Genomic DNA, 144,179 nt, shown 5'->3' on the forward strand with positions numbered 1-144,179 from the left:
ACTTTAGACGCATAAATGAGCGAAGCTATATTTAAAGATTGTCAATGGCTAAAGCAGCTAACAACCTACAATATGTTCCCTTTCAACAGATTCACCGTTTGTTTGCCCAATATTATTTAAGTTCTAAAGAATGACAAATTTATCTGATAGTTCATTTATTTAGTTAAGAATAAGAATAAGAATTGATAAAAGGTTATTAGACATGTGTATCTGACATTTCGTTTAAACGGTCAAGAGCTTCTTTCTTCTTTGCCCAAGATCCGTGTCTGTTAATTGACATCAATCGGTCTAGCGAAAATGGTGGATCCAGAAGCAGGCCTTCAAATGTCTTAACTCTTGATAGGCCTACGTAGGACAAACTTAATCCATATTCTGAAGATCCAATTTCCACAACAGCTTGGTCCACAGTTATACCTTGTGCTTTATGCACATCATTATATAGCAAAACTGTTACTTCCATTGATAAACTGTTACATTCCAACTTTAACCTAGGATGAAAGTAAACATTCAAATGTAAACAAAACAGTTACAAACAATTAACATATGTTTATCTTATTTAAATGAAACGAGATAAACCCATATGTCATAAACCCAATATAATTTTTCTTTCAACTTACATTAAAATAACAAGCGAAATTGCGTGACCCGTAAAATAAAATCCAGAAGGAAATTTGCAAATTTTTTTACCAAAACATTGTGCTCAGTGTACTTTAGCTGTTGGCCAAATTTCAAATCAATTGGTCAAGCCATTACATTCTGATGCTCTTACAAAGAAGTTAAAAAGTGAAGGAAAGTGAGCTTGGCTCAATTAGTGTGTTAAATGACGCTTGTTAAATGATCCCTCTATATGTTTCCAAGCATCTAAGCTATAAATCGCATTGAAATTGATATAAAATCGATTAAAACTAAATTTTCCAATCAGGTAAATCACAAAATCCTTTTACATCGGATTCAAATGTTAAAACACTTAGTGGGATCTGTTTCGCATCAGAAGTCACCGCAAATCAGAGCAAGGCGGCTGAGTTGATCGAACGACCGCAAGAGTGACAGAGTCTTATCACTCTGATCACTTATCACTGAAGGGACGCCTGATCGATTCTTTGAGTCACTCACAGAAGGGATGAGTTGATCCTATCAAAGAACTGCCTAATGAACTGATTCACCGCTTTGTTCACTACACATCCTGCTTCTGTGAGTTAATTGGCCCCTATTAAATGAGTATAAGGCCAACCCATCGGTTTAACTTGTTTTTTTAGAACATTTAAAACAAATAATACGTAATATTTGTTTGGATGTATATTATAGCTTTTAGGGGACGGATTTCTCAAAACCAAGGAAAGGTTCCTTTTGGCCAATTGATTTCGGTAACTCGATGTTTTCCAATACGGTTATTTTTGTCAGAAATTAGGGTATAATGTTCACTAGCAGTGTACCCGTCCTTCGTACGGGATTGGCGTTTGTATATGATTATTGCAGTTATACTCGTGCTTTGCGTTTGCAATAAGAGAGGACGCGGTTTAAGAACATTTGGTTCTTTTAATTTACGGTATGCTATAGTATAGCACATCTGCCATAGCCATAATGTTCTACCACTGTACCTAAACAATAAAAAAGGAAAATTCTCATTTTCCAAAGGTTATTGCTAGTTGGTTCAAATGAGATATTGTCATAAATGGAAAAAATAATCGTGCTGTTCTCTGTTGGTAAACTTATAACTTTTTAATGCTATTTAATATTATAGAACCAACTTGTGAAAGAGCTGACAAAAATATTTTATTCCTTTTAAATATAAGAATACTTATAAGGTTAACACGGAAAACTCCAGAGCCACTGGGGCGGAGCCCGATAGGATTTTTGAGATATGAATAGGGAACGTTCAAGCTATCATCACAGCAAATTTCAGCCCAGTATTTCCCGTTTACTTGTTACAAACATCCATCCATACATCTAAACTTTTCACTTATAATATTAGTATGATTATTGTTGCAATAATTTGTATAGTTTATGTTGCTATAAACAAACACCTATTTAAAGATAATATTTGCAAGCCACTTGGTTTATTTTCAATAAAGTGGTTAAAACGTTCAGAATTTCATAAGGATCTTAAAAAATGAAACAACAATTAAGATTTTAAGTTTTAAGGGACAATACAATTTGTTACGCAAGAACGTGAAAATAAATTATTTGGGCTACGGTAAAAAGAACAGGTTTGATTTCCTAAATGTCTATAGCTTGGTTAACACAAGTTTTCCCTTGTAGCAATTTTAATCAAAAAAAGTTCCTCTCAAGTTCACATCTGGACCACAACTAATTCACCTTATGCCATTGAATTTTCATTTGTTCCTAGACAAAGTGTTACATTTTTCTTCTCGACCTTGTTATTTATTTCTTTCAAAAGCAATATCTGTAAGAAACCTAATGATAGGACCGTGTGCGCGCGTGCGTGTGCGATATCACGACATCACCGACCAATGAGAAGACGTGAGACCGACTCAATGAAGCAGAGAGGAAAAGAGCGGAGTGTAAGGGGGGCGGGGGAGATCGCCCATGAAATTATGACAGGAGGCGGCGGCGGTCGGGGGCAGGGGGCGGGGGGCGACCACGATGGTTAACAGAGACCAGACCAGTCCGTATCCCGCTACCGTCGAGAGAGGCTGTGATCGTGCGTGTGTGAGCCACATGTCGTACACGCGGCAACAAGTGTCAACCGAACACGTGGCTTAACATTCAGATACTTTGGTGGTTTTAGAACTCTTTTTGTGGTTTTGAAGCGTCAGGAACACTCGCGATGTCAACAGTGTCGCGGAAGTGCTAGGGGTGGAAGGACAAGGTTCGGATGCCCGAGGGTGGGCGAGTGGATCAATGCATCTGCCGGGGATCATGACTTCCGACCCATCTGGAGGCCACGGGTACCAAGGGGGCAAGAAACGGGTGGGTCGCCGAGGAGATGCCCAGGGGGAGGCGTGCGCGGGAGACGAACTGTGGTGGACTGAGAGAGTGTTGTGCGAGATACAAGCGGAGCACCCCGGAGAGCTGGTGAGGACGGGGAGTCCGTACTTCATGTGCTCGGCTCTACCCTCCCACTGGCGGTCCAACAAGACGCTGCCCGTGGCCTTCAAGGTGGTGGCTCTAGGAGACGTGGTGGACGGCACGCTGGTGACGGTCCGCGCCGGGAACGACGAGAACTACTGCGCCGAGCTGAGGAACTGCACCGCCGTCATGAAGGGACAAGTCGCCAAATTCAACGATCTCAGATTTGTTGGGAGAAGTGGAAGAGGTAAGAAGATAGAACTAAAATGTATCAAACAAATAATTGCTAAAAATGGGCTTCTAATCACTCTTGGTCATCTTTGGAGTAACAAAACCTTAATTGTCATTTGATCCGTGAAGAGTTCGATTTCACATGACACATTTAAATACTAACAATGATCTTTCCTTAGAGCTAATAGTATACAATTCTATAGTATGCGAGTCACAATTTAAATTGCAAGAAAAATCACATTTATAAACTATTTTTAAGCTTTAAAAATGTACTTTTCTACCATAGCGAGGAAATATCCCTGAGATGATTCGTAATACAGTGTTATCATAACTCCGGAGTATTGTGCCGGAGTATTGTGTATAAAATAGCCCGTTGTTTTATCATAGTCCAGGCAAAGAAGACAAAACATTACCAAATAGAGGAAAATATTCATGTATAAGCCAAATTTGGTACAGGAGTAAGGGAAGGGTCCCTAAACAACATACGAAAAGTACCCACCGGTGGCCTCCACCGCCCCGGAGCTAAGGGGGCTAGGGGGCTCTAAAGGTCCATTTTTAGGTTTATCTAAATAACTCGAAAACCATAAACTTTTTGTATACAATAATAAACTATTAAATCAAAGAAGATTACATTTTCTAAAAGAAAAGTACATGATGTAACTATTTCGGTTCAACAATTTACAAGATACAATAAAATAATAAATATCTTATTCAAATACTCCTCTTATAAGAAATACATGTAAATTTGTATGAAAAATAAATTCTAAACGTAGCATAGCCTATCCAACCAAGGATATAACCGTTATTCTTTAACTTGACAACATTTCCTGCAATTTGACACTATAGTCATAAAAATTGGTCCAAAATTAAGACTTTAGTGAGCTTACAAAAACCGTATTATTTAATATTTTCTTGAATTACAACTTTTTTGGGCACTCGCCCTTTTTCCGATTCAAAACTTGTAATAAATAAGTAGCCTAATACCAATTAGCAACGCCTACAAATTCTTAGACTTGTACGAACTTCTTGATAGTAGGCATTTTTGTTAAATGTACAATTAACTCGCGATTGTTACGGTTTAGCTAATTAACCGTAATTACCTAACTGACTTGTACGAACTTCTTGATAGTAGGCATTTTTGTTAAATGTACAATTAACTCGCGATTGTTACGGTTTAGCTAATTAACCGTAATTACCTAACTGACTTACAGTATTCAGGTGGTTATGTATACTTTATAGACTAATAGACTTTTTAATTGGGTTAGTTGAAAGACTACATCTTACTTGAGTAATCTGTTCCATAAAGTTAAATTCTATTTTTGGCGGCATTAGTTTTTTAAGACAATCTTTAAAACGGTTAGAGCGTCAATCGGACGACAGCGGCAGATATAGACACTGTTTATCGTAGGGATGAGCTAACATTGTGTAAAAAAAAGCGAAAAAACGCAAAAACAGAAGGCTCATAATAATCCACTGGTAAAAGTCTAATTCTATTTATAAAGATTATGTTTGGTTTTAAAATGCAAATTATTTGTATACAGAAACAACAAACACCTTTAGGTGAAACAATTCAACTGCAACAACGAGGGAACTTTGCGGGGCTCAACTCCCAGATTTTTTTGGGTAAAGTAATTATTGTCAAGGAGCACATTGATAATTCTGTACTTTGCGTATCAATTCCCCAATCCATTAACTTTATTTCAAAAACAAATTCTCGTTATTATTTTATAGCAGTAACACAAATAACAGAAGAATTGTATTCATGTATCGTTATTACTGGTACTTCCTAAAAAAAAAAGATATTTTAATATACTTATCAATCTTTAAAAACATAAAAATGTGTTGTCTGGCTACAAAATTATAACTAGAACACAAAAATTACAGGCATTCTTTTCTACTATATTACCAGTTAAAAACTGACTTTAAATGTTACTGACCACACTTTAACATAAGTTCTGGTTTGAAATTAAACTTTATTTACAAAACCCTGTTCTAAAACTGAAACTCCCATATCTAACTTATGTACAATAGATATCGTGCTCTTAATGCAGCGTTCATTATAATGTTATTTATCAATCAATTAACTAAAATTTATTTGTTGTACATTTATAATTAGTGTTACTTAAAAGAAATATATATAAAATGTAAATTCATTTTTGAAAATATTGATTGCTATTGTATTAATTTATTACGAGAGTTTGTCCCGTGGTCGAAAACTCGACCAAAAATATCTAGTGGTCAGACTTCAAGATTTTCACCCCTTGCTGTGTAAATAAAACATGTGATTTTAATTTCTTCCATTTATTTAGATTTTCTGTTTATATTTCATTGTTATTTCGTCACCGGCATGACAACCCATAAGGACCATGTTATTTTATTTTTATTTTAAATTCATTTTTTGCACAGTTTTTATTAGCCTATTTTAATTAATAAAGGGATTCTTCACACCTACAGGAAAATATGTTTCCAACAGTATGCGTAGATTTTCCCTAGGATGCACAGGAGCTGAGAAAAAAGGTTTTAAAGAAACATGATTGCCTATTAATATATAGATATTATTGTAAGATGTTATTTTTGTCAATGTCACTTTTCTTTAGCATTAAACACATTTTTACTTTATTTACGCGGTTTCGCTTAGCTTTAAATTTAGTTCTTGTTTAAGTTTCATAGTTAATGAATAACTATTATTTCAGTATTTACAATGGGCTTAATACTACGGTATATTGATCTTTCTACATAAAAAACTAACATAATCATAAACAATTCTCTCCAAAAGAAAATAAGCATTTAATAAAAAATTACTACTTTTTAATGCAATAAGAATTCAGAATACATTAAAACTTACTAATTCCGTAAAAAGGATTTACAAAACTATGCAAATAATTAGTAAGAATACTATAAATAAGCATTTTTGTATTGCAAACAATCCCTAAAAATTCCCTTATTGCCTTTTAACTTTAAAATACACTACTGAACAAAAGGGTTTTTGAAGAATTTCAAGGCAAAATTGCAATACAACATTTTAGAGTTTGATTAGTGTTTGTGGTAGATCTAGACAGCAAAAAATAATCTACGGCCTTCAAATGAAAACAACTGAGTAGTTTGCATTATTGAATAACAATGTATTTATGAGGGCAATAAAACTGTATAAAACTAAAACTATATAATGTTGACGAATATTCCATCTTACCAGAAATCATTGAGAATTCCGCCATATTCCCTTGCAACTACTGTAACAAAGTTAAAGCCACCTTTGAATTACTGTTTAGAGACGTGTTACCTATAAAAACACCAGATTACACTTATCCATATTTAAAAAATCTTATTTTTATATTTTTATAGATATTTAAACCCTATTGCTTCGTGCATTCCATCCCTAACATTCATATTTACCTTATACTGAAATTCGTTAATCTTAGTTTTATTTCGATTAAAATAATACTACTTACTTAGTGCACGATTTAAATTTTAATCCCAAATGAATTAATCATCTATATGAATTTTTATGGGTCTATACAAACTTCTCATTTAAAAATGTGATCAACATACCTTGCATTAATAAATGTATATTTACCCTCCGAAGTGTGCAATTCCAACCTAAGCGGAGTTAATCTAGTGTATTTTTATAAGATGTAATATTCGGCTAGCTGATGATTACATCATAGTTAACGAATAACATGGATAGAATGAATGAATCAATTAATAATATCAGTACATAGAAACCACAATATTGAAACAACCCATTGACTAAACAGATTCCAAAACAGGCTCGGATTTATTAATTTACTTTTATGGTGGTGGCAACACTAGTTTTTACTGATTTTTTTTACAAGAATTAACATGTGTTAACACACACGGGGCGGCGCGGCGGCGGCGGTTGACGTATCGTTGTGATAGTGTGAGTGTGATAAGAATATTTCTCTAGGGAACCTTTTGTTGTCCTTGGGTTATGATAAAGCCTCAAGGTCACTGAGCTACCTCGAAACATCTTTTCTAATAATTACGTAGACTATTTTGACAAGTTTGTAAGTTCAATTTTATGACAATAATACTCTAATTTTAAGGCAACCTGACAGTTTTAGAAAGAAAACAAATTATTAAAACTATTACTATTGCAATAGTGATTATTTTGCTCTTCTTCCTGTTTTCCAGTATTTATTTCTAAATAGGTATTAATGTTTTTATTAAATTTTAATGTGAAAAAAAATTTTCTACGAGAAAAATCTGGGAAAAGTTAACAGTTGTTACTAATTAAAGAACTGACATAAGAGAACACTACTCCAATGACTAGGTTAAAAAAAAACACGTGCTAGTATAGTAAGAAGTGTAAAAAAATAGAATAAAGGTCTAAAATTCAAAACCTGTCAATTATTAATTTACCACAATGTTTATTTCAGGTGTAAATAATTAATTATTTACAAATCCGGTTATTTAGGCTGGGTGACATGGCTTAAAATTAAACTGTGTATCGTTACAAACAGATTTTATTGTAAACTTTATTCGTATTAAAGAAAAGGTAGTTTTTCTATTGAGGTAAATTATTAAGGAGAAATAAATAACGTTTATAAAAATAATAAAGACAAATATATAATTTTAATATTCGATTACCATGGTATCGATAAAAGCCGGATACTTCTTCAAAATTGTAACAAATCGAGAAAAACATAAAATTATATGAGTTTTGCACGTAAAAAGATTTTAAAATAGTGCGAAGGTACTTTCGAATACTTACGAATAGGTACTTTCTGTAGCAAATCTCTAACGAGGACTACATAATTAATTAAATATAGAACATACAATAAATATAATAAATTAGTAAAATTAATAAATTTATCCCCAATACGAGGGAAAAATTTTCACAAATAATATGTTGTTATTTGTAAGTCTAGGCCAACCAAAAGATTTCGACACTAGAGTGCCCATATTTTATTGCTTCTTTTTCATATAGTACATATGAACTCGTATAACATACAGTAATAAGCACAATATAAACTAGACAAGATTTAAGCAGGTGATCGAACGAGTGTGTAGTGATTGTATTTAGAACTAGCGATGAGAACTGAACTAGTGATCGCAACATTTCGGCGCAAACCCACTGTTCTGCGACGGTTCCGCCACAAGGAGAACTTGACTTACCCGAAATTCGTCGACTTCACTCAAGGTCTCAATGGATCACTAAACTGTCAGTCACGCTTCGAATATAGTTATTTCTGTTTCCAAATCTAACAAATTGTACTATAATGGTTATAGTAAAATATAAAACAAGAAGAATCGTTTACAAGCGTTCAAAACCTGAACAGTTAGAGTTAGCACACCTGAAGATGATGCCAATTCGGAGTTGAGACCATAGGTGCTAAAAAAGAATTGCCCCATTCTGAACTTTTGGAAAAGTTAGAATAAACTCTTGAACAATTTCCTAATGTTACTAATAGGGGTTTAACGTGTAGTTTACTATTAGGTATAGCCTACCTCAAATTAAGCCACTTTTCTTACATATTCATTAACAAATCGGAAGAATATTTACAAAACTGTTTCATTCGGCTAGGTTCTTATAGCCCAGGCAAATTAGGGCAAAAGAGAGCTATTGGGGGAAAGCTAGAAATCGTTTTAATCTGCTCCGGGGATCCTAAAAAAGTAAAAAATGAGTCTGAGACGGATTCTGAAGTGAGCTAAGTGTATGGAAGGCAAAAAACTAGGCCGATTTTGGCCATTTTTAATTTTGTCGCTCATAAAAAAAAAAAAAAAAACAGTGCATCCCACAAAAACGTGTTTGTGTACTTTTTCTAAAGAACATTACATTCCGTTAAAATCATTAAAATCGGTTCCGTCGTTCTGCTACAACAGTTCGTCAAAGTTAATTAATTTTAAAATTCTCCTTGTCATCCTATTCTTGATGATTACAGCGTGTTCCACCAAATAGCAGTGTATGTTGATACACTGTGTTTGAGTTATAAACAAAACAAAAAAAAAATAGCAAAATCGTGCTAATTTTTTCCCCTTCCATACACTTTGCTCACTTCAGAATCTGTCGCAAACTCATTTTTTTACTTATTTAGGATCTCTAGAGCAGATAACGATTTCTAGCTTTTCCCCAATTTTTAGGAGCTATAAGTCTAATTTGCCTGGACTATTAATGATGTAAAATATTTCATTTTCAAATTTCCATTGGTTTTAAACTTTGTCTAGGGATAACTGGGACGAGATTAAGCTTAAGTTTAAGTTTTGAACGTGTCATATTTTTTACTTTCCTCTCAAATATGTTTAACTTTGACATTTTGATAATCACTTTTGGTCTTAGCAATATCGTGGATCGATGTTAGATTACGCGAGTATCAAGATAAATAATCGGGAAAATTCGTAAATATCGTATAATACATAACATTCACCCCTACAAATCTTTGAAGAGTTCGTACTATATCCTATACCGTTATCAGATGTTTTCTGAATAGATCCTATAATATCATACGCACATTTACGTAATGGACGTTAGACAAAATTGTCTTCGTAAATCTTGCCTAGTTAAAGTAATGCATCATATTTATCATATATTTTCAAACTGTTTAACCACATTGAATGCAGTCAATAAATTAAAAAAATAATTTATGAATAAAAAACGTTTTTAAAACATAACGTTTTTAAACGCACTAACAAGTAGAGAATAATTTATAAATATGTGGAGAGTATAAAATACTTGTAAGATTTAAAACGAAAAACGTGGGGTGCATGCAATAGATAATTTACTATTACCTTCACCTATTGAACTAATGTATTATTATCAATTGCATGCACCCCACGTTTTTCGTTTTAATTTTTACAAGTATTTATACTCTCCACATATTTATAAATTATTCTCTACTTTTTAGTGCGTTTAAAAACGTTATGTTTTAAAAACGTTTTTTTATTCATAAATTATTTTCTACTTTTTAGTTTTGAATGTGTGTGGATGTTAAATCTATTTCCAGCATCTATTTCAGATTAAGACAGAGGCATGTGGGAAATCTAAGGTTTATTTGAGTTTCTTTTCATAATTATGTATTAGATTGAATGTATGGCCTACCTACTAACTATAAAATTATCAATCTATTAATTTCATTGTTTACATTATAGAATACAAAATAAATAACAATTGACATTATTAACGAAACCCTTTATATCTGCAATCAGATTGTTTATCTTTATTTTGAAATGTTTGTTTGTATATATAATCTCTTTGGAGCATAACCTGTACCTCTTAACCTTTGCTCTTCGAACTGTAAAATTTAAGTATTTACAGCTGACTTAAATTAATTGATATACAGTATTTACATTCTTTCAAAATGTAAACAAGGAAAAATGGAAGCCGATGGGGCGTAGCCCAAGGGAAACATTAAAATTAAATTATATAATATTGAATTGTCATCCATTTGTGAGCTATGTTTCAAATTTCAAGTCTCTAGCTCATCGGGAACTTCGTTTAAAATTGACATCAAAATTTGTAGGAAAGCGAGCTAATGAAATCAAGCCCATGGGGCATTGCCCCAGAGAAATATGAAAATTAAATGATATAATATTGCATTGTCATCCATTTGTGAGCTTTGTTTCAAATTTCAAGTCTCTAGCTCATCGGGAAGTATCAAAATTTGCAAGAAATCGAGTTAATAAAAACAAGCCCATGGGGCGTAGCCCTAGAGAAATATGAAAATTAAATGATATAATATTGTATTGTCTTCCATTTGTGAACTATATTTCAAGTTTCAAGTCTCTAGCTCATCAGAAAGTTAGTATAAAATTGATTGCAAAATTTGTACCGGACAAGAAAGCGAGCTAATAAAAACGTTTTAATAATAATAAATCTATTCAACATGGTATTTTTTCAAATCCCTCGTCAAATGTTGCAACAAATTTATCCAAGGAAGCTCATTATTTTGTTTTGCATAGCTTGCTAGGATTTCCTATCACGTGTTTATAAGAGAAACCTGAATGAGGTAACCTGATACCTAGGGAGGGTATCAGTCGTCAGTGGGCCGGACAACCGGACAACCGAGGCAACAGGGCAACCGAGGACGAGACAACAAGACAACTGATATCTGGACGAGGAGACGAGGCAATGGTGTTCACACTGTCTCTGTGTTGTGAACCAGTGTAACTTTACAAGTGAACATTTGGGCACAAAATCGAGACAACTACAAACAATAAAGGATGGGATGGAATGGAATGAAGACGATTAAAATTAAATGAAAAGTAACGCATTGAATTGGACGAATATGGAATTAGGCTGTACGGTTATATGAGGAAGACAGACCTGATCAGTTTAAACACAATGAATCAGTGTTTTCCATTTCTTCCAAGAATGATCTGAGTAATTGAAACCATAACATACTTTGGTGGTTTTACATAACCATCCTTGTCTTCTGTATGGTTTGTATGGATATTATAATCTTCCTTAAAATTAGCATGTCCCTTTTGTTTCTATTCCACGTGGATTTCGGCACCAATGGTATAAATTAATGTAAATGGAATCCAATAAAACGTAATTTAACAAAACGGGATGGAACACTTTTGAGAGGTTGGTAGCTTCTTTAGCCACTTATTTGAATGTTCATGTGCTACTCTGGCCTATGTGACGAAGTGAAATGATTAAGCCAATATATCCATAACAAACTGAATTGGTATTATTGAAGATAACGAAGAGTTAATTCAAATCCACAACACATTGCAGCCTTGGATACGAAATCTGTCGCTCAACTGAGCCACCGACTCCCTAATTGGAAGTTTTATGGAACCTCCAAACAGGCATAGCCTTGGAGGCCCTATATTTTCTCTTTTCTATATAAAATCAGTAATTTGCTTTTAATTGGTTTTTTGTATAAATTAATTGTCTTTATAAAACCTAGTATAAGCTAATCAAAGTTTGTATTGATTTTGTAACTGATTGTATATATTGTGAATTCTTTGTCAAAAAGAGAAAATAAATTCATTATTTCATTTCATTTCATATTTCAAGTAGGTAAACGAAATGAACAAATACCAATCAGGAAACTAGACAGTTGGATAATCGAAAATTAAGGGAGATGAAATAGTCAGTTTTGTAGCCGAACCCATATATCTACTTTGTATAGAAAAACGGACAAACGTAATTCTTAGAAATAAATACAACCAATTAGGTCAATGTATTCCTAATTCATCCATAGACAGCTTAGCAAGGCTATACGCTTGAGGCAATCTCAACTATCAGAGTCAGAGGAACCCATTTCCAAACCTTTTTTTCTCCCACAAATAAACCTAAGAGACATTTTGTAGGTCATTTTTTACCCTGTTACTCATTCCCACACGTGTCGCAGTCGCGTGGCACCGATGAGGCAACGCAAGCTGCGGACCAGTTTTTGATTCTTCCGGAAGCTTGGAGTTTCGTATTCGGTTTTTGCCAGTGAGTCAGTGAGTCAGTGCGGAAGTTTGACGGTCACATCTGGGAGACACTCGTAGTGATACAAGACAATTACTCTGGCGCCGAGGAGATTCTGCGACCGTTACATGGCGGAGTCTGGCTGTGCGGATCATGGGGCTGTCATGGGGTTTATATAGGTATTCACTGAAGTGGCATTGAGTTTGGCAGTACGTAGTGTGTGCAGTTCTAAAAAGAATAAGTGGTGGACATTTTTTTACTAATAAAAAATATGTAATGTAAGTTAGCAAAGCTACTATAGTGTATTTATGACAGTCAAATTTCACAACAAAGAATCAAGAATTGAAAAATATATGAGATGTTGGAACTCAATTTATCTTTACATACGAAATTCGATAACATATTTACATACAGTATGAATGGTGGTAGGTTATGGTGCTACAAAATATGATATTACATATTGCAACTAATTCGACCAAAAATATATTGCATTTCAATTTCATCTATCGACTACAAGGACGAAATAAAATAGTGTCTCGCTCGTTTTCCTATTTACACAGTAGCCTGCACAAGCTATCAACTGATTTAAAACGTTTAATAACTGACCGTAACAACCTTTAAATTTAAATTTAAGTGATAAACGTTTGTCCACAGTTGTAAACCAACAACACAAATATGACAACAATTAACCATAAACAACAACTAAGCGTAACGGTTTTAAAATCACAACAATGAATACTATTATCTTTGTATTACGTATTAGTATTATCTTTGTTTTTAAAAGATAGATTCCTTAAAAAAAAAAAAAAAAAAAAAAAACAGTTAACAGTTTAAAGCAGCTTTATAGTGATTCTTACAGCAATGTTTGGGTTTTGGAATTGGCAAGTTAAATTAATTGCGCAATATATATGCACTTTTAAAAAAATAATTAAAATGAGAAACAAATTTAATATAAAAAATTGTCAACAGAAGATATTTTTAAATTTAGGAATCGCTATTTAGAACAGGATTGTTGCTTTCCATACGAGAAATGCGAGTTGGATACTGTAGTACCAAAATTAGGTTGTACTGCTTGAAAATATACATTTCTTTATTAAAACACTCCGCTAATCATAATCATTTTTATCAACCCATCTTAACACTTAGTCACCAACGTGTTAACTTACGCATCAGACACTTGTTGGCCTTGACATCAACAATGACTCACAAGCCACACAGCTGACAGCTGTTGTGATGTCTGCCAGACACAGGTAAACTAGACACGGATCTTGGGACTCTCATAAATAAACAATTTTAGCAAAAAATCTAGTATGGCTTGTGTTCATTTCTGTCTAGCTTCGACTATTGTGATCAGCAAAGATCCCATTGACATTGTCAAAGTTGTAGATGAAAACGAACATAGTCAAATTGATTGCGGTAATGTAGATTACCAAATCTTCTGAATAAGAAATGTTTTAGCCACGACAAAATTTTAATTGCTGGTCAATTAGCATATTTTATCAATGGTCAATTATCATAGTACTACCATTGACTACTGGATACTGAAGATATTGTATTGATAGTCAAAGGTACTACATTGAAAAGAGGGAGTAATATTTTTTTGATCTGGAGATTATTGCAGCTGACTTATAATAATTTCTGAGTGTACAACTGGTTATAGTTCTATAAAAATATGTATGGTTATAGCTATATTCATTGGTCCTAACAATACTCCGAGGGGAAACCCGAGCTTCTTTAACTTTCTTTTTATTAATATTCTACTCCTGGAACGGTTGTAATTTTCACCGACAAAAGAACGTGATCAAAATTTCAATGGTGATGGAAGCCCCGATGATTACTCACCTTGACTACATTGCTAATATTTACGTTGAGTATTTAATTGTATAAGCTTTAGTGAAATAAGTTTTTTATCACTCCGTGCCGAAAGTACTTTCTTCGATAACATCTGTTATCAAAGAAAGTAGTCTTTTCCCAAGCTCTAATTTAAAGCGAGGGAAAAACGATCAGCAGATTTTCCCTCTCGATTAGTTCTCTATTTACCCACTACGCGTGCATGTTTTGTTACGGTTTATTTTAATGATCAAAATCAGCTGTTTTCATTGTTGCACAATCTAAATGAATACAGAAACAAGCATTAGTTTGTTTTCCTGTGTTTTAGCATAGTGCGTGTTTGAAATTGCTCAAAATGTGACTAAAATGCCTGATGATTTGACGGAAACAGCTTCAGAAATAATTTATTATCAACCATCATAGAAACTACGGGAAAGAGATGAAGAGGAATAAGAACGTTTACAAACTGGTGCAAATAATTACAAACTGTTAAGTCAATTATAGGTGACGAAGAGGTTATTAATATATTAATCTAAAAAATCTATAATCGTTAAAATGGTCCTCGGCTTCACCTCGTACGTGAAAATAGCTCTCGCACCGGAAAATTCCACTTTTGGTCCTAGTAATGTAATATTCTATTCCATTACAGAAACATACCGTTATAGAGACCTATTTTTTCCATTTGTAGTTAGATTGATAAACAGATTATCCATTGCGTAGCTAAAAAACATTGCTGATCTCCGGGTTTTGATCCTTGACCTCCTGGAAGTTCTGCGCTTCAACCTAAGTAGGCCCTACCTAAGTCCCATATACCCAAGTTTTAAACAATTTTTAGGCGTGATTTTGACACACACAGTCATCTCATAGTTGAAGACTCTTGGTATCATAAAATAGTTTAAATTTGTATCCACTCATTTTTCGATGGATTCTTCATTACTTGCACTTTTAGGAAGTAAAAACTCAGTCGTGCACATGACTCTAATGCCACAATCGAGTGGTAACATGACTCTGTCGCTATGTAGCCCGACATCAGTGCAGCTCGGCTACATGTGCATTCTGCAATCACAACATTCTGATGGTGGCGTGATTTGGGCAATTTCCGCCTTCACACGCACGGCGACCAACTCTGCTCGCGACATAAAAACCTAAACCAAACCTCTCCACTGCCTAACTATACCAATTAGAAATATCGTTAAAGTTATAGTTTTTTCTGTGTTCGTCTTCAGTTCAACTTAAAATATTCAGTTATACAGGGAAAACTGTTTATTTCATACTCCGCAGAACTGGTCATTTTTTAGGTAGGATGAAAAATTTCAGCTAAAGTCGAAAAACATCTGCTGTAAATCTTTTTCATTTTTAAACTGGTGTTAAAGAATAAAATAGTTCTGATTAACGAATATAGCGTACTTTTATATCATAATCTAAATTATTTATGTTTATCATTGTGTGCCATGTTTTATTTCAAAACAAAATACCCCTCGGTCGTTTTTAGGCTAATTAAATGTATAGATATTTCTGCAATTTGAATTTATTATTTCGTTCTGTAACGTCATTAGAGAAATAATTTCCCCATTCTGTAATTTCCACGCAAGAAACACAGACCAAAAAATAGTTGCGTACACCAGTAACATCGGTTTGATCATGAACGATAGACGCAAATTTGGGAGCTGATTTATAAGGATAAACAAAATACAGCACTTTATTTTTGTAAAATATGATGCTTAAAGAATGGTGCAGTAAGTAAAAAATATATGGTGAACCACACGAGCCGAAAGGATTTTTTCTTCTCTCGCACATTTTCCAACTTTAAATTCGTTTCTGTTGCTTTGCTTGTGTCGATAAGAGTCACTTGGTGTTGAGATAGTTTAGTGTTGACATTTACTTACATTTGATTTGTTAATCTCCTGTTGACATTGGTTTTATTAGGAATCGGATGAGAATTGTGTGGATTTGATTTTGTGGTTTGTGTTTTGATTCATCTAGTTGTGTGCATTTTAATGCGTTTTAATAGAGTTTAATTTTCTTTATAAACCAAGTAAACTAATTCTAATGCAACCTTGTTTGTGTGTTTCGCATACTTTAAACTGTCGCATTACATTATTATGTGGTTTAGTTAGAATAATTACAGTATTATTTGAACATGATAGTTCATTCTTTTTAATATAGGTATTTCTAAACATGTATAAGTGCATTTATGTGCCAATACTCTTGGGAATGTCGTTTAAGAATTCATTTGGCATTTTACATCACAATAAAAATAATGCCTTAAATAAAATATAAACTTAAAACAACTTTATTCGTCGAAAAATAACTTTTAGGTCAACCTTTATGAGTGTTGTGTGAAGGTTTTACTGACATATTTGACGGTTTTTTTTCAGCGTTCTATTGATTCTATTTAAGTACAATTAAGTGAAAGGCTACATACTGGTATAAGATTAAATACTTCTTGATCGATTAATTTCCATCTTATGTTTGCAAATAAGTTTGCTTATTGATTTGAATTACTGTATATTGATCACTTTAAACCCATCTCATAAAAACAAAATCAAGCATTGTGCTACAACACATACCCCTTTGCGTATATGAGGTGATTATATTTTATTTCGTTTAATTCCACTTCTAGGATATTCGAATGGGTAATATAAAAGCAATTTTGCATTGTCCGTTAGTAAATGTAATTTTATGTTTAAATTTTAACTCATAATGACCCAAGAAATCCATCAATATCCTCTAATTGCAAAATTGTGAATGTCTTCAAATTTTAAACTGAAATTTTATATATTTCCTTATTTGAGTTTAATGTTTCAATTTAGAGGCCTGGTAAAGGGAAATTTGTAATTCACACAGCTGTTGCCCACATCAAACTAATAAGAAAATAATATACAAGAGATCGAAAACAAGTGTAATGCTACATTTAAAAACATCCCAATATTTGCACTAAACTGTCCACATCCATATTGACCCTATATGAATGACGAACAAAAACTCACAATCGATCACGTGATAGTTCATCCCCTAACACAGCATCCTCCGGGGTGCATCCGCCGGGGGGGAGAGGGAGGGAGGAGATGCATCCATGCATATTTCACCCCGCGACCGCAGGCCGCCGTAGTTTCGGTATATTTTGCAATCGTTCGCGACCACGAAATATTTATGTGCTCCGGGTGAGCAGATTGCATTTGTCCTATTTATCAGTTCAGATCGCCATCGAATCTCGCTGCGGCGTTTGTATTATGGAACACCCTGCATATCCACAACTAGAGTAGTGGGCAGAGGCCGACCGCGGGGCGAAATTAGTTTCGGCTTAGGTATTTAGTCATTGAACTAGGTCGAATTTGGCTTTTGAATGTCGTTTGAAAAACTTTTAGTGCAGCTGAAATCTTTGAAACTATTTTCCTTTTATTATCTAAGCTACGCCAGTCGCATTCTTGTGAGGAAGAATCACAAACACGTTTAAGCGAAATCAGTCCAAAGCCCTTCGATTTTTGGAAATATTCCGGGGAGTAGAACTAGTACCCATCACACAAACGTCTTAGCAAATTTAGCAAACGCTTTTTAGCATATTTTAATAGGTGGTGCTAAATAATGTAGACTTTGAATTTGAGTTTGATATGTGCAAGGACTGATTTCGCCCACATTACAAGCTCAAGATCTGAGTAAAACAAAATCATTTATTTCTTAATTAAAGGAAAGTTTCTTTACAGTTTCAAGCGTCGAAGAATTCTTAGATTCCATTAACTTTGAATCAACTAAATTTTAAAATATTAGGTACCGGTATATTAGGATACACGTGATATTAGGATATTAGGAAGATATTAGGATTCACAGTATTTCAAATTTCAATCCAATTATAAAACTTATAAATGATAAAACATTGGCTTAGAAGTATCTTTCCGTTAGAAGGAAGGTAGTACTCTTTTGGCAGGAGACTTGTCATTACAATTTCGGAACGCCAAATATTCCTTGTTTTCCCTCGCTATTTAGCTAACTAATGGTTAAAAGATAATGCATCACAATAACTGTTAAAATATAAATTTGAGTTTTTCACTTATATTCCACAATGCCAACGAATCCTTAAATAGCAAATCCGTGGACTTGATTATTAACGTACATTTGTTATTTTCGAGGTCCATATTTGCATCACCGTAAAAAAATATATAAAGTCTTAAAATTTAAAAAGTTGTAAATATGACTAGTTATGAGTTTGTTGAAGGCTTATATCACCACAGCCCTTCTCCAGTTACACCCTCGACTCCCCCTTGTGACAAGATCGCTCCAAAACCAGTCCACTTCCTCTTACAAACTGGATGGTCAAGATCAAAACACTGCCCAATACTTTGTCTTTCCTTCCATCCTAGGTCACGTTATTCCTTTAGAATTATTAATAGTTCGCTTTACAAAATAAATTTAGATTTTTCTTCATAAAAAACGCCGAAACTCCTACACGCAGATTAACAAAAACTTACTGCAATTTCGTAAATATATAATTTCGTAGGTATACCCAAAATTAAAACTTAAATTTTATACAAATTATAGAATTAGATTATTGATTACAATTATCACTATGCGTACCTAGGTGCGTATTTCAACCCACATATGAGTGAAGGATGAGTGTAGAATGTTGTGAGATGATCTGTGTAGCTTTGTTACTGCCGATCAGTCGATTCACATCAGGATTCCCTGATAAATTATAAAATCTTGTGCTTTGTGATAATTATTTTAACTGCACTTTATATTTTGCGGTAAAGTTACACATTCAATGAAATGTTTGTAGGATTACCTAGTCATGGATAAGGTTGTCTTAGAAATATTTAACTACTTTAACTTATTTTCACGATATATGTATAAATGTGAGTGTCGAGGTGAGTTAGTTTTAAGATTCTTGGGTAGTTTATGGATATTTTCGTGTTTGTTTTTCCGGGTATTGAACATTTTTGTTTCGTTTCAGGGAAGAGCTTCAGCATCACGATCACAATATCCTGCAACCCTCCTCAAGTCGCCACCTACAACAAGGCCATCAAGGTCACCGTGGACGGACCCCGGGAACCTAGGTCCAAGACCAGTGAGTAACTTAGACATGCAAGTTTATAAGTACGGGTTCTCTGGATGCTGAGCCAACAACTGATTTTATAGTTAAATTACATAAAAGTTAGGGAAAGCAAATAGTCGACGAAGTTCATGACCATTTTACTCAAATTTCATTCTATTGTGTCACTCGCGGCTATTAGAACAGAAACGGTATCGATCATAAATATAATAAAATTGTATCACTGACTTGAAAGTAAACATGTTTGTATTTATATTTATATCAAACTGTCAAAAAAACTGGCAAGCCATTTTTTATTAGTATATACTTGGGCTAGTGACGTCATTTAAGATACATACAGTTTCTGTTCTAATATCTACACATCCGTTACACTAATGGTTACAAAGTCTATGGGACGAATACAAGTAATAAAAGTAGGTCAATTTCATGATCATAAGTGACCATAACATGTCACAAATGTTTTGATAAAATAAATACTCTAACATAAAAACCCATAGTTATTGACGACCCTTTTGAATTTACGTTTCCAAAACAATCATGTAAAATTTTCAAATCCAGTTTAGATTTTTATTTGGCAATACTTTGTTAGTTACTTGACCAAATGTAATAAGCAGAAGGACCCGAAACTACTTAACCTCGGCATCCGTCTGACCGCGCTACTAGGACCTACTACTACTGGAAGTAGTTCGTGTGAACATGATCCCTTCTCTCCGACCAAATTACGTCTTCAATTTAGTGAAAGGTGTTCAACTGAGATGCCGCTTATTGAGACCAAATTGTCCCATTGGCGACAGCTTTCTTCCACTCTTATGTAAATTTACTCGGAGGATTCAGAAATTGCGGAGAAATCCCACAGTAAGTCCTGTTTCTGTCGAAGCTATACGTGGAATGAAAAGTCATATTCAATAGGAAAAGTTGGGGTTAATGGCCCTTTCTCATAGTTAACATAATATGTATTAATAATTAACATATAACAATTTAACATATAATATATTTTTAAACATATAATAATTTACGGTAACTTACTGTTGTCCACTGGTCATTGTCCAGGCATAAATTACATAAAATTATATCAACCCGAGTTCTAGCCAGCCGAAGTAGTACGTTTTTAATGCAGATCTTTAACTAAAAACAGTAAAGAAATATTAAGCCTAAAAGGATATACATACGTATATGTTACAGTAGTGATGTTATTTGGACAGTAATTTATAGTATTTGTATCATTATGATTTATGTATACTGTAAGGTGTATAAGGGATTTGGTATAAGGATGTCAAGTCTTGAAAGTATAAAATGCACTAGTCAAAAAGTTTACAAGAAGATATTTAGGGATTCTTTTCTTTCAATCATCTTAATAACATATATTATTTTGCTATGTAGTTTTATGATGCCTTGCAGTAGTTAATCAGCTTACTGACAATTTCTGAATTATTTTTACAAAAAAAGTGTTACAATGTCTGGGTTAGGTAAAAACTGACCTTTTTATTGTAAATAATAATTTACATTAATTTTCTGATTAATCCAATGAAAACCTAAAGTTTTAATTGTTTTCTGAGTTATTGGCTGTCATAGAATGATTTACCTACTTACTTTTATACTGTACTTTACAATTAAACCACGGGAACCATAATTCGTAATTTGAATAAATTCCGATAGTCTGCACCTCTTTTAAACCATCTGGGTTGGAAAAAGCTACAACTAACTGTACTTAACCTAGAATATTGTATGATGTCTCCAAAGAAAAAATCATTACAATCGCGAGGAAATTTCAATAGCTTCTCCTATAACAATAAACACACACACACACATCAACAAATCACATTTATATACTTAAAACTAATTTCTTGAAATCAAATTGTAGTGAATACAAATTCGCCAAACCAATATTTTTTTCTTTTTTTCCTAGGACGCTAGGCACGAGCCCGGAATTGTTTTTAACATTACTTCAGGCTAGACCTAGGGGTTGCGGCATTATCACTTAGATAAAATCCATTGGTGATATGGTGGGATTTGAACCCGGGACCTCTGGAACCGAAGTCCCGCGCTCTAACCATTATACCAGCTCGCTCCCTCCGCCAAAACCAATATTAGCATATTTTGTAGCCAATAGTAATAACCCTACTAACCATGCATAACATGATTTCTTTCATACTATAACTATAACTATAATTTAGGGCAGTCAAAACTAATAGCAGTATTTGAGTGACAAAAAGGCGGGTAGCACGCCTAAACACGCTATTACCCCAGTTGTGGGGTGAGTGCGTGTGGATACAATAGCGCCACGTTGGGCGGTTGTACAAATTGGTATTCTAATTTAATAATGAGCCTAAACAGGCACATTAGGGATAACATGCGAGCTTGTCCGACATATGTAGCCCACCTTGCTTCCGCCGCGAAACGAATATGATCGGTTGTCAAAGTCTCGACCACACTGTGAGCGATTATCGATACTATTCAGCGATATCGATAATATGTTAAGTAAATCCATAATAGCCAGTACTATCGATACTATTTAGTGCTGTTCTATAATATTTGGTAATATCGATTAGTGTTAGTTCATACTATTCAGCATTATTAAACCCTATTCCCTATTCAGACATTTCTATACTATTTAACGATAATCGATAATATCAAGCGATATCAATCTATTTAGCAATATCATTAATATTTGGCTATATTGGTTAACAAAAAACGGTTGCATATGCATTTTGGTTTGGTTCAAACAGGTTTTCAGGTTTTTTCAAAAGTTTGGGAAACTTTGGGAGTACCTTAGGAAGGTTCTAGCTAATTTCTCGTTTGATATCGAATTGAAGATATGTTTATCTGGATAAGTTGTCAAGATAGTTTCCTTATACAGTTTATAGGATGTGTGTGTAAAATTAGTACACTTTGAATTATATTTTACAATTAAACTAGCCGTTATGAGTCTAATTATTTGTAAATTGTACCCAAATAAACTAGACAAATGTATTCGAATATTTCATAACGTACACTCAAATTAACTGTTATTTACAAATGATATATGTAGGCCTAATATATAAGTTTTTGCCATCGAAATAATTATTTGCGTAACTAATGGGCGAAGTGGTACTTTGCTGCACACGATAGAAATGTTTACACACGGACCTTAGGCGAGTGTGGAATGTTTCTCGAGTGCAGCAAAGACAGTTTACACTCGTGTTACACGTTATATTTTTCCTACATTTACTATAAATCATATAAATAATTAGTCTTTCAAACACTGTACAACACATTTTTTTAGGTTAGCTTAAAATGGTTAAATCCAAACATTGAACGAAATGGGAAACACTGTACCAGCTGATCGTAGTCGTAGTATCTTTAAGTGTTGCCAACTTATTTTCAAGCGTACACGGATTACGTGCATCATAAAAGCACGCTGTTTTGTGTTGATTGTTTGAAATATTGGTGTGCGCCAAAGTAAGGCATTCTGTACTATAATTTGTGCAAGGAAGCCCACTTTGTCGGGTGACTGTAGGAAAAATATTGTTATTCCACATTACTATAACTTTCAACAGTGGACTTGGTTACAAACCTGTATACTACCTGTACTTACTGAAAGGGCCACATTTCGCATGGTAAACATTTAATATATAAATACGTTTATGGTTAAGTATACAGTTAGTAAATAACCAACAACCCGTTGCCGGAATTACCATTATATATGGTAATTACCACTAAACCACCTACACCACTGACCACCTGATTTACTCGTAGAAAAGTTACATAATTACCATCCTATTCTTCTCAATGGCATCGCACTGTGCTGTTTAGAGTGCATTAGGTTTGTAATAGGTAGTATAACCTAATACTGACTGTTATACCACATTAGATTGCACAAGGCAGAGTATATGCGAGGGATTAGTCTAATTATTGTATTCAAATGTACTTTTAGTGTATTTAATTTTTGCACTTTTTAAAATGCAGCTTCTATGTTGGGTTTGATTCATTTTGTGTTACATTTTAGTTGAGAATGAATTTCATTAACATACCTTTCGATAAAAATAGTGAAACATTGTTTTTGTATCTAAACTACCCATTCCATGCATACATGAACCATATGACAAATAATATTTTTACGCAAAATAGTTACTGTATCCTTTACATTACGTATGAGGATTATTAAGTAAGGAGTAAATTTATTTAATTTGATCAATATCCTTTTATAGCATCATCTCATTAAATAAACCATTTGTTCTCTTTGTTTGGATAATGTTAGTAGTGTGATAGAAATCTGCACTATAAAATTATCTTAATTAATCCTATGGTTTGTCGTGGAGTAAATACCATAAGTATGAACTTCCTCATCACCTGAAAAAATCCCTATTAATGTTTTATGGATATGTGGACTACCAGCTTAAGGTGGCCTTTGGAGAATGTGTTATCACAATGTTAAAATCCATTATTTAACCGAGAGATGAAAAATATCCTTTGGAATCTTATGCGGTCGTTTTGTTGGAACAGACATCCCACTCTAATCTAGAACGACGAATCGAAAGGTTTACTCGTCACCTATATAACCTATATATTAATAGGCAAGCATGTTTCTTTAAAACCTTTTTTTCTCAGCTCGTGTGCATCGCAGGGATTATGTACGCATACTGATCGATATATATTTGCCTGCAGATATGCAAAATCCCTTTAATAATTAAAATAGACAAAAATAAGCGCAAATGAATTTAAAACTTTAAAAAGTTACCTGGGCCTTATGGATTGCCGTTGGTGACAAAATAACAACGATATATGAACAGAAACTCAAAACAAATGGAAGAAATACCAATCACATGTTTTATTTGCAGCGGGGGGTGAGAATAGAGAAGTCTGTACTTTACAAATTTTTTTAGAGTTTTTCAACCACGGAGTGACCTCTAGTTACTGTTATTCATTAAACAAATCTTAACCAGAAAGATCAAATACTTTTGATTTCCTAAAAAGATTGACCTAAATCATAATGTGGGCTAAAATTTACCAGGTTGTTATAACTTAGCTAATTACCTTGGTGATTGGCGAGACTTGAACTGTGTCCTCTAGGACGGAATTACTTCGGTGTAACCAATAAACGTGCTGTGACTCTTTAGACAAATTTTTCTATTGATTAGTTTATTTTTCTATTTCATGAAATTATTCCGTCGACTTATGCGTCGACTAAATTATATTTTTGATATGCACAAGGAACTGCGTTTTATCCGAAATAATATTTTACTAATCAATAAATTAACACTATTATTTAATTATATTTTTATTTAATTGCATTTTTCCTTCCCAACAAATACCCATAACAGGGAGTACGTATCATTAACCGCCTTACAGTCTCTCATATTTACATCAAATGAGTTTGGCCAAATTAACAAGGGTGGGTCTGTTAGGGTCGTTCGTTTTCAAATCCGATTGTTCATGTCGTATTTAAGCCCTCTCAGATTAATGGACCGCCCTTTGGGCTCAACTAAACAGATTTTTGGACAAGCCATTAATATAGAAGGGAGCGAATAAACTCCACGGAAACTCCAGCTGATGATGTTTGTGTGATGAACAACACTGGGATATGTGAGTTATGGGTTAATGATTGGGGCTAGTAATATAGTTGCCGTATTGATGAGTATTATTTGCAAAGAAACACAATCCCGAGTCGAAATAAGTGTAAGCGTTTTTACATCATACTACACAGAAACAGGTAATTTTCCATCCGTGTTGATAGGCTGGAAAGTGTCCTTTACCGTGCCTAAACACGGAAAAGTAAATATATGTACTGTTACCGTGCATTTATTCAGCTGATGAAATAAACAGCTATCTACAACGGCCTATTTTATTTTCTGTCCCATAAAAACATTATAATTTATGTTATGACCTAAATAAATTGTGCTATGCGTGTAAAATGCACTTAGTATTCTGTGTACTTTAATGTAAAGTATCGTACGTTACTCACCCGGTAAGCTTTAACATACTCGCACGGTAAAACACCACTTACCTGGGTAGTAATGTAATATACTATTCCTTAGAATCTATCATTTTCATTAAGTATTATAATTAAAATATTGTTCTTATAATTATGATATTTTTTTCGAAGAAGAATATACATATTCATATTTACAATTACTAAAACTTTTAGGTGTAAAGTAATTTATGTTGTGTTAAAATATTATCTCACCATGATCGTATCCTTTAATGAAAGATTGTTAAATATTTATTTATCATGATGTACGTCCCAAAAATAAATGACAACATGTTTTAGATTTGCTTATAAATACAGTACATAGATTGGTTATAAAGTATTCTGTTGATATAAGGACCATCTAAAAAAAATTTTGTAGTGAAACAATTATACCAATGATAACAATGACAGTGAAACTTTATGCCAACACTTATCCAGAGAAAATTAGCATCACTAATGTTTTCATCCTTTCCTTCTCGTTAAAACATACGTTAAATGCACTTCGCATCTCAGATGAGTAATTTGCGTCTTCTCATAATATTACAGTTAAAATGTCCACAATAATGTAATGGCGACTGTCGGCAACGTTTTCTTCTAATGAGAAGAGGAAGAAGTCACGAGTTTCATTAAAATCAGCGATCCGCTCTAAGTGGACATTACCCGACATAAAATACACTCTTGTGGAGAAAGCAGCAACTCTGCAGCATAATCTGCAGCAACTCTGCAGCATAATCTAGCTATCCTGGACCGGGAAGTGCAGTAGTATCTATATTAATAAACAAGCTTGTTCCTTTAAAACCTTTCTTCTCAGCTCACGTAAATCACAGAGAAAATCTACGCATAGAAACATATTTTCCTGTAAATGTGCAGGTTCCCTTTATAAATTAAAATAGGCTCAAAAATAAGCACAAAAATGAATTCAAAATTTTTTGAAACTTACCGTGGACCTTATGGGTTGCCATTTTGGTGACAAAATAACAACAAAATATCAAAACAAATTAAAAATTCCAATCACATATTTTATTTAGAGCGTAGGGTTAAAATAGAGAAGTCTGTACACATTACATATTTTGGGTCGGGTTTTCGACCACTGGAGGACCTCTAGTTTTTAATTATTCTGTCCATAGCCTGTATTGATTTTGAGAATTGTTCCTTTGAATATATGCTGACATTTTACATCAGGTTAAATCATTTTTATTCACACAAGTCATAACTTTATTCCGCCCTCAGCCCTATTTTCTTTGTTTCTGTCCGTGTATTCTTCTAAAAAACGTAGACAGCAACCGTTTCTGTTTTATTAAAAGTATTAAACTATATGAATTAAATTACGTACAATTTCTAAATATTGCTCCATGTTCAGGATAAATAATATGCAATACCCCTTAGAAGGGGTAGCGATGATTAAGAAAAAATGTTGAATGGTATAGATTCACTCAATTGTTTCATTTACAAATTATTTGTCTTTTATGAATCATAAGTTCTTCCATAGACAAAAAGAAATAAATATAGACTGTCAACCGTTCTGTGGTTACCATAGTTACCATAGATTCTGACGTACACCGCTGGGAGCTCCGTTTAGTTACGTAACGCACACGCCGTAACAACATTGTGCTCCCAGCGGTGTGCGCCAGAATCTATGGTAACCACAGCATGGCTGACGATCTATATTTAATTCTTTTGTCTACTCTTCCTACTCAAAATCCATATGGTGATTTTTAGGAATCTTAACAAAATAACCTGTTTGTCTTCAGTTAATGCAAATTCAGTAGATAGATGCGCGACGACTAATCTAAGGTAGGTTTTTAAATTTTAATGAGACATAATAAGCCTGCAAGCTATAAATAAATACTTAACAACACCGAAATACTCATTGCATAAAAACTGAACTAATTGGTACACAGTTGGTTTATAATATTTCATATTTATAGTTTCAATTCGCGGTTAAGCTTCCTGAATGATTTACGATATTAATTCATTAATTTTGATACGAATTTATTTGACATGTTTTTTACATCACCAAAGTAAAGTACCAACTATTATTATTTTAAAAACTAAATCATGAAAACTGTTATGATTTAAATACCCCCGCCGCAGCAAACCTACCGTCTAAGCGAATTTCCTTTTGGCTGAATTGATTTTCAATTGATCTATTTAAATAATATTAGGTTTAACGAGTACCAAGGTTTGCTGCTACAAGGAAACTAATAAAGTGTGTTTTTAGCAAAATATTGATAGCTTACTATAAAATAAATAAATTTGCCAAGTTTGATCAAAATATATCCATAAACAAGCAAACTACAACATTTTACAATATTCTCCATAAGAATAACATGGGAATTTTAAATTTACCATTTTTTTAGTTTTCTCCGTAACCAATAACCGTACAAAAACACTTTGATATACTGAATTGTTTGTTTTTTAAGCTCTTTAAGAAGGTTTAGAGAAAAATTGGGAAATTTTGTGTTTTGAGGGTCAAAAGTGAGAAAAACCAATTTTCACCCCATAAAACCCTGTTCCCATGGTCCGATCATGCTGGATCGCGAACTCATTCAAGTTTATCCCGCCTTACACCTTCAAACCAAATTTCATCAAAATCGGATAAAAATTACTCAAGTTATCGTGTTCACGGACACACACATATATATATATATATATATATATATATATATATACATATATATAAATTTGAACGAATGGTGTTTTTGACCTCTGGGGACATCAAAATGAAAAAGTAAATCGGTCCCAGGCCTAAGTCTTACCATGAGACCTACGGTAATAGCTACTTCCCTATAGGGAAATTCGCTAAAATTATATAATACTTTTCTGTGATTTGTATTAGTCACAGTTTGTGCTAATTCGGAAAATATGTCGGTATTAATTTACAATGAGAGATGAATTATTTAATATTTGACTATGGAATTAAATTATTAAACATACAGTAGAACCTCTTTAATCCGAACTAATTGGGACCGGGGGTAGTTCGGATTATTGAATAGTTTGGATTACAGAACATATTGTTGTTTTTACATAACAATAGCTAAAACCTGGCTAAAATTGATGGTTCGGGAAAAGTGAAAAAATTCGTTATAAAGTAAAATACAGTGTTTATTTAATACAGTAGTAAACATAGTGAATAAACTGTACTGAAAATTAAATACAGCATACAACAAAGAACTACTGTAGTCTGTATAGAGTACAGCAATGAGGTGTTCGGATTAGTGGATGTTCGGATTACGGGGGTTCGGATTAAAGAGGTTCTACTGTACTTCATAAATTTTTTTAGTAATGGCTTAGGCAGGTACATTTACACTTAAATACTTTCCATTTCACAAACATATTAATGATATAATAAACTAAAATTAATAAACTATATCTAATAAATAGCTTTAAACAAGCCTCTTGAAATCTTTAACTTCTGTCTCCAGTTAAACAAGCTATCGATATTTTGTACTGTATTCTCAAATTAATGTGTTTTGAGGTTTTCCCTCTATACAATGCACTACAATACCTTAAATTATTATGTGAAGGAGGCGTCTGAACGGAATCATTCATACAACCTTTTTATGTAAATATGTCCTAGTCCGTACCTTGAATGCATGCTTACCTGAACAAAAACTAATTTTTTGCATTATTTATTTGTTTTTTTGGGTTTTCCCTAGAAACACGTAAAAAAATAAAGCATTACCGTTTCAACCGCTACAACCACTTTTTAAATTTGTTACTAATCTAAGAATGAAAAATTTTGAGATTTGCATTTTACATAAAAAAAAAACGATTGACTGCATAAAGCAAATGTATATAACTTTCTAGAAAATTCGAAAATTACGTAGTTTTCTGGCCAGGGGCGCAGAACGCTAGAAAATGGCAAGTTTCTTGTATGGCGGAGGACGACACTCGCACGACTCCTTTCTGTACAGTAATTGTTTCCGTGATACAGAGGCTGTGCTACACGACGTTGTGTTATCCTGAGGAAAATAAGATTTGCAACTCCACAGCTAGTAGAAGTGCCTGCGTAGAAAGCGGAACAAAGTAACGCTCGTTTTGTTTGTTTTTGGAAATGTTCATTATTTTCTCAAAATTGAAAATTAATTTTCTGATAAATTGGTTTATAATTTTCCCATACTCTCAAAATATGTTAACGTTTTTGAGAGAAAATAATTTTTAAACAATTGATGACGTAGTTGATTAGGGTTGAACTAAATTTTTTGAGAAATCAAATTTTTACGTCTTAACAAGTTTTTTTTTAAAGAAATTGGAAAATAAGGGTCCATCATTTACCCCTTCAACTCCCTCTATTCCTAGTCTATACAATACACTTTCACTGTGTTTATTATTACAAGGATAAAATCGTAGAGTGAATTTGGATAGTTAAGATAAACATTTAGTATTAATTTTACGCTGTTGAAATTACAATGTGCAAAAAGACAAAAAAAATTCTTTATCAGTCACAAACTATAAAAATGTTGTTTCTGTTGGATGATAATTTTTTTGTTTCACATTAACTTATTCTCCACTCTAATTCGAGTCGTACCCTTTATTTGGTTATCAGATTGTGTGACTGGTTTAGCGGTTATCCGTTAACCGCACAGCTTTTATACTGGGGCCTATGGTTCAAGCCCAGCTCATCAACAACGAAATTACAACGCATTATTGTATTTAAAAACTCCCATCAAAAAATCCATAAAAATTTTAAATTTTCAAAAACACAAAAAACTGTTGTTTTCCAGACATACTTTTATCTTAATGAGTAATTCACCCTTATCTTAAAATAGAATTTACAATATTGTAATTTTTTCTAACCGTAAGACGTCTTAAATATGAGTAATCTCTACAAATTAATCAGCCCGTCTTCAGTAGTTATTGCATATTCAGTATTCCAATTAGTCCCCACCTTGGTCGGAGACGTACAAAGGCAATGAATAGCTTATGTCCACTGTTTGTCCACTAATGGACAGACACACCACTAGTGGACGTCGTAGTGGACACCACGCAATATCTGGAGGAGACTGCCTTATCATTGAACATTATTGATGCCCAATTGAGACTCACCACTGACCGGCTCTAGCTCCTAGCTTGGGCAGAAATTAGACATTAGACACGGTTGTGTTGTTTATCGACGTTTCATCGTGGTGTTTTCTTTATTTGTAAGGACTGTTTGAGAAATTTGTGGTTAATACATTACATATGACGTCAAGAAAATGTTGCCTTAATGTTCACAACATTGAATCTTCAATAACGAGCTTTTGACTAGTAACATCAGTTTAATAAACTGCCTCTATGATTGATTGGCATAACTATGGATTTAAAAAATCTATATTTAGATAGATGAATGTGCATTTTTATTTATATATATTTTTATAAATAATTTTAACATGTTACGTTAAATTTTGACGGGCGAGGACATTTTATAATCCTTATAGGCCACAACTGCTGTAATGTAGTATGATGCTTAATAATTTGGAAAATATTTAGTTACAATTGAAAATTGTTTTGTTTGAGTAACACGTCACTATTTCATTTGTAACTTATTTCTTCGATTTATTCGGTAATGTTAAACAATTGTCATCATGACTGCAAAGTTTAAGTTTCAACTTTTTGATTCTTACATCTTAACTTTTTTTATTAATTAAAAAAGCAAATATTTAGGTACAATTTTTACAAATTATAATTTACCACTATAGAAAAAAAAGACAAAACTATTAGTAAAAACACATCCTACAGTTTAATGACATTATATTTCCACTTTTTATGACTTAGAAATGCTATACTGCAGAACAAATATAACAAAAACAATGATTGGTAAATTTATATTCACAATATGTATGATGTTTATAAGCAGACCGATTTACTTTTTAAATGTACGAGTATAGATTAGATTTACCTTTCAAACATAAAATTCAAAGTGAAATGATCCTTTTACATGGGAAAAAGTATATACAGTATGTACATTCGTGTAGTTGCGAAAAAGATAAAATAGGTTTCGAACATTGCTAGACTATGAAATGTAAACAAAAATAAACTAACTATGTAATTTATTTCCTTCAGTTCCATTAGAATTGGTTGCACTTATTTGATGGTTTGTGTTGTCTAAAATTGTACACAACTAAATAACATGGTTTTTCACATCAAACTTCTCAACTATCTTCGTGTCCACTTTTGTTTAATTGTGTCAGTTTAACTATGGGTAGTTTACAATTAATAATTATTTTATGGCATGGCTTGTAAACAATTTCAATGGTGGTCTTCTAGTAAAGTTTCATTTGCATGTTCTAGATCTGGGTCAGCGGCCATACCTAGAAGCCTCCCCCTTCGGCAGCCACCTGCGTGAGCTGACCGAGTACCGCCAGAGGGTGAAGAGCGAAGTTGTCTCCAACAACAACAACAATAACAACAACAACAACACAGGCTACAAGGTGGAGCCGGGCCACACGACGGCAATACCTGGTGAGTGGTGATTTTTGTAACCATTGTAATTGATGTGTAAAACTAATTGTAGTCTATAGCATGAAACCTTTGGCTATCATTAGTAGCAGACATCACATCATAGTTCCATGTTAAATTATACTCTAGCTCATACTAGGAGGACATCGTGACGTCACCTTATATTTATTCGTCAATTCACACAGCTCAATTATGATCCACATTCTGCTCAAAGGTTTTCGCGCTACACTTTGCTAATTCAGCATATATTAAGCACGGGAGAAGTATTGCGGAATATTTTGGACATCATGTAGTCCTTTTGTATGAATTTCTACTTAGCATTGAGTTTCCAAAAGTCAATAATAACAAATTTCGCACGCTTCATGCATGAAGACCGTTTTGAAGATGAACACATTTTTCCTAGGACGCTAGGCACGAGCCTGGGATTGTTTTTCACATTACTTCAGGCTAGACTTAGGGGTTGCGGCATTATCACTTAGATAAAATCCATTGGTGATTTGGCGGGATTTTAACCCTCGGTACCTCTTGGACCGAAGTCCTACGCTCTAACCACTAGACCAGCTCACTCTCCGAAGGTAAACACAATGGAAGAAACTACAAATGATGACGTATTTGTGAATTTCACGGCTGAACGATCAACAAGCAAGCTCACCGGTCAATGGTACCATTCTGATCAATACCAATTCCACTAGACCAGTACAGTAAGTAATGACTTGACCGGCGCTCTACTCTAGACGGAGGAATGTAATTTTGGAGTTGCCTTTTGGAAAGTGATTTGTCTGGACGTGAGAAAGGTTTGAAGGGAGCAATTTAGTTTCCATTTGGCTTCAATCAGCTGTAGGCCCGACTGGTAGCGCTGCGGTGCTCCTGTTATAGTGAGCTATCATTATTGGCGACCGGGTAGGGTCGCGGCCCAAACCCTGGCTCCTGTGTTGCCACTGTCCTGCGTGGGAGGGCGGTTTGAAACTAATTGACAGCATACCTTGTGGGATAAGACATTTTTTTTTAGTTTTATGTCACACTCGTTAAAATGTGTAATTTGACCAACTCAATGAAATTAATGTGTTATGATTATCATTCCTCGCGGATACGTTTCCTCCGGTTGTTAGGAGGAAGAGGAGAGAAATCGGACGTCAAAACGTGTTAAACATTTTATTTGAATTCCAGTCTCACCTACTGAAGAAAGTGTCCGAAATTTATGACTTCAGGGACCTAAAATATTTGAGCTTTTTTCAAGTCCATAAACAAGAATATTCAGACAGTGGAACTATCCTGAGTATTTTAACAGAGTAATATTATGTTAAAGATTCCGTAGATGCTGTAATATACCTTTCAGTTATAAGTGATTTGAGATACAAATCAGATCAAGTTTTACCTCAGAAAAATCCTAGAGTTTCACACATGTTTGCGGATCATTCATTTGTCAAACGAATGCGAAGAGCTTCAACAAAATCGTCAACAAAACATAGCTACTGCCCGAACCCTGTAAATCTGAAGAAAATAAGAGTAATTCTAGCAAGAGGAGACCCTTTCCCCACTAAAATGATTATGTTTTCTAATACTGATATTCATTAGGTTGTATGGTTGTATAAGGTCCTTTCTGAATCAATATCTGGTGAGTGCAGTAGTAGCATTTGCTCAGCCGAAATCAAATACTTCAACCTTCCATCTTTCACAAGCTTATACATTTCATTTCAGTACTGTACATTTTACATACTGTATTTCCCACTACAATACCGTCAAAAACAATTCTCCCAGTCACGATGTCAAGTAGTAATACACTCATTATTGAACAAAACAATTTACACACTCACTTACCGACAAAGCGCAACTGACGGGAATCATGAAAAACCCTCACAACCGGATGGAGAGGCGTTTAAGTGGAATTGCCATAAATTGTCGATCCTCGTAATGCAGTGGTAGTAGTAGCAGGTAGATTACTCAGACAATTATCACCGGGGTAAGGCACGCCGTGGGAACTGAGAGTAATTGCAAGAGGTGTGAAGGCGGCCCTCGTTGGCTCGACACTGTTCCAACTGCTTCTTTTGTTTCTCGTTTCCAAATTGCCACGGACGTGACCGTGCGGTGATGATAGCTACCGTCGCGGTACAGTCCACTCCAACCGGCGACTTCTTGTGCCGCCCGTGATTGCTAGTGTGATAGGTTTTTGCATTTCCGTTGCTAATGTTCGTTTGAAATGTCTAAAGTTGAATTGTAGAAGAGGTTTGCGATGTGGAAATCGTTAATTAACTGAAGTAATTATAGTACAAATTTGTGAACAATCCCATTCTTGCATAGTGACTGCGATTCAAAAGCTCTTTTAGGAATCTTCTTTCGGGATTCATGGTTACTACTAGGTCAGTAGCCCATTCACGTTAGCTTAATTGCGTTGCATTTAATTCCTTTGAAAACTTGGAGTGAGTTAGTTGAGTTAGTAAAGAAAGCTATATTATATCACGAGTTTGTGCATCGTTTACGGAATAGTCACCGGTAAATCTTTAGATAACTATCCCAACCATGTGCTCAATTTGGGCCAGGGACTGGAACAGGACCTAAAGGGTGCTAAAAGTTCTCCTCTTTTTCTTATATGAAAACAATGCATGGTATAGATCTATGAGGTAGAGTGTTTGCTTGGGATTACTGGACAAACAGTTAGGAGAACAAATATAACTACCACATACCTAATTCCATTTATGAAATTTTTCGGGTCGTTGTAGGATTAGGATTTTAATTGTTATGGTTTCTCAAAAATAATGAATCGAACTCAGTTTGAATGTACTCTTGAAGCAATAAAAAAGGAATCGGCGATTCTAAGTAGCAAAAAGTAGTCATTCAAGTTTCGTATACAGTTATCAAAATGTCAATATTAGTTAAAAACACAAAACAACGCAGATAAATATGTTTAGACCCCTACATCATCATGAATCTCAAAGTGGTCACGACTTGTCTAAAAACTATCTAATTCACTTAGAAAAAACTAATTTCCGTCAGCTAATAAACTGACCACAACTTCTCGCCAGAGATGAATGAATGGAGTCCATCAATGGAGTTCCCAGAGGCGGAAATCAACCTGGATTCCCCAGAGTAAAACAAACTCGGTAATCGGTGGATGTCCGAGGTGCTGCGTTGTCGAGGTTGTAATTGCAGCCCAACACGTACCCTAGCGCCGCGCCGCCCGCCACTTAGCCCTGATACGCCTTGGTAATCATCGAGGATTGCGATTGGCTTCCGGTAATCACGGCGATGAAATATAGCTGCGATCAGTTGGATCCGATGTCGACGAATGAATGGAGAACTTTGGGCAACAATGCGGTTTGTCGTCAAAATTCGAGCATCTTGAAAATTGATTAAAGAAATAAAATCTTTCAAGAATAGATGAGATCAATAGTTTGCATAACTCTACTTTCATGAGGTTATGTGAACCCACTCATAAAGTGGGTTATTTAGATTTATTGTCGATAGCTGGAATGACAGTGGGAAAACGTGTATCAACTTACTGAGGTATTGTTACAGACTAACAATACCTCTAATTCTCTATTCAGATAATTCTAATTCTAATTCTCTGTCTAATTGTTATCACGATTATTTCAATACAAGTTATACAATTATGAGTTGAAAACACAGAGTTCATTTTTTATTTACTAATTGTAGTTAAACATTTCCTCAATAATAACTCAAGTAACGTAAACCACCCATACCATTAATGATCTTCGAACAAAAAAGGGAGGAAATGGAGTTGTACGGTTAATATGCAAACTGTTGAATAGCAGCTGAATTTTGTTTTCTTGTGGGACAGCTAATGATTAAATGATATCTACATTCCATCTCTTGTTGTGTATGGATGAAATGGAAGGTTAAGAAGTACAATTACACATACACATCTGAGAGGTATCTCAAATCACCATTCACTATTGTCTTACATTGTAAATTGACCGTGGTCATCTTCAAAGACACTTTGCATCTGCTCATTAAGAAATCCCCAATTTATGGAGAACCAAGTTTGGGTATGGATATAGCGATATAGCTCTTCCCTCGGACGGAGAGACCCATATCACAGAAAGCTGCAATATAGGGTATATATTCAATGGCTGCAGCGAAGAGAAGCAATTGCATTAATGTATCTGTGTGAGACAAGAATGAAACGTCGGGGGTTCGTGTTCTTTAGCTATTAATAAAACAACCCAGGTTTTACAGTTCCGGAAAGCGTCACAGAGTTTTTTAATAAATTTATGTTTTTTAAATTATATGTAAAGATTGTAAGATTGTAACGCAGTACTGTTAAAACTTTGCAATCATTCACTGTCTAATTTAAAACTTGATTTGAAATGAAGTAATCAGTTTTGAGAAAATTTTTGCTCAATCTAAATGTGAAAAAGATAATTACACGTTATTATTTCTTTGTAGATTGTTGAAAAATAAAATTGCACTCAATAAACCTATTTCATCGAATACAATTTGACATCAGTTTTTTTATTATTTGTAACCGAAACTAAAATACTTCCTGATTTAAAACAAATTGGTTAATGTCTTAACCTTAAAAAAAACTGAAAAACTGTTTTAGAATATAATTATTGTATGCATTTTTTTATAAAAAATTTTTTACAAAGTTTCTCGTGATCATTGGCGAAGATGTCTGCTTGATGTGTTATCTTGCCCAGACAGTATTGTCCGTCTTACGCAACGCAACATTAGGCAAATGGGTTTTGGCTTTCACCTTCAGAACTGCAGAAGCTGTGAGTACTGAGTAGGTAAGTGGATGCAATATGAGTAGTGAGTAGTGAGCTACACCTGATGCAACTACAGGCTACTGATCATGGGCAAATGTCAAGCCTAATATGGACAGAGATCTTCTTCAATTGCTGAGAGTGCATTACCAGACGCGACCTTGGATATATTCTCATGAGAACAATTTTGATTTGTAGACGCTGTTTTGTTGGACGTAAAACCGGCAGGTTTTGTTAACCATTTAATACGAAAGCTTCCCTAGCAGTTATGGTGGTGTAGATGTTAACTAATGTATATTTAAAAAAATTGAATAAACATGGTTAGCAACACAATGAAAGAAATTTTAAAACTATGTAAATAAATAACGTAAATAAAAATAATTATTGGTTCATAACTTCATCAAATAAATGGTATCAACAATCTGACACATACTTTCTTCCATTAGCTTGTCAACAACCGTTATAATGGAAAAGCGATAAAAGTAACTATGATAATAGGTAAAATCCCAAAAGTTGCATTTAATTTTGAACCGTATTTTTTACAGCAGTGGGTGGATGCACTATGTTGTTTGTTAAGAACTATAAGGACCATCGCAAACTAATTTCAATCAAAACCGGCTTTTTTCGGGAATACGATTTTCCCTTACTGATTTTTAATGGTGATTTTCCCATATAAACCCATAAGATAACGAAAAATCTATTTTTTTTTTTCAAAAATGGCCAAAAAATGGTATTTTGATTTTTAATGGTAATTTGTTTATAAAAAAAAACATAAAATAACGGAAAAATCTCAAAAAATGGGACAAACGAGAACACAGTGGTAGAACTATTCCTGTAAATATTACGGTTCAAAAGTTATTGTAACTTATGTTATTTTCCCATTAAAAACCCATTTAGGTACTAATCCATGGTAGCTATCTCCAGGCAATATTTTCACTTTTTTTATTTTGATTTTTAATGGTGATTTTTTCATCAAACCCCATAAAATAACGGAAACGTCCCAAAAAATGGGACAAACGAGAACAAAATGGTAGAACTATTCCTGTAAATGTTACGGTTCAAAAGTTATTGTAAATTGTGTTATTTTCCCACACAAAAAAACACAAAATAGTAGAAAACCGTATTTTCGAGAAGAAGCTGGGTTTGATTGAAATAAGTATGTTATGGTCCTTAATTCTTAACGACATAGTGCAACACCCCATTGCTATAAAAATTACGTTTCAAAAGTTATTGTAACTTATGTTATTTTCCTATAAAACTCCATAAATAACGAACAATGGATAAAAAAAAATCCCGGTTCTGATTGAAATTCGTCTGTTATCGTCTTTATAATTCGAAACAATATAGTGCAACCCCCCACCACCATTCTTGTAAAAATAACGGTCCAAAAGTTTATGATTTTACCTATTAAATATCATAGTTACCCTCACCATTTACCCATGATAAATGTTGTTGAAAAGATAACGGGAGAAAGTATGTCTCAGAATGCTGATACCGTTTATTTTATTTATCTCCGGTACCCCTTTCCGTCCCTGCAAAAAGGATATTAATTAGTGAATCACAAAATCATATTTAAAGTGAAATAACATCAAATGGTGTTCTGTTAAAAAACCACAGTATTTTTTATTATTTTCTTTTCCAACTTAAAATGTTATGTATACTCGCATATTCGTCGAATTCACCAAAGAAGTGTTAATAAATTCCCTTCCTGTCAAATAAAATAGTATTGTGAAAAATAACAAAAAATGTAATCAAAGTTTTGTTAGACCAAAGAAGCCCATTCACAGAAAGACTGGTGAGCGGCTTGTTAAATGATGCTTGCTAGAGACCGCTACAAGACAGTGGCGACGACCGAGACACAAAGACACGGAACTGGCCAACTATCTAGTCACCACTGTCAGGGGAACATTGATAACATGAATTTATGACTAAAATCTTACATTAAGCTGTACATAACTATTACTATTTTATAATTAAATTCTAGCTCAGGTTTTGTAAAAAAACTCAGCATGCGTACGAAAAAGCATGAGTATAAGCTTCAGCAAAATTGTTGTATTTTTTTGAATAATGTTTACTTAATATGTTAGTTTAAATTATTACGGGTTAATTCGATCACCGTAAAAATATTCCTTATTTACAGGCCATTTAGCTGTCATGTTAAGTTGTAGCACGCCTGCGTTGGCTAATATTAAGTAAAATATATTAGTAATATATTTAACCAATTTTATCAGGTAGAACCTTTTTTATATTAGATGTCCAGCTTTAAGACTTACAAGTTCCGAAGTGGAAAGCAAAGAACGGATATATAAATCACACAATTATACACAATTTTAGATAAATGGTTTTTTACGGTTATAATCGAACAAATTAAAGGTTCAATAATAAAAAACTACGTTATTTTCATTGTGATCTGGACAAAGGTCCCTTCCTAAAATCAGCGTAATCAAGTAGGCCTATTACTTTAGGGTTGTGTTCAAATAATCTTAAAAATTAAACTAAAATTAAAATATATTACGAGTTGAGGCTATCAATTAAAATCATTACATTCAGTCTTGAATCATCGAGAAGCTACGGACTTTTCCACAAGATTTCAAGATCGATTATGATTAAAAGGCACTATAGCCGTTTAGCTACCTAGCATGTATTGGCAAAACACGAAACATAACAAACGAATTTCAAACAAAAAAATATTTAAAACCGTTTTATTCAAAAAATATAAATATTCGACACTAGACAGAACTAACAAACACAACAAAACCCCGTAAAACTAAAATTACAAACTCCAACAACCCTAAACCCCCAGTCCCAAACAAACAGAAAATGCTTGCACAACTAATTTCATAAATCGCAAGTGACAAAGCGTTAATTGAATCCTCGGTCGGAAAGGTAAGCAAGAACTGGTCGCCGCTAGCAGTGGCGGTGACAGACGCAACTTTCGGTAAACTTATTCGGCGAATATTAATTGCAAGGGTGAACCTCCCCCTTCCCAATTAGGGCTAACTCTCGCCAATAGTGTAATTATATAGGAGAAGAGCAATCAGAACACCGCATGCCATCATTACTGGCGCTGCAGTGAGAAAACTAGCGCGCTCGCAGTCCAATATACACTACGACCACTAATTATGCCGCTATAACAAGACCGGCTACATGGCTACATGGCTAGGCTATATGGCTACATGGTGAGTGCTACTAGTTTACACTCGGGTCAAACGAGACATAGTGACAAACAGGAATTGGTAGAGTGGAAAAGTAGTTTTTGCAAAGTGGATTTTTCTTGCAAGCCAAATAATTTTCAAGGCGAAAAGAAAAGTTTGAACAAGATATATTTTTTTGTGAATTCTTAATAAAATTAACCAAGGATTTATGCCATTTCCTTTTTAATAAGTATTTACAAAATTTAGTATAAATTTGTGTATATTTACGACATTGATAGTTCGTAAAACTTCAAGTTACTGAATATGAATATTGCATGAGAATCCACCTTTCAATATTAATAACAGCAGTTTTTTCCGCTTAGATTTTTTAAATTGAAGAATACTCTATATACTGTATTTTGGAGAGCGAGCTGGCGTAGTGGTTAGAGCGCGGGACTTGAGCAGTCCCTGAGGTCCCGGGTTCGATCCCCGCCAAGTCACCAATGGATTTTATCTAAGTGATTATACCGCAACCCCTAAGTCTAGCCTGAAGTAATGTGCTAAACAATCCCAGGCTCGTGCCTAGCGTCCTAGGACAAAAAAAAATATATACTGTATTTATATTTTCAAAAGTATAATTTTTACTGCGTATTTACAACGTACTAGAAACATGCAGCCGGATTCTATAATGTATATTTATGTTTGGTTACAGGATAACTATTTTTCTTCTAAGATGGATTAAAACTCTTAGATTGAATAACTATTTACACATTTTTATTGAGACCGACCACCATCCTCTACCAGTTTTAAAACAGCATGATGATGTAAGGATGAATATTAAGTTTATGGACGTTTTGAACCAGATATTATAATATATGTATATTCTACAGTATATTGGGAAATTGTAACTAAATAGAATGATTATAGTTACGTCATTTAATACATGGAACTTTCTCATCTAGCTATTTTACTTTTTTGCAACACAGAGGGGCAAATGTATGTAGGTTGTAATAATTACCTTTCGACATTTATAGTTTGTACATTACTGTGTCTGTTAAACATGTTGTTTTATGGTTGTTTGTAGCTTTTTAACATTCTATTATACAAAACAACCAGGGGCGTAGTTAATCATCCACAGACAAGGGCGTGCAAATCTCCATATCAATTTACAACTGTTAATCAACCTGTTTGGAGTAAATGTGAGAGAAGATTAAAGTGACGTCATACTGAGATTGCAGGGGAGGGGAGAGGGGGGAGAGTGTCCAAGACAGATCGGTGACGTCACTTGATTGCGTACACAACTCGTGCTTCAATTAATTAATAACAATGTCACGACCAGGCGTCACTTGTTAATCTCAACACCTCCGATACGACTGACCAACACCATCGCGTAAACAACCAAGGGTGATTTGAAATGGTGATTACGTAGGGTTGGAAAATTCTCATTCAGAAATTATGGGTGTATAAGCAAAGATTATCCTAAGACACCTGTTAAAATTTAGAGGTGATTTTTCAAGAGACAACCCATAACATGTTTGAGTCGCAAAAGAAATCGGCACTCAAGACTCTTTAAACTTCAAGGATCGTTTAGCGATATACCTCCCCCAAATGTATTGCATTAAAATGTTTGAGTCACTAAATAGATCGGCACTCTTGTCATAACCCATTGAAATTCAGGGACCATTCAGTGATTAAGTCTTTTATTTCATGTTTTTTCTTCATCTGGTGAAAACATTCTTTTAGAACATTTTTTTTTAAATGTTGGTTAGGACGGGATTTGAACCCTCCAACTACGATGTTGTCTCTTGGTCATTGATAAAACCTAAAGGTCTACCGTATCGGCAAACCCTAGCCGTAGCTCTAAACTTCACTCCAAGAAGGCGTTACGTGGCGGATATTATCTTTAAGCATTCTTGGGTTATCCTAACATAGGTAGTGTTTAAGAGGAAGTTGAGTAGGTTATGTCATGGTGGTTTAATAGAATTTGGAGGTTAGAAACGGAAACCCTTTTATGTTTCATATTTTAGCAGTTCCGGGAATATCCTCTCGTAAGTCTCACGTCCTAACTACCGTTGTCGATGTCGAATATAGGCTCATATTGCATGATCATCCAAGTGGATCTCGAGTAGCTGGTGGGCGTTCTGCACGAACGATACCTCTGATGACTGATGGACTGAGGGAGTATTCTAAACGCCGCTCGACTCACCTTCATTCAGTCTTGGTTAGCTTATAGCACAAGGAGCTAAAATTTCCTTGGAGTTGGAGTAGTATTGCCAGTTAAAGTAAATTTTCTACTCAAAAACCTTCTTTTAGACCAATTGACAGTGGGCAATCAGTTGAACCTATTATGAGATTTGAAAATAAATTAAGATTCCATTTTTCAAGTTTTAACTCATTGACACTTTTTGGGTGAAGGATAAATAATGCTTATCTGGTTGTAAATAACCAGATGAACATTTTCAACTGGGTTTTCGATTATTTTTGTGGAATAAACGTTGCGCTTTGGAACGTTTCAATGTTATGAAATAGAAATCGACCGAATTCTGGAAAACTACAAAATGATTTATCTAGGAATTAATCTGCTTCAAGTTAATTTTTGATATTACGAAGGTAGAATTACAAGACCTACTTAAAACTGGTGAACTGTACAAAGGTGAGTGGACGATTAGTACACAACTTTTCACTCCTTAAGAAATGGTTTCTTGAGAGAAAATGAAATATTTACAAATGTTCTATTTACAATTGGTTCTTAGTTAATGTTTTTGGAAAAAAACTTCAATCAATGGAGAATGTTGATCCCATGGCAACAAAATCCACTACTCATCTTGTAAAACTACAAAATCATTTATTTTTTACCAACCTTTTTCTCTAAGTGAACACACCCGCTCCCCATCACACCTCCCCGATTACAAGGCTGTCATCTCTTCCGAATTACGACGACGCGTCTGTAATTTACATCCATAACGCTAAACACAGATTAAAAAACGGTAGCTGAATGCAATCATGAGGTAAAAACTGAGGGAATATCAAAGCAATCTTGCCGGGCGTAAATTTCCTTGACAATCGGGTCCGGGAACAAGGACGCCGCTTATTAGATTACAGAGAGGTACAGCGCATGGGAGTAATAAGAGGTTGTTGGGCTAATGAGAACCTGCGTGTGTCGGCGTGGATTCAATAAACAGAAGGGCCTGCCTAGAGGCTACAGGGTGTCCGGAAATTGGTCTAGTTACCATTCTCAGGATGAATGGACAGTTTTGCCGGAGGTGGAAGGGTGTGGAACATGTGACGATTCCTATACTTGGACAGTAAGTGGTTAGTTTGTTGATAGATCGGTGTATTTGAATTAATTAGTAGCGTGAGGAAAAAATTGTGTCTTGAGGGTAAAACTTTAAAAGAATTGTTTTCGGCCCTATTTGGAAAAAAAGATTCACCCTTTATCTGCCTTCAAGAATATAACCGTACAATTAAACTAAATTAACACATTTTTACCATTGGATCAGTGATAAATTACCTTAAAGTGTTTAAGACAACCTATTTAAGATTAAGGGTTAATTCTGAAAAGAAATCATTTTAGACGCGTGCAGGAATATGGAAGGGTTATTGGACCAATATGTGAATGGCATTAGCTGAAATCAAACGGAAAATTTTTTGTAAACATATTTGTTTGGTTGAACCTCTAAAACCCATAATAAACTATCTTGTACTTTCGCGTTTATCCGTACACTCCCTCGTCCGGACACGGTCGGAGTGATATCTCTCCAGGCCAGGGAGAGACTGATTGATTGAGACACATCTGAGCCGTGAGGCCTGAGGCCATTGTCTCGTCGAGATCACCTCATTCGTCAAGTACTCGTGCCTTCCCACGCTGCTCAATGCTCAGTGCGCATGCTTAATGCTCTGGCTACAGTGCGCATGCTCAATGCTCTAACAGTGCGCGCGCCGTTACTTGGCTATTGGTCGCGACGCTCAAACTCATCTTGAGACAGCAGTATCATTAGGTAGAAATAAATACGAACACGTACTAGAAAATTTACGATTCCATTGGAACTAATCTTGACAAATTTATGAAAATTCGTGTCCATAGAGCATTGTTAAAAATGAAAACTTTCAGCCGTATGTTCAAGAAATGTTTCACTTAAAGTTTTAGGATTTGTTCCAACCATCAACCCTAAAACGTGTCCCCGATATTATTTTGTAAGTTGTCAAATATTTTTTTCACAATCATAGTCAATGGGTGACACAAATTTAGAACACATGTTACTCGTATTACCACGTTCATCTAAGAGGCGATTATCCTCGTATGAAAAACACTTCATGTTTGGAAGATTCAACACAAATTAATAACAAAATAAAAATTTTTTCATTAATTAAAACCTATTAAATAGATAAAAAAACAAAAGATAAATTTTGTAAAAGGTTGAATTTGAAACACGAATGGCAGAACGTTTAAATCTGTCAACTTCTAATTTTAGCATTTATTTTAACAGTTCTGAACAGTTTTATAATGGCAGAATTGTATTATATAAAATTTAAACGTTCTGCCATTCGCGATTCAGCTTGAAATTACATCTTTAGTTTTTTTTTTTATTTAATTAGTAGTAATAATATAATTTTCAAATTCCTTACAAACTTTTATTGGATCTTCCTTACAAATTACTAAAGCTAAGAATATCTTTTTTGCATCCACCCCACTAAAGTCTGAATTTACTTGTCCAGTCACAAGCACGAATCAGTGAGCAACACTATAGGTCGCACACAGTACAGTTACGCTGCGTTGCCGGGTTGATCCTGTGTAAAGGCACAAGTAAAGGCAGGCTCGGGATGAGCTGAGCTCAGCGGTCGCAGTTAGTTGTTGACTCGCCTGCATCCTGATGGTCCTGAGCTGATTCGTCCACAGCTTACAATGCAACCACCCTTTGTTGTGGAAAGCATCGGGCCAGATCAAACCGAAACGCCTTTGTTGGCAGCGCACACTCATACTCTCATACTCTCACACACAAACACACACACACTCACAAACTTCAACTAACAGGGTCTCTTACACGTACTGTTCAATCATGAGAAAATAGGGTTGTTTGTGAAACAATAATATTGATGAAGCCATAGAGAAATTTGCTGTTAGATAGGTTAGTGTGACAGACAGTTGCAATAGCAGAGTGCTGAGTCGCTCTTAAAACTTACTTTAGTCAAAACATACGATTCCACTGTATAATCATTTGGGTGGATTTGGCCCTGTTGATTTTTATCGACTTTTAATTCGCTCCAAACGAGATGTTAGTATTTAAATCCAAATTTGATTGCAGAAACATAAAAATGCATCCACCATTGAAGGGAATTGATACGGTAAATTTAACATATGTCCAATACCATTAAAACCCTTACGACAAGATTATATCTGGGAATGCTCTGTGTAAATTTGTTTAGTGAAATTAAATATTAGGTTTTTATGTTTTCTGATGGTTGTAATGTAACAAGATCATCTTATCATTGCAAAATGTATTCTTAGCGAAAAGAGGGTAGCGGCTAGCGAGTCCTTGAATTAATAGCATTCTATATATTTAAACACATATTCAATTATTTTATTTATAAAATTTGTTCTAGGCACAGATTACGATAGTAAATCAGATAAAAACACCTTTTAAATATATTTTTCAAAGGATAAATACAAAAAAAGTAATTATTACCTCTTCGCTAATCTGTTTTACACACACCATGTGATAATATTTACGACTCAACTTACTTAAACTTTTAAAATACCTAACAACTTGATGCACACCTTTTCATGTGCACATTCAACATGATTTTGTTTAGAAGAAAATTGTATTTTATATATTCTCAAATTAAAAATCATTTATCCTCATTTCAATTTATTAGACCTAAGACTTTTTGGACCTGTGACCTAAATAAAGGTTAATATGTTCGATTGCACAGCATAAAACCTTGCAATTAGTTGGAAATACCCAAACAACAAAGAACAACCATGTTATTTATAAAAGGTTTCTTTCTTTATTAAAAAAAGTGTATTTACATAATCGTGTTTCCCTTCTAATGCTTTGTACGAATATTTAATAAATTTATATTTAATTTCCTCTTAGATGATTTAGTTACTCTAGATTTTTTAATGATTCATATATAACCTATAAATAAAGCAATAAAAAAGAACATATTACTAATATAATGATTTTTTTTTAATTTTTCCATACGTTTCTTATGCAGTAACTTAGTTCCTATTCTGGTGGTACATCGGTAATACCCAAATACTCTGCCTAATGCTTCTTTTATTTTAACAATTGTTTTACTAAAAATCCGACAGAAAAACTGGACTGCATAACATTGTATTTAAATTTCATCCATCAACAAAGTCCAAAACGTATTAAGTTCATCTAGGTTACTCGTATAAATGCAAAACATTACCATATCTCTCCTCGAACGATTTCTCCGAACATGGAGTCATAATGACGCAAACGCGTGGGATATCCCTTCATCGCCAACTACGTGTTCAACTTTTTGCTCGTATACTCTACGTACGTACGTACGTAAATTTGTGACGTACGTACGTGTTTCAATACGTACTTACTCTACCAGGTTGATTAGATAATGGATTAGCTTAAAATAAATCAAGGAGTTAAAAACTAAGAGAATACATATTTCAAGGATTCGAGAAAATATGGGTTTTAAGCGTGTTAGCAATGGATATAGATTATTCTAGGTAAAAATATGTAATTGTTAGTCAATGATATTCATTAGTTTATAAAAAGTACATTTTTTTTAATAATTCACATAGTTGTAAATAACAAATTTGTCTGAATTATGAAATTAAAAAAAAATAAACTTCGACGAAAACAGCTTATTTCTCAGCTTCGACGGAACTGCATTCAATAACGTTGATCAAGTCGATACCTTAGCTCGTGCACTCTTATGTATGTATTTACACTGTTTACTTTAACTGTGTATACGCTATCGGGAAAACGGTACCTTGAGAAGGGTAAGTTCTGTTTCTGTTTATACACAGTTTAATGTTTATTTTCTGTGTCACTTTGGTAGCTATTTTTTTCCTAGGACGCTAGGCACGAGCCCGGAATTGTTTTTCACATTACTTCTAGACCTAGGAGTTGTGGCATTATCACTTGATACCATTGGTGATTTGGCGGGATTTGAACCCGGGACCTCAGGGACCGAAGTCCCCACGCTCTAACCACTAGAGTTCGCTCCCCAACTTTAGTGACCATTAGCACAACAAGTATTGCAAGGATAGCTCTAGTTTCTCTTGGGCAGTGTTGTACGCGTGCCCCGTGACCAGGAACACTGACCGATTGTTTCCAGTCTTCACAACTTCCTCTGATGTTCTCACTGAAACAGTTCTTCCTACAATAGATCTGGTAACTGTTACTCAAGGACAGTAACACGTTGGAGCAATATTTTTACGCAAAGCTTGAAAAAAATATCACAGTTGGTTGGCATCACTCACGCATCAATCTAAAATTGGGATTTACAAAAAGCCTCCAAAAGATTAACTTCAAACATCTATCTCATGTATCTGCGCGTAGTAATTTATGACATTTATGAATCAAAACAAGTACCAATCTTTTTTGATTAGTATTTCTTATTTTGAAATTAGAACATTTTTAATATTTCCAAGATTGATCTGGTCCAGCCTCTAAATTAAAAACCAAAAAAATGATTCAATTTACTTTATAAATATTATATTAGATAAACGTTTTAATACTCTTCTCAATCACATTAATTAGTTTTCTATAGGTAATAAAAATGGTGTGCTATTTAAATGTAAGTTTTAGGGTGATAGCGTCCTTCTCTTAGAACTCCGTTTGAAATTGCAATGGGAAATGCACATCAAATTCCATAATAAACTAAAACAAAATATATTATTTACTAGCTGAGTACCCGTCCTTCGTACGGGGTTGGCATATAAGTGCAAAATGTTTATTGAAGTGTTATACTCTAACTTAGCTTTTGCAATGGGGTAGGACACATTTGAACAAAACTGTTTACTATAATAAAATTTACGCTATACTATAGTATTACACATCTACCATAGCCATAATGTTCTACCACTGCACCTAAACAATAGAGAAAAATAAATAATTAAAACTTTGCAAAACATCACAGATTATTCATGCAATTAAAAACATAAACATAACAGTAAACAATCCTACTTTGACAGTTAGTTCTCATTGCCAATCACTGTTTTTTGTTGCTACTTAGTTCAAATAAGCTGTTTTCAATGCAAAAAAATAATAGTGCTGCACCCTGTTGGTAAATCTCATAACTTTTTAATACTTTCCATATCATAGAACCAACTTTTTTAGTTGAAACAGCTGACTAAATTCTTTAATTCCCTTTAAATATGAATACTCATAGGGTTAACATGGGGAACTACAGAGCCACTGGGGCGGAGCCCGAAAGGGTTTTTGAGATAAGAATATGCCTATATGTTAATCGGGAATATGAGGTATCATCATGCAAAATTTCAGCCCAATCCGTCCAGTAGTTAATGCGTGATTGAACTTCAAACAAACAAACAAACAAACACACAAACTTTCACATTTATAATATTAGTAAGATTATTGTAAGAAAGAACCCAACCTCAACCCCACATATATCCCTTATGAGCGAAGTATAATAACATAGGGGCTATAAGTTTAGTCAATACATATTATGGGGTTTATATTTCCCTCATGATTGCATTCAAGATTGAGCTAATAACACCTTTATAAGGAAACATCTACACACGTGTGAAGAATTATTGTTTGCAGAGGTACTTCTGGATATCCTTGATTTTAAAAACAAAGATGGTGGCGAGAATGTCCAAATTTGACCAAGGTGTGAGATTCTTTGTTTAGAAGACATTCCTCACGTAATGCAGGCCTAGTGTCACTCACTCAGCCAAATCAACTGTAAATTTGTTAATCAAGACAAAACCGTAATTTTGTGGCGAACCACATTGTAATCCCATTCCTGCAACGCTTCCTCAGCTGCTTTTTTACTCCATTGTTCTGTGAAATTTCGTAGCACTTCCAACGCATGTTCTTTTCGCTAAGTTTCAGGTTACTTCGGGAACAAAAACTGTATAGAATTTATTTTCTATATGGTAGATTTTGATCACTTCCTCCAGTTCTTATAAGCATGCCGTAGAATCCGTAAAAACCAACAAAAGATTCCACTGTTTAATATAAATCCAATTACAATGACACTATTTACTCATGCCTTTATTATTGTTCAAAACCAATAAATAAATATTATTTTAGTAGTTGTTTTTAGTTTATAAGACAATCTGTATTTTTTCAAATGTATATTGACTTAGCATTAATGTAAATCTGGCCAAATAAATGACTTATGACTTATGACTAATACAGGGAATAATAATCTTAGACTCAAAACTCAAACTCAAATATATGTACTTTTGACAGTTGTTACAAACTGCATAATAGCGTCAACAAAATTTATCTTAAACAAATAAAAACAATATTTTATTCTGGATAAAATATAAAAAAACAAAAATTATCGTTTTCTTAAAAAGTCTTCAACACTGTAACAACAGCGTGACAAAATAAGACTCTTAACCCCTTTGCCGAATTTGTCCACACTATTTTCCATCTTCAGGGGAGTGGGCAGTGCATTAAACAGTTGAATGCCATTGTAATATAAATTATAAAAAAAAAAAAAAACTGTTTTGTGTTTTGGAATGTCTAAATCCGGACCGGCTTCTCAAACCATAGGAGATAGGGTGAGACAAATTTGGAAAAAGGTCGATATTTAGAGGTTACTTTTTTCCTATTTTAAGAAAACTAGTTTCTTACGATGGTTCATTAGTTTTTTTCTAAATTCTAACATTATAAAAAGTTTCACCAAAAAAAGTGTACCTATACTGATTTTCATTATCACAACAGAATGGACATATAGATGACAAATTAGCTAAATTTAGAATATTATTTTATACTGACCATTAAGAGTACAATAAAAAATATCACCCTTTTAAAACCATAACAACACTCATATCTGAGTGGTCTTCCGGATTTCCACTGTGACGAGAGAGTAGAGCCGTCGGTGTTAACGCGCGATTTGCAATTCCGCAGGTAATTGTGCTCATAATCCCCCACTTTGGCTGATCCGTCGCTCATTAAAGATATAGGGACGGTCACCGCCACCACACATCATGTATACATCATCGCCGTGTGTGACAAGTGGCGACAGGCGACAGATCACGTCATGTCGCTCCTGTCGCTGCGACAATAATGTCTCATGGAATATGTAGCGGTCACTATAGAACGGCTGACGAAGAATGGGTTTCCACAGACGCTAGTGTGTGTACAACGTGTTGTATGAGTAACTCAAACTCTAGAGAAGTAGGTCTAAGGCCCTCACATTTTTGTGGTTATGACGGGGATCGAACCCGCCCCTCTCGTGCGCAGACCGAGATACTCTGGGCAACACACAAAGGTGCCCAAGTGTATTCATTAGTGGCAATCTTTACTATTTCATAATTTACAAACAAACGTTGTATGTGTTATTCAAAATACAATTATCATTATAAATGTAACTAACAACTAAATCTAACAGCGGATTTGCCAGACCCAAAGTGGTTGATAGGAGCTGATACAGCTAACAGATTTTTACGGGGATTTTTAGAGTACATCCAGCATCTGGTACCTAGATTTTTTAGTCAACGTAGGATGATAAACCTGGATCATTTCACCTGTTTTGTAGCCAAACCCATTGTCACTTTATTTTCTTTTGAAATCTTGAGTAAAGGTACTTTTCTACAGCGTGAGCATTTCCTAACGGGCTGTATTTAATTTATTGATAAGGTAATCTGAAAGACAATTTTAAAAAATCTTGGTGAGTTGACTCAGCTATTAACGTCTTGAGATATTGACTGGTATAATCCTCGTTGAATAAAATATAGAAGAACTTAGGACTGCTTTACCTCAAAACGCTCTGATAGAAGTCTCCTTTAGGCTAGCTTTTGATAATTTAGTACAAAATAGAGTGAATGTAAACAACAATGCCAAAAATACAAAAAAAATCCACTCAACAAAACGTTTCTCCACTCACTTTCTTATAAAACATGTTTCACACACGCCGAATTTCCTCCTCGATCAACTTCCCTACTTACCCGGCCGGTCCATGCATGAAATGAAGTTTTGAAGTTTACGAATGGAATCGAAATAGAGAAAAATTGTTTAATTTGCCGCTTCACCTCTTCGTGTTTACCTTCATCAGTCGGACAATTGAAATAGTTGGAAGGTAATGAGAAGCGATCGGCCGCGCTGTGGTCAGCTGGTCCGGGATTGGAGAACTGCGGTCGGCCGCCATTTTGTTGCGAACGTTCGTTCCTTTCTTTATACCAGATTAATTAACTCATGTGCATTACTGTGGCTTCCGGTCGGTCCATTCATGCGCCTGCGACCGCAAGCAGTTTCATTCATATTTTTCATCCTCGTGCCTTTTCGGAAATTGAATTAGAAGGGCCTGAGAACTGTTCGGTAATTTAGTTGGGAAGGTCGAAGCACTATGGAGTGATTACCGTTATATAATTGTTAATTTGTTAACTTCCTGGAAAGTTTGTAAATAATTCGTTGTCCACAGAATTGTAAAAATATTTCAATTTAAACTCGGACTATTCTATAATATTGTGAAATATGGGTTGTATTCGTGTGTCTGCTTGTTTTGGAAGACAATAACTATTTCGCTCACTTCGCTTACATAAAGGTAGATTATAAACCCAGCCTACCCATATAAACATTCATAAACCCTATAACCTTCAGGCTATTCCATCGGTTTGTCAAAGTCCGAGTTGGATCTTGATATTAAAATGGTGAAATCTTAACCAATACAAAAAACCAATCGAAAACTTATTTGTCTTGATGACCTGCTATATCAGTTGAAATTGATCACCGTTGTAGCATTTTAAATGTAGATTTAATACGTTAAGTACGGTATTTCCTGTGTTTGCTGGGATTTGGAAATGCAATATCATCTCAGGTTAACTTTAATACTTTTCAATGAAATGGCGACCATACAAAGTAGGTATTTTAAGCCAAGTATGCTCTTCCAGCCTTCAACAGAAAAGTATTGTAACGAAATTGTTGCTAAACTGTATTGTTAAAGGGGTAATTAGTTTATCACTGTCCTATCACTCTGAGGTTGTTTTCATGTTATGTTAACTGGTTAAGAATTGTAAATTATTATTCTCATGCTTCGTTATTATTTAATTTTTTTGTAGATGCATCTTAGACAGAGTAAAATGTGGATATATTGTTGTTTGTATTTACTACACTTTTTTTATTTGTTATGTATTTCTGTAGTGTAAATAACACTGGACGTTGATGAATAAAAATTACCAAACAAATAATTAAAAGTTTATTTAATTTTTACAGCTCAGTATAGGTTTTATATGATGAAACATTGTTGGAAGATGTATTATTTTATTATATTCACTGGTGCCAACACGTAAAAAGCTAAAAAGTAAGTTACCTATTTAACTGCAAAAATATCAATTTTTACATCTTGGGACTCAAGTTTTGAACTAATTTTCAAGTAAGAAAGAATTGTAAAAATACTAAAACCTACATAGTATACTGTCACAAAATCTTTAAGTGGTAAGAAGCATACCTTTAAAGGGTCTGTTGAGGAGAAACTATATTTATACATAACAATTTTTTTTAAGGTGGATAAAAAGTACAATCACCCGTAGATTTTCCAACAACACTCATATTGGTATTATTAACACTCATATAGGTATTATTAAAATTCAAGTAGCATTAAGCTATCCAAATTGAATCCACATGTATCAAACTATTTCCACAGAAATCTCTGATTAAAGCAAATGACAACGCCACATGGTAAAAACAACACGATATCAGCGGATGGACTTATCACACATAAATTTACCCAGATCGTGACATGTGTTGGTTGTAATGAGTCTCTAGGAATTTGGCGGGTGTATCTGTAAAACATATGACTGATCCTGATACACACCGGGATCCCCGATGGCCATGACGAGGTGATTCATGTTCCCAGTTTTTATGACAACGTCTCGTTCGCGCGATGCGTGGGCGGAGTGACAATACATCAACAATAGAATACGTGCAGATCACTAACAATTGACTATAGACACTGCAAGTACATAAAGAGTTTTGAATTATGTTGGCTTAATGTTTAAGAGCGATGTTTTAGTTAGTTTTCCGGTGTTTGAGGTTTGTATGCAAAATGGTATACAATGGGAACCGTGCTCTCATTGAGTATTTAATGTGAAAATATTTACTTTCAAAAGATTACCTTATAGCTGGAAAATGTAATATTCAAATCAACATAAACATATATTTGTTTAAGAAAGTTGGATGACTAAATTATTAATTTTCAATATTGAAATTTACTCGATTGCAGTTTCTGTAATATCAAAAGTTATTTAAATGCCTAAATTAGTTTACAAATGAAAGTAGCTCATTTAAAATGCATTTTAGTAAACTGTTTTATCTCTAATTTACAATCTGACCGTTACTAAAGGTAAATAGTAAGCTATTAAATTACAATTCATATTTATACATGTTATTAAGAAAGTGGTTTGGCAGCTGTGGCCCTTTAACACCTTGCTGACCGTGAAAAAAGGGCGAGTAAAGAATAGAAATAGATCTATCAATCTTCGTAACTTAAAAATAACTGGCTGGGGTTTTTGGATTGATTTTGAGAAATTATAGCTCTTTGATGGATCAAAACTGGACCCAGCTGTCTCTGATCATTGGGCTTTAAATAAAATGCTCCTGGTTGGATCTTGGTCAGTGACAAGGATTTTCACACTTTATTCAACACCATTCTATTCTAACCCTTCACTCCTTGTTGGTTAAAATATACACCTACGTGGAGTCCCAATCTCAAATGATAATTAAAAATTGAAAGTACAGTATTGTGTGTACTTAAGATTAAGCAGTACATAATCTTAGCTCGGCAGGGTACGAACCCAAGACCTCAGAGACCAACCACACTCTACCACTAGACCAGCTCACCCGGAAATTAGTGTAAAACAGCTAAAAGAATTAAACTTTCAACAAGTACTAAATATCACGAGTAGTTGACTTTGGAACACTATGACTTAGTATAACCGGATATTAGCATAAAGTATTAAAACAACTATAAAAATACACACCTTTCCTAAATTTCTTCTTAATATTTTCCCTAGGACGCTAGGCACGAGCCCGGAATTGTTTTTCACATAACTTCAGGTTAGACCTAGAGGTTGCGGTTTTATCACATGGATAAAATCCATCAGTGATTTGGCGAGATTTGAACCCGGGACCTCTGGAACCAAAGTCCCGCGCTCTAACCACTAGGCCAGCTCCCTCCTACAAATTTCTTATTAATATGATGTCATCCATATCTGCACCAGAAACGCCGATTGGTCCATTACACAGCTGATGGCTAGTTTAGCGTGGGTGTAACAAATGGCACTGCATCCATCATTTCACCTCGGGCACAAGCGTAATGTGCCATCATCGCCGTCATCTGTCTCACTCACACCTACTGTCACTAACTCACTCACTCATTCACTCAATCACTCACTTTTGATAGGTGTTTCGAGCGATAGTTGACCCAGAAGGCTATGTTTGATAGTTTACATCTACATTGCTGTGGGACAACATCAATTTGTTGACTACTAATATAAAATTGAGGTGGTGTGTATGTCTGTGTGGCTGTCACGGCTAAAATACTAAACCGATAGCCAAAATTAATCAAAAAGATATTCCATATATCTAGGAATGTCTTAGGTGCTCTTAGAATGCTTGAAGTTTTGAGACGAGGTTTTCAATAGTAAATATTAATTGGCCTCCATGGAAGAATGAGAAAATTCAGAATGCATTGGAAAAAAGGCTAATATTTATGAGATAATTTTAACTATTAAGGTTTATTATGAAATTAAGGGGACACCCGTTCTTCGAAGTTCAATTTTCTTCCCATTGCAAAGCACGGATACAACAGCTAGTACATATTATCTTTGACTATTGATATTATTGACACACAAAGTAATAATGTTTATGGAATATATCTAACCTATTTCGGCAATAGGCCTAACAACTTCAAATTCTGAAGATTTGTGCCGATGTTAAAAGGACATTCGCGCATTTCGGTTTGTCTACCTAAGACAAAAGACGTTCGAACAATTTCAAGAATATTTCCTTCAATGCGACGAAATTTTTAATTGTAAAATTAGATGCCACCTTGGATACTGTAATTTGTCAGTACCAACCACGAATACTAGAAAAGACCCGGTATGGATCATAAATACAGTGTGTAAATTAAGTATTGAAACAAATCGGTATTTTTAAAACCGAAATAGATAGAAATATTCTGTTTGTGGCAATAATTGTTAACAAAGGTTCCGCAACTTTTTACATCAAAAATATGTTTTAACCCCCCTAAAAACACCCATTTTGGAATATCCGCCATTTTGGCTAGGGGTGAGATATTCACCTCGGATTTGCGTCATTGTGTTTCTTTTGACAAACCCTTCAAAAGGAGGGGTCACTTAATAGGGGTTGCTATTTGAAAAAAATAAGTCCCCTACTCTGTTAGGGGGGCTAAAAAATATTTTTGATGTAAAAAATTTCGGAACCTTTGTTAACAGTTACTGTCACAAACAGAACATTACTATGTATTTCGGTTTTAAGAAGACAGATTTGTTTCAATACTTAATTTACACACTGTATAAACAAATGACGTTTTTGGCCCCAAATTAAACAAAACCGTATGTTAATTAATGCTATTAGTATGGGGGTTTGTTTACTTTCGGGCCAAAAACGTCATTTGTTTATGTTTATGATCCATACCGGTATTTTTCTAGTACTCGTGGTACCAATAAAATTGTGTCGCAATATATTATGTCGCAAAATAGTAGGGGTGTTTTTAGATTATTAGCAAGTTACTTTTATTCACATTTTACATAAATTCAAGACAAGAGTTACAATCAAAACTGAGAATCACTTGGTCATAAAAACATTGTTTCTTTTTATTCAATATTTAATACCGTTAGAAATTTCAACTTAATTATGTGGATAGGTGCCTAAGCTAAATACCCCCGCCGCAGCAAACCTGCAGACTAAGCGAATTTCCATGTCTGATTGGATTTACACTAAAATGTCTACTTAAAAATTTAACATTTATTTCCTATTTAAATAGAATTATTTTAACAGGTACTTAGGTTTGCTGCATCAGGGAGGGTAAAACTTTTTTTTGTAAAATGTTAATAGTTAGTAAGAAATAAAAACATTTTCCAAATTTGATCAAAATATGTTCATAAACAAGTAAACTACAACAGTTTACTCATTCTCCATAAGAATAACATAGGAATTTAAAATTTACATTTTTTTGGAATTTTCTCCGTAACCATTAGGCGCATAGTAACACTTCAATATACTAAATTATTTGTTTTTTTAAGCTCTACAAAATGGTTTGAAAAGATTTTGCAAAATTTTATTTTTTTTGGGTCAAAAATGGGAAAAACCTATTTTTACCCCATAAAACCCCCCGTAAACCCCCGTTCCCATAGTCCGATCATGCTGGTTCGCGAACTCGTTCGAGTTTATCCCGCCTTACACCTTCAAACCAAATTTTATCAAAATCGGACAAAAATTACTCAAGTTATCGTGCGGATGGACACATATATATATATATATATATATATATATATATATATATATATATCTCTATATATAGATATATAAAAATTTGAACGAATGGTGTTTTTGGCCTCTGGGGACATCAAAATGAAAAAGTAAATCGGTCCCGGGCCTAGGTCTTACCATGAGACCTACGGTAATAGCTACTTCCCTATAGGGAAATTCGCTAAAAGAGATTAATATTTTAATATACACAGTTTTAGTTCTATTACGGACAATTATTTATTTTTCATTTCGTAAAATAAACAAACGGACCACATTTGTTTTATTAATTAGTAGTAAGAATATTTTGCAATTACCATTGTAAACTTATCAATGCTAACAATGAAAAAAAAATATAGCGTAACATACGATAGGTGAAATACTATGATTACGCGATTAAATTAACTTATTTAAACAATAAACTCATATATTTCCATTACATGTTACCTTTATATGTTAACATGTTTAATGTTATTCTGTACAGTTTTAGTAATAAGGGAATTTTATAACACTCGTTTATATTAAGACGTTTAGTAACAAACCACCATACATTACATGATTATTAAAACACTGTGGAGTGTTTCAAGGAAACATATATGAGGCAAGTTTGAAATATCAACAAGGTGATTCTGAACTACTTTGTTGTCTGAGTGACACTACATTACAAATAATTGTGATACAATACACAATCTTGTGCTGGGAAACCGCTCTTGTAGACGGGTTTCACACTTTAGAGGTGTTTGTAGCTGTCAAGTGCTTCTTTCGTCCAGCTCTCGGGCGGTTGTTGTTTTGGACCAGGAACAAGACGATGGGAGCGAGCAGACTGGCTATCTGCAACAAATAGCAGATATTCAATGAAACCAAATATTGAGAAATTGGCTAGCAATCTAGTTAAGCCAAAAGTGTTACATGGTTTAAAATTATTACGTACTCTTATAATAGGAAAGTAATCATAAAGCTAAAATAAAAAAGCTTACAAGATATTTGAAAGAATATAAAATGTTTAACTTATAAGCTAAGCTTCCTCAGCAGAATATAACAACAGAACTAAACACACTTTTAAATGTCTCATTGGTAAGCAATAACTTTATTACTCTAATATTCTACGTGGTGTCATTTTTCAAAATCATACATAATTTCACTCTTGGAAATACCTTTAAACTCTTTTTACTGAACATATTATCTAACATAGTATAAGCTGCATAAAATTGAAAAACATCTAATGAAATCCGGTAATCAACTAAAGTGGGTATTCTAGTATAGCCTTCGAACTGATTTAGCCTTTTGATAAATTGATATTTCGTCTTCAATACCTACCTTGGATACCAGTTTGAGATCGTAGTCGAAGAACCCAGCAGCTGAGAAGTTAGCCTTGCGGTGGAGAAGAGACATGGAGAACTGCTCCAGCTGAAAGTATTAATAGCGATAGAAGTTTGTAGACAGTAATTAGTCAACACGTAACAATTAACTACTTTTTATAGGTGTTTGTGATTTGAAAAAGGCGTCAGGTGGATTAATAATGTCATCACTTTGCTCTTACATAAATTCTTGAGGTATGTTGTTTTGGATGTATCTAATTTTGTTTTAAATTACTCAACTATTCCATTAACTTAAAATAAACATATTAAAAAACAAATCAACCCTTTTAAACAATACCTCATCAATGACGTCATCATCATGGCGGTCTTCATCTAGAAGATCGTGAACCAGAATGGCGACCTTTTCTGACTGAAACATAAAATGAGTCAAAGCTTTACGGGTTAAAATGACAACGATTCATTTTAAAATCCAGTAAACTTTATAATTAAAATCATTATCATTAATTGAGATTAGAACGCTGCCTATGTGAGTAATTCTACCCGAAAATGAGTGTACAATTCAAATATATTTCTGTTTGGCTTTGATACTGGCTAAAATCAGATGTTTAAATAGCCAAAAAGAGATTATAATAAATAGTGGTGAGATTAAAAAATAATTTCAAGAAACAAACTTAAATATCCAAAATAAAATATTTTGAGACCACGGCATAGATTTACACTTGTGGAGTATCAATAGAAAACACATACCAAAACCTCAGCAAGCCTGCAGACTAAGCGATTTTCCATATATGGTAAACAAAATTGCTATAAAATGCTGATAAATTGTCAGATTTATTTCCTTTTTAAATAAAATTAATTTTGAGTACACTTAGGTTTTCTGCTGGAAAGTAATAGATGTGTTTTTTAATTGAAATATTAGTATGAAATATAAAAACTGCCAAATTTGATTAACGTATAACAAGAAAAAGTAAACTATAGTTATTTGTGCAACTAGTGAGAAAAGTGAGCAATTGACTCACTCGAGAGAAATCCTTACTCACGAGCCGTAGGCGATTTTTTTTTTTTTTTGTAATGCTGTGTGCCGAGTTTGGTTTTCCTATTGCAACGCGTTTAAAAGTTAACTAGGGGTATCCACACATTTGCCCAACCCTGTATATAAAGCTCAAATACCATTGATTCACTCACTCATCACGAAATCTCAGAAACCATAAGACCTAGGAACCTGAAACTTGGCAGGCATCTTCCTTTTGGGTAGAACGCTCACTAAGAAAGGATTTTACCCTCCGACCTCTGGGCTTCCCCCCAGTGGCTCTAGAGTTTCCTATGTTAACCTTATGAGTACTCATATTTAAATGGAATTAATGAATCTTATCAGCTGTTTCAATTAAACAAGTTGGTTCTGTTCTATGATGTTCAATAGCATTAAAGTTACAAGGATTACCAACAGGGTGCAGCAATATTATTTTTTTTACTTTTATGACAACAGCTAATTTGCAACCAAAAGGTGAGTGAGCGAGCGTAGCGAACGAACTTCAACCTGGAGGCGAGTTAGCGTAGCGAACGAGCTAACCTGAAGGCAGGTGAGCGCAGTGAACGAGCTCTAACCTAAAACTGAGTGATCGTAGTGAACGAACTTCAACCAAAAAGTGAGTGAGCGTAGAGAACGAACTGACACCAGGACGTCAGGACGTGATTGAGCCATGCGAACGAGATCATCTTGAAAATTAAGAAGTCAAACGGGGCAAAGCCCGCGGGTTACAGCTAGTTGAATATAAAATTGCAAGTTAATTCTAAATTTTTTAAGATTCCAGTCAGCCGCCATTTTTTACTGGATTGAGATAGAACCTCTAGTTTGAGTTGTTAGTTTTCTTTTATCACGACCTTCAAAATGAGGGGTCACTAAATAGGTCTTAACATTTAAAAATTTTGAGTTTCCCCAAAATCCCCCATTTTTGGTTTGGGAACCAAGTAGCAATTAGGCTCAAAAATTACTTCATAACATGCCATAAAGGTGTGTAGAGTTTAGTTTCCTAGCGTGAGTCGTTACACAATTTACAGGGGGTCTCCAGACTTGGTAAGCTGTAAGTTATATTTAACTTCTGAGAATTTCAATTGGCAGCCATTTTTTACTGGATTGAGATAGAGACCTCTAGTTTGCATTGTTGGTTTTCTGTTACCAGCACCTTTAAAATCAGGTGTCACTCTATGGGTCTTACCATTTGACATTTTTGAGTTTTCCCAAAATCCCCCATTTTATGGATGTACACCAAGTGGCGGTTTTGCCCAAAAAGTACTCCATAACATGCCATAAAGGTGTGCCGAGTTTTGTTTTTCTAGAATGGGCCTTAAAAAAATTAAATTAACAGGGGGTCTCCAGACTTTTTACTAACCATTTATATATATATATATATATATATATATATATATATATTTCATTGGGAGCACGACATAGGCTGCTTTGCACTTCTGGTTGACTATTATCATACAAAATGACCAGGAACAGTTGGAAAGAGGTTAGGTTCGTACCTTCTCCTTGATTTTCGTCGCCAGTGTCAAGTTGATCACCACGGTCAAGACGGTGACAACGAGTTTAAAGAAGCTAGTTGTCAAGGCGATTTTGTCCTCTAGGGTGCTCATCCAGTAGAAGTAAACTATGAATTGCAGAGAAAAGGAGATTGTGCTGAAGAACCATTCAACAGAGAAGATGCGCTGAAGCGTCTTGCAAGCGTAAACGAGTTTGAGGTGGGTCTTGTTGAACTCGTTGATCTTCAACGCCGTGACAGCTCTATCGTCGTGACTGGGGAGGACGAACTTGGTGCGGCGATAGTTGGCGACCGAGGTGAACTCTCTGAAGCTGACGTCAGCAGGTCGAGGCAGGAACAGAGGCCAGCGGTCGTTCAAGTCGTCCAAATGCCAAATGAGGAGCGAGAACTTCTCGTCAACTAGGCTTAGCAGAACTCTTGTCTTGAGAAAGGAACCGAGATGAATCATATCGCGTGGAATCACAAGCAGCCAAATCGCGTTATGACTTTGTATGATCAAATATGCGAAGGAGGCTAACATTAGGATGATGAAGGCAAACATCCATAACAGTTGGGATCTCCTGCTGGGATTTGGAGGTTGGCGAATGTTCAGCCCGAACAGAGATCTTTGAACCGACTCCATGATGGCGAAGAATCTGACCAACTCTTCGCTGAACACAAAGGCGCTTGTGAGAATGGTGAGAAGAGAGACCAGATCAATGATCGCATGACAGATGAAGACGAATGCTGTGATGTCGTTGTACGTCTGATAGGCGAAGTAGATGTGGAACGGGGCCAGCCAACAACAACTGATGGCCAACACCACCGCGTAGATCTTGTTTACGAGAGGAATCCACAGCTTTCTGACAGCCGAAGGGCAAACGCCGCAAGCTCTCGAAAAGAGAATCGTGGGTTGTAGAAGGCGAACACTGTCCGCATACATGATTACTTAGTGACAGGAAAACCCCACGGTTAGAAACTTTACACCTTTAAAAAAATCATAAACTATTCGGTACACTAACAATAACAGTTAGGTATCATACTCTTAAACTTCTTAACACGGAATACAAGTAGGTTCTGCTATTGATCCGGTTAATAGAAATGTATACGTTGATGAATTGTGACAAAGTGTCTCCGTTCGTAAGAGACACATTTAATTGAATGGGAATATAAAACACTTCAACATGAACCGAATGTGTCTCTTATTAAGTTAATGGATAATCTTTATAAAATACAAATGTAAAGCACGTACGTTTATTGTATCGTCATTTTCAAGTGAAAGATTAAATATCATAGTGTTTTCAACCAACAACATTTTTTGTATAAACCTATATGATATATTATTTTTTACTTTAATTTGTATGTAATTCCAAAGAACATCATCTTATATATTAAGTACATAATTATTATTTTAGCGAATTTCCCAATAGGGGAGTAGATATTACCGTAGGGCATGGGAAGACCTGGGCCCGAGACCTAGGGTGAGTTTTAATTGTCCCCCCCCCAACTTTTTTCTACATTTTTTCAAATATCAATCCCAGACCACTTCCAAACTTTGTTGGGTAGTAAGTACTTCATTTTGACTAGGTGGTCATTTCTGGCCGCCATCTTGGATCCGCCATATTGGATGCAAAGTTTTTTTTCAAATGTAAAGGTGGGGTTGTGACCCATTATTTCGAACTAAATTTTTACCCTGATTACAATGCCGCAAATCGTTTTTAAAAATCTTGATTCATTCTAAAGTTATGAGGGCTTTTTAAAACTTTATTTTTAGCCCATTTTAACATTATGCATTTACAAACTAAGACCATAATCTCAAAATAGTGCTAGATAAAGATAAGTATACACTACCAGTAATTGTCTACCTATTTTCACTTGGTTATGACTGATGTATTTTTTCGGCCGCCATCTTGGATCCGCCATTTTGAAATGTGATAAATTATTTTAAATATGAAGGGGGTGTTGTGACCCATCATTTTGAACTACTTTTTTAAGCTGAACTCAATGCCACAATCCATTTTTTGTTATCAAGTTTTATTTATGAAATATTGCAATTCTTTTGTTAAAAATGTCAATATTTCAAAATCAAAAAATGAAAATGAAAAACGGATCATGGAATTAAGTTCAGCTTAAAAAAGTAGTACTATATATATACTGTATATATAGATTTATATACGTCCGTTAACGCGATAATTCGAGTAATTGTTGTCCGATTTTGATGACATTTGGTTTAAAGGTGTAAGGACCTAACACTTAAAGTTGTAAGGATAAACTTGAATGAGTTTGCGAACCAGCATGATCGGAAAGTGGGAATGGGGTTTTACGGGGGATTTTATTGGGTAAAAATAGGTTTTTCTCATTTTTAACCCTCAAAACACAAAATTTCCCAATTATTTATCTTTAGATCCTTTTAAAGAGTTTCAAGAAACAAATAAGTTTGTATACCATACAGTTAGGAGCCTATTGGCAACAGAGAAAATAAAAAAAAAAATTTAATTTAAAATTCCCATGTTATTTTTATGGAGAATGTTGCAAAATGTCTTATGGATCTATTTTGATCAATCTTCACAAATTTATTTATTTTACACTAAGCTATTGATATTTTGTAAAAAAAAAACACATTTTATTACCCTCCCTGTAGCAGTATACCTCGGTACTTGTTCAACATAATGTTATTTAAAAAGATTTAATTGAAAATCCAATCAGGTAAATGGAAATTCACTGAGTATGCAGGATTGCTGCGGCGGAGGCATTATATAAATAACGTGATCACAATAAGAATGAATTGGGACAAAGTACTGTGTTATTCACTTTAATATTTTAATTGATTAATAGGAGGAACAAACCTCGATATTTTAATTTCGTATAAGTATAGTAAGAGAATGTTTATAGTTTAGACGTTTTCACATATATATATTTTGTCAAGTTCTTTAATTATTTTAGTTTTTTGTTTATACACTTGTATCATAACTATTTTCTGTTGTTTCTTGCAATACAGTTTGTGTGAATTCTGCTAGCGGATATTGATTTTTTACCGTTTACTTTATTTTAAATGGTATAAAATGTATCAATTGAGTTTGGCGATTGCGTTATAACCTTACATTTCCTAATAGCTTTAAATTTTAAATGTTTTGTCCAAGATTAGTTTCGTGAAAGGTTTTCTTACATTTGTAATTCGTTGTAACACGTCTTTAGGCTGTTCTCTTCTTTTATTAAGTAAACAAGTAAGTTTTAACCTGTGATTTTTGCACTTTACAAAAAAAAAATTAACGGCATTTATTAATCATAAGTTATTCTTTTTTACAGATTTTTCACTGTATCAGTCCTAAATCTTTCCTATATAGAGCATCTACCAGATAAGTTTAATGCATTTTTAGTGAAAAATACTGTAAGTAGTTCGACATCATTAGCAAGCAGCACCATGTAGCTGTGCTTTTTAGACAGGGCCAAGAAAACTTGACATCCAAGGCTTATTATTTTTGTTTAATTAATAAACAATTACACTTTTAAGCAAATCAGATGCAAATTTATCTGGTATATAAGGTTGCGTTTTACTATTTACATGAGGAAATTCCATCAAAATAAGTTAAAATACTTAAATAAGTAAAATAATTAAGGCCGACAAACTCTTGAAAATAAATAAATAAATAAAAATAAAGTAGGCCTAATATCTATTCAGTTGGGTGCTAATATTGAAGGAATGATCAACGTACTGGCGTTTGCCGTTGATGTAGCCTTATTAGCTGAAAATAAAAATTACCTAAAAGTATTAGCAGAATCCTTTATAATGGCAGCAGGAAAGGTAGGGCTATACGTGAATGAAGATAGGACAAAGTTTATAAAAATAGGAAGGCAGGCAGAGCCTGTAAACTCAACACTGGAATGTTTGAGCCACAAATTTTCTACTACAGAAGAATTTAAATATATGGGTGTCTTAACAAACAGCCAGAATAAGATGGAGCAGGAAATAAAAGCTAGATGGAATGCACCTGATAGATGCTATTGGGGCTTATCGAAACTTTTGAAAAGCAGACTCCTGTAAAGAAACACCAATATTCGAATATATCTGGCAGTAATTCAACCTGTTCTCCATTATGGATCAGAAGTATGGACCCTCACAAAGAACATACTCAGAAAACTAATAACTTTTGAAAATAAAGTATTGAGGACAATATACGGACCAACTTTGGAAGATGGGGTGTGGAGGATTAGAAAGAATAAAGAGTTAAGGGAACTTTATAGAAGACCTGATATTGTAGCTTTAATTCGAAGTAGGAGAATCAGATGGCTTGGGCATGTTGGAAGGAGAGAAGAAGACAACTGTATAAGAAGAGCGTGGAGAGGAAACCCAGAAGGAAGACGACCACTTGGGAGACCAAGATTGAGATGGGATGGCCAGGTTGCTTGGGACGTCAGAAGACTGGGAGCAGAGGTGGACGACGCAGAAGAAAGAGAAAGATGGAGGCACTTTGTTGGTGAGGCCAAAAATCTTCTTGGATTTGAGTGGCCACAGGAGTAAGAAAGTAAGTAAGTTAAAATACTTAATAACTTCTTGGTTTAAACATTATGCGTTGGCGCTACTACGGATGAAAGGCCTTAAGAATAGAGTCGTATTGTCTTGTTAGAAATGTAACATAAGTATTGTAATGGAACTGAGACGCAAAATAATTTCTATCGAAGAGGTAAACCTACAAGTGAAGTATTTTAGTGAACTGGGCGTTAATCTTCTCTGTGCAAGGGGGTCAGATGGACCCGGTGCTAGTGAGGGGTAGACCTGGGACCCTCTGACCGCTTTCGCTCAGTACAGGGCCGAGTGCCGTTTGCCTTAACACTTTGACGAGAGTCATTTTACAACCCGAGGCTTCCGGGGCGAGTGCCGGCCAGGTATCAGTGACCGGTCCCACAATGCGGTGGCTATGGGGGTGGAAAGTTTAAACAAGGGAGGATGAGCAAAATTTGATTCAGGGATAAAATAAAACCATTATAACCTAACCTAACCTAACCAAACTTGCTGATTATGGAAAAAATAGAATGAAGGTTACAGATCGAATCAATATTAATTTTCAACCGATATTAGGGAAGCCCAGTTAAGAAACTGTACCTAGTCTCCGTTACATCCTGCCCACTACAACCGCTTCCACTAATACCCCTCCCCTGAACACTCATGCTCTGGGGAGTCAAGCGGCACTCGGACCTATCTGACGGTTTTGACAGTTTATAATCCCCACGAGAAAGAGTAGAACGGCACTCGCTTCGTTTCCCTTAGCTCAGATAGTTTTCGATAATCCCTCGTGTGGGTTTACTCGGGGCCCTCTCTCCTACAAACATTTACCAAGTGACGTTTCCCTAATTGTAGTTTCTACATTCCTACTTACCACTCTTACAATAGATTGTTACCTTCTCCTTGATTTTCGTCGCCAGTGTCAAGTTGACCATCAAGGTCAAGATGGTGACAACGAGTTTAAAGAAGCTAGTTGTCACGACCATTTTGTCCTCTAGGGTGTTCATCCAGTAGAAGTAAACTATGAATTGCAGAGAAAATGAGATTGTGCTGAAGAACCATTCAACAGAGAAGATGCGCTGAAGCGTCTTGCAAGCGTAAACGAGCTTGAGGTGGGTCTTGTTGAACTCCTTGATCTTCAACGCCGTAACAGCTCTATCATCGTGACTGGGGAGGACGAACTTGGTGCGGCGATAGTTGGCGACCGAGGTGAACTCTCTGAAGCTGACGTCAGCAGGTCTAGGCAGGAACAGAGGCCAGCGGTCGTTCAAGTCGTCCAAATGCCAAATGAGGAGCGAGAACTTCTCGTCAACTAGGCTTAGCAGAACTCTTGTCTTGAGAAAGGAACCGAGATGAACCACATCGCGTGGAAATGCGAGCAGCCAAATTGGGTTATTACTTTGAATAATCAAATTTGCGAAGGAGGCTATCATTAGGATGATGAAGGCAAACATCCATAACAGTTGGGATCTCCTGCTGGGATTTGGAGGTTGGCGAATGTTCAGCCCGAACAGAGATCTTTGAACCGACTCCATGATGGCGAAGAATCTGACCAACTCTTCACTGAACACGAAGGCGCTTGTGAGAATGGTGAGAAGAGAGACCAGATCCATGAACGCATGACAGATGAAGACGAATGCTGTGATGTCGTTGTAATACTGATAGGCGAAGTAGATTTGGAACGGGGCCATCCAACAACAACTGATGGCCAACACCACCGCGTAGATCTTGTTTACGAGAGGAATCCACAGTTTTCTGAGAGCCGAAGGGCAAACGCCGCAAGCTCTCGAAAAGAGAATCGTGGGTTGTAGAAGGCGAACACTGTCCGAATGCATGATTACTTAGTGACAGGAAAACCCCACGGTTAGAAACTTTACACCTTTAAAAAAATCATAAACTATTCGGTACACTAACAATAACAGTTATGTATCATACTCTTAAACTTCTTAACACGGAATACAAGTAGGAGCTGCTATTGATCCGGTTATAGAAATGTATACGTTTGATGAATTGTGACAAAGTGTCTCCTTTCGTAAGAGACACATTTAATTGAATGGGAATATAAAACACTTCAACATGAACCGAATGTGTCTCTCATTAAGTTAATGGATAATCTTTATAAAATACAAATGTAAAGCACGTACGTTTATTGAATCGTCATTTCCAAGTAATGGTGTTTTCAACCAACGACAAATTTTTTTATATAAACTTATATGATAAATTATCTTTTAGTAAACCTTAAGTCCTTGTAATTACAAGGATCATCATCTTATAAATTAGGTACATCATCTTCATTTTATATAACAAACATGATCACCATAAGAATGAAATGAGATACAAAGTCCTATTTTCAACACTTAAATATTTTAATTGATTATTAGGAGGAACAAACCTTGATATTTTAATTTGGTATAAGTATAGTTTGAGAATGTTTAAACTTTAGACGTCTTCACATTCATATTTTCTTTAACGTTCTTTAATCATTTTAGTTTTTTCTTTATAAACTTGTATCATAGCTATTTTCTGTTGTTTCTAGCAATAGTTTCTGTAAATTCCGCTAGCATACATTCATATTTGACCGTTTACTGTATTTTTAAATGGTATAAAATGTATTAATTGAGTTTGGCGATCGCGTTAAAACCGCTTATTTCCTAATAGCTTTAATTTTTAAATGTTTTGTCCAAGATTAGTTTCGTTAAAGGTTTTCTTACATTTGTATTTCGTTGTAACTCTTCTTTAGGCTGTTCTCTTCTTTTATTAATTAAACAAGTAAATTTTAACCTGTGATTTTTTGCACTTTCAAAAAATGTTATTTTAATGGCATTTTGTAATCATAAATTAGTTATTATTTTTTACAGAGTAGAGTCATCCCTGTATCAGTCCTAGACTTTTCTATGTAGAGAATCTACAAGATAATGCATTTTGAGTGAAAAATAAGTATTAATTAAAGCATCATTAGCAAGCCGCCCTATGTAGTTGTGCTTTTAGACTGATTATAAAAATCAGGGCCAAGAAAAATTTACATTCAAGGCTAATTTATAAATAAATCATTACACTTTTAAGCAAATCAGAGGCAAATTTAACTGTTCTATAAGGTTGCGTTTTACTATTCACATGAGGAGATTTTTTCAAAAGGATAAGTTAAAATACTTAATAACTTCTTGGTTAGAACATTATGCGTTGTTGGTACTACGGATGAAATGCGGTAAGAAAAGAGTCTTATTGTATTGTTAGAAATGTAACATAAGTATTGTAATGTAACTGACACGCAAAATAATTTCTTTCGAAAGAGGTAAACCCACAAGTGAAGTATTTTAGTGAACTTATCTTAATCTTCTCTGTGCAGGGGCGGTCAGATGGCCCCGGTGCTAGTGAGGGTAGAGTAGGACCCTCTGACCGCCTTCGCTCAGATAGTTTTCTATCGTCCCTTGTGTAAGTTACTCGGGGACCCTCTCCTACAACCATTTACCAAGTGACGTGTCCGTAATTATTGTAGATTCCACATTCCTAACCATCGGTCTTACAATAGATTCATACCTTCTCCTTGATTTTCGTCGCAAGTGTCAAGTTGATCACCAAGGTCAAGACGGTGACAACGAGTTTAAAGAAACGAGTTGCAACCTCCATTTTGTCCTCCTGTGTGCTCAACCTGTAGAAGTAAACTATGAATTGCAGAGAAAAGGAGATTGTGCTGAAGAACCATTCAACAGAGAAGATGCGCTGAAGCGTCTTGCAAGCGTAAACGAGTTTGAGGTGGGTCTTGTTGAACTCGTTGATCTTCAACCCCGTGACAGCTCTATCGTCGTGACTGGGGAGGACGAACTTGGTGCAGCGATAGTTGGCGACCGAGGTGAACTCTCTGAAGCTGACGTCAGCAGGTCGAGGCAGGAACAGAGGCCAGCGGTCGTTCAAGTCGTCCAAATGCCAAATGAGGAGCGAGAACTTCTCGTCAACTAGGCTCAGCAGAACTCTTGTCTTGAGAAAGGATCCGAGCTGAACGAAGTCGCGTGGAATCACAAACAGCCAAATTGCGTTATGACTTTGAATAATCAAATTTGCGAAGGAGGCTATCATTATGATTATGAAGGCAAACATCCATAACAGTTGGGATCTCCTGCTGGGATTTGGAGGTTGGCGAATGTTCAGCCCGAACAGAGATCTTTGAACCGACTCCATGATGGCGAAGAATCTGACCAACTCTTCACTGAACACGAAGGCGCTTGTGAGAATGGTGAGAAGAGAGACCAGATCCATGAACGCATGACAGATGAAGACGAATGCTGTGATGTCGTTGTACGTCTGATAGGCGAAGTAGATGTGGAACGAGGCCAGGCAAAAACAACTGATGGCCAACACCACCGCGTAGATCTTGTTTACGAGAGGAATCCACAGATTTCTGACAGCCGAAGGGCAAACGCCGCAAGCTCTCGAAAAGAGAATCGTGGGTTGTAGAAGGCGAACGCTGTCCGAATACATGGTTACTTAGTGACAGGAAAATCCCACGGTTAGAAACTTTACACCTTTAAAAAAATCATAAACTATTCGGTACACTAACAATAACAGTTATGTATCATACTCTTAAACTTCTTAACACGGAATACAATTATGAGCTGCTATTGATCCGGTTATAGAAATGTATACGTTGATGAATTGTGACAAAGTGTGTCCTTTCGTAAGAGACACATTTAATTGAATGGGAATATAAAACACTTCAACATGAACCGAATGTGTCTCTTATTAAGTTAATGGATAATCTTTATAAAATACAAATGTAAAGCACGTACGTTTATTGTATCGTAATTTCCAAGTGATAGTGTTTTCAACCAACGACAATTTTTTTATTTATAAACCTATATGATAAATTATCTTTTAGTAAACCTTAAGTCCTTGTAATTACAAGGATCATCCTACTAATATTATAAATGAGAAAATTTGGATGTATGTTTGTGACAAGTGAACACGAAAAATACTGGTCGGATTGGGCTGAAATTTGTTATGATGATAGCTCACATTCCCGATTAACATATAGGCATATTCTTATTTCAAATATCCTTTCGGGCTCTGCCCCAGTGGCTCTGGAGTTTCCCATGTTAACCTTATGAGAAATGGAATTATTGAATCTTAACAGCTGTTTCAATTAAAGAAGTAGGTTCTGTTCTATGATGTTCAATAGCATTAAAGTTACAAGGATACCAACAGGGTGCAGCACTATTATTTCTTTTACATTTATGACAACAGCTAATTTGCAACCAAAAGGTGAGTGAGCGTAGCGAACGAACTTCAACCTCGAGGTGAGTTAGCGTAGCGAACAAGCTAACCTGAAGGCAAGTGAGCGCAGCGAACGAGCTCCAACCTAAAGGTGAGTGAGCGTAGCGAACAAACTTCAACCAGGACGTGATTGAGCCATGCGAACGAGATAATCTTGAAAATTAAGAAGTTAAACGGGGCAAAGCCTGCGGGTTACAGCTAGCCATCTTATAAATTAAGTACATCATCTTCATTTTATATAACAAACATGATCACCATAAGAATGAAATGAGATACAAAGTCCTATTTTCAACACTTAAATATTTTAATTGATTATTAGGAGGAACAAACCTTGATATTTTAATTTGGTATAAATATAGTAAGAGAATGTTTAAAATTTAGACGTTTTCACATTCATATTTTCTTTAACGTTCTTTAATCATTTTAGTTTTTTCTTTATAAACTTGTATCATAGCTATTTTCTGTTGTTGTTTCTTGCAATAGTTTGTGTAAATTCCGCTAGCATATATTCATATTTTACCGTTTACTGTATTTTAAATGGTATAAAATGTATTAATTGAGTTTGGCGATCGCGTTAAAACCGCTTATTTCCTAATAGCTTTAAATTTTAAATGTTTTGTCCAAGATTAGTTTCGTTAAAGGTTTTCTTACATTTGTAATTCGTTGTAACTCTTCTTTAGGCTGTTCTCTTCTTTTATTTATTAAACAAGTAAATTTTAACCTGTGATTTTTTGCACTTTCAAAAAATGTTATTTTAATGGCATTTTGTAATCATAAGTTATTATTTTTTACAGAGTAGAGGTATCCCTATATCAGTCCTAGACTTTTCTATGTAGAGAATCTACAAGATAATGCATTTTGAGTGAAAAATAAGTATTAATTAAAGCATCATTAGCAAGCCGCCCCATGTAGCTGTGCTTTTAGACTGATTATAAAAAACAGGACCAAGAAAAATTTACATTCAAGGCTAATTTATAAATAAATCATTACACTTTTAAGCAAATCAAAGGCAAATTTAACTGTTCTATAAGGTTGCGTTTTACTATTCATATGAGGGGATTTTTTCAAAAGGATAAGTTAAAATACTTAATAACTTCTTGGTTAGAACATTATGCGTTGTTGGTACTACGGATGAAATGCGGTAAGAAAAGAGTCTTATTGTATTGTTAGAAATGTAACATAAGTATTGTAATGTAACTGACACGCAAAATAATTTCTTTCGAAAGTGGTAAACCCACAAGTGAAGTATTTTAGTGAACTTATCTTAATCTTCTCTGTGCAGGGGCGGTCAGATGGCCCCGGTGCTAGTGAGGGTAGAGTAGGACCCTCTGACCGCCTTCGCTCAGATAGTTTTCTATCGTCCCTTGTGTAAGTTACTCGGTGACCCTCTCCTACAACCATTTACCAAGTGACGTGTCCGTAATTATTGTAGATTCCACATTCCTAACCATCCGTCTTACAATAGATTCATACCTTCTCCTTGATTTTCGTCGCCAGTGTCAAGTTGATCACCAAGGTCAAGACGGTGACAACGAGTTTAAAGAAGCTTGTTGTCACGACCATTTTGTCCTCCTGGGTGCTCATTATGTAGAAGTGGACTATGAATTGCAGAGAAAATGAGATTGTGCTGATGAACCATTCAACAGAGAAGATGCGCTGAAGCGTCTTGCAAGCGTAAACGAGTTTGAGGTGGGTCTTGTTGAACTCGTTGATCTTCAACGCCGTGACAGCTCTATCGTCGTGACTGGGGAGGACGAACTTGGTGCGGCGATAGTTGGCGACCGAGGTGAACTCTCTGAAGCTGACGTCAGCAGGTCGAGGCAGGAACAGAGGCCAGCGGTCGTTCAAGTCGTCCAAATGCCAAATGAGGAGCGAGAACTTCTCGTCAACTAGGCTCAGCAGAACTCTTGTCTTTAGAAAGGAACCGAGATGTACTATATAGCGTGGAATAGCGAGCAGCCAAATCGCGTTATTATGTTGAATGGTCAAATTTGCGAAGGAGGCTAACATTAGGATGATGAAGGCAAACATCCATAACAGCTGAGATCTCCTGCTGGGATTTGGAGGTTGACGAATGTTCAGCCCAAACAGAGATCTTTGAACCGACTCCATGATAGCGAAGAATCTGACCAACTCTTCACTGAACACGAAGGCGCTTGTGAGACTGGTGAGAAGAGAGACAATGTCCATGATCGCATAACAGATGAAGACGAATGCGGTGATGTCGTTGTACGTCTGATAGACGGTGCACATGTAAGACGGTGCCAGCCAACAACAACCGATGGCCAAAAAGACCGTGTAGATCTTGTTTACGAGAGGAATCCACAGCTTTCTGAGAGCCGAAGGGCAAACGCCGCAAGCTCTCGAAAAGAGAATCGTGGGTTGTAGAAGGCGAACACTGTCCGAATACATGATTACTTAGTTACAGGAAAACCATAATAACAGTATGTATGTATCCTAACCAATCAGTTGGGTGTTGTTTCACACAGACAATCCACTAAAATTATGAATAAGTAGCAACTGGTATTTATCCTATTACGTAAATGAATTTATGCTGATAAACTGTGACAAAGAGCCTCTTACGGGTAATGTTGAGATACATTTAATTCTATTGTACATTAACTTGCACTTTATCACAAACTTTATCAGGAAACAACCTTGTCTTTTAATATATAAATGGATAAACTTAATTAAATAAACAAAGTAATACGGTTCAAATTATTGACAATTTTTTGTAAAAGATATACTAGGTGGCGTTTGCAGAGGCATCCGTAAAATTGAGCGGAGTCATCAAGGGTTCATATTATATTTTTTTTGTCATACTGCAGTAAAAACAGTAGTTTTTAATGCATGCGTTGTGGGTCTAAAGTAGCATTTTTAATATTTAGGGAGTAAAAATAGTTGTTAGCCTCTATGGAGTAATAATCAGCTGTTGTCAACTCAGTTGTAAATTTCGATTGTAAACAATTATTTGTGAACGGTATGGAAAATATGTATCGATTCGTGCTTCGTAATCATTTTAACATACAGTCTGCAGTCTCTTCCCGTAGCATTTTAGCATTGCAGATACATTAATCCATTCCCAAACTCAACACTCCTCACTTTCCATTGCATTTTAGTATTTTAGATGTAAAACAGTTTCCACTCTCCAGACTGCTCGCCTTTACTACTTTCTTCACCACTTCCTACGTCGCGGGCCTGTTTTCCTCCCTTCCCATGGAATTTTAGGAATTCAGATACCTTAATCTAATCGCCATAAACAGTTTCCACACTCCAGACTGCTCACCTTTACTACTTCCTTCTCCACTTCATACGTCACGGACCTGTTTCATTCGTTCCAATAACATTTTAGGATTGCAGATACCTTAATCTAATCGTCATAAACAGTTCCCACACTCCGGACAGCTCGCCTTGACTACTTCCTTCACCACTTCCTACGTCGCGGACCTGTTTTCCTCCCTTCCCATAGAATTTTAGGAATGCAGATACCTTAATATAATCGTCATAAAAAGTTTCCACTCTCCAGACTGCTCGCCTTTACTACTTCCTTCACCACTTCCTACGTCGCGAACCTGTTTTCCTCCATTCCCATAGAATTTTAGGAATGCAGATACCTTAATCTAATCGTCATATACAGTTTCCACACTCCAGACTGCTCGCCTTTACTACTTCCATCACCACTTCCTACTTCGCGGACCTATTTTCCTCCCTTCCCATAGAATTTTAGGAATGGAGATACCTTAATCTAATCGTCATAAACAGTTTCCACACTCCAGACTACTCGCCTTTACTACTTCCCTCACCACTTCCTACGTCGCGGACCTGTTTTCCTCCCTTACCATAGAATTTTAGGAATGCAGATACCTCAATCTAATCGTCATAAACAGTTTCCACACTCCAGACTGCTCGCCTTTACTACTTCTTTCACCACTTCTACGTCGCGCACCTGTTTCCCTCCCTTCCCATGGAATTTTAGGAATGCAGATACCTTAATATAATCGTAAACAGTCTCCACACTCCAGACTGCTCGCCTTTACTACTTCCTTCGCCACTTCCTACGTCGCGGACCTGTTTTCCTCCCTTCTATGTCGTCATTTAATTATATTTATGATCCATACCGTTTCTGTTCTAATATCTGTGGAATAACGCTATCAGCTTTTTTTATCTACTGCATTCAAATGTCCACAGCTGATCATACGTCTTTGTTTATGTGTCAAATACTGCTTCCATAAGGATTACATTGAAACTTTGAGACCCAGTGGGGCGGATTCCTGAGAGAACTTTTTAACGTCATATAGACGTTGGCACTCACCGATATGGTCTTTATCACCATGCAAAATTTGAAAACGATTGATTCAGCCATCTAGGAGGAGTTTTCGTATTACGAAATGCATAAGAGTCGACGTATAAGAGCTTCGCTCGCTTCGCTCAATTAAACATGGTGTTTCAACCAACAAGAAAGGTCCTTATATAAACCGATATGATAGTCACTTTATCGGTAAGCACTTGTAATAAATTCCAAATAACTAATTATGAATAATAGTTCACGAGCTCCTCACCAGAGGGGGTGATATGATGATCAATTCACTAGAGGGAGCGATGTGTAGACCTTCTTACCAAAGGAAGAGATGCGATGATCTTGATTGAGGCGCGATGTGATTATCCAATCGCTAGAAGGAGTTAACGGATTATCTCCGATTTAGAGAAAGCGATGCGTTGATCTCATCGCTAGAATGAGCGATGTGATTATCCCTTTCCTAGATGGAGTGATGTAATGATTTCCTTGCTAGAGTTAGGAGATGGGTTATCTGATGATCTCCTCATTAGAGGGAGCGATGTGATGATCTCAATGCTAGAGGGAGGTATCTGATGAACTCATTATTAGAGGGAGCGATGTGATGATCTCATTGCTGGAGGGAGTTATCTGATGACCTCATCATTAGAGGGAGTGATGAAATCATCTCATCGCTAGAGGGGGTTATCTGATGATCTCCTCACTAGAAGGAGAGATGTAATGATCTCATCGCTAGAGGGAGTTATCTGATGATCTCATCATTAGAGGGAGTGATGAAATCATCTCATCGCTAGAGGGGGTTATCTGATGATCTCCTCACTAGAAGGAGAGATGTAATGATCTCATCGCTAGAGGGAGTTATCTGATGATCTCATCATTAGAGGGAGTGATGAAATCATCTCATCGCTAGAGGGGGTTATCTGATGATCTCCTCACTAGAAGGAGAGATGTAATGATCTCATCGCTAGAGGGAGGTATCTGATAATCTCCTCACTAGAGGGAGCGATGTGATGATCTTATCGCTAGAGGGAGGTATCTGATGATCTTCTTATTAGTGGGAGTGATGTGATGATCTTATCACTAGAGGGGGTTATCTGATGATCTCCTCACTAGAGGGAGCGATGTGATGATCTCCTAGCCAGCAAGAGTTATCTAATGAGTTATCATTAGAGAGTGAGTGAGTGATATGATGATCTTCCTCTTCAGATGGAGTGATGTGACGATCCCTCGCTTACAGGGGAGGACCACCCGCCACACAGGATGCTGTTCAGGGCTCACCTGGTGTCGGCTTTGTCCGGCTTCGCTCTAAAGTTACTCCTGAAAGTGATCTTGTGCCGTCTTGCCCCGGACCGGTGACCGACGGCAGCATTCCTACCAGTTACTGGATTGCGCATTACGGATAACTTACCCCTTTGTTGCACGCCAACAAAACAGACAATATAAAATCTTAACTATGAATGCAGACTGTGCTAATAATATCAAACTGGGTTAACTATAATTAAAATGAATAAGCCAACGTAAGTTCTTAAATTGGCAATGTTTAATTTGAACAGTTAAGAAAGGGATTTTTTTTCGAAATTCATTTATAAAATCAAGTCTGGCTTCACTTAATTTGTTTATAGGAAGAGAAGATGACATTGCCATAATAATAAATGTCTCAATTAATTGGTAAATCATACAATCTTGTTTAGAGTGTTGTGTGTTTTTCTGGATGCGCACATAGCTAAAAACCACACCTGTGATCCGGTTTTGTGATGAAATTTGATATATGGGCTAATCCATGGTATTTTAGGGATGTTTTTATTTTTATTATTTTTTGGCTATTTATGGCGATTTTTCATGAAACCTATTAAGTAGTGGATTTTCACAAAAACGGCTCTAACGAAATTGATTACAATTTATTATGTTATGATTCTTTTAACTCTAAACGAAGTGGTACAACCCGCTATGCTGTAATAATTACGGTCCAAGTCATTGCAAGCTTTGTGAAGTTCCCATAAAATATGCATTTAATGTAGTTCTCTCAGCACTTACCTTTATAGGGGTTGTTGATAAGCTAATAGGAGAACGTGTGTGTCAGTTTGCTGATATCGTTCAATTTTACATACTTTATATTTCATTCAATTGCAGGAAAACTGTTGAATGGACTTGGAAGATTTGATCACCAACCAGTTGGTTTTTTACTCAGGACTACTTTATAAAACGCATAATGATCAAGAGAAGTTGTGTTCAGTTCCGAACTAACCGAGTGTTATCTAGGTCAAAATCACGCGTTTCGTTTTATCTAATATAATTTAAAGACAATAAAATTCTTTTATAACTGACTGACTTTACCATAGCACGCACGTATCCACTTTGCAGCTCCCACACTTACAAGAAGTTCCAATTGGAAACGCACTCGTTGCTCAACTGGTGATTCTGGATCCATTACAGACTAGTTTTCTCCCAAATATGATCCGTATGCACGTGGACTGCTCAGGTTCTCACAGCGTGGAATGTGATCAACATCTGATTGGTCCCTGATCGGCTCATTCATGGTACCTTGTCATTACAGGTAGCCAGCTGATGGCTGATGGCTGATGGCTCGGTCTGGCCCAGCTGATGGCGCTCACGTCTGTAATTATTGAGCAACCGTCCTTGCTGTAAGGCTGTTTGGTAATTTCAACGTTTGTTTTCCTTGCGTTTGTGACGCACGGAAGGATGATTCGAAGATCCGTGAACGTAGTACCTTTCATATGAGATGTTTGTACGGTGTTGACATTTTGTTGATAAATATTATATGTCAAGGTGCTTTGATAGTAATTAAAGTTAAGTTATTAACGAGATGATTTCTTCTTGTATTGTAAATGTTGACTGACTTACGTTAGTCGTCTATATCCCAGTAATATAATTCTTTTTGACTTTCTTGCCTTAAAATTGGACACGCAAGGATGATTTTGTAAACGAAGAAAATTCACACTTCTAGCTTATAATATCCAAATCGGAATCTGAAACCAGAATGAAGAATTCATTTCGGTAAGCAGGTCGCTGCGCGCGGGCTCGGCAACCGGCTTGGACACTTCCAATTGAATGCAAACCGCCGAAAATCTTACGGAACCTGAATCTGATACGGCGTGCACTCTTGACGTACCGAGGAAACGTCAATGAAATGAAATGAAAATGCTTCTTTACTGAGGCGAACTAAGCCCTCATGTTCCTTTCTTACAGTTAGGATTTGACAAAATGTTGTCTAATTACATTTAATTTTATCTCTAATTTTAAATTAGTTTCATTAGGCCTACTAATTAATTAATTATAGATCATAAAATAGATTAAACAACAGCAATCAATACGGTGGATGGAGCTTACGAACTATCTACGTAATTTTGTTATGCTCAAAATACAACTGTAGCAATATTGTTGTATTGTTGCAATACTGTTGTATTGTTGCAATATTGTTGTATTGTTGCAATACTGTTGCAATATTTTTGTATTGTTGCAACTGTTGTTATATTCATTCAGATAATTTCAATAATTGAATTATCTGAATGTGCGTAAAATACAATGAGGAATAGTAATAGTTTTGAGTATTTTTATTTTTAACTATGGTCGATCATGATTGGATCCTCAGTACGCAAAACAAACATACCGAGTAGTTTTGCGAGGGAGTAAGAAAATATTTTAAACCAACTCGAAAGGCCAAATCTCTCGTTAAATTTAATCTGTACAAACCTTTCCCCTTGCACAACTTAACAAAACAGTATAAAGAACAACTAACTATTGACTGTTTCATCACTATTGGCGGAAAGCGGTGAACGAGATATTAAAGGTTCGTGCAATAAACAGCTGACAATAATCCCCTAAAACTCATCTAGCTCTATTATTTAACGCCGGAACAGAAAAACCAGCTGATTAAAGCAGTGATTATGACGTGCGGCATTATTAGCGATTTATTGGAAACGTCGTTCATCGAGGGTAATTATAATAATGATGTGTTAAAACAATCTATCTATATTATTTTATATCGGTAAACAACGTAAAATACAATGAGGAATAGTAATAGTTTTGAGTATTTTTAATTTTTCATCTTTTCATCTTAATGTTTATGTAGTATTTGTGTGGTGTACTCTATGAAAGCCGAAACTCACTGACTCATTCACTCACTGACCACACAATCTCTGGATCCATAAGGCATAGAGTTAAGAAATTGGAAACACAGTTCCCTATGAGCCTTTAGAACCGTACCTAATTTAAAAAAATGAGTTTGGGTTTAGATTTATGGTTAGTTTTAATCAATTTTTTATGTTTTACGAAAATCAAAGAATTTACTGAAGGGTAAATTTCGACTGTGTTTTTAGAGTTTATCATTGTATAAAATGACTATTTAAATTAAATTTAATCTAGACATCTGCGCTAAGTGTTGACTCTTTTGAAAGGTAAGAGAACTCCTTCAGTTTTCAAGAGAGCTTAATATCTACATTTACCTAACCTCCGTAAATTTTATGACATATTTTAAACTGTCTATGCAAGGTGAGTGCACACATTGTTCCAATAAAATCTTGTGGACCCTCACTGCCAACCATTTTGGATGAACCATTTCCTCTACTCATACGCTACCTCGTTGCATAACCAACACACGTATACGTTATTGACTCTTCTCCTTGCCTAGTGCAGGTCCACACAGCATATGGCAGGTATTACCTCAGCTACAGCCATTTCCTAGCTTCATCTTGTCGAGACTCCAAGGCAAATAGCAAGGACATGTGTTTTCCCCAAGGTCGATCATGATTGGATCCTCAGTACGCAAAACAAACATTGGGTCAAGTTCAACTTGACAACATGTACCGAGTGGTTTTGCGAGGGAGTAAGAAAATATTTTAATCCAATTCGAAAGGCCAAGACACATTCGCCAAATTGAGGTGTTCAGACAAACTTATTTTACCGAATTAAGAAGACAGAGTATAATCTCTGGAGCTAAGTGGGACCTTGATTGCTATAATTGGTGGATTGGGCAGAGTCAGAGCCTCCGTTAGCTGTCTTGCTACTGTGGAATTATAAAGACTCATCAGGAACATCTTTAACCTCCATTGACGTCTTTACTTCGAAATTTCACTTGAAGCAGGCTTAGAATAATGTATTTCTGATTTTAATTAGTGCTAGAAATAGAGTAGAACAAGTGGAAATAATTCAAGACTTCTGATGGGGTTTTTTAATGAAAATGTCTAGCTATTTATTTTCAAAGTCTTAGTCTGACTTCAGACATGCTACATGCTATCCATCTCCTTTTTGCATGAACATACAATCTGATGAATATATGACAGCAACTATACACTGTTAGATTTTCAAGATTCGTGTTTCTGGCATCTGGGCTACATGTTAGTTTCACTTTACAGTAAAATAGTTCCGCGTTCGTTCAGTCAAATCAAATCAGTTTACGCGTTTTATTGTGAAAGAACTAAGAAGCCTTTTTAAATCATTCAACTAGTCCATTTCCCAAAACTATGCTATCCAATGGATAGTATAAAATGCACCCATGATACAGTAAACCAATATTCTCCCTATTATTTGTAGTACTAGTACTTATGATAATTAAGCAATATATTGTATTGGGTTTTCATCATAAATATTTAAAACTATAATACGAGCCGGCTTGTGGACAATTCTATAATCAACGTGAGGAATTTCACATGAACTAGTAGGCCTACAGTTTAGTTTCACATATTTAAGCAATTTCTTGACCACTTAATATTAAATAATAAATCACAAGTCAAAACCTCTGCTCAAACAAGAATCGAGAGGATGAGAGTATGTGAGTGTATCGGATTGCTTGTGGAACTAAACACCGCAAACAGTTACTACGAGTCGGAGATCGACGCCAGGCGGCGCCACTTTATATAGTAGTGCATCGGGTATTACAGTGGCAGTGGTGGGATAATTGTGTTTGGAGGGAATGCAGTTGGCGAACCTGCAATTACAGTAGATTATACAATGTGGGTGTCGTCTGCAGTAACGGAGGCCCGCCAAGCTCCAACCGGAAACGCCAAAGTATTTGTTTATCTTGAATATTTTGAATGCATTTTTTACGAGAATCAGCTAACTTTATATTGCATTCTGTGAATGATTGAATTTTTTTTATTGACTTAGTGCTTTATCGAAGAATATTGTTATTTTTTAATGCGTTGTATAAGTATGGAAGTGGAAAACATGTCCCAAAAATCCCGTACCTGATTTTTGTTTTGATTTACACTTTTTTTTATAGAAAAACAATCAATATTGTGTGTAACTGAGAATTTTTTTTATTCAAATGCCTAACCCAGAAACTCGACACAATTAGGAATACACGTATCGGGTTGCTTTGCTTCATTTCGTAAGGGATATGAAACAACAACTCCATTCGAACATGCATAGCTTGTGCGCAATTGACAAGGTATTTGCAACCCCGTGACTCTGCAAAGTGCCTCATAGATTAAGGCATTATAAGGCTTCTTAGACAATTTTAGGGTTCATGTCCGGTAACACTCAAGTAGTTTTTTACATTCGTCCGTATCATTCTAAATATGTTTAACATTAAGGGATTGCAATCCAAACCAATTGGAAGACATGTTTAGTTTCCCACTCCTACACGCCCTCTAGTTTTGTAACCATTCAATATAACATAAACCATTTAGTCGTCATCACGATCATGCACCGTACATAACATAGCAATAGCTTTAGCTTTCACAAGGGGAAGTACAACGTCAATGGTTAGGCTTACTACACGATGTATTCATAGTACTCAGCCCTTCCAATGGTAAGCTTGGACAACTTAAGCCACATCGTACGTAAACTGTGAACTGTGACAAGCAGGTTATTGAATATGACACTGACACACACACACGCGCGTACATACGCACACACATCACACCTTTGATCTTCGTGACTTATTCACCAGTCTATTACGGTGGTTATAGTTCACTAATTAGTTGTCATTTTCCCTCCAAAAACTTGCGGTTTTCGCTCTGATTGCACTTTATTTGTCACGGGTTTGCGCGGATTTACCCCAAAATTATACCAAGCCACTAATGCCTGCGTGATTGCCACAAGCTTTCTGTGATTTTATCTCTCGTCTTGCCTAATGAGCTGTTTTGATTGATTATTCTCTGTGTGGATTTTTGATATTGCAAAGTGGCGTTTTCTACAAAGAGTTGTAATATGGGGTTTTATCTTTTTTTAGTATTTAGGTATTTTATTCATCAAACTCTCAAAAAAAGGATATTGGATGGATTTTTTTTCTTTCTCCCCCTATACATAGTAAATGGAGAAAGAATTGTTTTCTTCAGAATTTTCGAGTTTGAGTTTTGAGTGGATATATCCGTTTTGATATTCTTTGGATACATGGGTATTCTTACAAACGTATATTATATTGCACAATACTAGAAAGTTATTTAAACAAATATTTAGCACTATTCAATATTTCAATGTCCTTTAGTGGAATTATTTATTAAATTTATCAGGTTTGAAAATACACCTAATTGAACGCACACATTTGATTTATTAATTAACTTATTTCAAAATTATCATTTCCTAATGATTAGTCACTTGATTCTTTGGCTTGTCTCATTCGTTATTTCCTCACAACAGTGGTATTATTAATCCTAAAATTTGTAATACTATCCTTCGAAAAAGTTTAATTTTGTGTTTACAATCAAATTTGACTTGTCACAAGGTTCAACTAAAAGGTGACGTTTATTTAACATACCTTCAGTTTGGGCTCGGTTGAGTTTATATTTTGTTTTCTCATTTTCATTTCACCCCTGTATGTTCCAGAGAGCAGCGCCGGGATGGAGTGGTCAGGATACAACACCGGATACTCTCCTAGCTCCGGATACCAGAACTCTGGATACAGCTCAGAGTTGACACCCATCGAACCCACCATGTCCTCCCATCTCCCCACAGGTAGTTTTGACATTTACACTTTAAATCTTCTCTTGTGTTCACAAAAAGTGTAGGCCTATTTGGAAAAATCTATATTTAAAAGGCACAAAGAAGTATACTATTTATCTGGGTAAAACATAGCTCGTCTCTATCTTGCGATCTTATTTCATTGTAAATTAGTTTATCAAAAATCATAATGTTTTAAAAAGGGGCATTGGACTGGTGGTGAGAATTAGGAACTTATGTCCTAGAGTCCTCTTGAATTTTCCCAATAACCAACATATTTAGACAGCTGATATCATAGCGACCCGGTAGTACGAAGCGTACCTTAAACTGTAGGTACATTTGAATTAAAGCAATCTGAAGAGGTCTCTCAGTGAGATAGCATACTTCATTCCCTAAATGCCTCACGACAGGAAATCCATTCGAAGAATATATAATCGTTCTAAAACTGTTTATCAAGAGTTGTTCTGGCTTTGGTAGTAGGTCACTGACCGTCACTGATTAACCAATTCACATGTGCATTTAATCACCAACTCTGTATTTGTTACATAAGTACGTACTCACCACTTTTAAAATATTTTCCACCTTCGTGTGCTTAAATCTCTCTAGGTATGAGATAAGTCTACAGTATTCTATGCTTACAAACTGATATAAGATGTTCACTTTCGTATTCTCAAATGCACATATATTTAGGAAATCTGATAATCTTGTTAATGTATTTGTACTTCTTGCGCGCTCGTGTGATAAGCTAGCAAATTCAAGAACTATCAAAATTAAATGAACGTGTATATTTACACTAAAACACATTGCTGTTCATCTTCCTAGTCTAAATAGGTGTGACGTGGTAAAAAAAATACAACAAAAGGTTCAAAATAATGTAGTGTTTATCAGTAATTTCGGGACTAAACAGTTTGAGAGAGTGTGACTACGTTCTTTTACATAGCAGATCGTTCTTTAAACCTCTATTACCACAGACAATGGAATAAACATTAAAGTATTATATTGTCTGTGCTATTACCCCCAACCTGTTTCATTCTCTAACTATTCCACTAAGGTTCCCCCTGATGTTCCAGTACTGCCGGAGACGCCGGTCAGTTCTCACCCCGACTACACCATGTTCAGCCTCAAGAGCTCCAGCCCCGAGATGGATTGTGGGGGTGGTAGTGTGACGTCGCTGCAGCCCGCCCCCCACCTCCACCCCCACTCACACTCCCATCCCCATCGCTACGACACGGGGTATACCAGCAGTGGTGGCTACTGGGGAGGTCAGTCTAACACACAGTTCACGTAGTTTATTATTTCAGCTTTGCTAATATTACACAGTTCGATCCCCTGTGGAAATGTGAGTTTTTGGGATGAGTCAAACGGTGAAATTTGCCTTAACTTAAAAAATGTGTTTCATTACTCCTGGTTGATATACTCGACCATTTGCAGTTTTGGTCTGAAAACTTTCGTCATCAACTGTTACAAGCGTCAACAACTGTTCGTTCAGTTTTCAGATATTCTAATAGAAGATCCGTTATAATATTTGTGGTTACAAGCTTGAACAACTAACATCCACAAAACTGTACCGTCTTTCTCAGTCCAGAACATATTTATATTTTCAATCCAGTTTTATATTTTCTTAAACACAAAATAAAATGTGTACTGTACAAAAGTGATTGTGTCACAAAAGTTTACACTGGAAAAGAGCTTTTTCATATTGCAAATAGCCAAATAGCGTAGATTTTCGTCTAACTGCTTATTAGGTCAGCTTTATACGCACGTGTTTCAGTAATACTGTTTTACTGCGACCTTTGAAATAAAGGTGTAATATTTTAATAAATAAAAAAAATCTTTGCTATGAAATGTTGACAACATTTTATTTCCTACAGTATTTTACCTTATAATTGACTTTCTCTTAAGGCCAATCATCACTTATACGTAAACAAGTATCAACCAATATATTTGTTCTAATTTTTTCTACGTCCTTCTTGACAAATTATTTTTCATAGATTCCTTTTTCAGGAACCTGTGCAGCACCGCCCCACCATAACTACAACAACTACTACAGCAGCACTTCCCCACCGACGGCAACCCAGGCCTATCCGCATCCACCCCCGCCACCCATGGTGCTCTACCCGTCATTGTACTCCACTGTCAACCAGAACCAGATCCACCTTCATCTGCATCACAACGACAGGCCGGCGGCCACGGGAGAGTACAACGAGGACTTGACGGCTCTGGTGGGGAACAACCTGACTATCAGCAGTAACTCCTCCAGGTCTATAGAGATAGGGATTCTGCCCCCGTCCGAGGACGTCAATAGACAGCACGGGACCGACGCCTCGGTCTGGAGGCCTTACTAGACTCTAGAATCTTTTTAATTTTGTATACGGAAGTAAGCATCCCTAGTAGTACTTTGGACCTGTTATAGCCAGCTTTCAATTCAAACGCAACACGTCGTAGAACGAGTCAGTCACAGGGTGCTGTTACAAAAAAATATTCTTTGGCACTATGATGTGGTTTTGAAGTAACATAACATATTTGACCAATCGTGTTCGGTGGTTCTTTCTTCAAATAACAGTTATTGACTCTGACAGTGGCTAACGACCATTCTAAATCTCAAGCTTTAGCTTTTACACGGAATGGGATGACTACTACTAAATAATTCAAGTTAGAATGTTCCAAAACAATACAAACTGTTACTTGAGCTGACCAGTTATATTTTAACAGTGACTAAAGATACTGGGCTCTGGATACTCATTCATAGGACATCATTTGTAAAGATAATTACAGGTTTTCCTTAAAGAATAGGGTACTTTGAGCATAATTTTTAGTTAACACTTTTATGGGTTAACTTTCTTTCCATGAGTGTCTTGGAAGTATAGTTCTAATACAAAATTGCACTTCCACGTTCCCGAAGTATTTTAGAATAAATTTAGTTCTGCAAAACGAACCAAAAGGTTATGTAACGTGAATTTTTTCTTGAAACTATAACCTTAGTGAATTGTGTGGCAAGTTTGATGTTTAAATACTCAAGATTTTGGCAAATTTGAAAGGCTATGATTAAAAAATATTTTAGGTTGAACATCGTCCCAACAAATGAATTTATGAGGAGTTTGCGCTGTTTTGCGAAACAATACTGCTCATTTTAATTTTTAGCTTCAAGTTTTTTTGTTATTTTTTATTCGTGTGGTCTGGTCCCAAACATTCAAACCTTAATTTACAATACAAATTCATTTAAATGCTATAACCAAAATCCAAAATCTAAAACCAAAGGTTGTCCATATTTTACAACCATTGATGCACGAAAATTAATCGTTTGTACGTTATTTTCTATTAATCCATGATTGTGCTCATTATCTTTAGTCAATATTAAGTACTTTTAAAGCTACACACTTGTGTTAAGCTATAAATAGCATAGGGTTTATTTTAAATTGAGTTCATTCATCCTACAGTTTTCTCTAAATCTTGTAAATCTGCTTAAACGATACAGATAATTGAATAATGTATTTTAATTAACTAGAACACGACCAACGCCCCAGTGTATTAAAACTTTTAATAATGTTAATAAAAGGCTTAAATACTATCTGCTAAGTGTAAATATGACGTCATGATTTCAGTGTTATATTTTAAATATAAGAGACGCTGTTTGTGATATTATTTTGTAACTTTGTAACTAACAAAAATCCCTACGATAATTTAATGTAAATACTGTAAATAACATGTAAATTTAAATCTAAGCGTTGTGTAGCTTACATTTGTGATATTAAATGTTCACTTACATAAGTATGACAATTTACGAGAATTTTGTTATAGGTGTTAGAAAAACTTAGAATTTTGAAATTCATTTGAAAATCTAGAGCACTGTTGAAATCGTAATGATAAACAAAAACAATAATTGCATTTCAGTGTGTTCAGAAAAGAAATTTGTAAAAATTACCAATTTAAACTACTCGTAAGATTTTTAGTTTCTATTTAGATCTTACTAGATCTTCATTTTTCACATCAGGTTTTAAAGAGACTAAACAAGTTGACGAATTAAAATTTGGGCTATTGTTTTTATTGGTTTGTATATTGTTTAAATTATTATATTAACTGATTAATGAATTCATTTAAATTCCCATCTACAATTTGATTAATTATTTGTGCTTGAAAACGTTTTTTATTGTAAACAAAAAGTCCGTATTCTTACCAAGTATATTTTTAAGATGAAAATAAATGCTTTTAAGTGTTGTTCAATGATGAAAGAGTCAAAAACAAATCTTACTCCAAAACTAAAGTAGTCAACGCTAGTTAATCAATTGCTTCTCAAACCTGACTTATAAAAAATGCAACAATCAAAATTTCTTTGATTAAAATTCTAAATCTATTAATCTTGGAATTGAAGCAAAACAATTCTATTCCAGAAAATACTTTTTGAACATTTCCAATTCTGTCACAGTTTCAGACGGTCGAAGACAATTACCAAATGAAGGGTTAATACCGGACTAAGGGCTAAGGGTCTCGGCCCCCTGAGGACCTGTGGTCCCTAGGGGGCGCCGCCCTTCGGCTCCTACATGCACATAATTGATCACTAATTATTGATAGGTCAATAGTGCACGGAGCTTGCATTATGCAAGGGACCTTGTACAATAGCTTCTGCAACCTGAATGCTACTTGGACATTTGTGTGGGATTTTGTCGAATAAAGATTATATTAGTAGCCCACATAAAGGTGCTAAATAGAGAAACATTTTAATAAGGTAATATTGGCACCAAGAAATCGTATGTTTCAAAATGTCATGGTTCCCATTGGCAAACAAATTATAATAAAATATGCTTATAGTATTATTTTATTTAAAAAAATAGGTACCCTATGCATTAACAAAATTAAATATTACTAGCCGAATATTATAACTTATTAGATCGCCGAAGCAAAAAAACAATAATTAAAACAATCTTAGGTAATGAAAACTAGCAAACTTTTAAATGACAATAAAAAATCAATGGCAAGTGGTGATTATTACGGCCCGACTTAAACTGTATACCTACTTTTAGTACCTTTCTGTATAAGTATAAAAAAAAGATATATTCTCTTAGGTAGCATCCCATCTTTTTGTACTAAATATCAAATGTTATGTGTTAGCCTTCTTAACCTCTGCATTAAGATATATCCAAAAAAGTAATGTTTATTTAATTGTTTTAAATAGCACTATTACAATCTTACTTTAACTGATACAACAATTACATGTAATTTTACTTGATTTTCCACATATACAAAGAAAATGATGGCGTAGAAGCAGTTTTACTTGTAATAAAAATTAATATTTGAAACTTTTTTCATCATATCTATGACATTAAACATGTTTAATATGAAACAACTTTTATATATTTTCTGTAAGAATTTATATTTTAGGCCAGACAAAACGATTTAAATTGTAAATTATTTTGTAAATATAGTATTATTGTACATTTCTATAGTTTTTAATGTTCTTGTTTGTAAATACGCATTTATGTATACTTCAAAATACACTATTTAAAACAAATTTTGTGTTTAATTTCCAATTGCTCTCGTATATTTAGGTATCAAGAGCAATTTTGTAATAACCTGGTTTAAGTATAACCTTACTTAGTTACATATTTCAGTTGCATAACAGTGTACAAATACATGCAATTAATAACTTAAGCGATTAAGTAGCAAAGACTAACATCTGAAAAAGAAGCGCGTAGAGAGTAATGATTCACTTTTGTTAAAAAAATCGGTTTACTGCCTAAAAAAAGTTGAATATTTCAGCCTCACTACTGGTATTTTTATTAATTGCCATTTTTATGTATGTGCTTCGTTATTGATCAGTAAATTAATTTTGTGTTTAGGTTAAATTTTGAACACTGATTATGTTGCATGAAAACTATAAAATGCATTAAGGATATTCCTTAATCAACTATGAGTTATTTATACATAGGAAACCAAAATTCTCTGACTAATTCTGTTAGCATTGCACAAAAACTTTTAACTGACAATACAAGTAATATGTGCATTTCATCCAACTTACCTTTTCTGTATAGTTTAACAAAAAAATATTAATAGTGTACCTGTTACTCGGATTCTAGCAATTGCGAAGTATTACATGCGTTATTTTAAAACGAATAACAGTCATAATTTCCGATGACTTTAAAAGAGTAGAATTACAAATTATGGAAATACTCACGATGTACATAACGGTTCTATACAATCGACATTTCTTGAAAATATCTGACCATTTTTCAAAAGCTGATCTTATTTTTAGTGTTCTAATTTTTCTACAAATGTTTCACACTCATAGCCGCATTACGTTGTCCATAATAACGATTATAAATATATAAAAAAAACCATTAGTTCTATTTCTTCTACTTTGTGGGGTTCTATGACTTTCCTATGTTTCCAGTTCTTTCAATGATTGCCCAAGAGTTGCAGGACAGTGTAAATTCAGTTTTCTTTTTATTACTGTATGTAAAATTTATTTTCCAGGCTTTCTCTCTTTTTTCTATTGTAATATTTACGCCAACCCAAATCAAAATAGTAAATATTTAATTTCAACCAAGTCAGTAAATGTTTGTAGTTCACGTTTCCTTTAATTGCAACTAAAATATTAACAGCAATTAAATTATCCAGCTGATCATAATTTAAACAAATATGTTCTTCATAAGGATAACATGGGAACTTTATAAACCTCTGGGTCAGAGCCCAGGAGACTTTAAAAAAAAATTAAGGTCAGTTTGCAAATATACACACCTAGACATTTTGGTAATATATGTGGGGTTAAATCCACAAAAAAGCCTCATTGTTCACAAAGTTTCATGTAGTGTATTAATAATATAGATATAGACAAATAAATGCAGTTATAAAACCCCAATTCATTTTTACTCTTTCCTTCTAGGGGACATATTTTAGAAAGCCAATCACCAAATCTGTCCGCTGGGAGACACAGTAATTTCACAGTTTTTACAGTAATTCGCTGGTGTTTCTATCGAATCCCGTTTTGCACCATGATAACATGGTAAATCCGTTAATAACCTATTCCCTATATTGGGATGGCAACACACAATCCAATATGCCACGCGTTAGCCCGAGGTTGAGCCGTGTAAATGCCTCCACTCTATAATGAATCAAAGTTAAGTTGAGGCAGAAAATTGGTTTTGTAAACATAAACCTTTTACGGAAAACGCTGAATGTGTTTTGCAAACTGATCAGAAGTTGAAATAAGAATGTTTATCACGTGCAAATAATACGTAGTATATTAATTAGGAAAATCCCAGTCGTATTTAATTTGTGTGTCTTCCTCACCATCAGAACAGTTTTTGTTCAAATAACGGTATAATAATGTTTTATTATTATCCAATATTGACCTTTTGTTATATAATCACTAATTGACAAATTAATAAATAAGGTCGATTTAGTTTGTACTAAAATAGATTTTGTAAAGAAATATTTTTCTTATTTTTTAGATAATTTGCCATACAATTGGGTTTAATGTTTGAAATCCAAACATTTCTCAAATATTAATATATTACTGTATCTATAATAATAAGATGTACATACGCTCATCGATTATAGACGAGGCTTTATTATTAAATCAGGACAAAGCAGTTTGGGTTGTAACTCCTTAAATTTGACAGCCTCGTATATAAGTTACACACAATTTGCTAAACAAATTAGAAATATTTTGATATATTATCCCCAATGTTTAGAATTTCCGTACGTAGATCTTTATCGACACAGTAATCAGCTTATTTGATAATATTCCAGTGCTCCTATTAGAGCTATAATTGTATTAAACTGTGCCAAAGTTGTATATAACTTCAAGTTCTGGAAACACATTGTTAAGTTTAATGCATGAATAATAATACACAACCATAAATAACCAGGCTTTATATTGCTACAACGAAAAAAATGAAAATTTATAAAATCGTGTTGGATTGAAAGCCATTTAGTTTTTGGATTATTTCCCCTCTGTGCGTTGGCGACTTCAGCTGATAATGCAAAAATTGCTGATTCTAACCTGGCCGCAAGCACCTGAACTCTGCGGTCACCGCTGTCTTCTCTAGGTGACTTACACCAGTAACAGAGTACTTTACTTTCCATCTGTAAACATATCAATATTTTATAGCAATAGGACGTTGAAATTAAAATAAATTAATTAAGAAACCTAAAGGATCCCAGACACCAATTCCTGTACACATCAAGTGTATGTCGCGCTTTAATTCAGCCAAAATATGACATCCCTACAATTTTACATGAATTGTAACTAACTCAAACATGCACAGAGTATTTCAACTTGTTGACGTTACACTCTTTTTTTTAGAGGTTGGCGGCCTCTTTTAACCTTGCATTTGCCCGTCCACATAGACTATCCGCCCGTGCGTGGAACGTTTACAGCAAGGAGTGAGCCGGTACAGTACAAAGGTGAACTGTACTGATAAATTTTAGTGGCAGTAACCGGGCAGTGACCAGGATCCAAACCCACGACATCGCTGCCTTGGGCCCGAAGTCCGCAAGACTTTAGACTTCGTGTTCGACTTCTGACTTGTATTTAAACATCCTGGTCTACGGAGCACACCCGCGTCACCCGCTAGACGAAGGCGAGGGCAGAGGAGTCGGAGCGGCGCCGGCCGAGCGGCAGACCCACTAGGCTGTGATTAGCAATTACAACTATTAGGCAAATAGCGGCCGAGGCTTGTACAGACATCAATAACAGAGCTTGAGGGCCGACGTCACGGCGCGTGTCTACGTGACCTTGTGGCCTTAGAGGTCACAGCCTGTGTATGTAGCATGATGATGGAAAACAATGTTTACAAGGGCAACTGTAGACATGTGAAACACACAGACGAGCTTTAGATTTTACAATTAGCTTATAGACAACAGCTTAGGTCGGGGAGTCCTCGCCTAGTATCTTGAGAAGAAAATCAGAAGTTATTTCGATGGTTTGAAACTGGGCACAGTTGACCTTGATTACTTGGCATTTAAATCCACACTAGAGAAACAGCTGGTCTTACTCAGTAATAAAGCTGCACAAATAAACCACTCCATTCTACACCCACTCTGCATCAATATTCAGTTGAAATATATCTAAATACGTCGGTGTAAAAGTGACGTCATAGAAAATAAATAATGCATGTACATATAACTAAAACATAGACAAACAACACACCAAACTTTCAATATCCAAAGTCATTGCTTCAAATTTGTTTACCATGGGGTGACTCGTATCAAGTTAATTTGTATTTCCAACTAAGATAGTTGTCTACATAAATAGATGATTGAATTTTCTAACACAAGAAAGGGTGATGCTCGCTTGATGTTAGAGTGCAGACTTATTTGTCATTGATGACATTGAAAACCAAGCGTTTGGCTTATTCACGTGAACAGTTAAGGTGATTCCCGTTTAAGCAGTTTGATATATACGAGTATTTCCACAAAACACTTTTCTAACCATAAATAATACAGTATTTAAAACTGGACCGCAGCCTATCTTTTTAAGACTACGACTGGCCAAGTCACCGTCTGACCAGGGAGTTAGTAGCGATATTTTTGACAGTTGACACGCTTTATGAGTCTGCGAATGTTAACTGACTTCCCCGTGTCATTGAAACGACCATAAACACAGTTAGTGCGTCATTCAGGCGCTGCAAGCTCTAAACCTTTTGCTATTGGACAGTTTTATGAGGAGAAACCGCAGCCGCCAACCGCGAGCCCTCTTTTGACAAAGCTTTTGCAACTCTGGAGAAAAAGCGAGAACTTGCAATCATCGGCAACTGGCGATACTTTGTGAGGAACTAGAACCATAACTCTCAACAAGATGAGAGTGTAAAGGATACAGATTAAATCTTTTAGGGTAAGGATAGTTTCTCGAGTGCAGCAAAGACACTTTGCCTCGTGTTACACAGTATATTTTTCCTACAATTATAAAGCATATAAATAATTAGCCTTTCAAACACTATAAACAACACGTTTTAGGTTAGGTTAAATCCAAACATTGAAGTAGTCGTGGTATCTCACTCCGACCAAACGATATAAGTTATCGTGTTGCCTACTTATTTTTAAGCGTAGGCGTACACGTACTTGCCAAAAAAAAACACCCTGTTTTGCGTTGTTTGGTTGGAATACTGGATTGCGGCAAAAGTAAGTAAATACAGCAATTAGTTATTTTCCGTGATGTAATCAGTAGCAGAAAGCCCGCTTTGTCAGGTAACTGTAGTAAAACATAATTTGTAGTACAATACTACCACTGATTATAAAATCCCAATTAACTGCATCATTGCATAACAGTGTTTAATTATCTGTACGTCAACTTTAACAAACGGAACAATGGCAAAAATGTAAAAATCTAATTAGATCTTTTAAATCTTTATTACAGTATTTACTTCCCAAATCACAGAACCAACTTCGGCAACTTCATCAGAAGTTTGAAAGTCCAGGAAAACAGATCGTTAGGACAAAACCAAAATGGAAATGAGCCTAAAGCAATTCTAGGTACATAACATACATCTTTGGGTTTAGGATATGCATGATAAAATGAACAGAGATATACATGTATTATTTTTAAAATACTATACAGACAGAAATAAACTACACGGTGTGTTTTCTTTTAATGCAACCTAAATAATATTACAAGTATTGTGAGGCTGTGTTTAACGACAAAACAATTCCTGTTTTCTCTAATTCATTTCCAGTCAGCTGATATCGTATGCATTGTTGCATAATTATCGATGAGGTGTAGTGTTGTTGGGAATTAATTAATTGTAAATAATACTCAACATGGTGTTCTCACAAGCTTCAATAGAGTAGGCCTATGTATTGTAAATCTACGATTTTTTGTTAACTACGGATTCGGTTTCCTTTAATTTGTACACATTAATAATACTTGATTTATTAGATACTGAAATCTCACCTGAAGAATTAATTTCAAATCATTTTTGGCATAAAACCAATGACTTATTTTAACTCTTCGACCTTGGAAAAGCACCAGGTCGAGTCTTACAAAAAACTCCCAATAACTACGCATAACAGCTGAAACAAGAATACAGGAATACTAACATATGCTTCTTTTTCGTTATATGTGCCTCGCAGTTTTTTTTTTTTTAATTTGGGTTGGGTTAAAAATAACACTCCTGGATTTTCTCATTAGTATTGGTTGATTTCACACTACAATAACTAAATGATGATTATTATTCTTGTAACAGTAATGTTGTTCAAAATACAATCCAATATAAGTATCAAACTTTAAAAAAAAGTATTTTACAAGATTACTGTATCGTTTTGTTGGAATTGTATTCTGAGAGCTTCCTTCAATGACTGTGCAGCACTATAATGTTTTGACTATAGTACTGTATAAGGAAAACTCCATTCAATACAGTTCTAGATATAAATATCAGCTGTTATCAATTCTTGCACTTTCATTAGTTCCTGTCCCATGTTATCAATATACCTCAACATCCTCTCGAGACCTCAGTTTCCTTCAGGAAGTTCCGATGGGTTTAATTCCCACAGATGCCAAAGAAACCTACTTTGTTTTGATAGCATTTTGATAAGTATATTATTTGTTAATTGGGTTGTCAAAAATGATAAATGACACTTGGAAAAGTAGTTGACTTGATCCTTTAATCTTGTGAACTTTTATTTAATAAAATCAGTAAAAAATATTTAAGTTAATTTAAGAACTAACTGGAATACTTTTAGGGAGGTCTTGCAGAAAAACTTACATTAAGTATATATCAAACATAAAGCAAATAATATAGATTAACAACAGCAAATACTTAATACATTTGATTTTAACGTCACTATAATTGTATAAAACATTTACAAAAATACATATATCTTCTTTTTCAATTTCTAAACGTTTTTTTAACGTTTTATTGTAAATCTTTTTTGCGATACAAGTAAAAAAGTCACAGAATCCCAAAATAATATGTAAAATAAATATTTCATAAATTGAAAAAAAAAATTTAAAACTTGAAAAAATAATCTAAATGTTAATAAATTTCCTCACCACACACTGCAATTAATTTCTGCATACAGTATAACAAAGACATAGGAATTATTCCACTGACCACCGCCTTCCCTTGGTCACCTCAGCTTGCCAATTATCTTAAGTCTCCTCAGACCCATAAGGTCCTGTTTTATTCATGGTACATTTGCTGATTAGCAGTGAGTTAATAACTAATGTGCAAGTGTGCAGTGCTGAGTCTTGCATGGCTGACCCTGTAAATTAAGTGATACAGACACCAAAGGACTAGAGGACTAAAGGACCACTCAGTCCTCTTGCTGAATCTCCTTTGTTCTTGAGTCCTCTTGTTTCCACAGTCTCTGTTGATTATTGGGTTGAATTGAGGTAAATCTAATGGTAAGTTTCAATGATACAGTCAAGATCACTAGTACTATTAAAGTTGTCTCGGCCAGTGGCGGTTCTAGCCGATGGGAGGGATATATCCCCCATGAAATATTTTATATTTTATTAGGTAACATGATTACTATTAGCTTGAGCATATTTTAGAGCTCAATTATGCATAAAAATATGTTTTTAGGCTTTAAATTCCACATTTTTTCAAGAGGTCATCTCCCCCCAAATGAAATCCTGAGACCACCAATGCTCAGCTTTGAGATAATATAGTACCTTTGACTTAGTCAATGATAGTACTGTTATTTCAATTGCACTATGAAACAAATAAGATTAAGCACTGTTATACACTGTACCGGGATGCAAAGTAGTTGATAAAGAGAGAAAGGGTGGATAAAGGTGTATTCATTGAAAAAAGTAGTTTTTCTCAAGACATTCCAAATATTAGACTCAATGGGAAAATACTATAGGGATGATAAGGAAAACTATCTGGAATCTTTGTTCCTCAACCATCGATTTTGTAGTGTTTAAAAATGAAACCAACAGTAATCAATTACTATTGTTCAATCAGGTAATTAGTGTCGAGCAGAATATTTCAACTAGTGTTGTAAACTTAATTATATTGGGTAAAACAATCAGGAAATAACACTGAATAATACTACGGTTGAATAATCCAGAACATGTAGAATCATGTTGGCTTTTAGAATAAAACAGCAAGAAATATATTGGATGGAACAAATAGGAAACTGGTGTGGAATAATATTGAACACAAGAGATAAGAAAACAGTGTGATAAGAATGATGTTGGGTTAAGCATTTTGGAATCAACACAAGATGATGAATCTGGAAATCTGCTCAATATAATCGGATTTAATTAATACTAAACGACATGATATGATCAATATCACTCCGTCCTCACATCTAAAACTAAAATAAAGGATCTAAACATGGATTTAGCACCAACATAACTCTTCTAATATTCCCGCTTTTGTCTACTTATTTTCCCACACTTCCTCCTGCTGGATTTTCTTATCCTAGTTCACAAGAGACGGAAAGTAGCCCAAATAACATGTTCATAGCCACAAGGAAGTGCTAGCTTCAACACCGTGAAACCACTGACCGCCTCTGGTCTATTCAATTATACCAGACCACCGCGGATTTTGTGAACACCTATCCAACATTTTTTTTACATAATTGAAACGTTGTAAACAAAATTGAGTTATGAAAAAAATAGGACCATATGCAGTAAAAAGAACTTGAATGTTGGTATCTGTGCTAGGCTCGAAGCTGAAAGTACCTCGGGATTAAATAGTAAAATGGATTTTTGATTAGTCAAAACTGCAACCGTCTGATATGTTTAGTTTTTGTACGTCCATAATTTATTACTTTTTAGGTAAAAATTTCTAAAATGAGTTCTACATGTATAGTAAATGGGTTTTATAATTTACTTTGCCCATATTGCTAAATTCCTTTAGTATTTTGTCGTGTTAAATTTAGTACAGAGGTTTATAAAAAACAATGTCAGAATTGCTAAGTGGACATCTTTCTCAAAATGCCAAGCTTTTTGGACATAGGCCCTACACACTAACTTCATAATAAAACATGTTTCTCATTATAGCAACCACATTGAAGATTTCAGAAAGCGTTTCTTGATCAGCGTTTTGACTAATTTTAAAATTGTCATAACAAGGACATTAAATGCATTCATTATAAATCTTATTTTTATACAATCTGTCAAAAGCTCACATTTCCCTAAAGAGAATTTGTGTCTAAAAATAGGAGGAATAAAAAGCAAAATAATTTAAGTTTGCAGTAATTGTATTTTACATAAATAACTAATAATTTAATACTACTACAATCAATTTAAACTACAAATCATTTTACATTTATACATTCACAAAAATATGGATCATATTGGAGATACTCTGTTTTCAGGCAGTTTATACTTTGAACCAATTCTACAACATACACATTGGAAGCATCTAGAATAGTTACACCATCAATCAATTCAGTTTAATCTTGTACAAATAAACATTTGTATTTATTTCTGTCATGGCTACATATCACATACTTAAATTTATATTCCCTATCATAAACTGCAATTAAAAATAACTAAAATTCCAGGATATTACAAATATTATGGACACTTAAACAAAATATTTTCAGAAAAAAGAAAAAAAAACTAATTAAAAATAATTAATTATAGGAAGTGTTATAATAATCCGTTCACAAAATTTAGGCGGTTTTAGGGAAAGAAATCAAACTCCTCTACATCTTGGTCCTACTAATAAAAAAATAGCTCAGATCACAGCTGAGATTTGTAAAAAAGTCAGCTGCAACATACATTAAGCAGAAAAAATTGGTGGGGGAAATTCCCCTCAAACCGCCTACATTTTTTGAACAGACCATAGGTAATGTATTTTACTAGTTTATTTGAAAAGGAATATAACTTATCAATCCAATTTTAAATAATAAATTAATACAGAATGAATTATTGGTCGTATTGAGAGTTGTAACAATAAATACAAACCTTAAAACATACAATAGTTCATCCTAAATAGTTGTATAATAACGTAACATTAATGAAATAAATATATGGGATGAAAAAATATTTGCACATTAAAATTTGTACTTTATGAAAAACAATAATCTCGGTGTTCCACAATAATCTTGTGTTATGTTTTATCATATAAAATCTAAAATGCACAGGATATAGTCTAAGTATGAGGAAATTAAAAAAATAAGTTAGAATATTGTAATCTTAATATTTTGGTATTTGAATACAAAAATAACGTTAGACTGTTTAAGCTGTGTTAAATAAATTAACGGAATTCAAGCAAACGTCCACAGGATTTTAACAATTAAAAATATAAGACGAGAAGTAAATTTTATGTATATCAACATATCAAAATTTGCATAAAAATTTTTAATCAGTATTCAGCACTTAGGTGAAAATAGATTAGCTTTAGAATATAGTATAATTATAGTATAATGTAAGTAGTGATTAAACTGATAATTCAACATAAAGAAAATAAAACAAAAAAATAACCCTTAAAAAATATAAAGATATTGTGTTGTGATAAAAGTAAAATAATACTAATGTCTTAGTAGAGTGCTTACAAATTATTTAGTCATCTAGGGGACGCGTTGCAGAAAGTCAACAGTCCCGGAAGGTCAAATAATTTATACCTGTGCCACTAGGTCAAAAACTACAATGTTTGCAGTGTCTGTAGATAAAAAATCCCAGTAAGTCAAATAGTACAGTCCAGGCTAAAAACGTAGTCTATGTTAAAGCAATTGACTTATTGGGAATTTGACCTAATGCAACAGCAGTTTTAATAAAACGAAATAAGATAAAATATAAGTTCAGTTTCGCTGAGTCAACAGTGCCGGAAGGTCAAAAGTATAATCTGTTAAAAACAACGATAGTCCTCTCGACGCATGACTTCAATAATTTCGTGTTTTGGTGTACTTAAAGTTGTGCTAAGATTTTGAAAATTGGCACAGAGCTTCTTGGTTAGTCCTACTCAATGACTATTTTGTTGGAACTTTAAACTATTTGCCGATCTAATTAATAAAAATTGATATGTATGGTGAAATAGTTTTAAATCGTGATTTCTAAAATGAAAAAGTTAGCATGCGAGATTTTTGTTTGTTTTTGGGTTAGAGAAGTTTTGTCTGTGGCAAAGTTGTAGCCAAAAGTGTGATGCGTAAAATATATTTTTTTGAATTTTTTACAATAAGTGGTTCAATAGATAACTTGGGTTGAAGAGGACGGAAAATTTAGCATTTCGCAACGCATGGAAAGAACTACATCGTACGATGCGACTGCTGAGTGGACTTTAAATTTACAGTTCTAAGGACAAGAAAAAGATGAATATACAGATTACCAGTACATTCATATTATTTATAAAACATATTTCTGTATTACCAGCTTACATTTTTCACTTATATTAATAAGAATACATCACAAACAAGGTGTTAAAAATAAGCGGAGAGACACTTTACCTAGTAATTCCTTGGGTCAAAATAAACAGAAAATGAACGATAACATTTTTTCCAAAATCGTTTCGTTAACCAGATATCCGCCATTTTGTATTTTTTACATACAAATATTTCTCTTTACACTTTTCCAACCGATGTTTATGAAACTTGGTATGTACGTTAAGGTAGGAGAGACCCATGTTATAAAAAAAGATTCATCTCGATTCACCCTAAAATTTAAAAATTTAACACTTAACTACAATATAATATACCACAATATTTACGTATCACCATAAATCTTTAATAAAATAAAACGTCCACTTATTAAAATCCAAAGTAAATCAATTTAATCTTCCTTTTTTGAAAAATATAGTAAAAAAAATTAAGCGATGTTAAGGCGAGTTTCGATCTGGGTGTTTCAGGTTTGAACCTAGGAGGATTTAACATTATTTAACATTAATGTTTAATCCTCCTAGGTTTGAAGTGATTGAGAGGAATACATGAAACCGAAGGGGGGAGGTAGCAACAAGTGCACTGGTACTTACTAGTGTCCAATTACAATTTAAATTGTAATTGGGATATCGGATACGGTAAGAATTAGAGAAAACTTTAAATGGGGGACATTCCTTTATTTCTTGTGGCAGTTAAAAATATGATTTTAGTTTTTTGAAATTCAGCCGCCATTTTCCAAAATGGCGGCCAAAATTTGAAATTTCTTATAGAACACCCTATATTTTATCATGTTTTCGGATAGAATATGCAATTTAAAAACTTTTTTATAATTGACATTTTTTCGATAAACCGACTCGTTTAGGAGTTATAGCCTATGGAAAAATGACTTCCGGTGTACATTTTACATCATGTAGCTCCTAAACAAGTAAGTTTATAGCAAAAATGGGAAGAGTAAAAAAGTCTTACAATTGCATCCACATTCCAAAAAGACCATAAAATTCATTAAAAATATGAATTATATTATTTAAAAAAATTGCGGCAAACTTGAAAAGTGGAAAACTTTTTATTTTATAGTCTTAAAGGAATGTAGATGCAATTCTAAGACTGATTTACTTTTTGCAATTTTGCTCTAAACTTACTCGTTTAGGAGCTACATGATGTAAAATGTAAACCGGAAGTCATTTTTCCATAGGCTGTAATCCTAAACGAGTGGGTTTATCAAAAAAATGTCAAAGCTAACAAAGTTTTTAAATTGCATATTCTATCCGAAAACATGATAAAAAACTAAAATCATATTTTAACTGCCACAAAAATTAAAGGTATGTGCCCCATTTAAAGTTTTCTCTAATTCTTACCGTTTCAGATTTCCCAATGGTGGACTCCTTGAGTTGATCACCCTGTATATATGAATTTGAACGGATGGTGTTTTTGGCCTCTAGGGACCTCAAAACGAAAAATTAAATCGGTCCCGCGGGTCCAGGTGTTACCATAAGTACTACGGTTATAGCTTATTCCCTACATGGGATATTCGCCAAAAACGTAATAGTTATATAGAACAATATTACATTCAACCAGCTGTTAGTTAAAACAAATTATATGGGACTAAAACAAATCAATGATTATAAAGATTCCTTTAAAAATAATTTGAACATCCTACAATTTTACTATGCATATTTAATTAATCTGCCATCCTCATACCTAAGAATTGAATGTATCAATGGTCAGCATTACACATAGTATAAATATGTCAACTCTAAATATGTCTTTAAATTTGTTTCCAAATGCTGAATGTTTACAGCTGTTATGTTAAGCAAATTATATTGTACTAAAAGCTAGCTTAGAAGGTAAGCGTCGGCTGCTAGACTTTTTAAAAATTAAAACTTAATTTCTAAAAAACTGGGACCCTTAATTATAATTATGGCTTTGACATTCCCTAGTTCTCAAAATTATCTTTCTTTCAACATAAAAATAATGAAAATCCGTCGACTGGTTGATTCAGAATGTGAAAAACCTCATTTACGTTTTAATAATATATATGATAGTTTGGACAGGTTTCAACCCTTCCGAGGCCACAGTTTATGTGTAGACTACATTATCTATATATATAAAAGGCAAAGCCCTCACTGACTGACTCACTCACTCACTCACTCATCACTAATTCTCCCACTTCCCATTTACCTAGGAGGCTGAAATTTGGTACACTGATTCTTTAGGCATTAAATAGGAAAACTAAGTTGTTTTTATTCTGATCGGATTCTCGGGCTCCGCCCCAGTGGCTCTGGAGTTTCCCATGTTAACCTTATGAGTACTCATATTTAAATGGAATTAATGAATTTTAACAGCTGTTTCAATTAAACAAGTTGGTTCTGTTCTATGATGTTCAATAGCATTAAAGTTACTACAAGGATTACCAACAGGGTGCAGCACTATTATTTTTTTAAATTTATGACAACAGCTAATTTGCAACCAAAAGGTGAGTGAGCGTAGCGAACGAACTTCAACCTGGAGGCGAGTTAGCGTAGCCAACGAGCTAACCTGAAGGCAAGTGAGCGCTGCGAATGAGCTCCAACCTAAAGGTGAGTGAGCGTAGTGAATGAACTTCAACCAGGACGTGATTGAGCCATGCGAACGAGCTCACTTATGAAGTAAAACGGGGCAAAGCCCGCGGGTACAGCTAGTAACTCATAAAATAGTTCTACAATTAAATGGATCTCCTTTTACAAACGTATATAATAACCAGAAATTTTCAGATCGTCCTTGCGTGTATTTTATGCCACAAATTTTGACGAAAGGCTTTTCATTACATAAACTATACCTATTTACAGTGTTGACCAAACAGTTGGCAAGAAACATTAATAGATAAGCTATGTACCAAATATGATAATTTTAGCTTTATTCTAATTATGACAAAACACGAAGTAACTAAAAGCGAGTTTTGTTGGTGTAGTAAGCGTTGCAGCAGGTCTACTTTACACTGAATCGACGTTCACTTTTATTGCTTTTGATCTTCCGGCACTGTTGACTCAGCGAAACTGAACTTGTATTTTACCGTATTTCGTTTTATGAAAACTGCTGTTGCATTAGGTCAAATTCCCAATAAGTCAATTGCTTTAACATAGACCACGTTTTTAGCTCGGACTGTACTATTTGACTTACTGTGATTTTTGATCTACAGACACTGCAAACATTGTAGTTTTTGACCTAGCGGCACAGGTATAAATTATTTGATCTTCCGGGACTGTTGACTTTCAGCAACATTCCCACTATATGGTGGGTTAAGTGTATTATATAAAGGAAACAAATAATTGACTAGAATGTGCTAGTACAGTGTGTAGAAGTGAAAACAAAAACAAAATTGGAATGTTGCAATACTTTATAGGCCATACCAGACTTATCATTCGTACCTAAGAAAAATACTTATAACTTAAAACTAATAATTGAGAGTTGCAAGATATTTAAGACTGCTAAATTATTCTTTCAACCATTATTGTTAAGTTCCAAAGCTGATTGGAAAACCAACAACACTTAAAACTGCAGTTGTAAAGATGGTTTGAATTATTTAGTAGTCTTCTGTATAAAATAGAAGCAAGAGAGAGATATTGACTAGACAACAAGTCTTGCGTTAGTGCTGTTAAGTTAAGGCTCTTGCAAAGGTTTAACTTCCAAAGATAACTTGCTTGGAATTTGAGGATAAGGTTTTTGGTATTATTTGAAAGTTTGGACAAGTTTAAAGGTTATATTTGGCGAGTGGTGAACTCATGCTATTTAAGACATTATCGCAGACATTTTCCATCACGATTGGGAATAGCAACATTTTAACAATGTTTTGGGATTTGAAGTTATACCCTGTCATCAGGCCTACTACATATTAAGATCAAGCATAACCCAACTAAAGCTGAGGAATCATCAATATGTGTGAAAAAATATGAACGTATATAGTAGTCAAACAAGAACATTAAAACCCCTTAGATAAAACAAATCTAGACTAATCTAAGCTGGTTGTCTTCTAAGTACTTTCTCATTTTAAAAGGACAAGATCATATTCCAGATCCCGAAACATTGTGAAGATTGTGGTTTTTTACTAATTATAATGGAAAATGCCGCAATAGTCTCTAAAACTACATGTTTGGATAGTTAAACAAGTAATTTGCATCCAGTTTAATTAATGTGTTTTTTTTTAATGCCACTGCCTTTTTTACTTTTTTTTTATAGGAGACCATCCTAAATCTTATTTTGTTACTAAATAGGTAACAAATGATGACTTACTTATAAAGTAAAAGATAATCAAATACTCAGAGTAGCAATAAAATTGGTTATTCAAATTTTAGCCCTTGTTTTAAACAGTTTGGTTTCAAAACACAATTATCCTTTATCCTCACATTTTCACAGAATTAAACTTTGACACAAAAAGTTGAATAGCTACTTTTAAAAACGTTGTAAAACTCCAACTCACCTGAAACTACATTTCGATCCCAACTCGCTCACAAACAAATACGAACCGTTGCAAGAGCCTTCATCTCGTAAAGCTTTTACTCGGGACTGAACCCGTACAGCAGCGCTACCCTGTGGAAGAACGAGGCGATGGCGTGTTTGAGCGTGGGGTGTGTGGCGTGCTGAGTCAGGGAGCGCACGCCGTGGAACAGCAGCGGCAGCAGTGTGCGGAACCTGGAGTCGTCCAGTTGTGACAACAGGTCAAACACCGACACCAACATCTCCGCCCACACGGCCATGTGAGCCTCGCTGTCCTGCAGTGACAGGGGTCAATGCAGTGTGTCAGTGCGCAAGCAATGCCAGAGGTGTTAAAACTACTCGAACCTACTGAGTTTGAAATTATCTCTGTATCCATACGTTTTGAGTGTTAAGCAATGTAGGAATAAAATAATAGAAAGGCTTGGGAACTATTGACTTAAAACTTAGTGCAAGTTGACTTTTCAACCTATTAAGAGCGGAAGCCTGTTTTGATGTGTTTGGAAACGTTTGAGGGTGCACGGGACTAAATGGTTGATCTTATTTTGGGGTAGATTTTAAGATTTGTGTTTTACCCTTAAAATAAAATACCAGAAGACATGTGGTAATGGTATGGAGATTGTTATATGTTATATTCATCAAAAATAAAATTAATGAAATTACAAGAAACAAATAGTCAGTACCAAAGGGTCCTCTACAGATACCCAACAAACCCTATCACTATTGTGTAATTATTTATTTTAAATATAAGTTACTTCTCTGTTTTAGTTTTCCTTTACCTAAAAAACTTATTCATGAATCACTACGACTAAAGACTTTCTGATGTATTGATTGTACATTTTAAAGAACAGTTGGGTAAATAAAGGATGTGTTTTGTGTCGAGGATGATGCAACTGCAGTTTCCTGTGATTTTTAAATCAAATATTTTGTCTTTTGAAATATAAAATATAGTTTTTTATGTTTTTTAGGCCTTGTTCAATTAAAATATCTATTTACTTCCTCTCTTTTTGTCTATATTGTAAAATATTGCCATGTATCTGTGTTGTTTTTTATAATAGGAGAAATTTCTACATTGTTCATCCATAGCACTGAGTTAATAATAGAATCATGAGCATCTTATAAAAAATCACTACAAATCTTTACATGTTTTTACAATGCTGATCAAAACATTGAAAAATTATAAATTAAAACTAAAATTTATCATTGGGTAGGTACACAACTAACAATTTCACCTTCAAAGTTTGCGCCCTACTTCAACTATATTGTTTATTGTGGTAAATTTCCTAATCATATTTTTCCCCAAACAAAAGAAAAAACTGATAATTTGAAATTGTCAAGCTGTGACTTTGAGCACAACGTAAATTATACAAAAAAAAAGTTCTCTACTCGTTTTTATGCATTTATGCGTAAGTCTGTGTAAAAAAATGTATTAAACGGCCAATGAAACCAACTGTTCCATCATAATCCCCAATTTGTCTCTGATGAGAGGACATTAGACTGATAGAGATGTTGGGTGTGGACCATTGTTCATCAGACTGATCATCAGTCATCAGTCTCAGTCAAGGCTCACACCTTCACAGCTGACTGACCCTATCATAACTGGCTCAGTGCCCGTGACTGGCAGAAACAATACTCTATATCATACAGTTTTTATAAATTTCCCTTGGTAACCTCTAATATATTAAAACCTTACTTTAGGACAACTACAGTGCCGGTTGTCTAACTTGTGCCTATGGCAAGAATGTTTGTCAGACTGACGGCAATGGAACAGGTTGGCCTACAGAAATCAGACAAGTTTGCCCACTAGGTGGCCTTTATGAAGAACTAAACATCCTACTTTAGAAAAGCTTGATTCAGCACTTGATTAGTGAAATAACAAAAAGTTTGCCATGCTGAGCAAGAAAATCAAGAAAATGCAATAGATAAAAATAAAATAAGTAATAAAAGTGTTTTTTTTTTTATGATTATTGCATAACAACTTTTGGAAAGGTACTATAATTAGGAAGTTTAGCACTTAGGGTAGAAAATGTACAGGGATATGTTGTAACAATAAGTATTCTAAAATTGCTAATTCATGCAAAAGTGCCAATTGTTGACCTAATATTTCAAAGTATGTTCAACTAAAATCTAAGCGTTGACTATACAAAAATATAAAAAGCATTATTGTCAATTCGGCAAAAAATCTTATTAGATCTTTAGTATTTAAACTTATTTTCAAAGAAAGCTTACTTGAGTTTTTTCGTCGTTTGAACTGGGTTTCACAACATTTGCAATTCTATTATAGGCTAAAACAGAAGCAATTTTCATAGATTTAACAGTACATACCTTATATATGCTGTTCTTCCTCTGTTGCTCAATCTCGGGTGGAAGAGGATCAGTTGGGACTAGAGGAGGATCAATTGAGGTTTTCCTTTGGTTGAAAGGGTTTTTACGTTTTTCCGCGTTAGCTGACAACGGCAGTGCACAGAGTTGTTTTCTACGTTTGTACTCTTCCATGAGGCCCTCAACATCACTTCCACCAGCCACGTTGTAGACACTTTCCTCCTTCTGTGGCTGAGTGTCTGTTTCACCCTCACTCGCTGAGTCATTGTACTGCTGAGCCAGATCAGCAAATTTAAAAGGTTTCTTCACATTGTCATGAACTTTTGAGTCTTGATCAGTAATCGAATCTTTCCCCTTCTCGGGTACAGCTTTTTCTTCTTCATCTTCTTTATCACTATCCGAGTCATCATCACCTGAATCCTGATCGTCTAATTTAGCCTCTTCAAAATTACTTACCAACTCGTCGGATAAATCCTTCCATTTTATATCGGGAAAATCGTCAGTTTGCGCAATCAGGAAAAATATGGGTTGATCAGAAATTCGATCGACCGCAGAGTGTGTGCCATCTTTGTCCAGTACAACGTCGATGTACGTGTCACACAGTTTGTCAAAGCTCTGCCTCAATCTGAGCAGGAATGTTGTCATGTCGTTACAGTCACTCTCTGAATTCCCAGACGGGGGCGTTTCCATAATCTTGTCCCCTCTTTCACTCAAAGGGCTCGATTTGACTTTTTCAAGTTCTTGCTTCAGTTTGGAATCTTCCTCCTCTATGATTTTCTTCACACAGTCTAGCGTAGCTCCAGACTTCTTCACTTCATGAAGGCTCAGGTCAAAGAGTGTTACGACCTTCAATATCCAAGCAGCTCCGGCTTGACGGTACAAGTTTGCTGCTCTGTCCATTCCAGCTACTTTCTGGATCAAGAACTTCAAGCCGGGTCTTGAGTCAAACTGGATGGCAGCGTCGTATGAAAGATCCAGACATGCCAGGAGGGTTTGAATGTGGTGTTGACTCATGTAAGGCATCATGCCTGGTAAAGTGTGGTCCACGTTGTTACTCTTGTCATGTGGAGTGCCGGATGGGGATTGCAGCAGAACATTGGCTAGGCTGCAACAACAATTTCTTATGTTAAATCTACAACTGACACTTTCTATCAATATATTTTCTATTCAAGAATTATTCACGGTACCGGTAATTCAATGTTTGGATAGAGATTTGTTGCTCTCAATTTTCAAGTCAAAGACCCTAACTAAGCCAAAGAATCAAAATCTGATATACTATCTTAAAAGCTAGAATTACGTTTACAGCTGGTCACAACAGTAGGCATAGGTAGATTACCAACTACTGTATTTCATTACATAATGATCATTTTATCCAAACAAATAGTTTTATCTTCTCACCTAGGAATGACGTGAGGTGTTCCCTGTATCAGCAGGCATCCTACAGTCTGCAGCAGCATCTGGTGAGAGAGGAGTCCCACGAGGAGGTTCCTGAAGGGGACCCGGACCACGTAATGCTCCGGGTTGGCTGAGGGAGCCAGGTCCTGAGGGTAGAGCAGGAGGTAGTAGCTGCGATCATCAGAGCCTTCGTCAGCCCAGTCTCCTCTCTGGCCTTCCAGCAAGAACACCTACCAAGATCATGGATATAGTGAAAAAAAAAACGCATGGATACTTCTTGCTTCTTTACTTCTTGCTTTATATAAGCACAGATCTTATAGAAGAGTCTATCCACTAAACTGTACACATTGCATAAAAGAATGTGGTATCCATAAAGATATTCTCTGTAAGAAATTTTTCCGTTTCCACATGATCAAAAGGATAGGCTAAAGACAGTTATTACAAGAAGCTAAATCTTACATGGAAATTTTAGTGGACATGAGGGACATGTCACTGATTTCAGCACTATTACAAAGAACAAAGAAGGAAATTGACAGGGAACCATATCATATTTACAAAATATATACCTGAAACGGAAAGGGGTTTCTCCGTAACCTCTGTAAATCTATTATTACCCATCCTATTTAACCAATTTGAATAATTTAAGTGTTATTTTAAAACCTAGCAGAGGGACAAATAATGGTAGCTAAAAAAGGCCCCCTCGTCTAAAATATATTTACTTATTTAATCGTTTGCATTTAAAAAACCCAACTCAAATACTATAGAGAAGGCAACACACGAAACAATCTTACCAAAAATCAAGGTGATTGAGATTAACTAAAGAAGAATTCCATCCTGTGAATAATCAAATAGTAGTCAAAGCTTGAGGTCGTATTATGAGTTGAAACATATTCAGGTCATAATAGAAGTTTACCTTGAAAATCCATCACAGCAAGTGCTTTGCACAGCTAGAGACCCAACTACACATGATTTACCTGTTGTGCTAGCTGTTTCAGCCTCTCAGACTCCTGAGGGGTCGAGTCCCTGCGAGCGGCCACCTTGACATGAGCTCCGTCCCCGTAGAAGCTGTGAGACCCCGGGCGGAAGGCAGCCATCAGCTGATGTAGAGAGAACAGGGAGAGAGAACAAGCTCTGTGTAGCCCTAGACACATCACCTCCCACTGACAAGAGCTGAGTATCGGAGCTGCACTCAGGACAATGTGTCTGTAACATACATGTGGTACATAGTTAACTGTGGGCATTTCCAATCATGATTAGTAAAAATATGTATTAACTAGCTGTAACCCGCGGGCTTTGCCCAGTTTAACTTCTTAATTTTCAAGAAGTGCAGTGTTGACTGAAGGGGAATAGCAGAGTATTTTGCCTTATATTGTGGTACCACTGATAATTTAAAAATTAGCCAATTAGCCGTTAGATAGGTCAGTGGAAGGTCAACACTGGGCTAAGTTTGTTGAGGACTCGTCGACAAGGTACGAAATTATTTTAATTAATTTTAAATTTAAGTATGACTGAAAATTATGTTTTGTGATTATGTTTTACAGGTCCACTATGTTCTGTCAAAGAAAGATTTTAGTTTTAGTTATCAATGAATGGGTTATAATGTAATAACCAGTTGAGTCCTCATGTGATTTTACTCTAAATTTTGCTTGTTTTATCTTTTTGAGAAATATTAAAATAAGTGGCTGTATTAAATCTTGAATCACGTGTAATTACTTGATGTCTTAATGTATTACAAACGAATAATGTTTTACTTATGTTTAATAATGTTTAAAGAGTCAATATTTAATAGCCATGTGATATTTTCAGGTTAGACCTTGTATAGAATACATTTTATTTGTATATTGGGTAATGTTTCAGACGAGATTCATGGTGTAATAATTGCATTATTTACTGCCATGGCGAGGTGTTAATTAGTATGAGTAGCAGTAAGAACAGCCCAGGTCTGCCCATCGATGGGTCTGCCTATCCACTGATTGAATTGTAGTTTTGTAAAGTAAGATCCGCCCATTTATTTTGTTTTGGAGTAGAATATAGCCAACTGTTATTTAAAGTATTTTTTTTTTGAAGAAAGAAGTTATTTTGTTAGAACATGTTTTGAATTTGAGTTCATATGAATAAATAGCAATATCATTAAAATGATTGGGATTTATGCACACTACCTGACTACCACTAAAGGATAATGAATTTAAAATTTGCAGCAAGAAACTATGATTTATTTACACTACTTACAGGTCTGAAGTGTCATCAAAGAAAAACATTTTTCTTAAATTTGGTTTTAAGTGCATGTAGGCTACATAAATGATCTCAGCATAAGGTTGTCTCCGATGTAATAAATAAATTTCCAAAAGGTGTCAAATTATATACAATCGATTAAAACCCACAGACTATTGGTAGAATGTCTTGGGGAGTATAACATCACTGGCACTTGAGAACTGTAGGCTACTTGAAGGTTGAGCTGAGTGTGGCCATACATTTTGAGAGCGGCAATGACTGTTTATGCTCATAATTAACTAATTTTTTCTACCACCATAATTAACTTATCATGATACACAGATTAACTTTTTAGTTGCGTATAAATAGGTTGTGTTAGCTTTTTTAGGTTATGTTATTTGCTTAGTGGATGTTATTGTTTTATAGAAATGCCAATAGTAAAATCAGCTTTATACGGTTGGATTTAGAATGATCAATTTTGTTCATTATACATCGGTACGGTTAACATTTTTCTTACAATACCTGATACGCTAACTAATTTATCTCGTTTAGCAATGAGTCTAATTTTCAGCTCTACAAGTTGTTGGGCTGAACAGTTTACAGCCGGTTTGTCTTTGTCTTGTGGAATACATTAAGAAAATTATTTGCAATGTTTTGACTGATTTGTTTCTAGTTAATTAATTGAAGTTAATTGAGGGATTATTGTGGTTATCTAATTTCCTATCACAATCTGTAAAAAAACTTTAGCGACATTTTGGACAAGGAATCTGTTATTATATTATATGTTGTCTGTTATGGTTTAAGTACTTTTTTCTCTGTAGGCAATACCAGATATTGTATGCTTTCAGCGATTCAATCTCTCAGAGTGTGTTCAAACTTAACAATTTAAGACGTAAAACAAACGCTACAACCAAACAACTCCATTTTAATTATCAACACCGTGGAACTCATTGAAGCTAAGCAGCCTGATATGGACCGAAGGCCGTACATGGTTGTTAATGGAAGGCCCCAGTGACGGAGGGGACCAAGTAGTTGCTTCTGGTCCAACGGGAAAGCGATACCCGGTCAGACCCAGTCTTGGGCTAATGAAATGTGACAGCTGTCACTTCTCATTGGTCGTTCTGGGGTGTCCTCTTTCAACAACTACTGCCCCTGAATCAGCTGTTATGAAAACCTGGCTTTTGGAAAAGAGACGGGCAGTGGGCAGATATTAAAAAAATCAAAAGATAATTACGTGGTTGATTTGAATCAGACATTAGTATTTTAATTTTTATGGTCAACTTTTAAAATGACTGATTCTACTACAATGGTCTATGATTTTTTTTACATGATCTTTTGTTTAAGTTTCTAGCTTTTCAAATGTTTTCTTAGGGTTTCCAAAGGTTTGAAATATCACTGTTACGATACCAGTTATCTTATACTTAGAACTGACAGTCGGAACATAATGCATACTATTGGTACCTAAACTGAAACAAACCTAATTTAATAATTACTGACTAATAATTATACTACAATTTATCTTGTAATTTAGTCCGAATTTGGATTACATGACGAGGTCATATTGTACATGGTTATTAGTCCTTAAATACGTTCCACACACAGATCTGTAGTCTATGTGGACGGGCAAATGCATGGTTAAAAGAGGCCGCCTACCTCTTAAAAAAACAAAAAAAAAATAAAAATAAATAAATAGTAATCCACTGGCCATAAACATGGAACTTAGTGTACTTGCAAAATAAAAAAAATGTATACCTTAAGACAATAATTACAAAAATGAAAAATGTTTTGTTTGTTTTTGGTCTCACGCACATTTACTCACACACAAAACAAGATTGTATGCCATCTTGCCACACTTCACACTTCTCATATGTTTGAGCCTTATTTAGTTTGTACAAAACTCTCAGGATACTTATGGAAATTAACTTAACCAATAAATTAACCCCCTTTGATTTTATTACGTTTGTTATTTGATATTTTAAATTCAAGTTGATCTACATTTAAGTGGATTACATAATGTATATTCAAGTTATATTTTATTGGAAAAAGGCATGGTTACAAAACAAATTTAAATGCCATTTTATGTACAACTAAATGTAAAGCACATCTCTTAAACTATAAGTAATGTATTAGTGAGAGGTACCTAATAGGACCAGGGGAATACATAAACTAACAATAGTATCAGCCAGCGTTAATTATATTAAGTAGCCACAACGGTCTTAGAGTGGCCAGTTGATGACCAGCTGTTGAAATATTAACTCCCAGATTGCAAGTTGGATATGTCAGTCTGACCCAGGCCGAGATGCAAGCTATATAGATATTAATTATATGCATTCCACTCATGAAGGGCTTTGCGAGTACAAACAATAGAATATAAATGCAAAGTATTTGTGGAAAAGTTGCATAATTAAATGGTGATTTTTTATTTATTTTGAGTACAGTAGTTAGAAAAAAGCTATAAATAGTGTGCTCATCATTCACACATTTACGAGTCCAATAGAAACAAAAATTCAAACTTACAACTTGGTTGTACACCAGAGTAGAGTATCTTGTTTTAATCAAAATGTGTTTTTTTTTTTCAAGACAAAAAAATAACAAAAATAATGTAAAATTAAAATAGTGTAAAATGATGTTATAGAAACCATTATACTATATTACTGATAGAATTTAAGTATGTCTCTAAACAGTCTAAACAAATGGATGACTTAATTTTGGTTGACTTGGCATGCCTGGCCAATAGATTTTACATCCAAGTAGGAATAAATTGGGAAACAATATTTCTTAAAAAGTGTCATACTAAGTTTTTCTCTTAGGTGGAGTCGTTCATCGGCGGTGGGATATAAAAAACGGATTTCAAAATGTGTTTTGTGCAATTGAGGTGCTATTATTTGTACGTAAAATTGCATACAGCTCACAATATTGAAAAATGACTGGTATAAAGATTAGTACCTGAGTAGTGCATGATACTCTTAAAAGCAAATCAACTGCAAATGTGTTTAATTTTCCATAACAGGGGTATTGTTTAACCCTTAGGATTATTTACATATATTCTTATGGACCAGTTCTTCAAAAAATGACTAAACTAGGGTTTAGCTACAAACATAGTGTTTGCGGTTAAACAGTTTAAAGAAAAACATAGCAGATAGCCAAATAAGAGATTTTTTCAGAAAGAGATAGAAACTAAATCCAAACCTAAAGTTAAAAATAATTCTGATAAAAATATCTAAATATGCGTAAATTCTGGTTTTAGGTCTTCAAATTTATGGATTGTAAGTAAAATGAAAACATTCATATAGCCTACAAAATGAAAATATAAATTTCCTACAAGTTTTTTTTTTTTTTGCTTGAAAAAGTTTTCACAACGTATAATTTGGATAAAGCACATATTACTATGCTGGTTTATTTTAAAACTTATGAAAATACAACATGAAGTATCTCAAAGACTACACCCAAAACTATCTCTCAACAGCCTAAGAAGATGACCTTAAACGCAAGGAAGTTGAAGTATGTCATAGTGTAAGAGATATGGCCGTGTTACACAAGATATATAAATTTGTCTCAAATGTCCGCCTATCAAAGGTAGAATACACATTGTTTTGTTGAGATCAAATGACAGTAAGGGACACCACTCGTGCAGTCTGCTCGCCTTCTTGCCCGACCAGTGTATCAACTTCTACCAGCATTTCATGCATATTTTATCACCCATGTTTTTATTTCATACCTGCTCCTGAAATGGAGCTTGATACTTATGACTGAATATGTGGAAAAACCATCGTAGCTTGTTGTGGGATCAATTTCAAACATTTTAAGATTTCCATTTATTTTGGATGCGTAATATCGTTTTAATACAAGGATTCAAAGTTTTATTACAACAAGAGACAACAGAGATTGAATTATAGACAAAGGTTATAATATTTAAAATGGCTGAACAGGAAAAGCTCTCAACTGTTCAATAGCGGTTTGAGAATAAAAACTAACAATTGCTTGTCTTTAACCCTACAAGACATAGGGATATTCATTAACTAAATCAACCCAATCTTATCAGTTTTTGGTGGACACATGCAGCAATGATATGCAAAACAGTAGATGGATGATTCAGGTGCAAGAATGAATTCAATTCTTGATGGTCATTAAATACATAAAGTTCCTGTTCTCCTTTCAGAGCACTAGAAAAAAACTTGATAAACACATTAATGTAGAGGAAGTAAAAACCATAAACAATTGGATAAAGGAGCTAAGATAGCTTATGGTTAAAATAACCTGGGCTCTCAGATTAGCGGATGGATAACATAATTAAATAAGTCCTAGATGGAGGAGACACAATACTTAGAACACTAGAGACAAAGGTGGTTTGATGAGGCTTTTCTACTTTTTTCTTATCTTCTTTTTTCATTTGCCTGCTCTAAGCATTAGTTGTTTACACATCCTGTGTTTTCCAGCATTTCCCGGTTTGTCAACTAACTCACTATGTCCAACCCTTCCCATCTATAGGGGCAATCAGATTCTGGAATGTTCTGCAACTTTTTTTACGTATTACCAATCATTGATAGGGGGAGCGAGCTGGTCTAGTGGTTAGAGCGCGGGACTCCATTTCCTGAGGTCCCGGGTTCAAATCCTGCCAAATCACCAATGGATTTTATCTAAGTGATAATGCCGTAACCCCTAGGTCTAGCCTGAAGTAATGTGAAAAACAATTCCAGGCTTGTGCCTAGCGTCCTAGGACAAAAAATTGATAGAAAATGTCTGCAATAATCCATTAAACAATAATAACACGAGTTCAATCTAAATTAACTTTACCTGTTCTTCACACATCTTCCATTCAACAGAAAGATCTATCAGACAAATTCAAAAGCGTCAATCTGTATGAAAATATTTTACAAAAAGTGAAATTATTTATGAACCATAAAGTAGTGTTTACCTTAGACAGGCACAGCCGAGTCTTGCTATACTTTCCACAGGTTGTACTACACACTCCACCATCAACAAGACAAGTTGCTTCAGCATCAAATTGCCATACTCGCTCTTGTCTGCTTCTGCAAAGAAGAAAAGAAAAATTGTCTCAATGCTCTACTTATTTGATTCATATATAGGGAAAATGTTTATGATTTTAGATCGGCCAAAACTTCTGTGCCCGCAAATGGTTTGCTGCTAGCCACACTGAAAACAGTGAAAACATAGGGGTACCAGTAAAATTGGCAGTGCTAGGGTGAGTAAGTCATGCAGGGTAGCAAGGTGAAGGCACGGATGTTTTAAAAAAGTATCTCCTCCAACCCTTTCGCTTAAACCCGACCAGTTCTGGTTGCGCACATGGAAGTTTTAGCTGATCCGTTCCTGAAATCTGTTTTGTTCGGCCTTTCTGAAATAATTCTGTTAGAGAATCTTTGTAAGAAAAGTCGCACATTGTTTTCATTTTGGTTTTACTTTACAAAAATTGACAAAATCATTAAACTACAAAACCTTTCATACACTATCTGCCATCCCACTCGTCTATTCTCCTCATATTATTCACCTCATTTATCCACTTTCCTTTAGATCTTCCTCTGGTCAACCTTTCCACTATCACTTTCACATTCCTCAGAGTTCACTTTTTAGACTTGCTTTTTCTACTCTCTCTCTCTCAAGCCAACTCTTCTGATCTTCCCATTCCAAACTCTAACAACCTTGTGTTCTCCTATTAACCAATCTGAAGGGTTTGACTAAACTTTTATTACTTTACAAAAAAAAAAAAAAAAAGATTCAACCAAAAATGAGCACTTGAATACCCAGTAAGTACTGATTCACTCACCATGTAGGTGGATGAGGTATTTGACCACCAAGTCAGTAGTTAGGCCGCAGCATTGCTTGAAGTTGCCACTGTAGATATCCCACCCCCGGAACTGTCTACTGGTCTTGCGTAGCCAGTTCTGTACCATCGGCAACAGCAGATGGTTGATGCAATACAGTCCAAACTCAAAACCTAGAGAGAAACACAATAGTTAATAGTTAGTGGATAAATTCATTGATTGCACAATTTACGTTGGAGTATATGGTAATAGAATAAATAGAAGTAAGTGCTGTTTGCTTGGGAAAACTTCCCCGAGTGAAAAAGGGAGTAGTATTTTTGATTGTGTAATTATTATACACTTATCACAAAAAGAAGCTTTTTATGTTTTTTATGCCATAAGAATATTTTTAATGTGTTTTTGTCCACCTAAACTGTACACCTTTTGGTACCTTTATTAATTGATAGCTGATAAATGGCATTTGGGTCTAAAGTCTATCTTGCTTGGGATAAAACTTGCAACCTCCAGTTTTTGAGACAAGCACTATAACAATTCAGCCACCTAGTCATAAAAACTAAAATGCAACCTCATCTTTCAGGGAAAGTATCTCTCTTAGCTACTTTTGTTACAATACTTGCTTAGGTGGTTAAGAAATTCATAGTTCATTTTAGGGTAGTTTTAGGGCACATGAATTTGTGGGTGTGACTTTGTTTGACCTGGAAGGCCTTAGGTGGAATTTCTCGCAGTGTTCTTGACATTTCCCCCCTTCTTATGGCTTCTTACTACTTATGGCAGTAAAAAGGACAACATATCACCAGTACCTACCAGGGTGTACCAGCAGTTCTCTCAGCAGTGTGAACAGAGTGTCCAGTATGTGACTCTGGTACTGAGGACAAGCAGCCACAGTGGCTCCACACAGTCCATCTAGCAGCAACACCCACACTCACAATACACCTGGATACTCACTGTCAGTCAAAGCTACAACATATCACCAGTACCTACCAGGGTGTACCAGCAGTTCTCTCAGCAGTGTGAACAGAGTGTCCAGTATGTGACTCTGGTACTGAGGACAAGCAGCCACAGTGGCTCCACACAGTCCATCTAGCAGCAACACCCACACTCACAATACACCTGGATACTCACTGTCAGTCAAAGCTACAACATATCACCAGTACCTACCAGGGTGTACCAGCAGTTCTCTCAGCAGTGTGAACAGAGTGTCCAGTATGTGACTCTGGTACTTAGGACAAGCAGCCACAGTGGCTCCACACAGTCCCTCTAGCAGCAACACCCACACTCACAACACACCTGGATACTCACTGTCAGTCAAAGCTACAACATATCACCAGTACCTACCAGGGTGTACCAGCAGTTCTCTCAGCAGTGTGAACAGAGTGTCCAGTATGTGACTCTGGTACTGAGGACATCAGGACAAGCAGCCACAGTGGCTCCACACAGTCCATCTAGCAGCAACACCCACACTCACAACACACCTGGATACTCTCTGTCAGTCAAAGCTACAACATATCACCAGTACCTACCAAGGGTGTACCAGCAGTTCTCTCAGCAGTGTGAACAGAGTGTCCAGTATGTGACTCTGGTACTGAGGACAAGCAGCCACAGTGGCTCCCCACAGTCCATCTAGCAGCAACACCCACACTCACAACACACCAGGATACTCACTGTCAGTCAAAGCTACAACATATCACCAGTACCTACCAGGGTGTACCAGCAGTTCTCTCAGCAGTGTGAACAGAGTGTCCAGTATGTGACTCTGGTACTTAGGACAAGCAGCCACAGTGGCTCCCCACAGTCCATCTAGCAGCAACACCCACACTCACAACACACCTGGATACTCACTGTCAGTCAAAGCTACAACATATCACCAGTACCTACCAGGATGTACCAGCAGTTCTCTCAGCAGTGTGAACAGAGTGTCCAGTATGTGACTCTGGTACTTAGGACAAGCAGCCACAGTGGCTCCACACAGTCCCTCTAGCAGCAACACCCACACTCACAACACACCTGGATACTCACTGTCAGTCAAAGCTACAACATATCACCAGTACCTACCAGGGTGTACCAGCAGTTCTCTCAGCAGTGTGAACAGAGTGTCCAGTATGTGACTCTGGTACTTAGGACAAGCAGCCACAGTGGCTCCACACGGTCCCTCTAGCAGCAACACCCACACTCACAACACACCTGGATACTCACTGTCAGTCAAAGCTACAACATATCACCAGTACCTACCAGGGTGTACCAGCAGTTCTCTCAGCAGTGTGAACAGAGTGTCCAGTATGTGACTCTGGTACTTAGGACAAGCAGCCACAGTGGCTCCACACAGTCCCTCTAGCAGCAACACCCACACTCACAACACACCTGGATACTCACTGTCAGTCAAAGCTACAACATATCACCAGTACCTACCAGGGTGTACCAGCAGTTCTCTCAGCAGTGTGAACAGAGTGTCCAGTATGTGACTCTGGTACTGAGGACAAGCAGCCACAGTGGCTCCACACAGTCCATCTAGCAGCAACACCCACACTCACAACACACCTGGATACTCACTGTCAGTCAAAGCTACAACATATCACCAGTACCTACCAGGGTGTACCAGCAGTTCTCTCAGCAGTGTGAACAGAGTGTCCAGTATGTGACTCTGGTACTGAGGACAAGCAGCCACAGTGGCTCCACACAGTCCATCTAGCAGCAACACCCACACTCACAACACACCTGGATACTCACTGTCAGTCAAAGCTACAACATATCACCAGTACCTACCAGGGTGTACCAGCAGTTCTCTCAGCAGTGTGAACAGAGTGTCCAGTATGTGACTCTGGTACTGAGGACATCAGGACAAGCAGCCACAGTGGCTCCACACAGTCCATCTAGCAGCAACACCCACACTCAGAACACACCTGGATACTCACTGTCAGTCAAAGCTACAACATATCACCAGTACCTACCAGGGTGTACCAGCAGTTCTCTCAGCAGTGTGAACAGAGTGTCCAGTATGTGACTCTGGTACTTAGGACAAGCAGCCACAGTGGCTCCACACAGTCCCTCTAGCAGCAACACCCACACTCACAACACACCTGGATACTCACTGTCAGTCAAAGCTACAACATATCACCAGTACCTACCAGGGTGTACCAGCAGTTCTCTCAGCAGTGTGAACAGAGTGTCCAGTATGTGACTCTGGTACTGAGGACAAGCAGCCACAGTGGCTCCACACAGTCCATCTAGCAGCAACACCCACACTCACAATACACCTGGATACTCACTGTCAGTCAAAGCTACAACATATCACCAGTACCTACCAGGGTGTACCAGCAGTTCTCTCAGCAGTGTGAACAGAGTGTCCAGTATGTGACTCTGGTACTGAGGACAAGCAGCCACAGTGGCTCCACACAGTCCATCTAGCAGCAACACCCACACTCGTAGTACTCCGCTGGGCCGGTCCATGGCACTGACGTCGTGACACTCTCCCCCCACACTCAGGGCAGAGTAGCTCAGCTCCCCCGTAGGGCCGACCTCCACCTCGGGGTCTAGCCTCATGAGCTCCATCTGGGGGATGATCGGGTCCACTCTCTGCGGCGACAGGGTCATCTGGGTCCTGCGAGTGGGGATCATTTTTTAAAGAGGGAATTGTGAATAGCTAATGTGTTGAATTGAGGATAGCAGACATAATTTTACATATTTTAACTTGAGTACGAGAGAAGGACAAGTTTCGAATGGGGTGAGATGCCTTGATTCAGAGTCTTATTTCTAATCTAGCCCCTGGTGGCACGCTATACAGATGACCCTCTATTCAGATTTTTCAGGGACTGGAGCTTAGGCCATTTGGAAACATGTGAGATTGCTTAAACTTGATGAACTCAACCCTTTATTTCCTATGATCTGATTGGGGAATTTATAGACCAACTTTATCAGACAAGATATGATAATATAATTTGATTTTATTTTTTATTAATAAGTGATCTAAGTAGCAGATTTTTTTTCAGGTCAGGCCACAAATATTGTTTTTTGGTTCTCGGCAAAAATTGGGTTTGGTAAAAATCACGTTCTTTTGGAAAGTATTGATTAAAACAAAACTAGATCTTGCACCACAATCTGTTTTGAACAACTTCTGCAACCACGACAATTTCATAAACATTGTCCTCGGTCAAAATAAAATCACGAGCTTCCTCTGAGATTGCGGAGCGCTGGTGAAAGACTTCAGCTGTGTTCCCAATAAAATAGCCAAATCTTTGGCCACAGCGGAGACTTCATTATTAACACTTTTGGTGATTGTGAGACTAGAAACTCTGCTCAAAACCCCTTAGGGAAACACTTTCCCTGTTTGATGACTTACTATGATCAGGTGTTACTTTAGCCAGGAGCTTACATCAAATTCAAAAGCCCAGTGATCAACAACAGGTACAGTTTCAAACTATCAAAATCAACTGTGATATTTCACGATTAAACATTTTAGTGTCTAGATTCACCACCCACCTGTGAGATGTGTGGAACATGGGGCAGGCAGGCATGTTGTACATGGAGCCCAGAATGCCGCTACACTGGTGCAGATACTTGAGAGCAGCCTTACACAGTTCTAGGGACTTGTCATCCTTACAGCCTTCTTCTGACAGTTCATCTGACATGTTGTCTGGAAATGTATACGGATGTCGTTTAGCAAGCATGAGTAGAAACGAGAAACCTGCATTACTAAGTACAACAGCAGTGCATGACTTCTAGAAACTGAGGTACTACAAGTAGGACCTACATAAATCAGTAATTTACATCAGCCAAATTTGTTTGAGACTCGATTCAACCACATCCACTTTAAAGGGCAAAGACTTGATATATGGGAATGGAACGTCTAGAAGGTAATACTCACCATTGCCCTTGACATGTTTGAGCAGACACAGGATGCAGTCTACAGCAGCGTTTGAGAACACCAGCGTGTTGTTTGTGTCTAGGAACACTCTGAACACATCCAGTAGAGAGCCGAGATGACTGCTGCTGACTACACGCAGCGCACCAAACAGTGGCCTCCAGCCTGATCTGATCTCGTTCTGGTTGGCCTCCACAAACTCACAGATGCAGCTTACAATCTGCCATTAGTAACATTATGTTTTTAGGAAAATCCAAGTTGGGTTTTTTTAAATGTAGAATTCAGGAGGCTTACGTGAGAAAACTAACAGTCCATGGGATAACAGATTCACAGTAAAAAAGTCATAAAAAAACTTGATATTTCATCCAAGTATAGGGATTCTTCAAAGATTTTAGATTAGAGTGAAGAGAAGCATTATTTTAGGATGGTCTGGAAGGTGTAACTGTGGAATATTAAAAATGAGGTAAGTAATAAATTGTGTGGTGTAAAAGTTTTGAGTTACTTGTGCGAGTATTAACTCTTTTATTTTTTGCCTGCCATCCCAACAATGGTCCTAAAACTTAAGCTGTAGTGCCCTGTAGACAAAATTAATTTCTATATTCATTTATCTAAAACATTCAACCAAGCAGTCTAACGAAACCTTTTGACTGACTATTTGAAACGTTCCAGCCACTGAACGTTCGGTTTCAGAAACTCCATGGTATTACATTTCTTAGTGTCGGTTTCTAATGAACAAAACATGTAATATACATCATATACAAGTGGTTCATTTACATTTTCCTGAAAACTAGAAAACAGTTCATTACGACGACACTGACCTGGTCCTGAACATCAGCATCACACAGCTCTAGGCAGAGGAGATTCTCAAATGGTTTGAAGAGAGCTTCATTGAAGTGGAAGTACGGAAGCTCATTCTGCTCATTCAGAAGAGCTGTGACTGTGTCATGTATAGAAGACACTGCGATCTTGGATATCACTCTCTCCTTGTGACAGGCGGCCTGGAGAAAAAGAAAAACTAAGTTATATGATAAGGAATGAACACATAATAGGAACATTAAAAATACAGTCTAAATAAAATTTATACCAAGAGACTTTGAGGCAAAATCATCAGAGATTCCAAGAGATCCAAGAGGAAAAAAGAGATGTTGTAAGATATCGTAGGAGGCATGAGTTGAACAGTGATATACAAATTGGCATTGACTAGTTTTTGGATGGAGGAAAACTTTATTGACAATATTAAATCTGACCTGGGTAAAACAAGACTTTGATCCATGGATGTGGAATATCCTGTACCTATAATCTTTTACTATTTTCTTTTGTCTTGCTTTGTTTCTTTATTGGTTTATTATTGATTTTTATTTCTCAAAGGGATGGTTTGTGAACAATTTGAATACTGCTTTGAGTCTCAAAACTAAAAACTAATTGACACCCAAATGCTATTAAATATTACATTACTTCTTTAATGAAACAGGTTATGTTTGAGGAAAAAGCATTTAGCTTGGATTAAAGGAGCTAGCTTGGGTTATTTAATGAAACAAAGACTATATATACTAAACTGCTGGTTATTATAGAGAAGAGAATAAAACTAATTTAGTCTTCACTATACTTGGTAGGTTCTGACAACGTGCAGCACAGAGTGAAATTGTATGAAGTGAGGACTACTTATAGACCTCTGTTGTTAGTGAAAAATGAATTTTTCAAACCACATCTTTATAAACTCACTGCCACCTTTGGTTTTTTGCTCATTTCTCAGAAAAAGTGTATGATTGTAAAATAAAGGATCTCGTTGAACATAAATTTAAGTTATAAGCAAAAAAATGACAGTAACATTTATTTATTTATTTATTTTATTTATTAAACATCATCACATTACATCAATTCTCTTGACAGGTGATTTGTCACAAAGTCTAATACTAATACTATACTACATTTTAAAATAAAATAGCTTACAAAAGAAATAAAGCATATAATAAGCTACAAACCTATGGGAGAAGCAATATCTTTCAAATATACTCATTTTCCAGATATTCCTCTAACGAGTAAAATGCCCTCTCCAAAAGGAAATTTTTTAAAGATAGTTTAAATTTAGAGAATGAGGCAATGTTTTTAATCCCAGCGGGTAATTTATTGTAAATTTTTGGTCCCATATACTGAGGGGATAAATGAAAGATTTTAAGCCTATGTTGAACTGGTTTTATAATATTTTTGAATCTTGTGTTATGTGGATGAGATTGTTGACAGTCCATGAATGTGCCGAAATCACTTTTAACCATTAATGCCAATTTGTAAATATAAGAGCTAAAAAAAGTTAAAATTTTAAAATTAATAAATAAATCTTTACAATGTGTTCTACGGGAGACTCTGGCCATTAATCTTACAGCTCTTTTTTGGAGAATAAATATTTTTTTGGCCTGGCTTGATGAGCCCCATACAGTAATTCCATAATTCATAATCGATGAAAAATATGCGTGATATTTGTGTTTCTAGATTAGTAGTATCCCGAATTATTGTGAGAACAAATGTTGCTGAGCGTAATCTTTTTGATAGGTTTTTAATGTGTTTTTGCCAATTTAGTTGTGAATCAATTTCTATTCCCAAATAATTTATTGACTGTTGTGAATGAATTGTAGTTAAGTTTGTATTTACAATTATTTCTTGGTTAATATTGGATGCAGAAAACTGAATTAGTTGAGTTTTTGCCACATTCATGGACAGGCCATTTACTGCAAACCAATCCCCAAGGAGTTGAAATTCCTTAGTTATTGAGGCTTGAATGAACTCATTGTTTTGTCCTGTGCATATTAAAGCGGTATCATCTGCGTATTGAAAGGTGGACATCTTAGTAGCATTGCATAGATCATTAACATAAATAATAAATAAACAAGGGCCGAGAATGGAGCCCTGAGGAACTCCATTGGGGTTAATGTTCCACTCTGATTTATAATTTCTCTGCATTTTTTGTAAAATAAGTCTTTGTTTTCGGGTCTTTAAATATGATATGAACCATTTTAATTCAGTATTTTTTATTCCATGCATACTTAATTTTTCTATGAGTATCTCATGATTCACACAGTCAAAAGCCTTGGATAGGTCACATAGCACACCCACAGTCTTCTGCGATCCATCCAAGGCTTCCGCAATGTAGTTAATCATTTTTGTTATGGATTTTTCAGTACCGAGTTCTGGGCGGAAACCAAACTGTGAAGGATTTATTAAATTATTGCTTTCTAAATATTCTGTTAGTTGAATCTTTACAATTTTTTCAAAAATCTTTGAAAAACAAGGCAGAAGGGCGATGGGGCGGTAGTTAGAGGGATCGTTGACATCGCCCTCTTTGAACAGAGGTTTAATCTCAGCCAACTTTAGCTTATCAGGAAAAACCCCCCCCTCAAGGGACTGATTCACTATTTGGCATAATGGATGTTCTATAAATTTAAAAACTCTTTTAATGACAAAAAGAGGAATTTCATCCCAACCTGAGGACTTAGTGTTACTGAGAGATGTAACAACTTTTCTTAACTCGTCAATTGAAACATTTCTAAATTTAAATGTTAATTTGGAACGTGGATGATTTTCGATTAGTAACTGAGTGGCTTTTAATTTATCTGTTGATTTGTTGGCATACTGAGAAACATTAATAAAAAAGTTATTGAATTTATTTGCTACCAATACTGCACAATTTTGTATATCCCTTTCATGTTTGAATTTAACCTCAACTGGAGTATCAGATATTTGTTTATTAAGTCCTGTTTCATTTTTCACTACTACCCAAGATGCTTTACTTTTATTCTTAGATTTTTTAATAAAATCGTCATTAGCATTGTTCACCACAAGCTAACTGATGACATGTTTCTCATCCGATTGAACAAAGAGAAATGACATTGGTGAGTAATGTAATAAAAAAATTAAATTAAAAATTAATTACAAATAAAGATAAGGCGGAACAAGTAGCGACATAGTGCAAGCAGTGGCAATGATGAGTCCAGAACAAGAGTAAAAAGGATTCTACTGTCGCACGATTTAAAATATTTTCTGTTGCTTGCGCCCCCAATAAAAAAATTACTCTTGCGCCCCCAGGGCCGGACCCATTTATTAATGCGGTACTGTACATCATGCCAAAATAAAACATAAACCAAGTCAAGACAATGTACAAACCTCCATCAGGTGAGGTCCTACCATGGACCAGACTCTCATGATGTGAACCAACGGTCTGCCACTACGCACAGTCTTCAACATGACTTGCCCCACTCGTGTGAGCAGCAGGGAGGTGTCTGCATCGTGAGGGGCCCACGGCCGAGGCAGCCGCACTGGGGCCCACCACTTGCGGGGCCCCTGGGGCCCTACACGGGCTAGAGGGTGGCGGGAGAACAGTTGGCCTTGGGATGCCTTACACAACGCCTGCATGAAGCTCGTCAGGGCCTGCAGATTCAGCTTTAGTGCTGCTTCTTCAAACAGTCTGAAAACGAGTGAATTGTTCTAATTGATTAATGTCAAGATTGAGGATAACAAAGGATTTTCCTAAGGTAGTATTTGTGTGTTTTACATCCAAAAGTTTTAAAAACAAAATTCTCATTTTATTTTACAGTAGAGTCTTGATTATCCAACTTTAAAGGGCCGTAACAATGTTGGCTTATTGAAAAGGGTCGTCCATTAAAACTCCTAACTTACACTTTGAATCTATCATCACAGATAGAAATACAACTGACAAAGGAATAACACCACAGCTGTTAATCTAAAATGTAAGATGTATGTATTAAAGCGATGTGACACAAAATTCTAGGGGGGGGAATAAACTGGTATTCACCAAAGTCAGGCTAGGCCTACCCCTAGAACCGGCCACACTCAAATTTCTTCCTTGCAGTGCTCAGAAGGAGCCGAGAAAACTCCAGGGGTCTATACGAAGTTGTCACAGCTTTGACTGATCAATCTATTTAAATTTAATCGAAGGCTCAGGGCTCTAGAAGCGCTCAGGAAATCCTGCAGACGCTCAGATGGAGCTATGTCATCCCAGCCTTCGTTAAAGTGTTTTGGTAAATTTTGCCTAACTTTTAGAATGACTCTGTAGGGCCGACGAGTACTCAATCTTAGGCCAATGCGACTAAATACTCGTATTAAGCTTTAAAATAATAAACTAAAGACTATAGTGAAATAAATAAAAGTGCGATGATTGGATAAACAAAATCTAGAATAAAAATCCCTACAGAGTCGTCAGAGCCTAATGATTAACCTAATTTAGCTAACCTTCGGTAAACGAATTATCAATGATCGTCAGATCGTGCAAGCGTTGATAACGGGCGAATGTAACGACGAAGTTACTTCGAAGACGGCATACGAACGAATAATAATGTCTTGGAGTAAAATCCTTCGTTCCTGCCCGCTCGAGGCTTACACACTCAAGCGGCGAACTTAAGTACTACTAGACAACAGCTGATCGCAAATTTACTTGTTGAGCTGGTCTAGTTTTCGTCTGTCGTCTGTCAACAAACAAACACCAGTTTGGGATTATGTTGTCGTCAGCGTTAAATACTCGTAAAATCGGTCGGTTTGACTTTATTTGGTGAAATGGATTAATGATAAATATATCATGTGAGTGTGTGTATGTGCTTCACTGTGATTAAAAATTGGCCTATGTTCTTTGGCCCATAGCCCAAGCTATGGCCAACACATAGGCCTAGAAGTAGGCTATTGTGGATAAAAATCGGGTAAGTTCTGGTGTTCATTTCTTCGTAGTACGTTTTTACCTCCCTTTAAATTTGGTACCTTACAGCGATGCTAGTCCACTCAGCCACTCTTCTTGGTTTACAACACCATAGCCAGGACGAGAGGGGGAGCAGAAAGCTATGTAGGTATGAGGAATTGACTAACCAAGTATATAGAGTGCTAAAAGCTAAAACAATATAAAGTTGTCTCTTGCTTGTACAGTCACACCACACGGAGAAACAGCATACAATCTCATGGTACTCGATTGTCCACAGGGAGGTTCAAATAGCAGTGCAGGATCGGACCAAAGGTCGGATAATTAAGACTAATCTAATCTCACGATTGATCCAAAGCAAACTTATCCCATGTTATGATTTGTTATTGGCACAGCTTTGCTAAATTAACTGCTCTTTCATTCATTGGCTATAACATAGATAAAACATACTTCCTTAGTAGATTTCCCATCGTTATGGAACAGCTGAAGCCAATTTTACTGTTAATTCTGTCCGGTGTACTGTAAAGTCGTGTTTTGTTTACAGTTCTTTTCTTGCTATTTCAGTAACTTAAAACCTCGTTTAACCAAATAAAACTATCTAATCATAAACAATAACTTGTCCACTAGCTATATAACCAAACAGTGAGGCATAAATCATGGGAAACCAACCCTAAAATAATAGAAACAAATTGTAAACAAAACTCATAATCTACAGTACACCGGACAGAACTAACAATAAAATTGGCTTCAGCTGTTCCATAAGGATGGGAAACCTACTAAGGGAGTATGTTTTATCTATGGCTATACCTAATAATGTAAACTTTTTTTATATCTATACTTATTTAATACGCAAGCAGGTTTTTTGTGAAAATTACTCCTCCGAAACTACTGAACCGATTGGCATGTTTTTGGTGTCGTTGGAAAGAGCGTAACGTGAAGTTGTGCAGGAAACTTTCTTTTTAGGGAAATAATTAGAGAGTGAGGCCCTGGTGCCCTTTAAAGTTTTGTATTTCTCCATTAGATTAACATGGGAAACAAAAATTTTTATGCAACTCTAGCTGTTGGCAGAAATTAAATGTGAAAAGAAGAACATACGTTAATGTTGAACAGTCAATTAGTTTGCTAATTTAACAGTTTGCTACAAACATTAACTGACTTGGTTGAAATGAAATACATATATACTATTTGAATTTAGGTTGGCGTAAATATTACAATGGAAAAAAACCAGAGAACCTGAATAAATTGATATATTCTGTTATGTACATCTTGAATATTTCCATAATCGTATGGTCGAATCTTTTAATAATATCAGAAATTATGACCGTTATTCTTTTTAAATTACGCCTCTAATACTTAGAAATTGCTCGAATTCGAGCAACAGGGACACTAGTAAGATTCTAATTCTTTTCCGGTAATTTCAGCAAAGCGTGATTTACTTATTACTCACGCATGCTTGCAACATCTAACATCTACAAAAATAAAGAACAAAAAGGCAAAGATATTGAAAAAATAGGTTTAGAAGTAGGCATTATTTAATTTACTTACTTGTCCACAGCCTGAGAGAGGACACATATGATCCTGGCTGCATAGTCCTGACTGAGAATGCCATGAGATGTGCTGTCTACCTTGCTCTCACAAATCAGCTCTGCTACAGTTTGTGTGGTGATTGCTGTGTTGCTGGTAGCCAAGAAACTATATACATCTACCCTGCAACGTTATACAACTCATCAAACATTTGTGCATCCGCTACGAATAAAATAATTGCCATGAAATAGTTTCCACGTTTGTGTTATGTTGTGTTTTATGGGTAATCTTTGTTTACCTGTCGGCCGTTCTCTCCTGTTTAATGACAGCCTGAAGATAACTCCAAATTTGTTGCTGAAACTACCAGTTGTTGTACAAACTTAAAAACTGTTGATTAAGTTTGTGCCATAATAATATTATTCGGGCCTTCAGGGGCTAAAAACTATAATGAAGGAACAATAATATATTGCTACAGCTACAGCTCATGCTAGCTCATGTAAGCTGGCATTTGGGCCTTGCGCCGGCAGTGTAGGCGGAGGGAAGGTGGAGGTAATGAAAAGACCGGACTGCAAACATTTCCGCTGACTCACGGACTTGAGCGCCTTCAGGTGGGTCGCAAGGACATAAAACACAAACCGTGTGATGTCACTTAATGTTTTTGAACTAGGCTAGTAGCGATCGGTCAAGTGCCAGCTTACATGTCAAATGAGCTGTACAAAAAACAAGAATAAAAGTTAAAAGCTAGAAACAAGTTGAACCCATAGAAAAGGCATCTTACTAGTTACTCCTATGGTCATTTGTATGTAGGAAGGTATTTGGCTTCACTAACTAACTTCCCCTACTTCATTCAGTCCTCTGTGTCTTCTTCAGTGGCAGGGATATCGCTTGATGGTATCCTTATATTGCAAAGGCAATTATTATGCTCTAATAACCTACCTTGTGGATAGGACTTTGAGAGGTTGGAGACAGACAAAGGAAGTTGAGCAGAAGGTAATCAACATGCCCCTTAAAAACACCATGTCATAGATCACCAGCCAAATGCCTAGGAATAGGGTCGGATTCTAATGAAAAAGACCCACCTTAGTACAAATGATTTGAAATTTAGGACATGGAACGGTCAAGGCTTGGCTCTGACTGGTGCAATAGATAGCTAAGGCACTTAAGGGTAAATGCATAAACATCTTGTAGCTCTTCAAGATGCAATATGGAATTTGACTGAAAGAAGATTCATTATAAGGGTTTCATAAAGTTAAAATGAATTGACCAGTATCCAACGATGCTGTCATCTAATGAAAAACAAGATTCTACAGCCAATCACACAGATTCCATAACAATTGAAATTGAGGTTTTTTTATAAGGATTACTGTTTTTTTTTTTTTTTTTTTTTACTTTAGCCTTGTTTCTTACCTTCTAATCTAAACTAAACTACACTCCTTAAGATTTTATATCACCAAAAAGAGCACGAGCTAGAAAATATTTATTTTTTGTAATTTAAGAAAAACTAATACATTAACTGGTCAACGACCATTTATCTCCGAACAAAAAGCGAATCTGTTTCCTCTGCCCAATATTTTTGGCATTTTGTGTTATACCAAACTAAACTAACACTGATGTAAAATATAGGAATTGTTTACTAACATACTACAGCTAAACAGAGAGTTTATAACTAAAACAAGGAAAACCATGGTAAGATCTCACCACACTTCATCGTCGTCGTCCGGAGTGAAGCTGAACTGGAGTCTGTCTGCGGCAGACATCTTGTCTAGGCTGGAAGTGGAGGGAGGCTTGGGATTAGAGGTCATCTTGGTCATAGAGAGGCCAGCGGGCTGACTGGACTGGGAGAAGAATCTGTGTTCCAACTGACTAATATGGAGGCAGCATCTGGAACATAAGACAAATCATTGACAACATGCTGCAGGTAATCCTGTATTCTACCAAAAACAGTAATCGATAGCTGATGACTCTGTCGGTGTCTTTCAACAAAAGGTTCATTTCCATATCAATTCTTAAACAGGCAACAACTTTCATATGGGAATGAGATGAATACCATCAGTTAGTCAAAGATACAAAAGAAGCAGTTCATTTAAAGAGAGGTAAGGCTATTAATCACCAGGATCATTACACAAGAAGTAAGTGGAATGTAACAAAAATAGCACTCTAAGAGTTACAAAGGACTATCACCTGAACACATGCTTCCAGCAGTCCGATGCGTGACTGCCGAGCTCCAGACCTCGGGACAGTATAACGTCCATGCTGAGAGCGTGAGAGGCGTGCAGCTTCTTTTGTCTCTGCAAGAGAGCCAAAGCTAGTGGAGAACTCTGCTGGGGAAACAGCGTAACATCACCATCGTCAGGACATGAGGCGGACGCCAGTAGAGAGAATATCCCTCCACACCTGCTCTGCATTCCTGTTAAAAGCCACAACTGTTTGAGCAACTGTTTGCCAGTAATGTAATATTTACTCTTAGATATGTACATAATGGTAAAATTGATTCAACATTCCCCATTACTGACCGAGAACGTTACTGAGAGTTGCCGCACGCTGCAACGCATCGAGGCTGCAGACAACTGCGTCCCTACGCAGCGCATCTTTGGCTGCCTCATTGCTGAGCAGCAGCATCGCAGACACCTTGCGAGAGCCCTTGGTGGACAGGGACGGCTCCTTCAGCGGTGCAGACAACACAGTCAACATCGAGTCCCAACTGCACGTAAGAACTCGTCGACACAACTTCACACCTGAACAAATGTGTTACATACAGATATAAGATACTCGTGCAAGAGAACTTAAGTCTAAGAGTACTACAATACAAAAGGAATGGATTAATGTGCATACAAGGTCTAGTTAGAAAATCAAAAGTGAACTATTTCAAGGCTTGTAAAAAAACTTAACTTATACTTTTTATTATTTTTTCCATTCATTTTCAATTGAAACCACAAGTTGTATTGTGGAATCTCTCTATCAGTGTCTATGTAACTGTTTCCTTCATTATATTGAGTTTTAGCCTCCTGATCAGATTTAAATACTAAATAATGGTGTAAATACCTGCATCTATGTGATCAATGTGTTGCTAAAATGCAACCAGTTTAGACTCACAAAGGAGTCATCGTCGGGCCAGTACAGACATAACCCCCGCCCGATCACGTCGTGTCCCGTTACTGCTATAGTATTATCTTTCGTTTTTAACCTTAAATGTTCGTTTCTATGTTCGTGTACGTGTGCGTGTTAAATGTATTTATTTATTACGAATTGACGACCTTCAAATGAAGCAAGAAGACATCTGTACTGGCTCGACGATGACTCCTTTGTGAGTCGAAACTGGTTGCATTTTAACAACACATTGATCACATAGATGCAGGTATTTACACCATTATTTAGTAACTGTTTCCGTTCTTTTAGCATGAATTATAGATTTGTCAAAAGATGGTTTCCTGTAAAGCGTGTGTTTTACAAACTCAATCACTCAAGCTTCAATAGTCTACTTTGGACATAGATGCTTACCATCTAGTTTAACCTTTTTTTGTAATTAATTTGCAAGATGGCATCTTTGGGTATTCAAATGTTTAGATATATGTACAATTACACCCACATTGGTGGACTCACCTGCCTCAACCTCTGGGCTGACCTCCACTCTCGTTGTTGCTCTCTCTAGCTTCTGGAAGTCTGATAGCATTTGTCCACCTTGCTGACTGCTGCCTAGGCCGTCCAGGTCTGTAACATGTCAAGATAACTCTTAGCCTTTGGCATAATCACAGCAGAAAAAGTTGGTCTATGGCAACCAGATTGAGAGAAAAGGAACTATTCATATTGCATCTGTGGAGGTTTATGGTTGAGAAGTAAAAATAGTTTCAGGCTATAAAACCCTAGACTAAAGGATACCAACCAAGGTCTATTGTGTTTTAACCATTTATTTACAAACCTTTTTTCCCAACAGTGTCACAGTTGGACGTCAGTTCATTGTTCTTGAAGACCAGAACTGGTTATTTTTTATAGCTACTTCCCCACTAATTCTTTCACTCAGTTGGAATGTTAAAGGTCGTGTAATACAGACAACGAAACTGTGTATGACCTCTTGCGCCACTAAATTCTGCTAGAGTTCAGATCTGTGTTTTGTTTTCTGTTATTATTTTGTGTACTTTTTTTAGGCTAGTAACTGTTTCAGGTATATTTACCTCATTAATATAAACTGTATGTATATATACATACATACACTTGTTGCCAAAGTATTCCTTATCAAGAAATGAGTCACTCATATACTATGAGTCATCTCAAGTTTTAAAATCAAAATCACCTGTGGAGGGATAAAAATTCTCACCAGTGAAAAAGTGAGTATAGTGTGGGATCTGAATTAAATTGAAAACTAAAGAGGAAAGGTTTTGGGAACAACAAAAGCAAAACTAAAACAATGTGCAGAGGCTTTGAGGATGACAGAAGCAAAACAAAAACAAAAGTGGAGAGATTTTGCAGATTATAAAAGTAAAAGAACAAAGTGAAGAGGCTTTTTTGCAGATCAATCAATCAATCTTTATTTGCCATAAGGATACATTACATATCATTGACAAAGTCGATTTGCAGTTTACAGTGTGTTTGCAGATGATAGAAGCAAAACAAAAAAAACAAGTGGAGTCTTTACAGATAACAAAAGCAAACCAAAAACAAAGTGAATGTTGTGGATGACAAAAGCAAAACAATATGGATAAGCGGAACAGAAAGTGACAACCAGACTATAAGATCAACCTGTTAACAAGTTTATAAGCGCCGGAGTGTCGGAACTCTCTGGACTGTAGTTCTGTAGAGGAGAGACAGTGAGTACCAGCTGATACAACTCTGACAGCCATGTAGCACTAAGGTAGACCAACACTCCGCTGTCATGGACTTCTTGTACAAACTCCATCTAGCAAGGCACATGCGATTAGGCTGGTTAACTCAGGTCAGGCTTTACTTATGTTAGTTTTTAAAATTGTTATACACACTCAAAACTTTAATTAGTAGTGGTGTACTGAATTTCATCAACTCTCTCTCCCTTAGGCTGGTTAGGTTAGGTTAGGTTGGGTTAGGATTAACTTGATGTTAATGTCAAACAAGGTTTGCACTAAAATTGGCATAATTTAAACAGTGGCGTAACGAACTTCAACAACTCCCAATTCAACACAAAACAGGCTTTTGTCTCTTTTTTGTGTCTGATCGGTAAACAATTACAAAATTATAGATTCTTGTTTTTGTTAAGCAAGTTATCAGTTAAACTTAAACTAAACCGAAATGCTAGAAAAAATTAACAGGTTACAACTCAAAAATACTCAACAACAACATTGTTAAGCTTTCGGAGACACTCCACGAGGAAACGGTAAAAACAAGGATCCTATTTAATCCTTTCCAAGGTGTAGGCATGCAGAAGATTGTTTAGGAGGGTGGGAGAGGGAGCTCCATCCCTTATTAGGTTAGGTTAGAGGCCTCACCAACCACCATTTGGGCTACATCCATCCCCAGCTTACAATGGCAAAGGGTAAGTTATTCCACTGTGCATTAGCTTAAGCATTATAATGTGAGAAGGCACATAGAAGTAAGATACAAAGGATACATTCAATGGTACACAGTCCCTCGTGTCTAGTACATATTCCCTTCCGTTCTCTTCCCCCACGCCATCACGTACTACAGTTCTCACACTGTAGGAAGAGCCTGTGCGCTACAAATGCTGTTGTAAACAATAGCTGTTGGGCTCTTCCTTGCTCGGTACTAGTATATTTCCACCCCACCATTCCAGAGCTAAAAGCGCACGGTTGTTCTATAAGCATGTTTCCTCTTCATCTTACTTCTTTGTGGAGGAGGTAAATATGAGAAAACCCGTTAATGTATTTTTGAATATAGCTTACCTATCTGAGAAATGGTTCATTGGAAACTGTGACAATCACTAAGTTACAATATTCTTAAAATAAAAATAGTTTAATATATTTTATAAGCTACTCAGAATGGCTTCAATAGATACACGCCATTTGTTATACTTTGATATATTTATAATCTATTCAAAATGTGAAAAATCATATAAATCTGCAAATAGATCTGCTATTTCCAAATAAGCACAACAGTTTTATAATAGAAATATTTGTAATTTTTAAATTTACATACTATTGCCATGTTCTTCTGTTAAATTAGTTTTTGCTTCTGTCTAATAATCATCAAGAAGAACAGCCAACACAAACAGGCTGGCCATTTTCCAACTTGAAAGTGTCTCCTTTGATAGGCTCTTCACATTTGTGGCATCTGAAACAACTCGGGTGGAATTTTCCCCCCATGACGTTCAAGGCCAATCCCTGAATAGGCAGGTTGCAGAACTTACAGCGATTACTAAACATAGAAACTGCACAATCTTGGCAGTAAGGGTTGTCGTCCTTTTCATAAAACCCTTTATGAAGCGATATCTTGCAATTTGTGCAAACAAAACAGTTTCTGTGGTATGATTTATTATTGGCGGTCAAAACAAAATCTTTGATGATTCCCTGGCAGGCAGTGCATCTTTTAGCAAAGAGTTTATCATAGTCTTCAATGCAGAATGGTTGATTATTGTGCAATTTAAATGTTCCTCCTTTGATTGGATTTGCACATTCAGCACACAAAAAGTGATGCTCATGATAAGTTTGCCCTAATGCGTTTACGACGACATCGTGTATGGGTCCTTTGCAGTAAGCACAAAGTGGGTAGATTGTATGATCCATTATATGATATTGTTACTATGTCGTGGGTTAAGATTTTCACAGGTAATTTTCTTGCTTGAAAAATAATATTATATTCTTGTGTGTTTGTGTTAAGTGTATGAGTGTAAAGTTTGTTGTTATTGAATTGATTGGAAGACAAATTACAGCTGTTTTGTTTTAGTATTGGTTTATTTACTAATTTCATATTGTTCATGTTATATATTTGACTATTGTTCCAATGGTCAAATGGATGTATGCTTTGACTTTTGGAATTCTGAAATAGTCATTCAATCTATGTGTAGCAGATGTTGCCAATTTGTCTAATAATCAATTTGAATGAACCAGTCACAGGTTGTGCTGCTGTCTAAAATTCTATTTTCTACCTTATTTTTTGTAACTGATATAGTTTAGGTAATATAAAGAATACTATAGCTTTCACAGTCAACCTATGAGTTTGAATTTGATAAAAGCAATAAACAGAAATCTGTAATTTACATCAGCGCAATATGTTGGACAATTTTGAACTAAAAAACTGGCAATATTAACAACTTATACATAATGTCTGAATAGCCAAAGGTTTTATGTGTTCTATATAGTGTGAAGTATTGTGTTATTAAAGAGTGAGTTGTTGATAAAACAGCTTATTCAAATTTATATAATATTTGCATAGCAATCATCTTAGTAATTATGTGCTAAATACTAAATAGTACACAATTCCCTTACTATAGATTTAAAAATGTAATCAAGTGAACAAAAGTATAGAACTCCAAATGACTCACCTCATTCAAGGGAATATTCTTTGTGTCATTGTCGTAGTATCCTTGTTGTATTAACTTCAAGTTAAGCAGAAGAGCGGCGTAGGTGGCGAGGTAGATTCCATCAGCGTTCATGATGGTACCATTGAAGTCTTTTCTCGCGTATTGTTCTGAAAAATATTTTGTTCAACCTACGGTTATTTTACACAGACGTAAACCGCTTATGTAGCAGGAAATGACACTGTAAGATGGTTGATGTCAAGTATTGCGGTTAGTCATTCAATCTTTTGAAGTAAAGCTCATCACATCTCTTTTCTGCCACGCCAGTTTAAAAGTTAAAACTGTCATTGCCCAGTAGTAAACAACATAGCACCTTCATAGCAGCTAGGTGTAGTTGTGAATGCTAAGAAAATGGTACACCTAGACTGATTGATGGTTAAAAAGCTATGAAGCCAAACAGGTTCAATCCATTTACTGGAAAACATTTATTATCCTTGTAAGGTTCTCGTTTTCCATCTAGAACAGATAAGACATTATTTTGTTGTAGTTTTAACACACATTTCCTTTGGACTTTTTATTAATGTAATGACACGAGAGAAAATATTATGTCAACCAAAGAATCACAATCAAAAACAAATCATTAAGTGAGCACTGAGCAGAATTGGCAGACAAGACCTTTTGCTCTTAATTAATTTAAAAGCTTGCTCTTAATGGAGTTAATTTAAAAGATCACATCAAAGTAAGATGAGGTTTAAGGTTCACATTCTCCATGGGACATGTCGAAGTGAAATTACCTTGACAAAAATATCCTGGGCAGGTCTTCTCACAAATCCTGAACAGGAAACTTTGGTAACATATTTCTAATGTTTATTAGAAGATCTGTAAAATTTTCTTGAAGTACAATTATTACAACAGCATACGTTACTGTAATTAACAAACATTGCCAAGTGACCGGTGATTCAATGATTGGAAGATTTGTTAAATATGAAAAAGGCACACACATTTTCAAATAGATTCTTTCCTTAAAGATAACTGCTAATCCTGACAGTGTTAGGGGGAATAGGTGATGCACTCAACCTAAGAGCTCAGTTACGCATCACAAGCTAGAAAACAAACCTTGACAATATTTAGAAGCAAACTCCTGAAGTGCTTCGTCCACCTGGATGGACGACCTCAGAGGCAGTAAGGAAGGAACCAGGTTGACCAGGGTACTCATGAAGTATCTGGCGTTGTGGCGCTCCCCATCCATTGACTCTGCTGGCATCTACAGAAAAAGTGAATTCAGAAAACACATGCTAATGTGAAAAGTGTATATTTGTTTTTTTATTGTCTTTGAACAAAGGATAAGTAATTACTTCTTTGGGAGTACCTGAGAAATTGTTAAAAGTTGAGTTGGAATAGTACTACACTTTGCTACAGTAATTAGGAGTAGCAGCTCACCAAAAACTGAGTGTCCTCATCTTGCATTGTCTTTGCCTCTTGTAGCTTCTCCAACCTCTGCGCTTCTCTTTCCTCTCTTCTCCTCTCTGCCTCAGCTTCCAGCTCATCCATCTGAAACATCCACTACAACTACAGGACCACTGAGTGCTGATAGAAACCCCAATGTTCAATGTTGAATAGCTTTGTACACAAACTTGTGAATGAAGTGGAATGCTGAAAGGTAAATAATAAATCCAATATGTACCGATTACCATGGATTAATCAAGCTGATTCCACAAACCCCTATTTGAAGGCCGCTCAAAAAATAATCTCTGGTCTGTTATTAGCCCTGCCTACTGCTTCGCCAAGCCAAAACATCAAAGATTCAAAGATTTATTTCAACAAGAAACAAGATTGCACACTTGTACAGTTGACGTCAAGATACTAAGACTAATAAATTAACAAGAGTGAATATATATCTAAAGATCAACAATGCCATCTATATAACTATAAACAAGGTAACAAGGTGTAAACATAACAGAGCAAGACTAGTCAATGTCAATAATTAATTACTAAAACTTAAATTAATTCTGGAACATTTAAAATATTCTTCCAAGCTATAAAACGGGTTTTCAAGCAGCCAGGCCATTAGACTAGATTTAAAGGACTTCATGCTAACATGGTGTGACTCAAGAGGTAGCCTGTTAAACAATTTAATTCCAAGATAAGAAAAGGATTCTTGTGTTTTTGCAAGCCTTGCTTGAGGTAAATCTAAGTAATGTCTCCTCCTGGTTAAATGGACATGAGTTTCACCTCTTAAAGCTATGGAACCTAGATTTGCTTTTACATGTAACAAACACTTAAAAATAAACAAGCTATAAACAGTTAAAATTTTTTCACGGACAAAAAGTGGTTTACAATGTGCATGGTAACTAGAACTTGTAATTATTCTAATAGCTTCCTTTTGCTTTGACAAGACTCTTTTCATGCCATGGCCACAGCCCCAAGTAGTATACCATAGCTTATAATGCTATTGAAAAAAGCAAAGTAAGCCATTCTCAAGTAGGATTTTGGTATACAAGTTTTTAGTTTTCGAAGAAGATGAACTACTCTTGATAGTCTACTTGTAACATTATTTATGTGGGAATTCCAATTGAGTTTTAAGTCTAAATGTATTCCTAACAGTTTTACATTCTCATTCACATAAGATAAGCTAAGATTCCTGTTTCTTAAGCTAAACAAAATAGACTGGGTTTTGCTACTATTTAACAACAAACCATTACTTTTAAACCATATATTACATTCAGAAATGCAATTTTCCATCTGACCCTTAATAGTTTCAATGTTGACATCATTACAAAAAAAAGTTGAGTCGTCAGCAAAAATTATTGACGACATATTACATCTGTCACTTTCTGGATAGCCCTCGTACTTAAAACTTAAGATAAATGCCTACTTACAATTAGATTGATTAGGATGGTAAATAAAAAAAATCCAACTATCAGATCAATATAAGCATATAATTGAAAGGTTGCAGTCCTAGACTCTGGCCGCTCTGGCTCTGGAGGGTCACGTTCAACTATCAGTCAATCCTCTATGGCCTTTAGCTAAGCTATAATGCTGTGACGCTGTGTTCAGAATTATAAAACCCAAATTAATGTTCAGGTCCATCAATTTAAAAGGTGAAAACAATTAAAATCCCTGCATTAAAAGTTATACAATCATATTACATCAGAGTCTATCTGATAGTCCTCCTCCGGCCCCTCGGTAGGCCCAGACGAGTGTCCACTGCTACTACTGCTCTCTCTATCACTCTGCTCATCAGCTGTGTTGTCTTTGTTCATCTCCTTCTCCAGGTACAGGTGGGGCAGTCTGGCCATGCTCTCATACGTCAGGGCACCTGTAACCAAGGTTAGCGGTGTAGTGTCACTAGGTGACATCTTTGGAACAGCAACAGATGTTGCGGTCATAGACATATCTGATATAGTATTATAGTTACATAATGTGTGTCTAGTTTTCTGCAATTATCAACTATGTCAACCATCTGCATTGTTGATGGAAAACACTGTTGAAAATTCAGCTGATATTTAAGCAAATCAATTGAGGGTTGCTATCGCAGTTTGTCTAACAATTGCAATAATTTTTTGCTGTCAACACTCAAACCATAGTGCATTCATCATGTCTAAGAGAACACTCAAATTCTCAGTTGCGTCTTCAAGCTCCGATGTTACTAGCAATATTACAGCTTAAAGATCGTTTACTTGACCACTGTTGTTCTAAATTAGGCCAAATGATCTTAGTAAACCATAAAAATATTTGAATTTCGTTAGATTAATTAATTATGTGATTAATGTTCGTAAGAAGTCAAAATTGGAGAGCTCCACTTAAAAGATGGTAAGGCTGAATTAAAATAAGATCAGCTCAGATTTTACAGACTTCTTCAAGCTTAACTTTGTTGTTTATTAACATCATAACAATTACTCTTAGTAATCTACAATATGAATATTTTCTATCAATATCAATCATTCTCATCATCACTCATCAATCATTCAATATCATCACTCTGACTAATGTCTGGCCATACCTCTGTAGTCGCAATGTCTGAGTGTTGGGTACAATGCGTTGATCTTGTCCATGTACTTGGTGGTGACTCCCTTGCCAGTGGACAGCTCCTGCAGTGTAGCTAACATAGCAACTATACAGGAGGCACTAGTGTGCACCATGGCCGGGTCACTGCACTGGCTACACTCCTCTATGGAGTCCATCACTCTGCAACATTGTGTCAATGTTGATGTTCAATTGTCTCTACATGGTGTTAACTCTTGATGCATGGTAAAGTAAAAAATAAACTTATATATTAACATTGTTTTGGAAGGTGAAACAGAATTATGAATCCATAAACTGAGAAAACGAGTAAAGGTTGATGAACTTAAGAATAAACCGGCTAAAATAATCTAACGAAGCTCAGTAAGTTATGAAAATAGTAATAATAATCTATCACTGATGTAAGATAAGCCATAAAAAGGAGAGAGGAAAATCTTGGAGCAACTTGAAAAAAAAATTGGATACAATTTTTACTAAACTTTACTGAGGTTATTTTGTGGATTTTCATCAGGCATACCTGAATGAGAAAAGTCAGTCTTGGTAAAAAGAAGTAACAAGTCTGAGATCCATCAAACCTAGGTCTTGAAAATTACATAAGACACGTTACATATGACACGTTTGCTGCGGGCTACTATAGTTGTAGCACCTGAGCACTAGCATGGCATGCGCATTGCGCCCTACTATAAAGTATAAATGTAGCGATGCGCTTCCCTCACTAACATTGCCTCAATTTCATCCACTACAATTATCTTTTTTTTCAATTGTTTTTCTGGATTCTGCGGTAAATGTTGTACTGTCACCGCGTTTAGTGCTGGTTTCGTACGTCATTTAGGTGCAAATCGTTTCCAGATTGACCTTTATTGTACCTTACTGTGCTGTGCTTTTTTGAACAGTGTAGTGTGTGATTTTGGCTTATATTTAGTGACATTGCAGAGAATAACAAAAATGATTGTAGTTTGCAGTGTAGTGTAGTATTGTGAAAGAACCTAACCTCAAAATTGTACTAAACACCTTTTTTGCCTTTTTTCCCTCCATTTGGCAGTACTGAGGCCCCGTTAGCACTTTTGTTTAGTGGCTTCTTCTTGTAAAACTGTGTCCACAACGAGGGTAGTGTGTTGTATAATTATGCCTATCCTATTGGATGAAAATAAATTTAAACATTTTTGGACACATTCACATTTTCATTCATTCACGCAGCACATTAGCTATTCCCGAACCCGGCCAGCCATCACACAACCGCAGTAAACGTGCTAAAATTTGAAATTCAACATATTATCTTTGAAATTTTAATTACTTAAGAGTTAAGATGTCTCTTCAAAGACACCATTAGAGCGGGACAGGGAACATAAAAAAGCTGTTGTATGATGTAGGCCGTCATATTTGGGGAGGGGGGTGGGTGGGGGGGATATGAGTGACTATTAGGGACTACACTAGTTTTTATGTGATAATCTAAACCTCATTTTTGACCACTGGATCTGCTGGACACTATAATCAAACAGTCTGGAGGTTCAAATTTTAGAGAAAGAAGAAAGAAACAATTAATTAATGATAAAAATAAAATGCATCAATTATTGTAGCCTACATGTACCGGTAGTCAATTTAAAAGTTAAATATAGCTTAAATGCGCCATGTCACATATTTAGGAGAAACATTTTATTTTACTATAATTAACGTTTAGTTTGTCCATTTCACTAACAAATGAAATAGCCTAATTAACTAGGATGCATAATTTTAAAATACTTGTTTTTAAAATTAGTTCAAAAATTTTTTACATATTAAATTATTTTTTAGATTATTTTACTAGCCTACATGGCTTAAAGTGTAAAGAGTTGAAACGTAACAAAAGAAATATTCTACAATGGAATCATTATCACTACTGTAGTTCTCTAAACAAAAGACCGGCCACAGAAATATTATTCGGGATTGGTCACTGAAGATAAACAAAAAACACCGGATTGTAAATACTGTTGTGCATTTTCAATTGTTATCCCAAACAAAACACCAATGACTCATAATCAGCTAATTGAAAAGGACGGATTCAGCAGACTTTAGTAAATTTTGATCTCTTTTCAAACCCAATGAAATGTTAAGCGAGCATTCCACCATTGCTATTTAGATATTCAGAATGTGAGAGTGAAACTATAGACGGATAGAGGATACAGTTAAAAACTTTTTTTTAATCTGATTTTCAATTTTTCCATTAAATTATTTAGTTTAAATTAGCCTACATTTAAAACATTTTACATAAGGAAAATTTATTACTTTATGTTTAGTAATTCCATATAGGCCTAATCAATAATTTACTAGGCAATTATTACATTTTAGCTTGAAATCTATTTAACTTAAAAACTTCTTAAATTTTACATAATATGATGGAAATTAAATTCCAATTTTTAGGTTTTTATGTTGGAGATGTGGTGCTTAACACTTACAAACATAAAGTTGACTTTTAGCATGTTCTCTACCGATCGCCACATATATGCGACGCTATGGTCATTGCCATGGACCGAGGTATGCATTTTATCAAATCAAATCAAATCAGTTTTGATTCCACAATATATAAAAAAATTTACAATTTTTCAAAAAAATAAAATACAAATATATATAGTCTTGAAGCATTATACAGTAAATTGTTTACGTAAATTAATTCTAGTAAAATTAAATTTATGAAGTTATAATAGTAAAAACTTAAATACTAGTTGAATGTTTGCTCCGGCTTGAATAATAACTAATGTAATAGATAATGGAAATGAGTCTACATAGACCTCAGTGGTCTGTGCATAGACTCGAGTTGTTAAAAAATATATATATTTTTTGAGCTAATTTGCAATTGAAGAAAAAGTTTAAAATTAAATAAAAATGTACTATGTGCTATGGGAACGTGTAAAGATAAAGATAAGTTTAAATATTATATAAAAAATTGGAGTAAATATTAATTTAAATTGTTATTAACAGAATTGTTTGAAGGGGAAGCCAATAAATAAAATGTAAAAGAATTTTGTTGTTTGCAAGAGTTTGCAGAGGCCCTGTCCTTTCAGTGCTGTCAGACAGTGGCAGGTCTCCTGTTATCAATAGTGATAAGAGCCTCGCCTCTTCATCGCTGATATCCAATAACCATCTATTAACTCGATTTTTGAATACACCTAATGTAGGAGAATGAAATAACTGAGTTGCTTTATACATAGTGGAATAATTCCGGAACAAAATATGTGCTATGTAGAAACAATTTGTTTTTGAAAAGGATTTGTGCTGCTGAATAGTAGAAATTCCAATTCTATTTGCATATCTTGTATTATGAGTGTGGGTTATGGAAGTAAAAATTGAATTGAAGTTTTTAAATATAAAAATTAGAAGATCTTTGATAAACAATTTTGCAATGGGGAATATTCCAGTTTCATGAAATAGTAAATCTCAGGGGTATCTTTTACACTTTTTGAAACCAGCTTTTAGGATAGACTTTTGAACCAGAACCAGACCTGTGAGATGTGAACTGTACGCCCCTCCCCAAGCTAATATGCCATAAGACAAAACCGACTGTACATATACAAAATATGTTGATTTAATTTCTTTAAAACTGAGAACACCACTTAACTGTCTAAATACAAATATAAGTTTTCTAGTTTTATTTTGCAAGAAATTAATATGCTCTATCCATTTCATATGCGAGTCAAAAATTATTCCTAAATATTTATATGAGTTAACTCTCTCTAAGGTATCGCACGAACAACTGTTATTGAGTTGGTTGAGACAACTGTGCAAGATCAAATTGGTTAGGTTATAGTCAGCTGTTGACGCGAGAGAAATAGGCATGAATTTTGTTTTGGAAACATTAAGAGATAGTACATTTTGGTCGAGCCATTTTTTTACTAATTTGAGATCTGATTGAGCTTTACTTTTCACACCATCCCATGTCTTATCCTTAACATAAATCATTGTGTCATCTGCAAAAAGAAACATTTTTCCGAAAATTGGTAATTTAGAAATATTACTTATATATATTAGGAATAAAATAGGCCCAAGGGTACTCCCCTGAATCACCCCATAGTTAACAGGCACCTCATCGCTATTGACTCCATCTATGTATACGAATCGTCGCCTATCTCAATATTAACAATATTAATATTCTTTTAATATTACACATCTAGACCGGGTGTCCCTTGGTTCACAGCACACGTAGACCACAGGCCAGTCATGCAGAAAAGTAAAAATCTGTTTTGCCAACTATCATAAAACGTCACTTTTGATCAAATCCACAGACCAATTGACACACATATGCGACAGACATCTCTGAAGACCGCTGCAGAGAATTCAGGACCTTCAAGTAGACTGTTTCGAAAATATAAGCTTTTTAATAACATAGGACACCGATACAAATATGAGACGTCAGTCTATAATGTGACCAGCCGTCGCATATATGCCACGGCAGTCTATAGGTAGAAACCGGACATCGCATATATGCCTTGCTGGACAACATGAATGAAAAATGTAATAATATTGTGGTAGCGAGCGTGTTAAATAAAGAATGAAGGGGTTTTCTTTAACTTGAACAGAATAATATGAAACAATAACAAAAATAAGGTGAGTAGGGCACAGAAAGTTTATTCTTCCTTAATAAATTACACAAGTTCGAACCTGTACAACGAGGTAATCAAGTATTGTGTACAGAAGTTGGAGCATTAAGTATCTCACCATATTAACAAACACCCAAACATTCCAAGGGGGTTTTCTACTACGTCTAATCAAAGTTGAAAGGAATGTTTTCAAAATATTAAGCCAGTGGATATTTAAGGTTTTTGGAAGGTAAAACTTTACAATTTGCAACCAACACACAAGCATTTTGTTACACACATTTAAGTGCCTATAAGCTTTTGTTCTATTATCAAATTTTAAGGTGTTACATTCTTCTTCTGAACCTAAGCTACTACAGGTAGTCTTACTCACAGTCTAGTCAATGCCATATCACTCTGTTGACAGCCCTTCTCATCCTCCACCAAGATTGGTCCAGCAAAGTCCACCATCCTGCTAGGGCTGCGGAGAAGCTGACAGCCAAAACAACAAACAATTTATTATTGTTTAAATAATAAAAGCTTAAAATACCTGGATCATGACTGATGACCGCCAATGGTTTTGAACCCACAATGATTCATTCTTAAACTGAATTCCAGGCTATGAATAATCCTCTTAATTTAAGTGATGTATTAAAATCACATTTTAACACGAGGAAGAATAAACATGTTTTTGCAAAAATGTTATTCAAGTAATAGGTACTAATTACTGATTGCATACATGTGGAGTTTGCCAGTAGATTGTGAGTCATGGCCTGATTTGTTTGTTTTGTTACCCAAACACACTCTCAATCAGTGTTGGGGAAGCTACTTTTAAAATGTAGCTAGCTACAACTACTGCTACATTTCCAAAAAAGTAGCTTAGCTACAGCTACAGCTACAGTTCCGAAAAAGTAGCTAGCTACAACTACAACTACAATGAAATGTAGCTACAGCTACAATTTTAGCTACTTTTCCAAAGACGTTAATTTTTATTCCACGCACATTAGGTAAATGTAAAATTAATTGCAACTACATTTTTATTGAACAAACATTTAAAAAAATGTCAGTATTGTATCTAACATTACTTGGAAAACAAATTATTCCTAGATTGTATTTAATTTGTTGGCATTATAAACCTAACATTACAACAACAAAACCAAATAGTTGGGTGTCCCATCATAATTAGTAATTATTTTTAAATATTGCATTATTTTTAAGCATCTTAAAATGTAATTTTCATTAAGTTCAAAGGACATACAACCAAACTATATTTTAAAAGCTAATTTTATTAATTTAATATAGATTCATTTATAGATGTTTTATATCAACAATTAAGACCAATAAAACTGCAAAAAGATTATTTAAAAATACTTTTTGTGTTACAGAGCCTAGCCTACTGAAATTGGAG

General features: G+C 35.4%; 2 protein-coding genes across 2 annotated transcripts in view; one reads left to right on the forward strand and one right to left on the reverse strand.

Annotated features, from left to right (window-relative positions):
* Window positions 1-2,637: 2,637 nt before the first annotated feature.
* On the forward strand, window positions 2,638-85,135 carry LOC128990133 (protein lozenge-like). The gene is made up of 6 exons (XM_054412396.1): window positions 2,638-3,277; window positions 19,422-19,535; window positions 31,741-31,911; window positions 82,129-82,257; window positions 83,313-83,504; window positions 84,247-85,135. The coding sequence occupies exons 1-6, from the start codon at window positions 2,863-2,865 to the stop codon at window positions 84,585-84,587; spliced, it is 1,362 nt and encodes a 453-aa protein (XP_054268371.1). The 5' UTR covers window positions 2,638-2,862; the 3' UTR covers window positions 84,588-85,135.
* A 16,645-nt stretch (window positions 85,136-101,780) lies between these two features.
* LOC128989700 (brefeldin A-inhibited guanine nucleotide-exchange protein 3-like) overlaps window positions 101,781-144,179 on the reverse strand; it is a 53,438-nt gene continuing 11,039 nt past the window's right edge. Inside the window, exons 10-32 of the mRNA XM_054411701.1 lie at window positions 143,166-143,263; window positions 138,205-138,389; window positions 137,351-137,520; window positions 135,642-135,752; window positions 135,318-135,465; window positions 134,226-134,371; window positions 131,495-131,651; window positions 130,361-130,468; window positions 129,274-129,495; window positions 128,942-129,167; window positions 128,459-128,641; window positions 126,782-126,943; window positions 123,697-123,997; window positions 120,360-120,539; window positions 119,545-119,761; window positions 119,160-119,313; window positions 117,986-118,281; window positions 114,689-114,859; window positions 113,822-113,936; window positions 107,670-107,898; window positions 106,699-106,925; window positions 105,304-106,405; window positions 101,781-103,256 (exon numbers count right to left, since the gene is read on the reverse strand). Coding sequence (XP_054267676.1) covers window positions 103,041-103,256; window positions 105,304-106,405; window positions 106,699-106,925; window positions 107,670-107,898; window positions 113,822-113,936; window positions 114,689-114,859; window positions 117,986-118,281; window positions 119,160-119,313; window positions 119,545-119,761; window positions 120,360-120,539; window positions 123,697-123,997; window positions 126,782-126,943; window positions 128,459-128,641; window positions 128,942-129,167; window positions 129,274-129,495; window positions 130,361-130,468; window positions 131,495-131,651; window positions 134,226-134,371; window positions 135,318-135,465; window positions 135,642-135,752; window positions 137,351-137,520; window positions 138,205-138,389; window positions 143,166-143,263 — 5,124 coding nt within the window. The 3' untranslated portion in view covers window positions 101,781-103,040. The remainder of the gene's footprint in view (window positions 103,257-105,303; window positions 106,406-106,698; window positions 106,926-107,669; window positions 107,899-113,821; window positions 113,937-114,688; window positions 114,860-117,985; window positions 118,282-119,159; window positions 119,314-119,544; window positions 119,762-120,359; window positions 120,540-123,696; window positions 123,998-126,781; window positions 126,944-128,458; window positions 128,642-128,941; window positions 129,168-129,273; window positions 129,496-130,360; window positions 130,469-131,494; window positions 131,652-134,225; window positions 134,372-135,317; window positions 135,466-135,641; window positions 135,753-137,350; window positions 137,521-138,204; window positions 138,390-143,165; window positions 143,264-144,179) is intronic.

Source organism: Macrosteles quadrilineatus, unplaced genomic scaffold (genome assembly GCF_028750875.1).
Source record: "Macrosteles quadrilineatus isolate MER2022 unplaced genomic scaffold, UCM_ALF_1.0 Scaffold_3__2_contigs__length_128488019, whole genome shotgun sequence".
Taxonomy (NCBI): Eukaryota; Metazoa; Arthropoda; class Insecta; order Hemiptera; family Cicadellidae; genus Macrosteles; species Macrosteles quadrilineatus.

Coding starts and splice junctions, on each gene's coding strand:
- LOC128990133 (XM_054412396.1), top strand. CDS start 2,863: ATGCATCTGCCGGGGATCATGACTTCCGACCCATCTGGAGGCCACGGG. Junction 19,536..31,740: donor GGAACCTAGGTCCAAGACCA/GTGAGTAACTTA, acceptor TGCATGTTCTAG/ATCTGGGTCAGCGGCCATAC. Junction 82,258..83,312: donor GTCCTCCCATCTCCCCACAG/GTAGTTTTGACA, acceptor CTGATGTTCCAG/TACTGCCGGAGACGCCGGTC.